This window comes from Odocoileus virginianus, chromosome 10, assembly GCF_023699985.2.
Source record: "Odocoileus virginianus isolate 20LAN1187 ecotype Illinois chromosome 10, Ovbor_1.2, whole genome shotgun sequence".
Lineage (NCBI taxonomy): Eukaryota > Metazoa > Chordata > Mammalia > Artiodactyla > Cervidae > Odocoileus > Odocoileus virginianus.
Genome location: NC_069683.1, coordinates 23,477,874 through 23,622,052, shown reverse-complemented (window position 1 = coordinate 23,622,052; position 144,179 = coordinate 23,477,874). Strand labels below are relative to the sequence as shown.

Below are 144,179 nucleotides of genomic sequence, written 5' to 3'. Positions count from 1 at the left end.
CTAAAAGACATACTTTTCCTACATGTTTGTATACAGAGCAGAAAATACTATCCATAAAATAAAACATTATCTTAAAAATCTGCAAAAAAATTAAATCTGTAGGAAATCTGTAGGAAGATCCCATCTTATACCTTTGAGAGGCTCCTTTGTCCCGTGCTAGCCAATAACCTATATCAGGAATCAATGCACTCAGAAGGCAGTCCTGGAAAGGACACCCCACCCCTTAAAGTTTCTTTGTATGGCCATGAGGCTAGTGTGTAGATTAAAATTTGGATCTCAAGCCTTAAAGGGTTTTAAAACCCATCAGCCAGACATCAGAACTTCCATTCTCCACCAGTTCATTAAAGTCACAGTTAGGACCAATTGCTGGGTAGTGGAAGATGCTCCAGAATAGATTTGGGATGGGAGACAAACCACAGTCTTCATCCTCCATTACTGACTCTCCCTTCTTCAAGAAAATGATCTTATCCTAGAGTTAATACACAGCCTGTCAGTGATTTAGGAGTCAAATCCACACCAATAACCTAGATGCTGCTGTACCTGCTTTCCAAAGTAGGGCCTGACATGAAATCTGGTGTCACTGCAGAGACTTTTAGTGACTGTTTATTTGCCTAAGCTAACACATTGAAAGAATGATCTTTCCCCGGTTGGAATGAGGGCACTCTGACCTGGCACCTTAACTACTTTTAACTGCCTTGTAATCTTCTAGTCAAAATCATTATCTGCAGGCTGGGCATACTAGAAAGTAGAGTTTTCCCACTGACATCTCAGCAGAGATTATGATCCTCTCTGTTTCTGGAACATGAGAAAGCCAAGCCCTGGGAAACAGACAGATTGCTTGCTTGAGAAGCCAACTCATCAAATAGAACTTGGTTTATGTAATTGACCTAAGTTCAGGTTGCATTTGACAGCAACACAGCCAGAATTCTCCATCTCTGTCTTTTCACTACCAAACCTCTCCAATTAATGTTCTGCACCTGCTTTCAAGGTCTTCTCCTTGATCCTCTGACATCTGCCTTCTATTTCTCAGTCTTCCCCCGAGCTTGGCCATCTCTTTTTTTGGATCCCAGTTTTTTGGTTCTTTCTACACTTGCCTCTGGTATTTCTCTTTTCGGTTCCCTGCTACTATCCCTGCCTCCAATGTCTGCTGCTGCTGCTAAGTCACTTCAGCTGTGTCTGACTCTGTGCGACCCCATAGACGGCAGCCCACCAGGCTCCCCTGTCCCTGGGATTCTCCAGGCAAGAATACTGGAGTGGGTTGCCATTTCCTTCTCCAATGCATGAAAGTGAAAAATGAAAGTGAAGTTGCCCAGTCGTGTCCGACTCTTTGTGACCCCATGGACTGCAGCCTACCAGGCTCCTCCATCTATGGGATTTTCCAGGCAAGAGTACAGGAGTGGAGTGCCAGTGCCTTTTCCACCTCCAATGTCTAAGCAAGGGCAAAAGAAAAATGTCCTGTAGCCGTCAAAATTGAGGTGAGTCTGATGCTTGATTTATTCATATGCTACACTGACTCTGAGAGTCCAATTCAGTTACAAGTTCTGAGTTGTGAGATATACTTTGCTTAAATTTCCAGTTGTGTGACTGAGCACATCCCCAAAGTTAAAAGCCTGAGGCATCTGAGCACTGAATGGGGGCCCTAAATAGTTATTACAAGTGTCCTCTTTATTGCTTTTCTTCCCATGTCTGATCAAAAGGGCCCATAGTGGAAGATTCATGCTCTGAAGTACATAGACACTGGAAGGGTTTATGAGGGAGAGCATACTGAATTTTGAAGTTTAAGGACTTTAGGCAAATTTCCTAGAATGCACCAATTCTTCTTTTTGTGAAATTCAAAGATGTCCCCCAAAATCAAAATAAAAAAACAAACTTCTGTTTGTTAAGCAGTATACTTGACACTCGTCCTAATTGATTTCATACCTCCCAATCGAAGTCATATCACCAATAAATGGTGGAGGTAGGACTCAAAGTTACATATTCCAGAGTCCATGTTTTAAATACCATCTACACATTTTTAGCAGGAGGTATTTTACCTTTTCTCTTCCTCTGCCATTCTCATATCTTAAACAAAATGCTATACTCTTCTGGTTTTCTATCTACTTCCTCTTTTTCTATTTCCTTCGCTAGTTTCTCTTTTATACTCTAGAATGTGCCCTGTAGTCAAGCATTTCTCCACACCCTTGGAAGGATCATTTATACTCATGGCTTCAATGAATACTTTCACAATCCCATCAGAGTCTAAATATAGGTATAATAGAGGCCAGATCTGTCTTATTTGCTGGAAAATGTTGAGCATACTGCAGAGTGCTTGACGCACAGTAAATGTTCAATAAATACTACTGAATAAATGAATGGATGAGTGGATGGAAGAATTCACTGATCTGCTACAAATTCTCAGATACTCCTTTTCCTGATGTTTAGATGCCTATCTCCAGCTACCTACTGAATGTTTTCGGCCGTTTCCTGCTGTTGCTATGAAATGGCAGTAACAGTTTGGTGGAATCATTGAGGGTCTGAATGATTTTCTGGGGCAGTCACACCAGTTGGACGCTCATGGTTTACCTTTGGAGACAGCTGTATTACTGTAGTGATTATAGACATTCTGCAGAGGAGAACAGAAACTTGGTTCCTTTCAGTGATGTGGGTTTGGGCTCCTTTGGGAGGACCCCAATACAGCTACTGGGTGGAGTTCTTTCTAAGTAGACATGGATGGAGAAAGATTGCTGGTAGAAGCCACTGGTAGTCATTTCAGGGTAACAACACACTCACTGAATAAATGCATCTTTGTGTTGAGTGCCCAAGGAGACTCAAGGCCAGGTCAAGTCCAGGCATGGAAGAACAATGAGCTCATAGCCATGAATAGTCATCCTATCAGGGCCTCCAGATCTGACTCTTGGTTGGCTCCTACTTCTGTGAGTCCTCAAATATTACCGTAAAACTTGGCTGTGAGTGCCAGAGTTGGTGGCTGTCCTTAGTTATGATGGATGTGATCTACTGAAGGTTTGTTTCGTCCGAAATAATTAATCAGATGACTTGTGGGAGGTGCTATTAGAGAGACTTAGAGGCTGGATGACATCTACTGACTGAGTCATCCTGTCCACTTCATTGTCTCATGCCAGTTCTATGGTATGTGCTCTGTGGTTGGCATCAACATGTGATTCAAAGATCTTCATACTTTGTGCTGCTGTCATAGATCTCTCCTCATACTTCTACTTCAGACCAATTTAACCCCAGCTTTCCAAACTTTCTGCTTCCAGACACGTGAGCAGCCATCCTGGTCATTTGCTGTTGCCAGTGAGTCTATGTATATTTTAACCTTAAACCACTTCTTTGGTCCATGCAAAGTGGGTGACCAGATTCATCACCTGACACTTACCTCCCTGGAAGCATTTTGCCTCACTACTGTTTTTCGAGATGACCCCTGGGTAGGGATATAGTTTAGTTTGTGGCAGTTTCTGGTTTGCAAGCACATACTAACTTAACCATCCATAAATCAAGCCCAGGCTTTTCCTTCTCTGTCAGCTGATTGAGGAACTCACCATGTGACCACACGTATGAAATAAAGGAGAAGTGCTTGTGCGACAATGAATGGGTAAAATCCTGAGCTCTCTGCTGTTGCAACTGCCTTGTGACCTCTGGCCCAACTCATGCTTGATTCCAAGGGGACCACTGCCATCTCAGGAATTGTGGATCTGCCTAAGTGCTGACTTGGTAGGTCTGACAAAACCTAGCTCATGATGACGTTGGATGTTCTGGATGCTTGGTCACTTGGAGTATTAGGCAGGGTTCTTCAGAGACAGAAAACCAATAGAATGTATGTGTCTATGTATATATATATATATACACACACATTCACACACAGATGTATACATAGACACATATATATATACACACACATACATTTGGAGATGGAGAGAGAGAGACTTATTTAAGGAATTTGCTCACACAATTGTGGGGCTGGCAAGTCCAAAACCTGCAGTGCAGGGGCTTCCCTGGTGGTCCCATGGTTAAAACCCTTTTGCTTCCACTGCAGGGGGTGCGGGTTTCATCCACAGTCAGAGAACTAAGATCCCACATGCTGGCTGATGTGGCCAAATAATAAAAATAAGTTTAAAAAATTTGAAAACAAAATCTTTGCAATGCAAGCCAGTCAGCTGGAGATACCAGATAAAGTCAGTGTTGCAATCCAAAGGTGTCTGGAAGCAGAGTTTCTCTTTAAAGTACTTCAGTCTTTTCCCTTAAGGCCTTCAACTGATTGGATGAGGCCCACCCTTTTATGGAAGGTAATCTGTTTCACTCAAAGTCTACTGATTTAAATGTTAATCACATCTAAAAGTACCTTTACAGCAACATTTAGACTGGTGCCTGACTAGCACCAGAGCCTAACCGAGTTAATACATAAATTAACCATCATCCTTGGTGTTTCATAGGCTCAGGGCTACATTCGTTTTTCAAAAGGCAAATAATCCTTCATTGCAGAAGCCTGGGACCTGCATAGTGATTCTTCCACTGGGACTTGGTATAAACTACACATGACAGCTTTTTCCACAACTGATTCTCAAATATCACAGGGTCTTCTGCGTCCTATGGCCCCCCAAGTAGCAAGGCTGCTTCCAGCACAAGCTGTAACTGCTACAGAATTCTTTCCTGCACTGGGTGTCACTCAGAGGTGGCAGCCTTCCAAGACAACCAGTGTATATGTTGCAGCAGTACTCCCAAGCGTGGAATATGTTGCCTCCAGAACCGAAAGAGATCTACAAGGCACTGGGCTTCCTTCTTTCTAGTGGGGTGTATAAGTTGTAACAATTTGTCTTTCATTTTGGATGGAATATACTAGCATGCCTTTGACTATCTGGTATTTAACATTTTTCCTCATGTGTTAAGCTCTTGGATCTTCATTAGATTTATCTTGTACCACTGGAGCAGATGCTAGCTAGTTCTTGCTCAACTGGCTCATTTAGCATAATGTCATCAATATAATGGGCCAATACAATGATCTGTGAGATATACAGAAAGTCCAAATCTCTTTGGACACTATTTTGAGACTGAGAACTAACACAGCCCTGGGGGGAAATTATTGCCTGTGTCACATGGAGGTGAACTGTTTGTTATCCTCTTTTCTGATCTAGAAATTGCTGGCTCCACAACTTGTAACTGAGGCCATGTTAATCTTCTCTAGCAAAAACACCATATCAGTTTTGGAGGCAGTAGTTGGGTTTATGGTAGTCTATTATTCTCTAGGACATCTGACTGATTTCTACAGGGGTCCCAGTGGGTATATTATGTGGAGAAGAAAAGGGGATCTCTACCAACTCCTTCACATAAAGGTAGCATTAATTTCTGTCATCTCTCTGAGGATATAAATTTGTTTCTTATTTAGTATCTTAGCTGGGAACAGGATTGGGAGTATTAGCACTTTTAAAGTCTTCTCTTGATCTCCTCTACTCTGATAGACAATTTTTATCCCATAGGTAGGCCAAAAATCCAAAGTGAGGGTTGCATCATCTCCCAACCATGTCTATTCCAACCATACTTTGGAAATATACAATGGGCCCCACAGTCAGTCAGAACTGATCAATGATCTGTTTGTATCCTGGCTGCTTCTGAACCCACTGTAACAGGGAGGCAATGATACTTTGTGTCTTCAGCTACTAATGTCACTTCAGACCCTGTGTCCAACAGCGGTGAAGCGTTTGAATAGCCCCCTTCTCCCTCCAAAAATAAACCAAGTCTCCCATAACCAGTCTTACTCACCAGCTTTCTTTGTCAAGCACCATTGGAATTCATTCCCACAAAACTCCCCTGGCTCCTGCAAGTATCTGTAGCTAGGTTTTGCAGCTCCTTGGGGATCTGTTTCCTCTCCTGGCCTAACACAAACCCTGACTGGGTTATTCTGTGACTTAACCCTGCTTGTGTGCCTCATGGCCAGGAGGGGAGTATGAACAGATTCTGAGTGGGGAAAGACAAAGGAGGAGTACCAGCTCCTAATCATTCCTGCAGGCTCAGAAAATTCAGGGAATCTGGAAATTAAAGATTTTCAGGGACACGAATACTGATTACTCCATTGACTGTGTCATGGTCCCATTCTTTCCTAGCAAGACTCTTGATCTTGTCATGGCAGACTGTCCTTATTGTCACATTGAACATTCTTTGAATGTCAGATACTCTGATCATTAAAACCCAGACCTGTTCTTCCTTACTTTGCTTTACTTTGCTACTTTACTTTCTTTACTTTGCTACTGGAGGAGAGGAGGATCTCCTGGCTACCAGGGAAACCTTCTGGCTTTCACTGTTGGCTTTCAGTTGCCTGTTAATCACTGTCAGGCTCTTGTTATCTTTTACTGAAGCAATAATCACAGTAGCCACCCAATCCCACTGTCCATGATGACCCATTTCCTCCATAATTTTCAAATGCCTGATATATTGTGTCTGCCAGGGTTTTCTCTTCCTTGGTGTACGATCTTAACCATCAGTGAAAATTCACAACTGAACTGTCCCTTTGTGTCAGAGGGTATTTTCTCCACCTATTGATTAATAGGGTCTGTAATACCAACCTGGTGGTATGAGAGTCAGCTCTAAAACTCCATCTTATACCTATTTTCTCAGATCACTCTAACTGCTGTCACTCACTGAGTACCCCAGGAAGCAGATTCTGAGTCCAAGTTTAGTGTACAGGATGCTTATTAGGTGGTATCTTTGGGAACAACACACATGGTTGAGGTGACCAGTTCATCCTGGTTTTCCTGGAAATTTTTTGGTTTTAGAACTGAAAATACAGCATCCTGAGAACTTCCCTCAGTCCTTGGAAAACTGGGAGTGTTGGTGACCCTATCTGTGGTAGACAGAGGGCAGAAGCAGTGTTGAATGAAGGGAGAAGCCACGCTGCAATTCAGGCCTGATGACCTCAGCTAACCGTGAGAAAGAATCGGCCCTTCAGATGTAACCAGCACCAGGCTGAAATGACCAGACCTTTACATTCCTGTTGCCTCAAACACTGGATGTGGGCTGCCCTGGGCAAGGCAAAGCTTTGGGTGGCAATCTCTGGATAGTCTGACAGCTAAGGGCTATCTGCTGACAGCACTTCTAGGACCACAAACCCTTCCATGGAAAGGGATCCAGGTGTTGTATCCCTGTGTCTAATACAGATGGATGTAGATATATTCTTCCATTTGCACAGACTATCTGTGGAGGACTGTACAAGAATATAGTATCAGTGATTGCCTTCAAAGAGAGGATATAGGTGACCACGAGAGCAGAGAGGGAAGAAGAAATGCTCTATGGAGACAGTCTTTTGTACAGTTTGAATTTTTCTATTATGGTAAATGTATATGTACATTGCAAACAAGCACGAGCTTGAGTTAAAATATCAGTAAATAAATAAAGATAAAAATAAGATTATAAGAAATACTGAGATCTGAGGATCATGCGTCATGAGTACGAAAGCAGCAAAATTCAATCTTGGAAATGGCCTGAGTTCTTCAACAGACAAATTGTAAAGATAAGAGATGGAAAAAGGAATAACCTTTGGATTCAAGGAAATTTAAAGGCTATGACAACGTTTTTTAATGGGGAACACTTTAGGGTCTAGGGTGTACACTTGGGTAATATACTATTTTAAAATGCAAAGAAGCAATTCTGTAAAAGTCAGGATAACAGCTACATGTGGCGGGATGGAAATGTTGTAGCTGGGATGGGACACAGGAGGTGCTTGGAAGTGAAATTCTCTCAGTCGTGTCTGACTCTTTACCCCGTGGACTATACAGTCCGTGGAATTCTCCAAGCCAGAATACTGGAATGAGTAGCTGTTCCCTTCTCCCAGGTCACCTTCATTGCAGGTGAATTCTTTACCAGCTGAGCCACAAGGGAAGTCCAAGAATACTGAGAATCTGGATGCAATGAAGGAGACCTGGGTTCGATCCCTGGGTTGGGAAGATCCCCTGGAGAAGGAAAAGGCTACCCACTCTAGTATTCTGGCCTGGAGAATTCCATGGACTGTATCTGAGGTGCTTAGTAAAGTTCTATTTCTTGACTTGGGTAGGAGTGTTCACCTTGTAATAATTCATTAAGCTGTATATTTTTATTTAATTTTCTATTATCTAATTTTAGAATAAAGATGTTCTTAACAGAAAAAATAAATTAAGAACTAATTCAGAACCTAAGGAAATAAAATGTTTTGTTTTTAATTACTTTCACTTAGCAGATATCTATGGAATACCCATTACACACCAAAGTCCTGGAGATCCAAGAGTGAAATACAAACAAAAATCCTGTTCTTATGGATCTAAACATCTACCACATCCCTAGTTAATCAAGTGGGCACAAATATTTAATTCTACTAAGTCTATATTCTTATTTTTCAATCTAAACCAACATAGCCATCTGGGTTGTGTGAGATGAATAGTAATAAATGGTTATGGAATTGCCACTGATTTTACACGAAATCCAAAAAGTGTATACATTAACACGGGGCCTTAAAACTTCATTTTGTTTTAGCCTTACCATTGCCCTTTGATGATAATGCCTATGTTTCTATTTCTTCCTTTCCCTTTCTGTCCTGCCAAATCGTCTTATTATTTAAAATTTTGTATGGTCCTCAATCCTTTTCAGAATGAGTGTGGGTATATATAATTGAAATATAAATGTTCTAATACCATATTTTATACTGTGTTGAATATAATAAAGCATATAGAATCAACAAGGCTGAAGCAGACCACTAAAATTTATCATATCATGTAACCAGAACACCAATAAAAGCAATACTGCTCCTAATAAAAATGCTGGCAGTTAGCTCTCTCCAGTATTTGCACCAAACATCACTGTTAGTTAACTATTTACTTCCTTATAATCCCATAGGATTATCTTCTTTGAGATGTAGGCCTTAGAGAGCATTTTCTTCTGAAAGACTCTATTTTCAGCAAATTTAGAAATCTGATGCAGTCTATAGCCTTCTTCATTAACCCATTTTTTATACAGGTAGAAACACTATTTAACAGTGTTAAACACAGCTTGTATACAGGTATAAACACAGTTTAAATAACAGTGTTAAACACAATTTAACAGGTAGAAACAGTAAGGGCTTATGAAGCTACTAGATCAGCTCCCCCCGCCTTGTTTTGCAGTAAAGAATGAACATGTGTCCATTTTCAACTTTACTCCTGAAGCTTTCATATAATTCTAAAGTTTTCTCATTAATTATGAGAGCTTGCCCTGGTTGCTTTAAACAATGTGCTTGGGGCAGGGGGCGGCAGCTGTGTACAAACCAACACAAATTTCATGTTATAGCACTATACCAACATCATTTCTCTGTTTACCAGTTCTGTAGGAAGTAATGTACATGAAAAACTCTGGTCCCATTCACATTAATGTGTTAGTCTTTTTATTTCACACAATTGTATAGCATCTACTCTTAGGTTTTGTATCAATTAAGACTCTGTTAGGAAAGAACTCATCTCAAAATAACTCAGGTTAAAAAACTAAAGAAAAAACAAATTTGCTCATTCCTTCTGACTTAAAGGTTGAGGTGAATCCAAAGGCACGGCTGAAATGAGGTACTGAAACTCACTGTTTCAGTAGATAATTCTCCATTAGAACTTTCCATTTCTGTATCTGCTTTTAGTGCTTCTCTTTGTGTGTTGGTTTCACTCTCTTCAAATCAGATACTTTTCTTCTATGAGGTAGGGAAGATGCACCCCGGCAGCATTCCTTGAGTCAATAACCTCATACTGAAACCACCACTGTGGGCTGGGGAATGGTGCCCATGACTGGCCAGACCTGGTCACATGTTGAAGCCTATAGCCAAAGGCAGGTAGGGCATTGTGACCGATAAGTCATTCCAAAATTTCGTGGAATGGCCAGGGTGTGAAACTGGGTCCAGTGAATCAAGGAAACTGGGCAGACAGTTCAAGTGACAGCTTACCACTCCATGAGTGCCGATACCTGAGTACTCAAGAAGTACTGAGTATAAAAGGAAGAGTAATATGGAATTTAGAAAGATGGTAACGATAACCCTATATGCAAAACAGAAAAAGAGACACAGATGTATAGAACAGACTTTTGGACTCTGTGGGAGAAGGCGAGGGTGGGATGTTTCAAGAGAACAGCATCGAAACATGTATATTATCTAGGGTGAAACAGATCACCAGCCCAGGTTGGATGCATGAGACAAGTGCTCGGACCTGGTGCACTGGGAAGACCCAGAGGGATGGGATGGAGAGGGAGGTGGGAGGCAGGATCGGGATGGGGAATACATGTAAATCCATGGCTAATTCATGTCAATGTATGACAAAAACCACTACAATATTGTAAAGTAATTAGCCTCCAACTAATAAAAATAAATTTTAAAAAAAGGAAGAGTAGCTGAAATTAGGATTAAAAGATCCCTAATAAATGTCAGCCAAGATAATGGAAGAAAGCTAAGTGATTCTTCTCAAAGTCAATGTAAAAATATTAAAAACACTAATACATATGCTGAGAATATAGATGTCAAGAAAGAAGTATGTCAGGACAGAAGTTTAAAAGAACAAAAGAAAAGATATATGTTCAAAGAATGAAAAGGAAGAGAAACAAGAAAAAAACAAGAAGGGGAGAAAAGTAATAAAGAATAAAATCTCCCCTATTAAGAAGGATGTTTTTCTCAGGTGGCGCTAGGGTGTAAAGAACCTGCCTGCCAATGCAGGAGACGCAAGAGAGTCGGGTTCGATCTATGGGTTGGGAAGATCCCCTGGAAGAGGGCATGGCAACCCACTCCAGTATTCTTGCCTGGAGAATCCCTATGGACAGAGGACCTGGCAGGCTACAGTCCATAGGGTCGCAAAGAGTTGAACACAACTATTGAAGAAACTGAGCGTGCGCACACACATTAAGGATGGGCAAGAGGTATAGATGAGCAAGAAAACTAGTAGGAAAACCTCAGTCCTAGGATGTGAAAGCATTAAGAAAGATTATAAGTGACAACAGATATTTTAATATGTCATGGATTTGGTTTAAGGTAAAGTTTTTCTTTCATACTGAAACTATAGGTAGTGATTTGTTTCTTAAGTACATAGGAAAAATGCCTGAAGAATATGTGAATGGCACTGTCTAATTGAAGATGTGGAGCTAGAGGGAGTTAAGGCCTGGGTTAAAATCACACTTACTTGTAAGTTTGGTGAATCAGAATCATTTTAAGTGCTAAATGGTAATTCTTATGAAGTTACCTGGGGGAAAAGTATCAACCCTCACAAGACACATCGGAGTATTAATAGGCATTCTTGGCTGGGAAGGGAAATCAGCACTTGAATTAAGAATTCAATTTGGATTCCAGATAAAAAGAGGCAGCAGAGGAAATTATGGTAGGTTCTGAAATTTAGGAAAATGGAGGAAAGAAGCCTTTTTCAAAGACTTTCTATAAAAAGCACACATGATTGTTGATGTGACATTGATAAATATAAATTGAAATGAGTTTAGTCATTCCATTTTGTGATAAGATCACTCACTAGTTACAGATGCCATGCAATTAAATTAACTGTAAAATTGCTTAAAAAAAAAGGAACTGAAAGGGCAGAATTCTATCTGACATTCTGTAATACAAGGCCTTAAAGGTTGAAATTTTTTAAATGAACACATATCTAGGTTATGGGAGACAAAGTTTATCAGGATCCTCTTGTCCATGAAGAACTACTAGAAAAAAATGAAAAGAGCAGAAACATGCAGTCTGATCAACTTGTCTAAGTTCATTCTTAAGAACTGTAAAGGAAGATAGGGGCATAATTTCTATTTTAGTGATATCCTATATATATATATAAATGAATTACAGTGCTGTACACTTGAAACTGTGAGATGTGAGAGTTGGACCATAAAGAAAGTTGAGCGCTGAAGAATGGATGCTTTTGAACTGTGGTGTTAGAGAGACTCTTGAGAGTCCCGTGGACTGCAAGGAGATCCAACCAGTCCATCCTAAAGGAAATCAGTCTTGAATATTCATTGGAAGGACTGATGTTGAAGCTGAAACTCCAATACTTTGGCCACCTCATGCGAAGAGCTGACTCATTTGAAAAGACCCTGATGCTGGGAAAGATTGAAGGTGGGAGGAGAAGGGGACGACAGAGGATGAAATGGTTGGATGGCATCACCGACTCAATGGATATGGATTTGAGTAAACTCCGGGAGTTGATGATGGACAGGGAGGCCTGGCATGCTGCAGTCCATGGGATCGCAAAGAGTCAGACACGACTGACTGTACTGAACTGAACTGAACACTTGAAACTAACACAGCATTGTAAATATTAATAACTGCATGCTCAGTTGCTCAGTCGAGTCTGACTCTTTGAGACCCCATGAGCTGTAGTCCACCAGATTCCTCTGTCCATGGGATTTCTCAGGGAAGTATACTGGAATGGGTTGCCATTTCCTTCTCCAGGGGATCTTATCAGCTCAGGAAATTGAACCCACATCTCCTGCATGGGCAGGCAGATTGTTTTTTTTACCACTGCACCACCTGGGAAGCCGCCATTGTAAATAGCTATTCAATTTTATTTTATTTTATTTTTTGCTACTCAATTTTAAAAAAGAATTTTTTTAAAAAAGAAAACAGACCAGTCAATCTGAAAATGTCTCTATGTACATTATCTTGAACAATTAAAAAATTTAAGAATCAAATGTATATATCTACATTTGCTGAGAGATATTTGTTTATCCAGGTTGGGCAAATGTCACAGAATTCAGTGCCAAAAGCCTAGGACAAATTCCCAGCTCCACCACTTACAGGGCTTGGACAAGTTAACCTTTTGGAATCTGTGTTTTCATTTGCAATAGGGGGGATTCTTCAAGAAAACAAACATTTTTGATTGTCTTAGTACGTGTGGGCACAGGAATAGTGATCCACAGGACATGGCCATGGTTTGCCAGAAGCTTGTATTCTTTGGCAGATGGTGAAAACACTGCAATCACAGGATTGCTGAGATGACAAGAAGAGTGAAAGTGTTTGCTTAACTCTAAGATTTTATGTAATTGTTATTAATGAATAAAATGATTCTTAGTTTGCTAATGGGAAAGCTCATAAAAATTAGACATTTAATAATGAAATATTAGATAAGCTTTATTGCCTCCACAAGATTTTATAATCCTATTCTTCCAAACCTCTTCCTTTGTGATGTAATATAATACAGTCTTCCCAGGTGGCGATAGTGGTAAAGAACCTGCTTGCCACTGTAGGAGACGTAAGAGATGTGAGCTCGATCCCTGAGTCAGGAAGATTCCTCTGGAGAAGGAAATGGCAACCCACTCCAGTATTCTTGCCTGGAGAATCCCATGGACAGAGGAGCCTGGCAGGCTACAGTCCATAGGGTCATAAAGAATTGGACTTGAATGAAGTGACTTAGAACACACAGCACATAATATAATACTGATTTGTTTATTTATAACTCCCCCTTTCAATTTTGTTCCAGACAGGGATTTAAGACTTTCCCAGTCCTACTCCATTAATCACCATGACCAACTATGTCCATGATATAAAAGCTAACATGGCTGGACTTCCCTGGTGGCCCAATGGTTAAGAATCTATCTGCCAAGCTAGGGGACATGGGTTCGATCACTGGTTGAAGAGGATTCTACATGTGTTGGGGAAACTAAGACCGTGAGCCAAAACTACTGAGCCCACAAGCCTAGAGCCCATTCTCCACATCAAAAGAAGCCACTGCAATGAGAAGCCCACGTCCGGCAGCAAAGAGTAGCCCACGTCCGGCAGCAAAGAGTAGACTCTGCTCACTGCAACTAGAGAAAGCCCTCATGCAACAGTAAAGACCCAGAACAGCCAAAAATATTAAATAATCAATCAACTTAAAAAAAAGAGACTAGCATGACATTTATTCTTCCCAGGCTCAATTCTTTCCTTGTAGAATTGGGAGGAGGAGATGAGACAGACATTTCATTTTACTCCTAATTCCCATCTACTTTAATATTGTTGGGAGGCCCAGAGTCATTCATTCAATATCTCTTGACATCTACTTACTATCCTAGGTTTGCAGAAATATCATTTGAGAGGCAGCAGCTTCCTGTTCGAGCAGGAGCATTCAGTGCTCTGGGCATGTTTATTGCATTCTGTGGTCCATAGTATCTTCTTGTGGCCTCTTTTAGATCATTTACATCAAACTGATAAGCTTACAGATGGTCATCAGCGCTTCTACTTATATTTGACACTAACACAACTGCCTGCTTCAAGAGCATACTTGCTACCATAATATATTGTATTTTCTTGGGGCAGGTATTTTGGTTTTCACCCAGTTTTCATAAAATAATATGTATTTGGAATATGGGAAAGAAAAGTTTATTAATTAGAAAGTTTCACCATGCATAAGGGAAGAGAACGAATCTTAGCTAGCTAATGAGTTCCAGTTACTGTGGTGTTCTATCATGTTACAGTTGACTTAACGGGATCATATACCAGGGCAATCCCCCCTTTTCCTTACTTATATTAAAAGTGATGGAAGCAATGAAACCTGAAGCCAAGAATGAATATTTGCGAAACCAATGGAAACATTTGTAATTTTAAGACACATTGTTCAAGTAGTAGATAAATGGTTGGTGATGGCTTGATCAATATTCTTAAGAAAGGAAAAAAGTGTGATTGAGGGCCATAGATAAACATTTATTATTGAAAAAAATGAAAGAAGCTGTGTTACATGCACAAATCACACGTATAGACTATACGGATGATTTAAAGGATTTTTTAAGGTAATTTTGACTGTTGCAGAGTTTCACTTTACTCATTGACCTTCAAACCTTATATGCAGCTATGCAGTAAACCAAAAAAACAAAAGCAAAAACACAAGAATTTCCTGGCTTTGTTTGCGAAGATGTAGCTCTCATTGGAATAAAAAATAATATCAAGTATGAAAGTAAAAGATACTTAGTAAAAGTATAAGTAAAATAATAGAAGAGAGTACTTTATATTTTAAAGGATAAAACTTAATCATCAAGTTATATAGTAAATGGAAACCCAATGCATGATTAATAAATGGTCTCCAAAGAAATTTTGGGTACTATTAGGTCAGTAAAGACAAAAATGCTTCTTTTCCTAAGTCCCCAATGCCTATCTCAGAAACCACCTATGTTTAAACAGGAAAACGCTCTTTACACCCATAAAAGTAATTAGTATCGTATCGATGAGGTAAAATTGATCTGATGTGGGAAAGTGCAAAGGGCTTGCCGGGAGGTCTTGGTAAATTTTTTACTTGGGTAATTTAACCTCCGAATTTAACTCTGTTAAATGGGGGTAATAATGCCTTCAAAGGTTATTATAAGAATTGGACGTAGTATATTTAAAGTTCCTTAGTTCAGTGCTTGGGGCTTCCCTGGTGGCTCAGCGGCAAAGAATCCACCAGCAATGCAGGAGCCGCAGGAGACTCGAGTTCCATCCCTGGGTGGGGAAGATCCCCTGGAGGAGGTCATGGTAACCCTCTCCAGTATTCTTCCCTGGAGAATCTCATGAACAGAGGAGCTTGGCAAGCTACAGTCTATGGGGTCACAAAGAGCTGGACGCGACTGAACGTGCACGCACCATAGTGCTTGAGCTCCTAGAAAATGGAGCTCTGTGACTTTTTAGAGTTCCAAAAAGACCGCTATGATTATCACAACTGGCCTGGACTGTGCAGTGTTCTAATGACTTGAAGAAATTAATTTTATCCCCACGACGTTTACGTCTACATCATAAAGTTTCAAGAACAATCATAGAGGAGATCAACAGAGTATTTAATCACCTTGCTTATTCTCTGTCTTCTAAAATTTCAATAATAAAAAGTTACAGAGTTTTAAACAAGGAGAAAACAAATGGAGGAAAACTATATTTTTTTCTTTGCCATAGTTTCCATCATGTTCAACTCTTTGCGATCCTATGAAAGGTACATAACCCGCCAGGCTCCTGTGTCCATGGGGTTCTCCAGGCAAGAATACTGGAGTGGGATGCCATGCCCTCTTCCAGAGGGATCTTTCCAACCCAGGGGTGGAACCCGCGTCTCTTGTGTCTCCTACATCAGCAGGCAAGTTCTTTACCACTAGCGCCACCTGGGGAGCCCCCAAATTTTTATTTAGTCAGGTTTATGTAATTTTCAGAAAATATACTTTCAAGTAAAATTACATGATTAAAGACAACTCTGACAGATAAGGAGATGAACACTGCTTATAACTTATAACCACGAAAGGATACTTATTTCAGCAATAATCACCAGAAGCATGGTGACTCAGTAATTATAGGTCAGTGAGATGAAAACCAAATTCTCTTTCTCTTATAGTCCTGTTTTGAAGAACTTTGGTGGGAGAATTCTTACTGCTTCTTGAAAGTGATGTCAGTGTTAGAAGTCCCATATCTGACTACCCTGACTGGAATTCCTGATGAAACATGGCAGTTTTCTTCATCAAAAGGGAAGCATTTGAGCCAGTTGAAATAAAAGATGAAACTCTTCCTAAGGTTATGACTTTACCATTCTGATTGTTTGGGTCATTCTCTAGGGAACTATAGTAGTTTGAGTTGCTTCTTACAAAAGAGAGCTGGGTGGAACCATAGGGCTCTAAAATCATTTGAGAAACAAATAATATACTCTTGACTAAAATGTTAATCCCTTATTCAATCTGGGAGTGAATGGAATGTCCTGCACTTAGTGAAATAAAAGTGTTTGATCTAGATCTCTTACCAGTTTAATCTTTCATTCATAACCCACCTTTCCCCTCCTTATTTAAAGAAGTGGGGATAATTGAGAGAAAAACAGTCACAAGGGCATGTGAAGAATGCCTGCTGCTCCCCTCCACAAATAGTCACTGAGTTACCCATATGCCAGGTGCTGAGAATAAGCTCTTCCTTCACTGTCTGTGTACCGCCTTTGGACCTCAGCCCCTGTAATCACTTTGCAGGGATCATATTCTTCTTTAGAAACAGTACTAAAAACAGCTAACTAAGAGATACAAACTTCCACCAGCTGCCTGTGCCCCTCCGCCCAGCCCCACCCCGACCTCTGAATGAGGTTTTACGCATCTTTTCTGCATGTCTGGCGGGGGAGAGGACATGATCGGAGACGTGCCATACTATATAGTACCGTTTCAATGACTTACTTCATTACAATTGCCTTGAGGGTAACTAAGTGAGGGGTGTTCAGAAAAAGATCTCTATAGTTTGAATGCATTCCTAGTATATGACAGGCATTGCTGTAAGAAGTTTATATTTTTTATCTTAAATTATACATATTTATTATTCCTATCTGAGCTCAATTTTGCCATGTTAAAAAAAATGGGATAATACTTCAAAATCCTCTCAGGAGAGTTAAATGAGACTTATAGTTGTTCTAAGTGGCTAATATCTGACTCTTTGAGATTCCATGGACTGCAGCATGCCAGACTTCCTTGTCCTTCACTATTTCCCAGAATTTGCTCAAACTCATGTCCATTGAGTTGGTGATGCCATGCAAATGCCTCATCCTCTTGCCCGTTTCTCCTCCTGCCCTCCATCTTTCACAGCAACAGAGTCTTTCCCAGTGAGTCAGTTCTTCGAATTAGGTGGCCAAAGTATTGGAGCTTCAGCTTCAGCATCAGCCCTTCCAGTGAATATTCAGGGTTGATTTCCTTTAGGATTGACTGGTTTGATTTCCTTTCTGTCCAAGGGACTCTACAGAGTCTTCTCCAGCACCACAGTTCAAAAGCATCATTTCTTTGGTGCTTAGCCTTCTATATTGTCCAACTCTCACATCTGTACATGGCTACTGGAAAAACCATAGCTTTGACTATATGGACATTTGTCGACAAAGTGATGTCTCTGCTTTTTAATATGCTGTCTAGGTTTGTCATAGCTTTCCTTCCAAGGATGAAGCATCTTATAGAAAGGAGGGTAGTTTGGGACTTCCCTGTGGTCTAGTGGCTAAAACTCTGTGTTCCCAATATAGGGGGCCTGGGTTTGATACTGGTCAGGAAACTAGATCCCACATGCCACAAGCAAAGATGCCACGTGCCACAACTAAGATCCAACACAGTCAAATTTTTAAAATGACAGTAATTGATATTTATTAAATATTTATTGGGTTGGCCAAAAAGTTCATTTGAGATTTTCCATATAATGTTACAGAAAAATCTGAATGAAATTTTTGGCCAACCCTTTCCTATGGGTCGAGCCCTGCAGTTTGTTCCTTCACATACTTCATCTTGCTCTTTAGCTCCATTTTAAGAACGAGGAAAATGAGGTTGAACAGAAGAGACCAAAACTATTTCTCCCCAGGGGAAGAATCTTCACCAAGAACCAAGAGTACAAATATATATGAAGTGCTTACAATGGTCAGGCATTTTTCTTGGTTGCAGTGAACAAGACAGGTCTGTCTCAAAGAGCTTTTGGTGTAACTATCCAGAAACTGTTTGGAGGTGGGGGTGGGACAATGGCTCACATAGAATAAAATTCAGTGGCACTGCTTTGGGCCATGGAAGGTTTAAGAGGCCTATTAGACATCCAAGGTGTGAAGTGTAGGAGGTGGAGAGACACGTCTGGAATGTAAGGCAGACATTCGGGCTAGAGATAAAATACTGTGAATCATCAGCCTATAGGTAATATTTCAAAGCTATGGTGGTGCCGAATGAGATTTCCTAAGAAAAAAGTATAGGTGGAGAAGACTGTTCTCTACCATTTAGACATCTGACAGAAGAGAAATATTCAAGAACCGCAGAAGTGACCAATGAGGCAAGTAGAAAATCACATGAGTCCAGGGTCATGGAAGCCTAGAGAAAAATGTTTCAAGAAGGGAGTCATCACCAGTGAAGTTATTGTAAATTCACATAAAATTTAGAGAACTGACCACCAATTTTGGCACAAAAGTGGTCTTTCATTGAGCAGATGCATATTGAGTACCAACTCCACACTAGGTACTGTTCAAGGGACTAGGGCTATACCTGTTTACAAAACAGGGGGAAATCCTTGTCCTCATGGGATCCACAATCTATGAGGGGGAAAAAGATAAATTATAGTATGCTAGCTGATTCTGAGTGCTTAGTTGCTCAGCCATGTTCGACTCTTTGTGACCCCATAGACTGTAGCCCACCAGGCTCCTATGCACATGGGATTCCCCAGGCAAGAATAGTGGAGTGGGTGTCCATGGCCTCCTCGAGGGGCTCTTCCAAACCCAAGGATTGAACCCACGTCTCCCACATTGTAGGAGGATTCTTTATCATCTGAGCCACCATGGAAGCCCAAGAATACTAGAGTGAACAGTCTATCCTTTCCCCAGGGAAACTTCCCCACCTAGGAGTTGAATTGGGGTCTCCTGCATTGCTGGCAGATTCTTTACCAGCTTGAGCTACCAGGGAAGCCCAAGCAGGACTTTTTCAGTCTCAAAGAGTTGGGCACAACTTGGTGACTGACCAACAACAAAGAATAGCATGAGAGAGAGCTCCAGGTGTGGAGGGCAGGGTTGCAATTTAAAATTAGAGTAATCAGGCTCTAGACCCGGAGCCTGTCTATTATTCCATTAATAATGAAGCTTTCCTTTGCTTCTGAACCCGACTTGGTCTTGTTCAACTGATATGAAGGACACTGGGACGAAGGACCTTGCTGAAGCCCTACTTGAAGATTCAGCCTTAGCAAATGGAAACTTCCCTATTGTGTTGGGAGAACTAGCCCTCCTAGTCATCCATTGCTGGCAGCTGGAGGAGGAGCACATACAAGGAAGACCTTCAGAAGACAGCCGGGAAGCTGCACATGGGAAGGGCACCCCAGGAAGAGGGTGCAGCAAGGACAGCGACTCTGAGGCTAGAGCCGGCAGGGATTAAAGAAAGAAGGAAAATTAAAGTAAAATAACAGTGCAGAGGTGACTTGTGAAACCTTGAATGAGCAGAGGGAATAAGCGATGCAGGTGGCTGGAGAAAGAGCATTTATAGAGGGAAGAACACATGTCAAAATGCCTGGCAACTTTAAAGATTCAGAAGGAGGCCAGAGTGGCTGCCACAGAGTAAGTGAGGAAGAGGGTGACTGAATGGGGAAAGAGGGGAGTGGAGCCTTCATTGTGAGACAGGAAGCCCAGGTTTTGGGCTGAGGAGCACCTCACAGGTGTTCCCATATTGAACAGATGCTGTGGGGGCCAGGGAAGAGGTGGGGAGCAAAATCCAAAGTAAAGAAATTAGTTAGGAGGCAACTGCTATAATTTAGCAGTGGGTAAAGAATCTGCCTGCAATGCAGGAGACACAGGAGACACAGGTTCGATCCCTGTGTGGAGAAGATCCTCTGGAGAAGGAAATGGCAATGCACTCCAGTATTCTTGCCTGGAAGATTCCGTGGACAGAGGAGCCTGGTGGGTTACAGTCCATAGGATCGCAAAGAGTTGGATGTAACTGAGAGACTATGCACACAGGTGAGGAATGCTGGGGCTTGGGACAGGAGGTATTAATAACTGAATGCAGTGAGAAGTGTAGAGACTGTTCTCAAAGTAAAGTTAATGGGATTTGCTGATTAGCTGGATGTAAGCCTGCAAATAAACTCAAGCAGGATGCCGCAATTATCTGCCTGAGTTACTGGAAGGATGGAGTTACCATTGAGTTGGGGAGACACCACGAAATTCTGGTTTGGAAACTGGGAGATCTACAGCTTAAAGGAAGAGGCTGGCCTTAGCGGAGGCACAGATAGTTCATCTCAAGTACATGCGGGCAGGGGGAAGCAAGTTCTCTCCTGGTAGTTTCTAATTTTTTTTCTTCCGGTGAAATAGCAATCAAGGTCATCAACCAAGAATGAATATGCAGCGAGGTGTTTCAAGTGTGAAAAGAGAAACAGTTGTCAAGGGGAGGAGGGGAATGAAGAGACAGACCACCATAATAAATTAAAATTCATGGGCAGCATTAAGGGCCCACTTGATCTCGGCACGGTTGTGTTTTCCTTCAGCCACATTAAGGCTCACAAGTATGGGTCTGGAGTCAGAAGAGAGCTGGAATGAACTGTGATTGATGGAGTGCAGAGTACAATGGAACAGGAGGAGGGGAAGGACATTGAGTGTTCAAGGGATTGACTCCCTGCAATGCTGGGGTAAGAGCGGAAGTGAAAACAGTCACTGAGAGCTTCAGGGGAAATTGCGTCCCCAGGGGAGAGACAGGTTTCACCTAGAGCAAAACGAAGCTTTCGAAAGGATGAGTATTGGGGGGATTTCTTACTCTTGGTAAATAAAGCTGTTTCAGTGGCTGTGGTGCAACTGGATTGGAGTGGGTGGGTCAAGGAGCAGGTGAGAAAATAGAAGCTGACAGAAGAGTGGATAGCGCTTCCAAAAAGCTCTGCCGGAAAGGTGTTGTGCATGCGCTTAGTTGCTCAGTCATGTCCCAACTCTTTGTGACCGACCCCATGGACTGCAGCCCACCAGGCTCCTTTGTTCTTAAGGATTCTCCAGGCAAGAATACTGCAGTAGGTAGCCTATCCCTTCTCCAGGGGATCTTCCTGACCCAGGAGTCGAACTGGAGTCTCATGCATTGCAGGCAGATTCTTTACCAGCTGAGTTACCAGTGAGGTGCTGGAGTTAGCCAAATGATTGAAGGCAAAGTTTGTGTGTTTGAGATGAAAGGTATCACAGCACACTTTTATACCAATGAAAGAGGGCAAATATTGACAATGCAAGAAAGAAAGGGAGTAAAATGTGGGGATCTTTGCAGCGGCAAAGCCCTGAGGTCAGCAGGTGCTGGGATCCAAGGCATAAGTGGAAGAACTGACCTTAGAATTCAGTAGAAGGAAAGTGGCAAAGAAGGCTGGAGGCAGGAAGGCTGGCAGAAAAGTGAAATGGGGAGATTAGTTAGTTCTGTGAATCTATTTATCTCTTAAAAGTCTGACGAGGTTATCATCTGAGAGGTGATGTGGGAAGGCTGGGTATTTGATGTCAGATAAGTAACACTGTGAGAAATAGTGACCAGAGAAAGTGAACCTATTAGGGATTTACAGGGCATCCCAGGTGGTTTAGCGATAAAAGTATCTGCCTGCAATGCAGGAGACAGGAGACAAGGGTTCGATCCCTGGAGTAGGAAATGGCAACCCACTCCAGTAGTCTTGCCTGGAAAATCTCACAGAAAGAGGAGTCTGACAGGCTACCGTCCATGGGGTTGCAAAAGAGTCAAATACAACTCAGAAACTAAACTACCACCAGGGAATTAGTCTGTTTGGCAGCAACAAGTGCCCACCTGAGAGGTGTGGTCAAAAATCTGAAGTCAGTCAACATACTTGTGCATTTCTTCCCACCAGGCCTTGCTGCTTGGGTAGAGGTGCCAAGAAAGTGGGTCTCAAAGACCGAGGGTTTTGACAGGTATGATGGAGGGGACAAAATACACGGGTTAGGATATTTCCAATAATGTGGTGCAAATGCCACCATCTATGCTTCATGAGGAAGGAAGCAAGGATATGAAAGGAGTCATGGACAATGATAACTGGTAGGATCAAGGAACTGGAAGTCCAGATGAGGCTGAAGACGTGCTGGAGAGAAAGAACTGGGGTAAATGACCTCGAATGGGTGAAGATGATCTTGGAGATGGTGCGTTATTTTCTCTCCCAATTAAAAGTATTAACCAAATAAAACCTTATGATCAAGATGATGTTGCTTTTGGCTACATTAAAAAAAGCGTTTTCTGATTACATCTCTGGGTTGGTCATGGTTTATTTCATCAGGAGTTTGAGTTAATATCACTTGAATTTTACAACTAATATAACATGACTGCTCTATATCACAATATAGGGAAATCTGTACAGCATATAGAGGAAATCTACAAAGTGATCTGACATCAGCATTGAGTGGTACATCTGGTCTTAACTTTTCATGTAAATTTATGTTACCAATATTAAAATTAAAAAATGCTCATTCTGTAATTTAGTGGAAGTTTTTCCAATGGATTCTATTATCATCAACAACTTTAAAGAGTAATAGGAATTCTCTGGGAGTATATACAAAAAAAAAGATTAATTCAAAGGGAAATATTTTGCCATTAAGGGATTTGGAAATAAACATAAAAAACATTCATGGGACCTTCTTGTGTAGTTCAGATTCCTCGCTTCCACTCTAGGGGGAAGGGTTGATCCCTGATTGGTGAACTAGGACCCCATATGCAGGACAGTGCAGCCAAAAAAACCCAAAACACATTCATTATAAAATTTTTATTCCATTGCATTGTCATTTAAAATTATAAGAATGTAAGGAAATATCACCCAGTGTCAGAAAATCTGCAGTGTTTAGTGACAAATCAATAAGTTTCATAGACATTTTCAATTCATTTTAAAAGTCATGCCATTTATGTAATAATTAAGATAAACTATCTCTCTATATAGTAAACCTCCACTTGACTTATACAAGTTCATTTTCTCCAGCGGGAAGCTGCGCAGGGTCCAGCCCTACTCGCTTCATTGATACGGCAATATCGAACAGATAGTCATAACACTCACACCTGTTAGAAAAAGAAAAAGCAAAAAGCATTAAAAGTGTTTAGTCAGAGTTCTCTACTTCTAATAACCGTATTTTTCTTCTGCATCAAGTGAACCCTGTCCCTGGTAATTCCTCCCCCCCTCAGTTATATGCAAAGGGTTTCTTATTTTGTCTCTAACATTATTTAAAAAAGGAATCATACCGTATCATGCCACCTTACTATATACTTCTCAGGAAACAAAAGGGTTTAAAATATACTACTTACCTAAATTTAAATTTTTTATTATGTGCCGTTTTGGTAAATAAATGTAGCAAATCATTCTAGCCCTCAACTGAGAGAACAAGAGCAGTTGCTCCTTCTTTATATTAAAGAGCACAGTGCCTTGCCAAATAACAGCTGATCTGAAAATTATTTAACAAAATAATATATAATACAAATAAAATATCTAGAAGTAATAATGATAAACTATCAAATTGGTTTAAATTCAGATTAAACCAATTTGACCAGTGACACCAAAGAAACCATACTTCTTTAAAGTGTGGTGTCTGGCCCTGATGTTCTCTGGTTTACACTTACATGGTTTTAGCCTTCTCCCACGTCTCTCCCCAGACGTAGACTCCATGCCGTCTGACTAGCACTGCGCAGGAGTCTGGGTAATCATTCATTGCCACAGCCATGCGCTCTTTGAGGTCTTTCTCCTCAGGTGTATTCTCAATAATAGGTACTACTAACATATCATCATATCTGTAAGACAAAACATGCCGTTTGTTCTCCTTTTAAAAATATGTATGGATGTGAGAGTTGGACTATAAAGAAAGCTGAGCGCCAAAGAATTGATGGTTTTGAACTGTGGTGTTAGAGGAGACTCTTGGAGAGAAACTTGGACTGCAAGGAGATCCAACCAGTCCATCCTGAAGGAGATCAGTCCTGGGTGTTCATTGGAAGGACTGGTGTTGAAGCTGAAACTCCAATACTCTGGCCACCTGATGCGAAGAGCTGACTCATTGGAAAAGACCCTGATGCTGGGAAAGGTTGAGGGCAGGAGGAGAAGGGGACGACAGAGGATGAGATGGTTGGATGGCATCACCGATTCAATGGACATGGGTTTGGGTAAACTCCAGGAGCTGGTGATGGACAGGGAGGCCTGGTGTGCTGCGGTTCATGGGGTCGCAAAGAATCGGACATGACTGAGCAACTGAACTGAACTGAACTGATTCATATATAACACTCATAATTTTTTCAAATAATAAGTTAGACATTCTCTTTATATCAGACAAGCCACTCCAAATTATGAACAAGATGTTGCATGTTAGTCTGTGTATCCTGCATGAACAACTATATCAAAAGACGCCTTGGGAATCTGGCAGGCATTGTTCTAATCCTAAGTAGAAGTGGCAGAAATTTGTACAGGATACCAAAACCTAACAAAGAAATTATCAAGATCATACAAGTATTTCCGTGAAGCATAGAGAATCATAATGTTTTGAACATAGGAAGGATTAACAACTGAACTGCTTAAAGCAGGAATTTCCCAACAGTACGAAATCATTTTATTCTACCTCTGTAGGACCCCCAAAGTGTCTTGGATAGGCAAATAAATAAATACATGTGTGGTTATATTCCTGGGATAGCAAAGACCTTTGGAGAGAACCATTAAGGGTATGATAACATTTTTAGGATGTTCTCAAATCTGTGATGTTAGAACTTATTTTTACCTTATTTTTAGTAAGTACACGTGATGAAATCAAAATATGCATTTTTTTTTTTGTTTCTGTAATAACACTTAAGCAAATAATTTGTCACTGGTAAAGTTACAACTATTTCTGAGGTCATTTACAACCAATCAAAACTCAGACATATTTCCCTTTAAACATGAACTTCTCTTGCCGTGTTAATGTATCATCTGCTTTTTCACCCCCTCTGTAATGGCTAAATTTAACCAAAATAAGTTCTATCAATAAACTATCAGAAATTACTACTTTAGGGAAGGTACAGAATAAATAGCAGTCATGTAATAAAGAACTTGGCCAATCACTATCATTAACAGAATGAGGTCGCCCATTATTTCACTTAAGTAAAACAGAGGTAATTATAAAATATCCTTAAATGTGGAAGGAAAAATTGGTAGTCCCAAGTCTTTCCTAGTATTGGCCATGAAAATCACAAACTTATATTTTCCTCTCCCATACACCCAACAGTCAGAAATAGCTCCAGGTGCAAAATAATTCCACACTAAAAGAAGACGTGAAAGCTAATCCAGTCCGATCTACTCCTTTTACAGGAGCAGAACCAGGGGGAGTCCTCCAACCAAAGAGCGTTCTTTTCACCCTTCCATAGGCATTTGCCTTCAAAAGGGAGGACAGTTACATTTAACATGGTTACCCCCCAAATAAGATTAGACATTTGAAAGTTATCATTATTTTTAAGATGCACTTAAAATTTTTTAAAAGTAGAGTAGAAAATGAAGAAACTCCCTCCTTTTTCCTACTTCATCCAGCTTTTTTTGCCCCTTCTTTTGACCGGATACTTAGGATTCTACCCAAAACCCGATGAAGTACCACTGCCCAGGAACTGTGATAATGACTGTTACTGATTTCCCAGCCAGGCTCAAACAGAATTGCAAAAACATCTCAAAAAACTTTGTACTCTTTAAGTTCTGAAACAGTCAACATAATATATAAAAAGTATATACACTGTGATGCAAAACAAATTGCATCTTTGCATTCGCGTCATTCTTTTTTCCACAAATTCCAAAGGCTCTCTGCTGTGCTCTGCTCCTCTACCCACCGTTTCACATGTTCTTCTGACCTATTTTTATTTCTTCACTGAAGCAATCAAATGCCGATGAAATTGCTAACACACAAATGCCTCTCCTTCAAGACCCAGATGTGGAAAAGGCAGTATGCGGCTATGCTTTTAGTATGTACACTTTCATAATTTAAATATTTAACTTCTGTAAGTAGGTGTTTCCCAGTGCTGAGGAATGCTTTAGGCACACAATAAATATTAACTAAAATCAAGTCAAATGAACTTCTCAGCACACTAGTTTAAACACGTACTGTCTATTACGTGCAGTAACAGTAACACACTGCCGTAAGAACACTTGAGTGAAACTGGCACCCTTTTCCTCTCAACAAGAAAATGTGGATTCAGCCGCTTTAGGAAATTAGGAAAGGTGAAGGTCCAGGAACAAGAATGCCCAAACATTTAGATGAAATGCTGAGCCTGTCCCTGAGTCCCAGGAACATGTTTCTTCACGTCACTATATTCTAGATTGATGAATAATGGCTACATTTTTGTGGGCTGGTAGATTTAGCTAATTTTGTCTGAAGGGCCTCTGTTCTATATTATCTATGCCCCTTTCCACACTGAAAATTATAAGCATATAGAGATCGAAATTAAAATAATTATAAAAATTTTTTCAAATGAAAATTTTTACAGAAATACTATATGAAATCCAAACGAAGGATAAACTCGAGTCAGAGCTGAATCTTCCTGAAGACAAAGTAAAGCTGAGGAGCGCTTATTCTCGGGTTGTTTCAATAGAGGAACACAGTCTTTCCATCTCTACAGAAATCTGAGCCCAGCCCTTTTCTTTTTACTCCAACAAACATTTCGTTATTCATGTTGGCAATTATTTACCAAGGCTGGGTTGGGAATGGGGAGAAGGAAGGGAGACATCTGATTTGTGTCACTGAGAATAGATCTGGAAGTATAATATTAAGTGGGGTATTAACTAACACAGATCCATAACATCGCATTAAATACATATAAACATCAGGATCCCGTTTATCAGAAGAACGAGAAATACTGTTGAAATTATTTAAGCAAAAAAAAAGGGGGGGTGTGGAAATACCTGTAATACCCTCCCGAGGTACATTTCTTTATTCCTTTGATCATCTCTTGATGTGTAATTTTAAACTCCTTTCCTGGGAAGACAAGGGTGGCCATGACCGCAGCTTTAGAGTGGGTATGGATCACAGCACCTGCTCCTGGGGTGGGGGTAGGGGAAGAATATAGTCACATGCTCAGTGAAAAGTAAATTACCCTTTTTAAAGAGTTTATATATATATACACACACACACATATTTATATATGGTTATGGACTTGTTTTTTTTCGGCCTGGAATAATAAGTTGGTAGTGGGTAGGAGAGGAGGAAGGGAGGTAGGAAAGAGAAATACTAATAGAAGAGTCAGAAAGCGAAAAGAAGAAACATTAAACTGTATCCAGCAAGTGGACAACGCGCGCAATACTTTATACATGCTCAAAAACATTTTTTAGATGGTCTGAAGTACAGCTATTATAATAATGGAGATCATTATCATAATGCTATGACCACTCAATTAGGGATTCCTATGTCTCCTTTAAAGATGTTTTCTCTTTGTATCGTCACAACAACCACCTCTCCCATTTAACGGTCAAGGCTTTGAGGCTCAGAGATTGCTAAATAACTTGTCCATGGTTATTTAAATACACTGTCCAACTTTAGACAGTAGTTGAAAACTTGGATTTGAACCCAGGTCAGTCTGACCCTTGATCAAGATAGGCTTTATAGTGTAGGCCACATCTTGGTGATATAAGGGATGATTGGGATTTTAAGATGTAGATGCAATGGGTTTACCTAAAAAAGAATTTGTATGCTATAAAACTCAGTAATGTCTATTTTTGCAACTGGAAGTTTATTTAGCTTTTTTGCTAGGAAAGATTCTTCAGGCTGGCAGAATGTGCTGCTGAAGTTTCATCCTGTCAATAGTAGCTGGTAATGTCTGGGAACAGACCATAGCATGATTATTCACTGTACACTGATTTCATCCAGGGGCTATACTAAAGCATGGTCTTTATGACTTCATTGTACTAAGTACTTAGTACTGACTAAGTCAGTACTTCAGTTATACTTTCTTACTTTTATATTGTCCTTTAGGTTCAACCTTTCTAGGTTAGTTTTCTACCACAATTTCTGGGAATTACTAATAAAATGAGTCATACTTTTGTCATACAGTAAATTTTTCAAAAAAGAGAGAACCACTCCCACTGAAGTGAAGAAAAGACCATGATTTTCCCTCCTTTGTAGTTTGATTAATTTCTACCACAAGTTCACAGAGGTATAACTCTAAACTAAGAGTAGGAATTGGATTGTATATATATATAGTTAGTTGGTTAATTTGACAATCTAGTGGAGTCATACTCATCTAGATTGGAATTCTGGCCCCAATACTCACTAGTTGTTTCTTTTGGGAAAATCTTCCCAGGGCCTCTGTCCTCTCATGTATAAAATGAAGTACTAATGGACCTTCCACAGAGGCTGATCTGAGGACTGAATCAATTAACATGTTTAGAATTCTTGCACATAGCAGGTATTTAAGAAATTTGAATTACAACAATAATTGCCATTATTTAGGGGGCAGTTCTATTGTTTAGTCACTAAGACATGTCTGACTCTTTTACAGTCCCATGGATTATAGCCTGCCAGGATTATAGTCCATGGGATTTTCCAGGGAATACTGGAGTGGGTTGCCATTTCCCTCTCCAGGGATCTTTCCTACCCATGTATCTCCTGCATAAGCAGGAGGATTCTTTATCACTGAGCCAAACAGGGAAGCCCATTTAGGGGAGCCTACTCTGCAAATACTCTTTATGTGGAGTACATTCTCTACCAACCTCTCATTGTGTAAGCATTCATGAAAAGAGGAGTACACTGGCTTTTTTTAAGATGCTTAGATGGCGGAGGTCCACTTATGTCCTTTTCATTGATGTCGCAAACAAACATGTCTTCAGGCTATTTAGAGAAGGAGAAAGAAAAGAGAAAACTTCATAAAATATCAATGAGAAATATCTTCTTTCTTGTTTGTCAACAGTGTATATATACAGTGTTGATGTATGTGTAACTCATTTAAAATATTTATATAATTAGTTTCTCCCTCAAAAATATGTAGCCATTTTGAGAAATAAAAAAATGTTTTCTACTAGCCAAAATAATCTCAAAAGAGTTAAAAAAAACTCACCTTTAGAATTTGAAGAAAAAAATTGATATGGAAAATTTAATATGCAAGTATGAGGTTATCATTTCATTGATTTAGTTTCTCAGTTTTGCCATGTAATTTCACAACTATATTTCAGAGAGACTTATATAATCACTATTTTAGGATGGGTATTATATACTTTTTTCATATTTCATAATATAAGAGGAAAAATAGAGAATACAATTTTCTTATTCCTTGAGAATCTTACCTGGTACTCAGAAATGCTCATCTCTATGAGGTACATTATTTTTTAAGTTCTAAGGAATTATGTAGATCCACAGGTTTTTCCTAGTAATACATGCATTATTTCTGACTTGTAACTTTCATTTGCCAGGGTTTATTATAAACTACAATATAAATTATTTATTAATGAAGCATTATGCCTTAGAGAGAATTAAGTATTTGTACTTGTTTTAACTCTATTCTGGGCATTACTCTAGCGTTAATACAGAAGGGGTCCTCTCAAAATTTTGAAACAAAGTTTTATAACTTTGGAAGAGCTTTGCCATTATTAAATATGAGTCAATTTGGTCCATTTAGTCCAATCTGATTAACCTATTAGCCTGATAAAGATGGTGTTACAATGCTGCAGTTACAATCATTTTTTATTATGATTTAAGACTACACTATTCACTTTTGCCCTCTAGAGGCTGAAAGAAAATTTAGAACACCTGGTGACATGCAGGATCATTACCACCTCAAAAAAATTTAGTAGTTACTTAACAAATGTTTGTTGATTAGTTATTTAAATATCACAATATAATTTCCCTTCAAAACTAACATTTCTTTTAATATTAATTCCATTTCATAAAACAACAATCAGGTAGAGAAGAGCAGACATTTAAGTTTAAGAAAGATCCCTGTACCATACCTGAATCCGTTCCTTTTGCACTCCTGAAGGAGCAATGTAGATTTCATTGCTGGTGGTACAAAATATAGAAATTGGTATTTATTTAACTCTATTGTTTTGCTTTTGCAAAAAGAAAAGTGTATCCTTGCAGTCCAATCGTTAATCATCTTTATAAATTAACTCATACAAATAGCAGCTTTATTCAATTAATGGAATAGGCTGTATAGAAAGAATAGCAAGCTACTTTAATGTCTTTATAACGCTGGTGACACAGTAAAATGTTGATAGTTGCTTCTGTCTTCTACATTTTCATGTAAAGTTCTTTATTTCTTTTTATGGTACAAATTAATGGTAACCAGGCTTTCATCTAGTTAGGATAAATACAAATCTGAAAACACAAGTCTTCAGCATCTTTAAACATCAATAAGCAGAGTTGATCTTGCTAGACATGGAACACAGTAATTCTAAAATCCAATCAGAGGAAAATATGCTCACTCAAAGTCTTGCAAGGAATCAGGTTTAATTTTGTTGTTTGAAATGCTCTTACTACAAAACATGAAGTTCAGAGACCTCTGCTGGATGGCTGGTTAAATTACAGCTTTAACCCTGGGCTACTTTTTTGGGTGGAACAGTATGCTTCCTAGTTGAAAAACACTTCTATCTTGTGAAAATACATGGTAACAAAGCTAAAACAACTGCAGAAAGTTAAAAATGTAAAAGGCATGGTTACATCTGGAGATCTCTGTTATACAGCACTTGTGCTAAGGGAGGATGCATTACCACAATTCGCTTTCAAATTTGATTTGGAAATTAATTTCAAAATCTTCTCTGAATTCTCTCCACCCTCAACAAAGATCCTCTGGCTCATGTATCAGTTTCAGTTGCTGCTACAGGGTGTTAATAAGGCAAACGAAGGAAATATCAGCACCTGCATGCTCCGGCTTCTGCCACCGAGGCATGGACTAGGGACACTAAGTCAACATTAACTGTTTCTGAAGGAGACTCCTAGGGCTTCCCAGGTGGCATTAGTGGTAAAGAACACACCTGCCAATGCAGGAGATGTATGAGACATGGGTTCAATCTCTGGGTAGGGAAGATCCCCTGGAGGAGGGCATGGCAACCCACTCCAGTATTCTTACCTAGAGAATCCCATGGATAGAGGAGCCTGGTGGGCTACAGCCCACAGGGTTGCAAAGGATCGGACAGGACTGAAGCAACTTGGCATGAACACACACAAGAGACTCACAGACTTAGAGAACGAACTTACAGTTGCCGGGGGGAAGGGTGGGGCAAGGGACAGTTAGGGAGTTTGGACATGCACATACTACTGTATTTGAAATGGATATAACCAACAAGAACCTACTGTGTAGCACATGGAGCTCTGCTCAGTGCTATGTGGCAGCCTGGATGGGAGGGGAGTCTGAAGGAGACTGGATATGTGTGTATGTATGGATGAGTCTATCTGCTGTCCACCTGAAACTATTACAACATTGTTAATTGGCTATACTCCAATATAAAATAAAGAGAAAAATATCAACTGTTTCCCATAGAAAATGAGCATGACTCACTATATTGCATCAAGCTGCCGAAGTTGGGGTTACAAATAAACCTATAGACTTGGAACTGACAAAATGTATGGAAGTTCCTTTAAGGTCTACTCATAAATAAGGTCTAGAAAATAAATGCCGGATAAGAAAGTGAAAGTGTTAGTCGCTCAGTCGTGTCCGACTCTTCGTGATCCCACGAAACTGTAGTCCACCAGGCTCCTCTGTCCATGTAATTTTCCAGACAAGAATATTGGAGTGGGTAGCCATTCCCTTCTCTAGGGGAATCTTCTCGACCCAGGGATCAAAACCAGGTCTTCAGCATTGCAGGCTAACTCTTTACCATCTGAGTCACCAGGGAAGCCCAAAATGTCTGATAGAGAGTGAAATCCAAACCACAGTAAGCTTTGCTCAAGCATTCATTTTCACAAAGTAGTTACTGCTTTATAATTTTGTTGCCTAAGAAAATCATAGAGTGGCATTCCTCTAGAACCAGTGGCAATGCATAGGGATCATACTGTTAAAAATGACCCCTTATAAATACCAGAGATCTAAATCTTCTCTCCTCATGTAACATGAAGAACATGAAAGAGACTCTAGAATCATGTGTGGTACATAGTCCAATCACCTCTGCTGGTGGACTTGTAGGTCTTCTCATATAGGAAAGTATTTATGCAGCCCCGGGAAGAGACCCAGATAAAGTTCACAACAGACTGCTGTCAATAAGCCCTCAGAAGTGAAAGCATGGAATCCTAACCACTAGACCACCAGGGAATTCCCTGGTATGCTAAATCTGTTTCTATTACTACCTTTGTAAAAGAGACATCAGTTTAGAGTTTGGTCAATTTTGATTAAAAGATTAGCTAAATAGATTTTAGAAAAAAATATATTTACACGAACAAGGAAGGAGATATCCGGATTAAAATACAAAGATGATAGAGCTTTTATTTTGGGAAGGACACATGCTAAAGACTAAAAGTAAAGTATTTCTTGGGACTATAAGCCACAAACGGAAAGCATGTTGAGTTTCAAGGTATCACGTTTGGGAATTTATTTTCTCCACACTCCCTGCTGTTTCACTATGTGGTGAGTAGGGGGACAAAACGCAAGAGTTTATAATACATGTACATGTACTGCTTCTACTCTTATTTACTTAAAAAAAAATCCTTTAAATCTTATTATGCTGCAATTATCTTGTCTACAATATGGGTTTATTAATTTTAATTCTAGTAGCATACAACAGGATTAATGTTTCTGACACATAAAAACATTATGCTGTGAAAACAGGAAATGTGAAATGTGAAAGGTAGGAGCCCAACCTAACCACAGTGGCTGCTAAGTATCCTGGAATAGCCTTGACTATTGTTATTTTCTTGGTCCTCCATTTCTTCTGATTTAACACTCATCTCCGTCTTAAGCTGTCTTTTCTTATGTGGCACCACACATCAGGAACATATAAACTGGACTGATAGCAGCCAAACGTTGGAAATGTAAGTAATTTCATTTTCTCCGAAGGGCTTATTGCCACACTTACTATGGAAACATAATCTATTGAGTTTGTGCTTCATTCCAAATATATCTGCTCTGAAGCATCAGAAAAAAACTTTCACTAATGTGAGAACATTAATATCATTGATAAAATTATTGATATGGGTCTACAAAGTCATTTAAATATTAGGGATAAAATTCAACATTTTACTACAAATTACCCATTTTACTCTATAAAGCATAAATTTAGTAAGATCCTAAATGCAGTGACATACCATCGTGGCTGTTTTCACCTGTGACCTCCAGGCGGCACTCCTCACCAATTAAGAATCTAATAACAAGCATTTTACAAATACAATGCAACTTCCCTACAAATTGACTGTAATGCTACAGTCAATTCATTTTAAAATGCGCCCCCTCAGTGCTTTAGCATAACCACACACAATTTTAGTGACTGGTTCTACACTTTAAATACATAGTCTTTTATATCTTTATGATAAAAAAAATTTCTTGTTGAGATCTGCAATGGCCCCTTGCTACATTCTATTTTTAATTTTGCTATTTTTTTTAAGAGTCAATTGGAAAAAGTTATTTTAATTCAGTTTGGTAGGAATCTTTGTTTCCTACACATGTACGTGTGTGTGCATGGGTTTAGTTGTGTCTGACTCTTTGTGACCCCATGGACTGTAGCCCACCAGGCTCCTCTGTCCATGGAATTTTCCAGGCAAGAATACTGGAGTGTGTTGCCATTTCCTATTAGTGGGGATCTTCCTGACCCAGGGATCTAACCCGTATCTACTGTGTCTCCTGAATTGGCAGGTGGATTTTTTTTTAACCACTGCACTGCCTGTGTATGTGTGTGCACGCTCAGTCACGTCCAACTCTTTGTGGGCCCACGGACTGTAGCCTGCCAGGCTCCTCTGTCCATGGAATTTGTGGACTGCAGTCTGTTAGGCTCTTCTGTCTATGGAATTTTCAGGCAAGAAATACTGGAGTGGGTTTTCATTTCCTACTCCAGGGGATCCTCTGGACCCAGGGATCGAACCTGAGTCTCATGCATTGGCAAGCAGATTCTTCATCACTGTGCTATCTGGGAAGCCCTTATTTGTATATGTACAAACTAGCATTTTTGTCAATGCAATTAAAAAGAAGGTTACTAAAAGCAAGGTTTAGAATATGATTTATTATAAATAATACAGCTCAAAAACAAAATTACTAGTACTCAACTCCTAAACGAAAAAATGAAACAACTATAGTAACAGTAAGTGTTGTTATAGGACTTTGTTGTGAACAGGTCAACTTGAAAGTTTTGGGAAAATACTCTGAAAACCTGTGAAATACTGATTGACACATTAGCATTGGGTTGATGGTAAGCGGACCCATGTAATGGAGGTACCACGTACTACGTGGAACAGGACCTTTGCAGACCAAGAGCCTCCCTACACATGAAGTCTGACAGCTGTTGAGTAAGGCCTCTCCTGCCGTTTCCTACAGTTTTAATTATATTTCTTGAGTTTCTTGGTAATTTGAAGCACAAGAAGTTTCAGTGGCATCATCTTGTGGTATGCCACAAAGTCCCTTTTGTCCAAAATGTTCTGATTATGGAAACTCCCCTGGTGGTTCAGTGATTAAGAAGCCATGCTTCAAATGCAAGGGGCGAGAGTTCAATTCCTAGTTGGGGAACTAAGACACTGCACGTTGTGAGGCAAAAAAAAAAAAAAAATCTTTACTGATTACAAATTTTACATTCCATTCTTTTCTAAACAATGCAGCCTCCTTGGAGGTGTTACTCTATATATTCAATATCACATAAATATTGTAGTAGTCCAATTTTGTTAAAGAAAGTGAATTAGGATAAAGAAATAAATCAAGTTACTCAATTTAATATTCAGCCTCCAGACAATTAGTATTCCTAAAACATTTCAAGAGGAAAAATATTAATCCTGTTCCAGAAACACTTAAGGGAATGAGATTCTACAACCTTTGTTTTCATTGTAAGTAGGTTACTTATTTTTTCATCCTCTTAAAGGAATGACACTGAATAAATCTAATGAACAATTAAATACTATTTATTCCTTCTACTTCAAGTTAAATACCTTTTGTTTTGTCCTGTGAGCAACATGAACCTGCAGGTATTAAGTCCATTAATAACGATACCTGTAGTTAGAAAGGCATATTGCCTTTTTTTACTCAAAATGTAACTTTTAGGATTTTTGGATGGTTACAATCTGTATCTAAGTTGACTCTGAAATATGTATCTGAACCTTTGAAACAAATCCTGTCTACCCAGAGGGGATCCTTTATAGTTCCAGACATGAACATATCCAGCAGCATGTTAGTTAACTTTGGTACTCCAAAGACTGAGGACCAAATTATTTGGATTACAAATTGTGATTCTTAAGTCCACAGGTATTTACTAGATATGCAACATCTAGAGCACACTTATTCCATTTGGTAATGCAAATACCTATTTCTCTATTTAGAAACTAAATACCTTGAGTGCCATAAGAAACTGATCATCAGCTGTTCTTTGACATAATACACGTTAGGCTCTTGGTGGTCTACTTATATGGAGAATCAGCCGGGAACTTACCCATGCTTCAAGCTAATTCCTCCTCCGGTCCCAGTGACCCAACCCAAATGGTAGAACTGCTTGCAAAGCTCTGGGATCAGGTATCTTGGATGTTCCTTGTCCTTAAAAAGAAGATAATGATTTCTAAATAGACATTATTTTATCAAGTAACTATTACAATAAGTTACTTGATATCTTACTATAACATATATAACATATAATTACATACTTCCTATAATATATACTATATAGTATATACTTACTATAATATATAGTAGATATCTCTAGTAAAAAACCAATTTAAGGAAGTTTAAGAAAATCTACCATAGAGAGGGTACCATGAGAGAGAAAATTATTACAAAATATACTTTGTTTTTAATGTTTGGAAAGTGGATCTACCATATTGTTTGGCAACCTATAATCATTCAGTTAAGGGCCACACAGTCCAGTACTAAGGAACAAGTTATAACAATGAGGTGGGGAAATGCCAGATTATATTACAAAGGGTCTTACTGGAATGGTTGAAATAAAATAGAATCTAGTGCTGAAAGAGGCACACTTCAGTCTACCCAGAAGATTTTTTTAAACAAAACATCTTCTTCCAAATACCTCATTAAGGCATGATGTACATGATATGTACTATGATAGTTATTTGTTCATCTTCTCTGTGTTGGTTCAATTTTATTTATTTTTCTAAAAAAATGTCCTTTTCCCATAGTAATTATACTGTTTTCTATTATTACAAAATCAATGTATACTCATTACGGAATATAAGTCAAGAAGATGACATAAAAAGCACTCAGAAGCAATCATAATTGATATTTTCTAGGCCCCATTCTATGAAGATATATGTTGGGATAACATCTTACTGTTTAAGATGTTATATAAGTAATATATGAGATGTAATTGACATATAACATTGTTTCAGATGTACAACATGATGATTCCACATTTATATAGATGGTGAAATAATCAGTACAATAAATCTAACTGAAATAAAAGCCCCACTTTTATATATGTCTGGTGATTATTTGTTTAGAAACAGAAAATAAAGCATTTCTTCCTCTTTGGTAAAGCTAAAATGAATGAAAACAAAAACAATAATAAAGAAATACCATGAATTCCGTTTTGGAAGTAATGATTTACAACCCTTACCTTGAAAACAACTAAAACAGCTGAATAAATTATTTTGAATAATATTTCAAAATATACTGCTTAGCTGGCTGGAAAATAAAGTTTCACAAGGCCATTAAAGAAATGAGTGAGTCTACCTGGGAGGGAAGTAGGCTCTTAAACTTCCTTGAAGGTATTTGCAAAACTCTGGTGACCTAGTGCTTCAATTTTGATAGCTACGAAAGTCACTAGAAGCACAAGATAAAACCTAAGGTATGCTCCAAGTGGGGCATTCAATAGAAAATTCCTACATACACATGGGACCCCAAGGGACTATACTCTCCAGATTAAAGTGAACAAGAAATAGATGCACTGTGCAACAAATCACAGTCAGAAAACCTGCCTATAGACATCTCAGCACTGGGTAAAGGGGAAAAAATATCTGAGTCCAAAGAGGGGTTATTATTGAACCGACATTTTCAGCTTCTTATATGAGTATCCAAAATTATGGTATTTCCCATATTCACTGTTAATATTATACATACATATTTTAGATAAGTATTGCTAATGATAATTTGATGGAGCAGACTTAAGAATATAAAATCAAGGATATGGGAAAGTTGACATTTTTTAAAGTTCTGATTCAGCACAGGCTTCGGGGTTAATCGCTTACAGGACCTCGGGCCTCGGTTTTGTCGCTGTTGTTGTTTAGTTGCTCAGTCGTGTCTGGCTCTTCTGTGACCCCCCTGCACTGTAGCCTACTAGGCTCCTCTGTCCATGGGATTCTCCAGGCAAGAATACTGGAGTAGGTTGCCATTTCCTTCTCCAGGGGATCGTCCCTACAGAGATCGAAACAGCGTCTTCTGCACTGGCAGATGGATTCTTTACCACTGAGCCACCAGGGAAGCCCAGGCCTCAGTTTACTCATCCACTAAATGAGAACGTGTTGAGGATTAAAATGACATATAATGGATATATCCAATCCCAAAGAAAGACAATGACAAAGAATGTGCAAACCACCACACAACTGCACTCATCTCACATGCTAGCAAAGTAATGCTCAAAATTTTCCAAACCAGGTTTCAACAGTATGTGAACCGTGAATTTCCAGATGTTCCAGCTGAATTTAGAAAAGGCAGAGGAACCAGTGATCAAATTGCCAACATCCGATGGATCATCAAAAAAGCAAGAGAGTTCGAGAAAAACATCTACTTCTGCTTTATTGACTATGCCAAAGCCTTTGACTGCATAGATCACAACAAACTATGGGAAATTCTTAAAGAGATGGGAATACCAGACCCCCTGACCTGCCTCTTGAGAAATCTGTACGCAGGTCAAGAAGCAACAGTTAGAACTGGACATGGAACAGACTGGTTCCGAATTGGGAAAGGAATACGTCAAGGCTGTATACTGTCATCCTGCTTATTTAACTTATATGCAGAGTACATAATGAAAAATGTCAGGCTGGGTGAAGCACAAGCTGGAATCAAGATTACTGGGAGAATTATCAATAACCTCAGATATGCAGATAACACCACCCTTATGGCAGAAAGCGAGGAGGAACTAAAAGCCTCTTGATGAAAGTGAAAGAGAAGAGTGAGAAAGTTGGCTTAAAACTCAACATTCAGAGAACTCAGATCATGGCATCCGGTCCCATCACTTCATGGCAAATAGATGGGGATACAATGGAAACAGTGACAGACTTTACCTTCTTGGGCTCCACAATCACTGCAGATGGTGACTGCAGCCATGAAATTAACAGATGCTTGCTCCTTGGAAGAAAAGCTGACAAACCTAGACAGCATATTAAAAAGCAGAGACATTACTTTGCCAACAAAGGTACATCTGGTCAAAACGGAGAGTCAATTCCTAGGCAGATTGACATGAAGTCCACGGGTCCCTGAGGAGAGAGGGGTCTGGAATTCTCAAAGAGGAGGAAAGGACAAACTTTGGCTGGTTTATTTTTCCCGTGTACTAGGGATTATATAACCACAGTGTATCCTGCTTGAGGACAGTTTCTCCTTCCTGAAAACCTTCTGGCTAATCCTGTTATTTTAAAATGTAAATTATGGGAGTGGGTCTAGTAAAATCTTTACAACCTTGAGACATTCTTTTGATTTATTGTAATGACTCATTAAAGTATATAACTCCCTTGCTAACACTAGCGAGGGGGGCACTCTCCGTCCCCCTTCTGATGTCTGTGTCAGAAGCTTTCTCTGTCCCTTTTTATACTTTAATAAAACTCTGCTACACAAAAGCTCTTGAGTGATCAAGCCTGGTCCCTGGTCCCAAAGCTAAATCTTCTTTGGAGATCACGAATCCAACATCGTTCACCATAAGCTATCAAAGCTATGGTTTTTCCAGTAGTCATGTCTGGATGTGAGAGTTGGACTATAAAGAAAGCTGAGCACCGAAGAATTAATGCTTTTGAACTGTGGTGTTGGAGAAGACTCTTGAGAGTCTCTTAGACTGCAAGGAGATCCAACCAGTTCATCCTAAAGGAGATCAGTCATGAATATTCATTGGAAAGATTGATACTGAAGCTGCAACTCCAGTACTTTGGCCACCTGATGTGAAAAACTGACTCACTGGCAAAGACCCTGATGCTGGGAAAGATTGAAGGCGTGATGAGAAGGGGCTGACAGAGGATGAGATGGATGTCATCACCGACTCAATGGACATGAGTTTGAGCAAGCTCCGGGAGTTGGTGATGGACAGGGAGGCCTGGCGTGCTGCAGCCCATGAGGTCACAAAGAGTCGGACACAACTGAGCAACTGAACAGAACTGATAATGGACATAAGGCAGGCAGCACAATGTGTGTCTCAATGTTAACTTCCTTTCCACTTTAATAAATTAAAAATTTCTGAATTAAAGTGAATAATAAAGCTATGTTGGTTTTTCTAATTTTTTCCTTTTTAAATCTAGTCAAAATTACTGATGCCTTGTATAACTTGCTATTTCCTTTTTTTGGGAATATAGTGATATTTTAATTACATACTAAAATGCAGTCAATGAGAAGTCTCCTGCAGTTTTCAATCCTTAAAACCATGAATTTGGACAGCAAGTTGCAAGCATTATAGGAAATAGCCTGTTATTAAGGGCCTCTTGTTTCTCTTTTGTCTTTCCAGTACTGAGGTATTAGAATCATTAGCCAGTTTCCTGTTACAGGAGTAACAATGATAAGGCAGCTGTTGTTAGTAAAGTTTCATTCAAACCCACAAAATTACAATTTCAAAAAAAAATAATCACTTCGAAGCAGGAACCAAGAGAGGTATATTTACTAAAAATGCAGTCATTTAAGTTGCCCAGAATGGTGAGAAAAGTAAAAATCAGAATACCTACTTTATAAGAATCGATAAGAAAAGTTTAGTTAGTATTTAGCTTTCCCCCGAATGTCAATAGTATTCAGTTCAGTTCAGTTCAGTCGCTCAGTCATCTGACTTTCTGTGATCCCATGAACTGCAGCACACCAGGCCTCCCTGTCCATCACCAACTCTCAGAGTCCACCCAAACGCATGTCCATCGAGTCAGTGATGCCATCCAGCCATCTCATCTTCTGTCGTCTGCCAGGAGCCAAAAAACAAGACCGTACCCATGACAAGGACAGGAGGGAGAAAACCTGACAGGCAAGGCGGATCAGGTTTTCAGGGGTTTCGAAAAGGCCAGCTCACGAGATCCCACCCATGACAAGGTCACGAGGAGAAAGCCTGACAGGCAAGGCAGATCAGGTGTTCAGGGATTTCGAAAAGCTGCCCCCGGTGCTCACTTTAAAGATGATATCTGTCTTTCTGATGCTTGCTTCAATAGATGACTCCCTAATTTCTGTGACACAGGCAGAAGGCCTTCCCAGATCTCTTTCCAAATAAGAATCAATTTAGAACTTTAATCAATAAGTTTCCCGGGTGCTGGTATTTTATGAGATTATCCAGGGTGGAAGGAGTGTTTTAATTTAAACTCTTTTGCTGGTATTTTAGTTTGTTTGGCAAATGCATTTATGCCCTTGGTACTAATATGCATGACTGCTCATAATACGCTAATCATAAAAAAGCATAAAGAACTTGATCATATAAAGGCCCTAATAGACATAGAGCCTTTTGGGGGGGTGAAGGAGTCCTATCAGAAAACATAAGAAAAATTATTCTAAAGGTGGTTATTGGGTTAACATTTGCTTGCTGTGTTTTTGCTCTTAATGTGCTAAGGTTGTGTTATGGAAACCATTGTTAATATAGTTAAAGATATAGAAAAATAAGAGCTGAGCCCTAGTGTGGTAACAATGAGATGGTTGTTAATTGTGAGCCAGGTGTGCTAGGCCGATGCTGCCTCACTGAAGCCGCAGAGTCTGTATGGGGTAAAACTCTTAGATAAACGCAAATGGCAACTTCTGCAGAAGGATTAATTTTTGTGTTAACAAGGTTATACTTCTACTCTGTACTGTTGCCCTATGAGACTGCTACCTTTCAGTTAAGGTCACCATAGAAATGGAAAATAGGTTTACATCTACCCGACCTGCAAGATAATGTACAAGACCCTCATAAACAAAGAAGTATGCAGAATACACCCTGGTTTCGTGAAGAACAAGCTGATGTAATGTTAAACTATCTTCCCCTTAGAGATGTACTTAGGGTATAAAAACTACGGTAAAAAAATAAAGCATTGCCACACTCTGCCAGACTCTGCTGCAACCCATCTGGTCTGTCTGTCTGTCTCTCCCTTGTAGACTTGGCCCTATCAAGGCTGGTCTCACGTGTCTTCTCTCTCTCTCGCCGACGCCGTTCATCCTGAGGGTACCCCCTGGATCCTGCCGAGGCTGGACCCCGGCAGTCGTCCCCTTCCCCTCCTGCCCCCAATCTTTCCCAGCATCAGGGTCTTTTCAAATGAGTCAGCTCTTCACATCTCGTGGCCAAAGTACTGGAGTTTCAGCTTCAACATCAGTCCTTCCAATGAACACCCAGGACGGGGATCTGCTTTAGGATGGACTGGTTGGATCTCCTTGCAGTCCAAGGGACTCAAGAGTCTTCTCCAACACCACAGTTCAAAAGCGTCAATTCTTCGGTGCTCAGCTTTCTTCATAGTCCAACTCTCACATCCATACATGACCACTGGAAAAACCATAGCCTTGACTAGATGGACTTTTGTTGGCAAAGTAATGTCTCTGCTTTTTAATATATTGTCTAGGTTGGTCATAACTTTCCTTCCATGGAGTAAACATCTAATTTCATGGCTGCAGTTACCATTTGAAGTGATTTTGGAGACCCAAAAAATAAAGTAAGCCACCTTTTCCCCATCTATTTGCCATGAAGTGATGGGATCGGATGCTATGATCTTAGTTTTCTGAATGTTGAGCTTTAAGCCAACTTTTTCATTCTCCTCTTTCACTTTCATCAAGAGGCTCTTTAGTTCTTCTTCACTTTCTGCCCTAAGGGAGGTGTCATCTGCATATTTGAGGTTAATGATATTTCTCCTGGCAATCTTGATTCCAGCTTGTGCTTCCTCCAGCCCAGCATTTCTCATGATGTACTCTGCATATAAGTTAAACAAGCAGGTGACAATATACAGCCTTGACATACTCCTTTTCCTAATTGGAACCAGTCTGTTGTTTTGTGTCCAGTTCTAACTGTTGCTTCCTGACCTGCATACAGGTTTCTCAAGAGACAGGTCAGGTGGTCTGGTATTTCGATCTCTTTCAGAATTTTCCACAGTTAACTGTGATCCACACAGTCAAAGGCTTTGGCATAGTCAATAAAGCAGAAATAGATGTTTTTCTGGAACTCTCTTGCTTTTTCAATGATCCAATAGTATTACTTGTTTGTTATTGTTAAGTCTGATTTTTCACTTAGAATAAGGATTTTGAAAGATATATCTAAATTTAGCATGCAATCAACTGCTTACAGTACAGGTTCCATACAATTGGGGGGAACACTTAACAGTATTTTGTATATATATGTATATGTTCTTCACTTCATGGCAAATAGATGGGGAAACAGTAACTGACTTTATTTTTCTTGGCTCCAAAATCACTGCAGATGGTGATTGCAGCCATGAAATTAAAAGACACTTGCTCCTTGGAAGGAAAGTTATGACCAACCTAGACAATATATTAAAAAGCAGAGACATTACTTCACCAACAAAGGTCCGTCTAGTCAAGGCTATGGTTTTTCCAGTAGTTATGTATGGATGTGAGAGTTGGACTATAACGAAAGCTAAGCACTGAAGAATTGATGCTTTTGAACTGTGGCATTGGAGAAGACTCTTGAGAGTTCCTTGGACTGCAAGGAGATCCAACCACTCCATCCTAAAGGAGATTAGTCCTGGATGTTCATTGGAGGGACTGATGCTGAAGCTGAAACTCCAATACTTTAGTCACGTGATGTGAAGAGCTGACTCCTTTGAAAAGACCTTGATGCTGGGAAAGGTTGAGGGCAGGAGGAGAAGGGGACGACAGAGGATGAGATGGTTGGATGGCATCACCGACTCGATGGACATGGGTTTGGGTGGACTCCGGGAGTTGGTGATGGACAGGGAGGCCTGGTTTGCTGAAGTTCATGGGGTTGCAAAGAGTTGGACACAACTGAGCAACTGAACTGAACTGATACATGTTTTAATTTATTTTAATTGGAGGCTAATTATTTTACAATATTGTGGTGGTTTTTGCCACACATTGACATGAATCAGCCATGGGTGTACATGTGTCCCCCCTCCCCACCCTAAACTCCCCTCTCACCTCCCTCCCCACCCCATCCATCTGGGTTATTCTGTATATATCAAAAACTAAGGCCTAAACAGTTTTTGAATCAATATTTCATTTCCCCAAATTTTCAATCTAGTTATTGTTGTGACCCAAGAATGAAAGGGCAGATAAAACCATGGAGGGTCTTGGAATGCAAGAACAGAAAAACCAGGCCCTTATCATACTTCCCTCCCCTGTGTTTTAACTATTAATGGATTTCAGGTCCTCCTGAGCAGTATAACCTGTCTCCCCTCCGACCCCATAGGAAGAAGGTATTTGCCTTACTTTTTGCCCCACCCACCGAATGTCATGATCTTCGTTTTTTGAATGTTGAGTTTTAAGCCAACTTTGTCACTCGCCTCTTTCACTTTCATCCAATCAGCAAATGACCCGCAAGACCCCTATCCCACTCCTTGTACCCTGGGTATAAAAGTGGACTAAGGACCCTGTTCAACGTTGGTTCTCGAGCTGGCCCGCTGTTCTAAACAGCATCTCCCACTCTAATAAACTTTATTTCCCTCTCATGCTATCTCATGTCTGGAAATTCTTTTCCAACCCAAACCTAGACCACAACAGTTATTTAAAGGAAATCAGCCTCGAATGTCACTGAGATACCTGCTCACAGCCAGCCATGGCTCTAATCTCCTCCACCTTTTCTTTCAATTTAAGTATAATAGAGGCATGTATTTCTCAGAGGTTTTCCTGGTGGGGACTCTCTTACAATCATAAAATGAACACCTGTGAAAGGCTTTTTAGCCCATCAACTAACGAGGGAATCAAAAAGATCGTACAACTTTGTTTACCAAAGAGAATTCAAAACACATATACATGAAAATAATCAGGAATCCTGGATTTACAAATAAATAATAAAGAGAAACTGGACAATATCAACTACAGCGATAAACTGAATCTCTATCAGTTCAGTTCAGTTGCTCAGTTGTGTCCCGACTCTTTGAGACCCCATGGACTGCAGCACACCAGGCTTCCCTGTTCATCACCAACTCCTGGAGCTTACTCAAACTCATGTCCATTGAGTTGGTGATGCCATCCAACCATCTCATCCTCTATAGTCCCCTTCTCCTCCTGCCCTCAATCTTTCCCAGCATCAGGGTCTTTTCAAATCAGTCAGTTCTTCACATCAGGTGGCCAAAGTATTGCAGTTTCAGCTTCAGCATCAGTCCTTCCAATGAATAATCAGCACTGGTTTCCTTTAGGATGGACCGGTTGGATCTCCTTGCAGTCCAAGGGACTCTTAAGAGTCTTCTCCAACACCACAGTTCAAAAGCATCAATTCTTCAGTGCTCAGACTTCTTTATGGTCCAACACTCACATCCCTACATGACTAGTGAAAAAACCATAGCTTTGACTAGACAGATCTTTGTCGGCAAAGTAATGTCTCTGCTTTTTAATATGCTGTCTAGGTTGGTCATAGCTTTTCTTCCAAGAAGCAAGCATCTTTTAATTTCATGGCTTCAATCACCATCTGCAGTGATTTTGGAGCCAAAGAAAATAAAGGATCTCACTGTTTCCCCATCTATTTGCCATGAAGTGATGGGACCAGATGTCATTATCTTCATTTTTTGAATGTTGAGTTTTAAGCCAACTTTGTCACTCTCCTCTTTCACTTTCATCAAGAGGCTGAATAGTTCTTCTTCGCTTTCTGCCATAAGGGTGGTGTCATCTACACATCTGAGGTTATTGATATTTCTCCTGGCAACCTTGATTCCAGCTTGTGCTTTATCCAGCTTGGCATTTCGCATGATGTACTCTGCATATAAGTTAAATAAGCAAAGTGACAATATACAGCCTTGACATACTCCTTTCCCAATTTGGAGCCAGTTCACTGTTCCATGTCCGGTTCTAACTGTTGCTTCTTGACTTGCATACAGATTTCTCAGGTGCAGATAAGGCTGTTTATTATTCCTATCTCTTGAAGAATTTTCCACACTTTGTTGTGATCCACACAGTCAAATGCTTTGACATAGTCAATAAAGGAGAAATAGATGTTTTTCTGGAAATCTCTTGCCTTTTGATTCAACAGATGTTGACAATTTGATTTTGCGTTCCTCTGCCTTTTCTAAATCCAGCTTGAACATCTGGAAGGTATCGGTTCACTTACTGTTGAAGCATCTCATTGAAGAGATTAACACACTCCTTCTGAAGGCTGGACATTTCTTTGGAGATTTTTGCAAGACTGAAGACCTGTTCACTTTACTTCCCCACTGCATCTCCCTCTCCATTCTGCCTTTCAACTTTAATTCTTCCTTGCTTCTTTCTCTCTAAACTATAAAAGAACCTGGCATCCAGACCCCAATAAAATGGTTATTTTGAGGTGCTAGCATGCCATCTTCTCAGTCTGCTGGCTCTCCAATTAAAGTTTCTTCCTTGCCTCAACACTTTGTCTCTCGATCCATTGGCCTACTGTGCGGCAAACAGAGCAAGCTTGGACTTGATAACACAATGAGCCTGGCTTTAATTCTGATATCCACTAGCTGAGTGCCCTATGGCAAGTCAGTGACTCTTTCTGATATCGAGCTCCTTCTATTAATAATCTGGTTGAGTGATTCCTAGACTTCTGAATTTCACGATCAGTAGCTTTTGATGCTGCTGTTCTTTAAATTTTAGGGACTGACATAAGATTGCCAAGCTACGACATAATATGTAATTGTCTACTATCACATTCTTCAAAAAAGAAAGTGCATGTTTAACATAAAAAAGAGTAGGATGGATAATGTCAGAATAAAAGGTAGTCCTTTAAATTGAATGAAGTTAATTTTGTGGAATTCACTTTCCCATCATCCTAGCTTTTCTTACTTTATAATAGTAGAGTGTAAAGCTCTCACAGACTCATATTTGGCGAGGATGAATGTTATCTTTTCTTATTTGCCCTCTTTGCCTACCACTTCTCCATTTCCCTCCAGCTTACCCTTCACTCTATTTTTAGTACTAATATAATACACTACTTTAATCACTTAAACTTTCCTCAAATCATTTAATGCTCAGATACCGTGTCCTGGGTCTGTTATTTAAGTCCTTCTGCTTTTTTGCTCCAATCTAACTTTCAAACATTTTCATTTTTTTACATGAATCTCTCAGATCTAGTCCACCTATGTAGTTATCAACCTCCAGGATGGCCCTTAATAATGATCCCAGTTTCCTGGTCTCCACATTCTGGTGTAGAGTTCCATCCCAAATTGTATGGGGCTGTCTGTGTTAAGACAGACTGAAAAGTGATAGTATGTCACTTCCAATATCAAGTTACTACAGACTTCAGCTTCTGTCTTCTGTGCTCTCCTTTGGATCACTAGCTGCCATGTTATAGGGTATTACCTATGCAGAAGACCACATAGGGAAGAACTGAGGCTTGGGCTAATAAAATGGGAGGAACAGAGGGCTGCCAGTAACTTTGTGGGCTTGGAAGCACCTCCCAGCTGCAGTCAAGGATTGAATGCCTGAAGCTCTAGTTGACAGCTTGACTGCCATCTCACGAGAAACTTTAAGCCAGAACCCTGAGCTAAATTCTCTTGCATTTCTAATTGTCAGAAACTGTGTGAGACAATGATTGTGTGTTATGCCTAAGTTTTGGAATACTTGCTATGCAGCAACAGATGACTAAGACACATTATCTTGACAGCCAAGAATACATCTTTTTCTCTTTGCACTCATTGCTCATGCTGGATCTCCAATTATCCCAATTCTAGCTGTCAAGTTCTTGATTATCAGCCTTCACACCCACTTCCCCTATGATTCCTTCTCTCATCTTCTCAGGCAGAAGTGATTCTTCCTCAAACTCTGTGTCATGGCAATTGCCCCGTACCTTTTTTGTGTACCTATTGAATAGCCTTCTCATTCATTCACTTAACAAACTTTTACTGAAGACCCTGAAGAAATAAAAATGAGTAAGATGAAATCCTCACCCTTGAGGGCTCAAACTCTAGTAAAAGCTGTGAAATCACAAAACAATATATAACAAGATGGTCCAGGGCATTATGGGAGTAGAAGCTACTGGTGGGAGGGAGCAGGAGTTGGGGAAGACCACAGAGGAAGGGATACTGGGCTAAGTTTTAATAAAGGATATGGTGGAGTATGCAGGTATGTGAAGAGGAGAAAGAGCATTTCAGTCAGATAGAACTTAAGTACCTGCAACCAGAATTAGGTTCTGTGGAATGGAGGCAGGTAGAGATAAAGACTGTAAGGATCTTTCATGCCATGCACTGGAGTTTGGACTTTATATTACAGATGGTTGATAACTGCTGAGTCGTTTTAAGTAGAAAATGACTGGATCACATCTTGTTTTTGAAACATTTCTATAGGAGTAGTAAAGAGAAAAGGCTGAAGGAGGACCAAGGAAGCAAAAGACCAGACCAGATAGCTGTGCAAAACAGTTTCAAAAATAAATCTTAAAGTGTGATGGTGGAGATGGATTTGAAAGATAAAAAAGTTAAAAAGGACAGGCTTTGGGTAAGAAAACCTAAAAAAAACAGGCTTCAAGGAATTCTAACTTTTCAGTTGGCTGAGTTGCTACGTGGATAGTGATACCAGTTTTAAGTATTTCTTGCCTGTCTACCATGCATGAAGCACTTCTGGGAATTCAACCATGAACAAAACAAAGTCACTGCATTAACAGAATTTATACTCCAGAGGATAGTTTTTAAAAAGCCATGTTGACTGAAAAAAGAAAGGGGGGGGGGGGGCGCACAACCTCAAAGTTAAGTTTAATCGGGGGCAAAATGAGGACTATAGGCAGGGAGACAGGCTCTCAGTACTGAGGAACTGATCCAAAATGGTGAGAAGGGAGGTCAGTACGTAAATTATTTTAGTGAAAGGGAGTTACATGGAATCAAGCCCACATTTTGGCCAAAGGTTGATGTTAATCACCAGAAGATTGATGCTAGTCACGAGGAACAGACGTCTCCGTTAATTCTTTTAGTGCTTTTCTAGACAGGAGAAAAATGCAAAAAATTAAGACTCATAAAATATTCTCTTGAAAACAACTGTCGGACAGCCTGCTCTGCCAGTTTTTCCTAGAGTATCTCATTCCTGATCTCCTCTCTCAACTCCTTTCAGGGTGTGTTGAAAGTCAGTAACTCCAGCAGGTACTGACCTAATCCTTGCAGAGGCAGACAGTGGGCGAGTTTTTAAATGGCAGTGAAATGAGGAATAAACAAACTGTAGTACGTGGGAAGAAGAAAACAAATAAGAGACTTTGCTAATCTTATGTCACTTATTCACACAAGAACAGTGGTTGCCAAGAATTTCCCAATAAAACCTGCCACATTACTACTTTTTAATTGGGGCCTTCAGCCCCAAGAGATAATAACAGGAGAAATAAAGAAGCGCGTTTCGGGGGGGCTTTCCCTCTCTGCCTCTTAATTAAGCAAGGCTTCTCACGTTGTAATTGTTTATTCCTCTAGATCTCCTCCATACCCAAGGCCAAGCCCTTAATCATCACCCTGAGCACGTGGGTGTTCTAGAATGAAACGGTATGCGCAGCCCAAGGGTGGATTTTCCTTTTCTGCTTAAGGAAAAATCCTTTTAAAGATCATTCCATAATCAATCTAAACCGAGATAGTCACAGAACAACTGCACAGAATCAAAGCGCTGGCTACAGTCAGAAGAGATGGCTCCGCGGATGTGTTCCCACTGCCTACTGAGCGGCAAACGAAGGGATGGATGGTCGCCAGGGCGCAGGAAAACAGCCGCAGAGCACAGTCCTAGCTCCAATTCCAGTCCAGGGCTTCGCGTTTCCCCGAAGGCCTGTCTTTATGTTAAATGGTTTTGAAACACACATTAAAGACGCCCAATGTTCCCCCTCAGTTATTTTTCCCTTTTCAACGTTTGGTGCCCAGCCCTCGCCGCCGAAAAACCCTAGCGCTGGAAGCACAGCTCGCCGCGTAGGCCGGAGCCTCAGGTCCACACGCAGGGCAAGAGGCGGCGCACGGTGGTCGCGCCCAGTCTGGCGCAAAGCCCCACCCGGCCGGCGCCTCGCTTCCGCCGCCGCCTCGCCTCCTGGGAATAGAGGGCACCGGCGGCCCCGCCCCTACCTGCGCGCGGCACTGCCGTGAGCAACAGTCTCCCTCTGGAGAGTGAGAGCCAGACATGGCCGGGACTAGCGGTACCCGCGCCTTGCAACCTCCGCACGGCTCTGCTCCTGAAGCTCCGCCTGGGCCCACGCGACAAGGCCCGAACTGCAATCAGGCGGCTCTGAGGGCAGCCTGGGGGCGGGGCGGACAAAATGAAAGGCGGGTCTGGGAAGGCCTCTCTGACCCAACCGCGCAGCCGCCTGGCCGGGAGGCCAACCCGGTTGGAGGCGGGGCTAGAACTCGACTCCGAGGCGCGCAGGCCTCTAGGGGGGCGTGTCCCCGGATGGGAGGCGGGACATGGGCGGGCCTTGATGACTGGGCGATCAGGCTGTTCTGAGGGCAGCCCAGGAGAAGGCCGGGAAGATGGCGGCCTCCTGGAGAGTAGGCTGTGACCCGCGGCTGCTGCGTTGCCTTCTGGGCTTTGGCAGTCGCAGAAGCCCAGAGCTGGTTAAGGGGGCTGCTAGGTGGTCTGTCGGCCGTGGAGCTAGTTGGAGATGGTTTCACAGTACGCAGTGGCTGCGGGGTGAGTGGCCGGGGCTTGCTCAGCTTCTCTGTACCTGAGCAATGGACCTGGGGCAGGGGCTTTTTGATCGAGGGCCTGCATCTGGGTGTGGAGGCGCCCGCAGCTCACCGTTCCCCAATCCTTTTTTCTGGGAGAGGGTCTGCTGACCTGGTCTAGTGCATGCCGCAAAGAGCTTTTTTGGAAGCTAGGAGAACTTGACTCCATCCCTGGCCGCCTGGCTTCTTCGTGACCTTGCCTTGGAATTTGGGTTCTGAGGCCTGTCTTAGGCCGCTTCCCAGTCATATTTCAGGTGTCTTTAGAGTTGGCTAATTGCCCAAGTTTGCTGACATTCAGACGTCTTCGTTAGCTGCTTTTATTCATTCTCCTGGCCCGTCACAGGAGAACTTCGAGGCCACTGGGATTGCTCTAGGCAAGGACTGGTGAAGGACCCCATTTGTAAATGTCTAGACATCATCAGACATAGGTCCGGAAGAATGTTTTAACAAAACATGAGCTTGAAATAGGAGGGGAATCTTACGAAGGTGTCGACTTAAAGACACAACGTAAGAGTTGTGAGTTTAAGTTTTATTCGAGGTCTTACTGAGTTTTATAGCCCGGGAGACAGAGACTCAGGTCTGAGCAACTACTCTGCTGTGGTGGGTGTGGGGGCGGGGGGGGGTAAGCCAGATTGCATATGAATTTTTTTGTCTAGGAAATGCATGCAATCAAGCGTAGATCTTAGCAAAGATTACTGCCGATCATAACAGATATGTCATGTTACTGAGTTTAATATTTATTATCTTAGTGTTTTTCTATGAATGGAGAGATGTAAGAATCTAGGGTTATTTAAATTCTTCCTGAGATGTCCTTTGAACTATCTTAGAGCCTGTTTATCCAAAGCAGAGTGCTTCATCTTGAATTCCTCTCAGGTCTCACTGTTGCTGGGCAACTGCCGTGAGTTGTGAATTAACCCTTGTGAAACTGGGCAGTCCTTGAAATTCCTTTTTCTTCACAAGATTTATTATAGAAAGTTGTCATTAAACACAACACGATTCTCCCAGTATTTAATAGTTTGCAATGTAGTGTGCCAGCCATTATTTTCCTTTACAAGAGGGGCGAGTGCATATGCGTGATGTATCATTATTACCTGCCGATCATTCAGTCCCTCCATATGATGAATTGTAATATTGCCTATGCCAAATTTTTTATATTACAATTCGTCATATTCTGAGCTACTTGAGGCCCGGGGTGGGGGGTGGGGGTGGTGGAGGGGAACGTTCCATGAAGTTAATGGCATGGTGAGTGCACTGAGATTTTAAGATTTAAGGGAACAATTTAACTTCTTCAGCCTAATGTTTCATAGCATTCCCTGTCTTCTCTTCCCCCAGTTTGTTAAATAATGAACTTCCTACAGCTGCCAGAGATTCTGTCTGGGGTGGAACTCAGCAATCTACATTTTACAAACAGCCTTTGGTGAATTTTCATGTACAAAATATCAACGTTTGGTGTTTCATGGGCTACACTTTGAGATTTGCTCTCTTAGAAAATCATGGAACTTTAAAAGCTCACTGTTAGGAATAACTGAGAAAGAATGTTCTTATTAAACAGATACTTTTGAGGATCTTTGAACATTTTAAACTCTCTCTACTGAGAAAGGGAGCAAGTGTTGCATACTCAAATATGTGCATGCTGTTTCAGGGGTTTTGCTTAGACCAAACTTGACAGTCCTTACCTGAGACATCATGACATTTTACCTACCCCTCAACACACTGTGAACAACTTGTCTATCTGCTTGAACTTCATCTGTAAGGAATCCTAGGAAAGCTGTGTTAGCTTCCTGGTGCCTCCCTCTTTGATGTATACAGGACCCTGTTGATTATATTGGGCCCGCCTCAGTGATCTAGGATTCTTTCCCTATTTCAAGATCAGTTTTTCAGTGGTGGTCCTCAGGAGTTTACCTGGTGAGCCGGTGGTTAAAGGACTTCCCTCATGGCTCAGTAGTAAAGAATCTACCTGCAGCGCAGGAGCTGCAGAAGACACAGGTTCGATCCCTGGGTCAGGAAGATCCTCTGGAGGAGGTCATGGCAACCCATTCCAGTATTCTTGCCCGGAGAATCCCACAGATAGAAGAGCCTGGTGGGCTACAGTCCATAGGGTCACAAAGAGCTGGACACGACTGAAGTGACTTAGCATCCACACATGCACACTAACCAGTAGTTTAGATCACGTTTCCATTGCACAGGGTGTGGGTTCGATCCCTGGTCAGGGAACTAAGATCCCACATGCTGTGCAGTACGGCCAAAAAATAAATGAATAAAAAAATATGCCAAAGTTATTTAAATTTTTTTGAATAAAGGTCAACTGTTTAGCAGTTCTAATCTCTTTTTCAACTTTAATTCCCTCTTGCCATGTAACATAACATATTCATAGGTTCTGGGGTTAGGACATCTTGGGTGTGGTGGGGCACAGGCATTAGTCTGTCTACAGGAAAGCTGATTATTGTATGTTATTGGATAGCTGTAGGTTATTTGGAAATCTTAGATTTTTTTCCTAATACTAAGCCAAAATTCGTCTCCTGACTTTTCGCATAAAGGTTTTTGTTTTGCCATGATAAATGTACATGACAATCCTTGAACTATTTGCTTTACAGAGCATGGATTACAAGGTGTTTGTTGGTTTTTCTCAAGCTTGGTAGAAATTAGTTTCATAAAACTAAACAACTATTTGGTAGTCTATAGACTATGAATTTGACACAATTACTGAATTATTTCATCTTTCACTTAACTGTCAAGGATTTAAAAATCAGTTGCGAAGTCACTTGGAGTTTTGGTTTCTTTAAAAGGTGTTTGTTGGCAGCATATTTATGAACTATAGCATATGCCATGTACTTAGCCCTTTTTAGAATTCCTTATTCACTTCTCACAACCACCTAGTAAAGTTGGCATTATCTGCATTTTTATTGGGCAGAAGATACTAAGGCTCAGAGAAATTAAGTGATACTTCCAAAGCCACACAACTATAATGGTAATGAACTGAAAAGGAGCCATGTATTTTTTACTCTGTGTTTAACAAATCCTTAATTGTTCCATTCCCTGAACTGCAATGCAGTGTGTACTGAGAGGGTAGAGACTTATTCACCATACTATTATTGAGTGAAGAAATGAGCCCTAGTTGCAAGGTACCTGGTAGCTGCTAAGAAAGTGGTTGGCCTGCTGAAGGAACAGGTTCTGTGTATTCAGGCACATGGCCCATCTCGTCATGCTTCTGGAGTTGGAATCCTGTGTTCTGTATGGGCTTTATCCTTAAAGTATGGGGAGGTAAACAACAGCCGTGTGGTTGCAGTAGTGTGTGTAGTGAGCTCTGAGGGGCTAAGTTCAGGATGATAAGGGAGAACATAAGAAGGCTTCCTGGAGGTGGCAGCCCTTTCAGGCTGAAAGAGTAGCAGGTATAAAGGCCCAGAGGCTAGCTGTGATATTTACGGAAGTGGCAAAGCGTTTGTAAACCGGTTTTCATCACACCCTAGGCATTTAACTTTGAAGAGTTCCCATTGCTGCCCTTTCAGAGAAAATGGCTTAGTTTGGAATTAATTAATAATTAATAAGATGTTAATATTGTTGGTTTTAAGTTGTCTCTGAGGAATAACATGTTGAATGTAAAATAACATGAGAGGAGGAAAATAAATGAGGTTCAGTCTTTGTAGTGCTTTGCCCAATATCTGACTATAGGCCTTGCATTTATAGATGTTAAATAAACATATCTGGGGAAGCTAAAAATCTTGAAAGTTAAATTAAAAAAAACGGGTCTACAGTATTGCATGTTTGCAGCCAGTGAACCAGTTTGTGTCATTTTAGGAGAAAATTTATTGACAACATTTAAAAACTAGGAACTGTTTATCTAAACAGTCTAAATTTTTGTCTTCCTTTGAAAATTTAAAGTTAGGACCTATATGGTGACAGACGATTGAGACTGAGTAATGACTGTTCTCCTCAGGTAGGAAATTACATACTTCCTAGTTGACCATTTTCTCTTTGTTACCTCTCAGCCAGCAAGACTGAATGTCCTTTGAAATTTGTCATCACCTCTAATTGTTGTTCTTTTCTTGTACTCTTATCTCTATGGAAAGCAGAAAACGGGAGATAGGTTAGGAAAAATGGGAGAAAGCAGTGTGTGAGTGTGTTTATAAAGGAAGAAATTTATTATAGATTTAATATGAAAATGAAGCATGACTGAATCTGAAGAAACTCACAAGGTGCTGCTAACCCACTTTCTCCTGTTTCCTCTAAGCATCTGAGTTTTTGATGGTGGTTCTATAACAAGGAGAGGACTTCTTTGTTAAAGAGTCAGTGGTGTGGCATGTTGACCTATAACAGACTTCCAGACATTTCTTGAGCAAAGGTGGGTTTATTTGGGATCTGCGAAAAAGAGCAGTTTGGGGTCTGCAACCATGGGGAGTCAGATGCTAATCCCCACAAGCTCAGGAAAGAGAACACTTAATACAGCAGGGCAGAGGAAGGTGGGAGGCTACAGTAAGCAAAGTGTCCACGGCTTTCCACTGGCTGAGTCCTCGCCAGGAAAGGAGAAGAATCAGTCTTCTTCCTGTTGGGCTTTGCAGTTACTACAGGGTGAGGTCCCCCTTCTGGTCTCCCAACTCTATTTAATTGAAGTTTCTGTTTATTAATTTTCACAGTTATTTTTTCAAAGCATAAATACTGTTTTAGGCCTGGCTCTAATTAAATCTTTCTACACTGATATTGGTGAGACTATTACTGTTTTTTGAGTTCTTTAACCATGGAAACAGAAACATATAGACTTGCTGAAATAAAGATATAGGATTTCTTAGAAGGATACAACACCAGAGTGTCTGGGCCATATCCATTTCTTGTAAGGCTCCCATTGTCTGCTGTCTTTTCTCTGATTTACGTTGGTTTTCCCCATACTTGTCAATCTACTCATGGTTTTTCTTTTTCTATCATGTCAACTTGCCTTGCCTTAATGCCGATGCAGGTCCTTACATTTGTTGCTCTTTCAGTTTAGTTCAAGCACACACCACCATTTTTGTGATCTAATTCCAGATTCCCTGGGCAGAGAAGCGAATGACCCAATATAGGTCAGTTGTGGTATAGAACACAGGGTTGATTCGATCAAAGACTGCAGTTCGGACATTTCCTTTAAAAGGGAAGTGTGAGTTGGGAATCAATGACGTCTGTTATTCTGACCACTTGATTAAAGTAGAGTAGTGAAGTCCTTCGTTTTAATTGTTTTGGGGTTAAGTATTGACTAGAGAGAAAATGGATGATCAATTAAGCAAGTCAGAGTAGGCTACTCAGTAGTTGAGATCTGTGGTCATCTAAGGAAAACAGAAAGGGGATGAATGAGATCTTAGAAGCAGCAGCAGGAGAATCTGGTTAAGATTTGGATTATCAGGAAGTACTTAGTACTACTCATTGCTTTAAAACTTTTCATTCACCATATGGAAGTGGGATATTCCAAGGAGCCATTACATACTGAACATTCCCTATTTGTTGGGCTTCATTTTAAATTCTTTCTGAACTTCCCTGGTGGTTTGGTGGTTAACGTTCTGCACACTAGTGCAGGAAGCACAGGTTCGATCCCTGATCGGAGAACAAAGATCTACAGTCCACACAGTGCGGCCTGAAAAAAAAAAGATTCTTTACCTCAGTCACTTCTAATCATAAGAACCTTGCAAAGGTTAGCTGTGTTTTGTGGGTGAAGAGCTAGTCTGTGAGGTTTAGTGGTTTGTCCAAGGTTAGTAAGTGAATGACTACCTTGGAACTATGCACATGATACTATACAGAGGAAGAACAGAGGTCCTTGCTTGTTGGATATCTTGGAGTAGACTGACTGACTAATCATGAAGTTGGGAACTGTAGACTGAATATTTGTGTCCTCCCCAAATTCATACATTGTAACCTGATGGGCAATGAGAGGGTTTTAGGAGGTGGGGGCCTTTGGCTGGGGCCTGGGTCAGAGTGAGAGGAGCCCTCCTGAGTGGGATTTAGTGCCCTTTTAAAAGAGACTCCAAAGAGCTGCCTCACCCCTTCCACCATGGGAAGACACCACAAGAAGATGTGCACTGTGAACCAGGAAGTGGGCCCTCATCAGCCACCATACCAAATTGGCCAGCATCATGACCTTGGACTCTCCAGCCTCCAGACCGTGAGAAATAAATGTTGTTTCTAAGCCGCCAGTCTCAGGTATTTTCTCATAGCAGTTTGCATGGACTCAGGCACTGGGCAGTGGGATCATTAACTCAGGGCATGTGTCCACAAGAGAGGGTTACAGCCGAACAGAATCGGGTCTTTGCCAGCCAGAAAAAGTTGGAAAAGTGGGTTTGGGAATAATACATAGCATTTATTGAGAGCTTAGCATGCACCATTCCCCTTTCTCAGCCCTTTGTGTGAATTCCCTCAGTGCTTATGACAGGTAGTGCTGTGCTTGGATGATAGAAATCTAGTTTCAGCCCAGGCTGCCTGACACCAAAGCCAGTTCTTTCCCTAACCACAGCCTTCTTCATTGCCAAGTAATAACTTGACTGTAGACATCAGCAGAACAGTGTCAACATGCTGAAGGTTTGTTCACTCTGTATGTTTTAGGGAACACCTGCTTTTTTTTTTTTTAATAAGTGAGGTATTTGAGTAATATCTACATTGTGAAATGTTATTTCAGCAGCAGTTGTGATGTCTTAAGTTATTTTAAATAATGTAAGATACTAACCTTCTAGATTGTGTATAAAGGATATTAGGACCATTTAAAAGTTAAAGTATATGTCAGTGTCCTTTCTAAGTTTCTAAGATGATCCACTCTTGAATATACCTTATTGTTATCTTGAGCATCATTTGCCTTTTTGACAAAATGTGTAAATCCCCAAACTATTAGTCATATGTTCATTCTTCCACTACACTCTGGAGTGGTGATTTCTTTTTGCCTTTGTTCCAGGCTTGCAAAGTTAACTGGGATTCTTGTAGAATTTAGATTTTCTAGTTTTAATACCAGGAAGACCAGTGCTGCAAGCTGAAACCTCTTCTGAAGTGTTTGGTTTATTTCGCTCAGGAAATAGTTCTGCAGCCATACTGACATACCTTCAAATCACTGGGTGGGTACTAAGTGTATGAAGGAATCAACAGGTTCTGTAAACAAAGTGGAATGTATCGTGCCTCTTTATTTTTTGTATTTGGTAAGGCAAACATGCTAACCACTACACGACGGAAACTATTTTTTGTATTTGGTAAGCAATCCATTTACTGTAGCTGGTGGTCTACTAGATATTTTCCTGCAATCACGGTCTTTCTTGTATTAGCAAAACATTTCTAGGGAAGAATTAAGGTTGGTAAATTTATAATTCAGGAGCATTTCTTTGGGAATCTCTTAGCACTGATTTTTTTTAGAGGGGCATAAATCTATTTGAAAACTGAAAAACTATCACTTCTTCAGAAAAATGCAAAATTTTGTATGTGATTCCAGGGAACTTGTAGATCTCCCTGCAATTTATCTATAATGCCACCTGTTCTCCGACCTGTTACCGTGAACATTTTGGCTATTTCCTATAGAAAATAATTGTGCTACTTTTCGAGGGTATTTACCATATCTGAGAACAAGAAAGGTGTTAGGCAAGAATACTGGAGTGGGTTGCCATGCCCTTCTCCTGGGCATCTTCAAAACCCAGGGATTGAACCCAGGTCCCCCACATTGCAAGCGGATTCTTTACTGACTGAGTCCCCACAGAAACCCAGAATACTGGAGTGGGTAGCCTATCCCTTCTCCAGGGGATCTTCCCAATCCAGGAATCAAACCAGGGTCTCCTGCATTGCAAGCAGATTCTTTACCAGCTGAGCTACCAGGAGAGCCCCTCTCTGCTCATGGTGTTCGTTCAAATGGAGTGACCTGCCTGTGGTTTGACATTTTTCTTGTTACTTAATGCCACCCTCCTAAATCTTCTTATACAGTCCTGTCAGGGAACGGATGACACTCCAAAAATGGGTAATTTGACTGGAGTTTAATAAGTGACCATTTTTGTGAACTTAGGGTATAGAGATGGCACAGTACTAAGGGGCTATTTGAGTAAGGTGCTGTGATCACCCTCAGCTTGAAGAGGCATGGACAAGGAGCGCTTCTTGAACTGGGAAGTGGGGAGCCTTTGTGATCTCTGATGAAGCTATGCCCTTCAGTTAAAGGATCCAACCAGGTCAGGTGACCCCACAAGGAGGGAGCTGAGGAAATAACCTGACCTCACTCTCCTCTCTCCTTTTCAGTCTCCTTATGCTTCCTGTTGGTGGAACCCAACTGGAGGCCAAAGCAAGGAAGCCTGTTAGTGCAGCCTGTTTAGTGGTGTTGCGGGGTTGACGAGTAGATCTGTAAGGGCAGATGGGGGACGCCTTGCAGGCCCACCTGACTTACACCCATTAGTCATTACACTATATACCTCAGGTTTAACACTGATGCCATCAAGTACGGCTCATGTGTATGTGTATGGCAGGTCTCATGCTAAGAGGGGAAGAGGGTGAGTATAGTTTCTACACTTGGAAGAACCACACGAGGTTTCCTTGGACTGTTTCCCTGGGCCAATGCTTTGCCAAGAGCAAGCACAGGCTCTTCATAACTGACCTGATTTTTAATAGGATTTTTCTGTCTACATTTGAATAACTGAATAGGAATCAAGGCTATGTAGGCTTTTAGGGCAATTTTTATAGGAAGAAGAATGTTGTTTTTGGAGCAGAGGCATCTAATTTGGATTTCTGTGTTGTTTTTTTTTAACTGGTACTCCTAAGGCAAGTCATCCTTGATTCCTAACTTTCCCATGCCACATCTGAACTACGAGAAATTCTCATTGGCTCTACCTTTTAAATGTAATCTGACCACTCCTCACCACTTTTTCCACCAACTAGCCTGGCCCAGGCTACCACCACCTCTAATCCAGTTTATTGCAGGAGTGTCCCAGAAGATGTCCCCGCCACACCCTTGGCCCAGTACGGACTGTTCTCCCTGCAGCTTTCAGAGTGTCACTTTTAAATTATAAACCAGGTCATGTTACTCTTCTGCTGAAAACCCTCCAAGAGCTTCTCATTAATCTCAGAAGAAAATCTGAAGTCCTGACTGTGGTTTCCAAGGCCCAATATGATACACACCGTCCACCTGTATGACTTCAGCTCTGGCCGTGCCTCTCCTCACGCCGAGTCCACTCTGGCACACGGCTCCCTGGGTGAATTCTGAACATACCAAGTATGCTCTCAGCTCATTCCTGTGCTTGCGCTTTCCTCTGTCTAGAAGGCCCTTCCGTCAGAGATTTGCATGGCTTCTTCCATTCAGTTCTGCTCACTTTGTCAGAGGACGGCTTCTCTGATGAACCAGGAAAATAGTTCCTCCCCTGCAACTGGTTCCCCTTACCTTCCTTACTTTGCTCGGAAGGATCTGGTCCTCTACATGCCTTTTCAGTCTCAGGACAAGTATTCTAAGTCAGTAAAGGAGAACAGCTAACACGTTCATGGATATCTTCACTTTGTATTTAAAATCCCATTATTTTAGCTTTATAATTGAGACCATCTCAAAGCATGTGCAGTTTTTCTTTTCTTTTTTGTCATTATATCCTTGTGAACATAGCTATGCCTATGGCACTGCAAGCAAGTTCAATTTTTTATTGTGTTTATTTTACTCAAAATTTCTATTTTCATGCCTATTCATTGTTATTTATATAATGTCAAACCCATTAACCATGTATTAAAGTGTACTGGAAAGTACTATGGCTATGTACTATTAGGTAGTAGTCCCAGCATACTTTTTTGAACTTACTTGACTCACTTTTCATTTTCATTATGTCCTACTCTTTAGCCAAACTAAGCTATGTTTCCTTTTGGTTTGCATATGATGTTTCCCTAACCTGGTATATCTCTGTTGGTCCCTCACCATGTTTTCTTTGCCTGGTAGATTTTTTAAAATTAAGTGTTATTTTTTAACTGTAAAAAAATATATAAAATTTACTATTTTCACTATTTTTAAATGTATATTTTCAGGGCATTCAGAGCATTCACACTGTTGAATGGCCATTACTGTGGTCTCCAAAACTTTTTCATCATCTCAAACTGAAACTCTGTACCCATTAAACTGTAACTCCCCATTCCCTCTCTACCCAGCCCTTGGTAACTACTGTTCTACCTCCTCTCTGAATTTGCCTGTTTAGGTAGGTATCTCATTAAAAATGGAATCATAAAATATTTGTCTTTTTGTGTCTGCTTTATTTCACTTAGTATGTTTTCAGGTTTCATCGATGTTATTGCAGGTATCTGAATTTCATCTGTTTTGGAGGCCGAATCACATCTTATTGGCTGTATATACCACATTTTGTTTATCCATTCATGTATCAATGGACACTTGGGTGGTTTGCACTTTTTGGCCACTGTGAATAGTGCAGCTATGAACATGGTTGTGCAAACACCTATTCCTGTTCCTGCTTTCATTTCTTTCAGGTAGATAGCCAGAAGTGAGATTGCCTCATCTAATAAATGATCATTCAGTGTTTAATGTTTTGAGGAACCATTGGGTTGTTTTTCCACAGAAGCTGCATTGTTTTACTTTCCCTCCGGTAGTGCACAAAGGCTCTTAATTTCTCCACATCTTGCCAACACTTATTTTCTGTGTTTTTGATAATAGCCATTCTAATGAGGATGAAGCGGTACTAGTACACAAATCAAGATTTCCTTTCCTGATCAGCTAGAATCTCGTCTCTCAGCCCTTTGGCATTTGACAGCACGGTTATCCGCTACCCTCTAGCACTTGTATGTTTGTCTTGACTTCCCATTTAAACTATAATCCTTTGCGGTCATGATTCTGGTCTTCTGTGGGTTGAGGGCTAGGACAGCAGGAGCTCTGTAAGCATTTGTTGAATGCCTCATTTGCCCTTTCGCTTTAGTAGGCAGTATTATGACAGCACCACAGGAGGTACAACATTTGCCAGTGACGTTAATGAGAATTAGGTTTTCAAATGTGCAGTACAGTTAAAGAGTTCAAGAGTTGGTGTACTTTAGCAATGAGGACAAGGCTGGATAAGGTAAAGAGTAGAAAGGAAACCTTCAAGTTTAGGTTGGGAAGGTGAGAGGAACCTGTGAGTCTGTCTCTCCTTACCTGAATGAATTGTGAAATAAGATGTGTGTGTGTGGGCGGGGGTCACTTCAGTCATGTCCAACTCTTTGCAGCTCTATGGACTGTAGACCACCAGGCTCCTCTGTTCATGGGACTCTCCAGGCAAGAATACTGGAGTGGGTTGCCATGTCCTCCTCCCTACCCAGAGATCGAAACTGTGGCTCTCATGTCTCTGCATTGGCAGGCAGATTCTTTACCACTAACCACCTATGAAGCCCAGGACACCATCAGATAGCTAGCCAACTGCATGCCTTCAGAGTTCATCCTCTTAACCAGCACTGTGCTTCCTATTAACAGCTAACATTTTTTGAAACTTAACTTTTTGCCAGGCCCCATTGTAATGACTTGACATGTATAACCTCATTTAGACCTCTTTTATTAAATAATAGCTTATTTTAATACAATAGTGCGTGTGTATAGTTTAAATAGGCAAATGGTATTAAAAAGCTTATGGCAACACAGTGGATCTCTGACCCATCTTTTCCTACTTCCCTAGTCATCTTCCTCCTTAGAAGCAACACTGTCCTGTGGCATTTGCTCATCTCTCTATGTTATATATTATCTATTAGTGACTTCTGATCAGTCATCCCCCTGTTTTCTCCCCCATTCTCCCAATGTAGTTATTTTTCAGTTCTTAATTAAATCTATATTTAGTGTTTACACCAACCAAGTATGCGTAAATGAGAATTGTTGTGTATCATCCCACATTATGACTGTTACCTTTCTAACTTAGCTAGCGTGTGAAATGAGTGCAGTCGTGCTGCAGTTTGAACATTCTTTGGCATTGCCTTTCTTTGGGATTGGAATGAAAGCTGACCTTTTCCAGCCCTGGGGTCCAAATTTGCTTCCATATTGAGTGCAGCACTTGCACAGCATCGTCTTTTAGGATTTGAAATAGCTCAACTGGAATTCCATCATCTCCACTAGCTTTGTTCATAGTGATGCTTCCTAAGGCCACTTGACTTCGCATTCCAGGATGTCTGGCTCAAGGTGAGTGATCACACCATTGTGATTATCTGGGTCATGAAGAGCTTTTTTTGTATAGTTCTGTGTATTCTTGCCACCTCTTCATATCTTCCACTTTTGTTCGGTCCATACCATCTCTGTCCTTTATTGTGCCCCTCTTTGCATGAAATGTTCCCTTCGTATCTCTAATTTTCTTGAAGAGATCTCTAGTCTTTCCCTTTCTATTATTTTCCCTATTTCTTTGCATTGATCACTGAGGAAGGCTTTCTTATCTCTCCTTGCTATTCTTTGGAACTCTCCTTTCAAATGGGTTTATCTTTCCTTTTCTCCTTGCCTTTAGCTTCTCTTCTTTTCTCAGCTATTTGTAAGGCCTCATCAGACAACCATTTAGCCTTTTTGCATTTCTTTTTCTTAGGGATGGTCTTGATCACTGCCTGTTGTACAATGTCATGAAACTCCTCCATCCATAGTTCTTCACGCACTCTGTCTATCAGATCTAATCCCTTGAATCTATTTGTCATTTCCACTGTATAATCAAAGGGATTTGATTTAGGTCATGCCTGAATGGTCTAGTGGTTTTCCCTACTTTCTTCAATGTAAGTCTGAATTTGGCAATAAGGAGTTCATGATCTGAGCCACAGTCAGCTCCCAATCTTGTTTTTGCTGACTGTATAAAGCTTCTCCATCTTTGGCTGCAAAGAATATAATCAGTCTGATTTCAGTATTGACCATCTGATGATGTCCATGTGTAGAGTCTTCTCTTGTGTTGTTGGAAGAGGGTGTTTGCTATGACCAGTGTGTTCTCTTGGCAAAACTCTTAGCCTTTGAGCTGCTTTGTTTTGTACTCAAAGGCCAAATATAAATATGCCTGTTGCTCCAGGTATTTCTTGACTTCCTACTTTTGCATTCGAGTCCCCTATAATGAAAAGGACATCTTTTTTGGGTGTTAGTTCTAGAAGGTCTTGTAGATCTTCATAGAACTGTTCAACTTCAGCTTCTTGCATTCCTGGTCAGTGTTATTGCATTCCTGGTCGGTGTTATTGCAGCACTATTCAATAGCTATTGAGCTGTTTCAATGCTAGCAAAGTAATGCTCAGAATTCTCCAAATCAGGCTTCAACAGTATGTGAACTGTGAACTTCCAGACGTTCAAGCTGGATTTAGAAAAGGCAGAGGAACCAGAGATCAAATTGCCAACATCCGTTGGGTCATCAGAAAAAGCAAGAGTTCCAGAAAAACATCTACTTCTGCTTTATTGATATGCCAAAGCCTTTGAGTGGATCACAACAAACTGGGAAATTCTTAAAGAGATGAGAATACTAGACCACCTGACCTGCCTCCTGAGAAATCTGTATGCAGGTCAAGAAGCAACAACTAGAACTGGACATGGAAGAACAGACTGGTTCCAAATTGGGGAAGGAGTACATCAAGGCTATATATTGTCACCCTGCTTATTTAACTTATATGCAGAGTACATCATGCAAAATGCCAGGCTGGATAAAGCACAAGCTGGAATCAAGATTGCTGGGAGAACTATCAATAACTTCAGATATTTAGATGACACCACCCTTATGGCAGAAAGTGAAGAGGAACTAAAGAGCCTCTTGATGAAAGTGAAAGAGGAGAGTGAAAAAGTTGGCTTAAAACTAAATATTCAGAAAACTAAGATCATGGCATCCAGTCCCATAACTTCAAGGCAAATAGATGGGGAAACAGTGGAAACAGTGAGATACTTTAGTTTCTTTGGCTCCAAAATCACTGCAGATGGTGACTGCAGCCCTGAAATTAAAAAATGCCTATTCCTTGGAAGAAAAGCTATGACCAACCTAGACAGCATATTAAAAAGCAGAGACATTACTTTGCCAACAAAGGTCTGTCTAGATAAAGCTGTGATTTTTCCAGTAGTCATGTGTGAATGTGAGAGTTGGACTATAAAGAAAGCTAAAGACCGAAGAATTGGTGCTTTTGAACTGTGGTGTTGGAGAAGACTCTTGAGAGCCCCTTGGACTGCAAGGAGATCCAACCAGTCAGTCCTAAAGAAAGTCAGTCCTGAATATTCATTGGAAGGACTGATGCTGAAGCTGAAACTCCAATACTTTGGCCACTTGATTCGAAGAACTGACTCATTTGAAAAGACCTTCATGCTGGTAAAAGATTGAAGACAGGAAGAGAAGGGGACAACAGAGGATGAGATGGTTGGATGGCATCACCAACTTGATGGACATGAGTTTGTGTAGGCTTTGGGAGCTGGTGATGGACAGGGAGGCCTGGCGTGCAGCATTCCATGGGGTTGCAAAAAGTTTGACACTACTGAGCAACTGAGCTGAACTGACCTTTTTCTGCATTTTTTCAAATCTTTTGCCTTTATACTTTTTCTTTAACTTGCCTGTTTGTCCCACACCATCTAATACCTACCTGACACAGTTTCTGGTATTGTCAGTCACATCAGCTGTTTTTTCAGTTAATACACTTTTGTAGTTTCTGTATTTCTCTAGGTGTGTAGGTTCAACCCATCTCCCAAAGGTCTTCTCTTTTACCTCTACAGAGGAAACAACCTCCAGTCTTCTGTTGAAGGATGGTGGTGTTACTCAGAACTTAAATAGCATTCACCCAAGTCTTCAAAGGGCCAGTATTTCCAAAAGTCCTCAGTACTGCCAGTTCTTGGACCTTTGGGAAATTCTCATATAAACCAGGTTGATCATCTCAGTTTTTTCCACTTCTGGTTTAGCATTCAGCTTTCTTAGACTCTCTTAGTCAATCATTTGTCTTCCTATCTACATTATTCATTTTTCTGCTTCCAGAGTGTGTTCTGGTGTTCTTTCTTTTCTCCCTGTTCTTGTGGGTTTATGTCTGAAAGTAACAAGAAACAAAGAAACAAAAAGCATATATAAAAAAGCCATGAACTAAAGACAGGTACTGTTGTCATTTTGGAGTGAGTCCTTTCAGTCTTTGTGTACATACAAGCTAAATAGGTAGAACCTGGATTATGACGTGTGTGTGTGTGTGTGTGTGTGTGTGTGCGCGCGCGCGCGCGTAGTTGCTAAGTTGTGTCTGACTTTGCAACCCCATGGCCTGCAGCACTGCTTCCCTGCCCTTTACTATGCCATGTATATGTGTACTGTTTGAGGGACATCTTTCATTATGTTTGTTACTTTAAATACTATATTCACACAAACTATTATGCATATGTTTTCTGTTGTTGCTCATTGACATTTTCAATCTATTCTTATATCAAAATAAGTATTTGAACAAAGACCCATGTGACATCTTTACCTTTCTTTATTCAAAACTGCAGTGTTAATATTACTTTGTGCCCTGGTACTGATTTTGAAATTATTTGTACTTCATATGGCCTTTTTTCATCCAGCCTGCAGGTGGCAGAATTGCTTTATTTAAGCAGAAATTTTAAAGATCAATTTTATTTAATGAGTTCTTGCGTTAGAAAGAGAAGTGATTAAATGAAAAGCTTTCTATTAGGAAATAAGCAAATTAATGTAAGGAACAGAGAGCTGTGCTAATGAAGTATTGGGTAATTTATTTCTTCGATTTGTCTATCTTCATGATTTTTGTGTTTGGATTATAGTCGTATTAATGGAAGAGAGCATGACCCTCAAGCAGTACCATATGTAAATTGTGGAGTTTCCTTAATTGTTAGAGTAATGGAGCTTAGATGTGCTTCATATTAGCCACCAAGCTATTTGTTCTGCCTTTGTATTTTAAGAGTTTGCTTATATTAATTTTTTTTTTAATCTAGAGATCTTTTAGAATTGATGTGTAGATCTTCAATTTAAAACTTTTTTAAATAGGTTTTGCTGCTCTATGAGTATTTTAAAATTAAAGGCATGCTTTAGAGAATAAGAAATTAGATTAATGCACTATATTTGAAGTTGAAAATTGAATTATACTTTAGAAAGATTGGAAGATCAGGTTTGAAGAAATTAGGAATTGTTTAGAAAAACTGCTATAGAGTCAGTGAGTGATCGATTGCTCGTAGGCTCGAATGCCTGATGAAGAGGGTAAAGCAGCAATATACTAAGAAGAAATGTGTTCTAAAGATATGAAATATACTAAGAAATGACAGTGCCGTTCTATTGAGGCAGAAAAAGATTAAAACAATTGTGATGGCTTGATGAGACTCTAAAATCAGTATATTTAAATATAACCTGGAAATGTGCAGTACTCTAGTTACCTTAAAATATTTTAAATATTGTCTTTAACTGCTACAGAAGGGCAGACTTATCAGCCAATAGATACAGTTTTCAGCTTGATAAAAAGAAACAACACTAAAATGACTACAAGAGGGTTAAAGTTAACAAAATAATGGGGCATTTTTTGAGTACTAATTGAAATAACCTGTATGACCAGGGGAATTAAAAAAACCACATTTCCTTTATTATTACTATAGTTGTGCCCAGTTATAAATAGGAACTGTAGTTGGTGCCCATTTCAAGGCCTCCTTAGTTTGCTAGGAGAAAGGTAGAATGTACTGCTTATTGAAATGAGAAGGGAAGTGATATATAGCTTCTAATGGAGTTAAGCAATGTTATGTATAGGTTAAAATTCAAGGAGTCTAGAAAAGCCCATACTGTCTTCAAAAGAATTGATGGCAGCCATCAGATATTAGTTATGTGCAGCCCTTCATTCAAAACTGGTATTATGATTATATAATTACCTTCCCACTGAAAAAAAAAATATTTGGAAAAGATGTGTGTAATATTCAGGGAGAACGAGGATATACTAGAATGAAATATTCATTTTCATTAATAAATTAATACTTCCTTTTTAAAATGATTTTCTAACATGAGAGTCTGAGGATAGATGAGTCAGATTAATCAGAAAACACATTGCACATTTTATTCTCCGTAAGTCGGTATAATCAGTCAGGAGATAGTACTAAATAATGGAAATGTCCAGAATGTCTTTGTTTTTTTTGTCACCTTCATTTCAGAGAAGGATCGTGATCTGTTACAGAATTTTTATGTTTTATTGTCATTATTCAGAGAAGCAATTACAATTCACCCATGAAGGGTGGCTATATGAGGAATGATGTTTTTACTTTTAAAATATGAAAATTTTTGTGGTTCTTGATGTGGGAATTCATAAAATAATGTGAAGTTTTCATAATAAAGTACTTAATGTCAGAAATAATGGAAAATGTGATAGTCTCATAGGTGAGAGATTATAATAGGAGAGAATCGTAAAATAAATATGTGTTGTATCATGGCACCTAGAACCAAGTTATAAAAATATTGAAGAGAGACTTTGTTTTGAGAAAATCGAGTACGTGTTTGTCATACATCAGAATCTGGACATAGAATCATTGCAGTTCATTTAGTTTGCCTCCTTGTATTGAAACTATTTGATGTATAAATTTGCTATGTATGTGATTGTGAAGTATTCCATCTCATAATGTCAGCCTTGAACTTTTAATAGAGAGGGGTTGTTAGGCTATTTGATTAGACACATGAAGAATACTCATGTTTGAATTTCTGAGTGAATAAGCCATAAATAACTGATGATTAATGAATTGATGGTCCATATTGGTAAGGATCATCAATTATTGATGAGTGGTAATAGAGTGTAGGAGAGTACAGCCTTGAGAGTTAGGCAGATTTCATATCCCTCGATCAGGGGCTGTATTTTTCTCATTGATGAAATGGGTGTATTGACTTAGAATTTGGTTTGGGCTCTGTCATTGTCGGGGTATTATTAAGAGTGATGATTCTACATTTGTATCCTTATAGTTTAGTACCAGTTGAGAAGGAGGCAAAAAGTCAGACGGATGGAGATCAGAGTAACAGTTTTAACGCTGATGATTTTGTTCAATTGGAAAATGTGACTTAAGTCTGTGGCCTTCTACAGTTGGACTCCTCAGTACAGCCCCTGTGTAGACTTTGGGCTTTTGTTTGAGAGAGTTTGTGTATATAAACTACACATCCTGAGTAACTTCCTAGCACCCACTGGGCCTGCTGGCAGGAACAGAGAGAGTTGAACTTTCTCTCTGCTTTGAAGGGCAGGTCCATTTATGCCTAGTGCATAGAAGAACTGAAGGGAAAATGAAGGCTGTCTATAGGCAGGCAGGTCTTATAATGAGAAAAAGACTGAGGCAGGTGTATTTGTTCAGATCCTTTTCCCGGTCCTTTAGAGGGGAGTAAATGAAAACTGGAGGGAGGACAGAAGCTTCCTTCCAAATATTTCAGAGATGGAACTCCTTTACCATGACGCCATTGGAACTCCCCATTTGAAATTACATTAAAATCATTTGTTTCCCAAAGAAAATGTTTAACTTCATTTAACATTAGTATTAAACCCCAAAACATCAATGGGGAGAAAAAGTCCTGTTCTACTCTTTTCCACATTTGAAATATGCTAGATGTGATATGTTTTGCTTTTTTATGTCAGAGAGTTGAATAATCTAAGAATAGAATAAGTTTTGTGGAAGATTTCAGGGAATGTAGTTTGTGACTGCGGCTGCTGCTAAATAAGCACTGGAATGGGTAACTATTTATTAGGATAAACTTCCTGTAAATTGTAATGTAACAACTGTGTGCTCTGGTCCTGGAAGGTGGAACTCTTGGGAAGCACATCTGGCAAATATATGAAATGTCTTCTTTTTTGATACCTGAGGGAGAAGTAGCTCTGCTTTATTGAGAGGTCCTCCTGGCTTGAGTCTTATCTTTTTGGATCCTTAATCGAATTCTGGTATAGAACACAATCTCAGATTAATTTAACTACATAAGTTCTCTTGCCAGATCATCCGCAACAAGGCAAACCTCTCCTTTTCACACTTAGCAGCAAGAACCCTTGATTCTTGAATCGTATATAATGTTAGATGAAAGTAAAAACACAACCAGTTTCTTAAAGTTTAATCTTGATTATTCTGTTGTAAATCTAATCTTAATTATTGTGTTGTAGGTTATCAGAAACCAGTTTATTTTCTTTTTATTTGTCTTTTCCTCTGGTTGTTTTACCTGTAAATATTTTTTTGTAGTGACAAAAGGGGAAGGAGAAAAAGATGAAACATAAGTCAGCTTTTTTTTTTAATCTTTGTAAGCACCTGGCTTGAAAATATGCATAGAGGACTTCAGGGAACGATGAAAAAGGAATTGAAAATATTCTGGAAAAGATTACTGAACACTTAGTTTGACCAGTTGGGTATCTTTCAGACTGGAATATTTTTTTCCTCAGGTTGAATTTCATATTAATTTACTTGAACTTTTTGTTGATGCCTCATGAAGTGTATTACTTTTTGTGTTTAATCTTTCCTTTTTTTCAATTTCAGCTGATCCTATTAAGATACTAATGCCATCACTGTCTCCTACAATGGAAGAAGGGAACATTGTGAAATGGCTGAAAAAGGAGGGTGAGTAGTGGTGCATTACTAATACCTGTGTTATTTGATCATTTTTGTTTTTCCTAATCTGCTGGTTTACACAATACATGATATACATAAAATGATCGGTTTTTATTCTTGTTAACCTTTATTGTTTAAATAAAAATTTCTTGTGGTAATGTAGCAGAGGTTTTATGGGGTTAGCCTATATCTTTTCACAAGCAGAGAATGATCAGCTACTTTAAGGCTTTTTTGCAAGTTTTAGTTCTTAACACTTCCTTTAGTTTCAGCATCATAAAATTGTCAATTCCCTAAAGTTAGTGTTACTTTATGACGGCTCTGTGTATGTGTGTTTTCCTATAGCTAGGCAATCTGATTATAAACTTCATTGGAAGGAACAGATAAGTAAAAATATAAAAAAAAAAACTTATAAGCAGCAGAGGAGAGTTGTAGACCTACTAGATTTTGAAACACGTTATTAAGCCTTTGTAATTAAAACAGTGGTATTGGTTCATAAAAAGACATACTACTAGAACTGAATAGAAAATGAGGAAATAGACACAGATGCACACCATTATTTCATGTTTAAATAGTGAAGGAAGATGATACTAGATTTAGTGCTTGTGCTGTGCCAGTGATAAATTACAAATGACTCAGTCACTTAATGTACAAAAATGAAACCAGACAAGTACTAGGGGAAAAAAGCTGGTGAATTCCTCTGGAAGTAGATAATTACCCTAACTACAACTCAAACTCCAGATGCAATAAAGGAGCTACAGATAATTTGATAGTAAAAATAATAACTTTAGTATAGCTGAAAACATAATAAACAGAGTAAAAGAATGACAAATCGGAGAAGGGTGTTGCAGTTTTTAACCACAGAGGGTTAATATTTCTAAAAAGTACAGAATAAGAGAACTATCAGCTTAGCAAGAAAATGGACAAGATATAGGAGTAGGTGATATCCAGAAAAAGAATTATAAATTGCCTTTTAAACACGTGAAAAGCTACTTAATATTTCGTATTAATAAATACACAAACTAATACTACACTGATTTATTGTTTCTTACCAATCACTTTAATAGAAATTTTAAAGTTTGATAAGTTATCCTGTTGATGAGACTAGAGGGAATGGGAGGAAGCAGGCACTCTCAAACACTGCTGGAGGAAATGCAAAACGGTATAAGCCCTTGTTCAGTTGCTCAGTCATGTCTGACTCTTTGTGACCCCCATGGACTGCAGCACGCCAGGCTTCCTGTCCTTCTCTGTCTCCTGGAGTTTGCTCAAACTCATGTCCATTAAGTCGGTGATGCTAGGGAAGAAAATTTGTCAATACCTAAAAAAATTACATTTATATTTACCCTTTGGCCAGGCAGTTCTATTTCTAGGGATCCTATCTCAAGGCAAAAATAAGAAAAGACACACATGTGAGGCTATTATAGCAGTGTTTATAATAGCAAAAGGTAGAAACAGTCCAGCTGTGGTCAACACAAGAGTTTGATGAATAACATATACTATATCCACAGCTATAAAAGGAATGAAGAGTATCTCTGTATACTATTGTAGCGTGATCTTCAGGGCAGAAAAGCAAGGTGGAAACTGGTAGATATAGTATATATCATTCACTAAAAAAAGAGATAGGAGTACTAATATTTGGAAATTTTAAAACAAAAAAAAAATTAACAAAAAAAAAGTGGTTACCTGTAGTGCAGTTGAGGAAACAGTGTGGCGACTGGAGAGAGAAAGTAGAAGCTAGATTTCTCTGAATGTATCTTGTTTGTCTCCTTAACTTTAGAACATACAAATATTTTGCATAATTTTAACACAATTTAATTGTAAAAGACTCCTAACCCTGGAAACCAGATGAAGCAGAAGGGCCTAGTTATATACTGACTAACTGATACAACAACCGTGCAGAGAGGGGCTATTTCAATGTCAGTAAACGTGACTATATATTCCGACTGAATTGTAATTGGAAGACAATGACGTCTCTAAAAATATAAACTCTTTAGAGTAATTGTATTATAGTGGTCATGTTGGTTGTCTTTGCTACAGTTTTTTAAAATGTATTTTATGGGATAAAGCAGTTGAGTGATTAAGCTAATATTATTGGGAACCCAGCCTTTGGGTGTGTTTTAAAGGAAAACATGAAAGATAGGTAGGGTTAAGGAAAGATCCTGTGATGATTAATTTTCTAGCTCTTTTCCATGGCAGGGCCTGGAAAAACGACAAACCTGCTAGCAATGAGCACCCCTAACAGTCTCTAGTAGTCTCTAAATGCCCTCTAAATGCCCTCTGAGCAGCCCTATAGTCTCTAAATGCCATTTTCTGCTAAAATTAACCAGATCTTCTTGGAAAATAGGTGCTTCCAGGTCTGTGGCAGGCAGCGTACAAGATGGAACATGAAAGTGAAAGTCGCTCAGTCATGTCCAACTCTTTGCGACCCCATGAACTGTATAGTCCACGGAATTCTCCAGGCCAGAATACTAGAGTTCCCTTCTCCAGGGGATCTCCCCAACCCAGGAATGAACCCAGGTCTCCCACATGGCAGGCAGATTCTTTACCAGCTGAGCCACCAGGGAAGCCCAAGAATGCTGGAGTGGGGAGCCTGTCCCTTCCCCAGGGGATCTTCCCGACCCAGGAATCGAACTGGGGTCTCCTGCTTGAACTTACAGCAAATTTAGAAGGCAAAGCAGTTATCAAAAACTCCTGAAAGTGAAGTCAGTCAGTCGTCTCTGACTCTTTGTGACCCCATGGACTGTAACCTCCCAGGCTCCTCTGTCCATGGAATTTTCCAGGGAAGAATACTGGAGTGGGTTGCCATTTCCTTCTTCAGGGGATCTTCCCGACCCAGGGATCGAACTTGTTCTCCTACACTGCTGACAGACTCTTTTACTGTCTGAGCCCCTGGGGAAACCTTTCAAGCTAAGTTCCCCCAAAACTCCTGATGGCATCTTAATGGACTCAGGACTCAAAAATGGGCCAATTTGAGGATCAGTAAGAATAGTATCTATGGTGTATTTTGAAACACATTAAATATATTTGAATTCAAAGCTTTCAATAATACTAAAGAAAAACACTAGTAGTTGGTCTCCTGTAGGGAATGCCAGTAAAGTAACTCATTTTGAAAACTGATGATAAGTGGAAAGACTCAAGTATTGTCCTTGCCTTTCTTCTACGAATTGTAGCTCAGAGTAACCATGTAGTTGGTGCAAAGAAATTTCTAATTAGTGGCATATTTCCCAATTCTTAAAAGATGGAGGAATGATAGAATGTCACTGTATCACAATTTTGCAAACTCTAATGAAATAAGGGATAATGACAGTGATCATCAATGGTGTGCTGTTATCACAAAAAAAGTGAAAACCAGCTAGTACACCACACCAGCTGTAAGATTGTCTTGCCAGAAACTTGAGCCAAATGTGATCAGGCTTATATTATAGTTCTAACACCAATTTCCAGGAGACATAGAGGATGTATTTAGTGACACCATGAGGAGAATATCAGCATAATCCAGTTCCAGTGTAGGGACCTTATTTTATTTATGATTCAAGTAACTAAAACATTTGGGGACATTTGAAAATTACATGGTTAATGAGATTAAGGCATTAATCATTTTAGAGATTTAATGATACTGTAATAATCATTTTAAAAATTTTATCTCTAAGAGATATGAGTTGAAATACTTATGTATGAAATGACGGTATGTCTGGCATTAACTTCAAAATACCTCTGGTGGGAGGATGAGTAAAGTTGTTCATGAGTCAATGGACAGTTGTAAAAGTTTGTAAGTTGGTTTATTAACTCTCTACATCACTTCTGAGATTTTTGTGCTAATCTTTTCTAAAGTTGTACAATCTGTAGCCTTTGGGATATAACTTGGAGTGAGAAACTACTCTTGCCTCAGCTTTTTATAAGCTCAGTGTGAATTTCAAATCTTGTTAGTAAGAGAATATTTGTTACAATACTACCTAAGCTGTATTAATCTCTTACTTATAGCAACCATTTTACCAGATTTTTTGAAATTTGTTTACTGAAATAACATTGATTTATAACATTGTATATTTCATGCGTACAAACTCACATTTCTTCTCTATATGCTTCAGTGTGCTCACCACCAAAAACTTAAGTTTCCATCTGTCACCATGTGGTTGATCCTCTTTACCCATTTTGCCCTCTCCTCCTCCCCCTCCCCTTTCCCCTGATTACTAGGTAACCACTATTCTGTTGTCTGTGGCTGTGTGTTTGTTTTGATTTGTTGATTTATTTGTTTTGTTTGTTATATTCTGTGTATGAGTGAAATCATACAGTATTTATCTTTCTTTGAATTATTTCATTTAGCATAATACCCTCAAGGTCCATCCATGCTGTTGCAAATAGCAAAATTTCATCTTTTTTTATGACTGAGTAGTATTCCATTAAATAATAATTATTTAAGTATTAAATAATGTATTTAAGTATATATCTCACATCTTTATCCATTTATCTGTTGATGATCACATAGGTTGTTTTCATACAACTCAAGTATTACAATAATTATTGTAAATAATTATTTTGCCAGATTTTAAATACTTAGTATGGTGCTTAAAAAAATAAGACTAAGTATATGGAGGCCAAAGAGCAGAGGATGCTGCAGTGCTCACGGTACAAAAGAACAGAGGAGACATTACTGTGGAGGAAGTTGGAGAAGGAGACTTTTTGTCTTCTGGCAGCTGGTTTCTCTCCTTTCTGCTGTCATCGCCATGTACCAGGCGCTGACTGTGGGATGGCTTCTTTTAGCCATCGCCCTGTGCTTGACTCCTGCAACACAGTAAACTTTGGGGGAGTTGAATTTCCACTAGGGTTTGTTGAACAGATATATAGAGATATCGACCAAATGAGTTCCTCATGGCCATTATTATGCCTCAGATTGAGAAATGATAAAGCAAGCATTAAACATGGAAAGAGAGGAGGAAAGAGTGAGCTGAGAATGAAGGACATGGTCTGGGAGGACTGACCCCAGAGAGTAGTCCTGAAAGGACTTCTGGGGTCCCTGTGTGATTCGGTGGGCACAGATGTCACCCAGACAAATGCTGGTATTGAATGGTCCAGCCTAGTGCTTGTGAAGTGGTATAGAGAGAGTTTAGGCAGTGGGCAGGAGTTCAGAGTATGACAGGGCTGTGCTGTGATTCTAGGAAATGAACCATTCATGGCAGTGATGGCAAGCGTTGGGGTTGGGAAGAAGGCTGCAAGTGGAAGTACAAGCTTGGAAGTACGAGAGAAAAGTACCCAGTTTTTGTGGGTAAGGGGCAGGACTGGGGTGCTAGAAAGGCAATAAGAGGGGCTTGCAGCAGGAGTTTGGATCTGTGGATTGGGCCAGTATAGGAGATGGGAGGTATGACACAAGAAGGCTCTTTTGTGACCTCATGGACTGTAGCCTGCTAGGCTCCACTGTCCATGAGATTTCTCATGCAAGCCTACTGGAGTAGATTGCCAGTTCCATCTCCAGGGCATCTTCCCAACCCAGCGAGAGAACCCAGGTCTCCTGCATTGCAGGCAAATTCCTTACCACCAAGCCACCTGGGAAGCCCTTTAAAGCCATATGCTAACAGACAAATATATTTGTTTGACTTGGAATTAAAATGCCTACTCTGTTGAAAATGTTCTCTCATAGGCCTCTTCTCATGAGGCTTTGGGGGTTCAGATTTGTAGTATTTGCATTTTCTGGGAACACACAAGTAGAGGTGAAGCAATCCTGGGCTGATAATCTTCCTGGGTTACTTAGCAGATGCCATTATTCTGGAAAACATAGTCTCTAAGCCAGTTCACACAAGATTCCCAGATAAAGTCCCACTTTAACCACAAATTCACAATTCCAAATTTAGTAATTGACATGGAAGCTGCCTTTTAGGAGCAAAAGTTATTAGACATAACAAGCAGCAGAATTAGACCTCCAAGAACTTCAGTTAATTGGAATTACTGCATATATCAAAACATATGTTTGAAATGATGAAACTTGTAAGAGAAGGAATTGAAACTATGAAAAAAGACAAACACAACCCAGACAGATTTGAAAAGGACAAGTAGAACTTCTAGGAATGAAAAATATTGTCTCCAAAATTAGAAAATGTAAAACTCAGGTTTGGGTTAAAGTGTAGACGTGATTGACCAAAGGTTTCATGAAGTCCAACCTGATGAAATTATTCTGCATGCAGCAGTGAGATAAAGCAGTAGAAAATATAAAAGAGAAGCTGAGACATGAAGAATAGAATGAGAATCCTCTACTAACCCAATAGGAAGAATTCCACAAGGACAAAAAGAGAATGAGGAAGAGGTAATAACCAAAAAAAAACTGAGAGACTTTTCTGGAATTTGAGAAAGACAAATGTCATGTAAATGAAAGAACCAGTGCTTCATTAGGAAGTATTTTGAGCCATTGGCTCTGCAGGGTTGCTGCCACCTTTTAAAATAATTATCAGTATCTCAGAAAGTTCCACCTTTATTCATAATGCAGTCAGTTGGAATCTATTTTTAACTTTCTTTTTTGCTGATGAATTACAGAGCTTTGGCCATTTCCATATTCAGCATGACAGAGTGTTGGTGTCATTAAATAATGATTCAGACACAGACCAGCCTTTTAAGATTATTATAAAAAGATTAAATTTCTTCACACTTTGAGACCTGAGGGGCAAGTATTAATAGATAAGAGGGTTCTCTGGACCACATTTATCTCTTGGTCTTTCGGCTGATAAGTTATTCACAGCCATTAGAATATGGGGAGCATGATGAAGAGCCAGGAGACAGTGGTTTCATCATTCTGTTCTGTTCTAATTTTGGTTACACGTGCTGTTCTCATGTGGGACAAGCCAGGATGTACTTGAAGCCCTTGGAGGCTGTTTCCTTGATGGTTGCTTTTAAAATTCTGTGTTCTGCCAACTGAGGAAAAATGTTTACCAGTACACATAAGTAATAGAAGTCTAAATCCTTGGTTCTCCGTAATTCACTGGCTTCTTTTTAAGTTCATCACCTTTGTGAATTTTTTTTGGTGTGTGTGAGCATAATTTAGTTCTTTATGTATTGTATACATGGGTAGGATTATATATGGCTTTTACATTATACATATATATGTATTGTACACATGGGTAGGATTATATATGGATTATATAACACTATATATAGTGTTTAGTGCTTGATACACAACTTGGTTCTATCGTTATTTATTAAAAGCATTTATATTCTGTAAGAAAACTTTTTATATACTTTTTTCTTACTAGCTACATTTAAAAAAATTTTTATCTTGAGATCTTTATTGTATGGCTACTGTTAATTAAAACACATTTAAACTTTCAGACATTTAAGAGGATTGAATTTTTTTTTTCATGAAAAATGATAATGTATCTAATTTTGAATCTAGTTTATTTTTAAGCTAAGGCTACTGATCTGATAACCTTTTGTGGATGGCAGTTGGGTCTTACAAACTGGCATTTCTTGAAAATCAGAGACTCTGTCATTCACAACTGTTATATGCGTGCGTGTGTGTGTGTGTGTGTGTGTGTGTGTGTGTGTGTGTGGTAAACCAAGGCAATAAGGGTGCAATGGAAAAAACTCTGGCCTGTATTTGTCCTTTTGTCCTTTGGGGTTCTCACTCTGCCATGAAATATCTGGGAGTGAGTTGAACTAGATGATAGCTAAGATAAATCCTTGACTTCAGAGTTCTGTGATAACTTAGTTTCCTTTTCTTTTTTGAAGTCATAGTGTTTCATAACCTCCTCAGGAGTTTCCTGAGTGTCATCTGAAATCAGCTTCATACATGGAGGGTAGGAAGAAATGGAAGAAAGAGGCTCCAGTTTGATAACGTGGCAAGTTTAATAAGCAAGGGGACTTTCATGAGAGGCCGCAGGCTGGGTTGAATCCCACACCACCAGCAAGAATCTTAAAAGTGTACAGAGGCCTTGACAGGGCTCAGTCACATACACTGTCCAGGTGATCTCAGCACCAGAATTCTATCTCATGGCTATGTCCATGGGCACTTCTAGGGCTGGGAAGGCAAGCAGAGTGCACATTTCATGGATGGGGAGTGGGTGAGGGACTTCTGTTTGCTCTTGTACAGCCAAGTGGTCACAGCCTCCTGATAACCACTATCATCACACAGAAACATGCAATAATACCGCATATAAATTATTCCCATCTTTGTTGGTCTAATGAGTGTTAGAAAAGTAGTTTCATAATGAATATTACAATACTTAATTTCAGTCTGAGGATTAAGTAAAGAATATGCATCATTAAGGTAGTAGAGAAAACAGTTCGAAAGTGCTAGGTAACATGTACAATTTCAAAATCTGCTGAAAGGTGAATTGTACTGCAATTCCACATTTTTATTACAAGCTTGTTATTTGATGGGGGAAGTGTGCATCAGATATTTTTATTTAAAGTGTATATAGATTATTTTTTCATCAATTTAAAGGTCAAATCATGGGGTTGCAAAGAGTTGGACATGACTGAGCGACTGAATGGAACTAAATTGGAAGGTCAAATCTGTTAAAACAACAAGGAGGAAAATATTCTTGTTCCCTCCTCTTGTGAGAGCATATTTAAGGGTATGAAAAGCATTGTTTTCTTTCTTGAGATATTTAAGAGTATATCCTGAAACACTGGAACAAAACTAGGCTGAGATACTAACACTTTTGTGAGATACTTCGCCACATCTGGAACCCACGTAGAACTTGCTTCATCAGCCATGGTACTGCTGCCGCTCTTGGTGTTTGTTATCTGTTAGAAACTGTCATTTTATGTGGGCTTTCCTTCTGTCATGTGACTGGGAATCCTGAATATTTCAAACAATTTTTGAGCAGAACTTAGACTGTACCTAACTAATATAGTGTATAGAATTCAGAAATAAAACTGTCTTGGATGAGTTGATCACTGAATTGTTATTACCAGGTGCTACTGGAAAGTTAAATGGGTCTCTGGCTTTTATTGTAGATGGCTTTGGTTTCTGTTTTTTTCTGGGGATTTGTATACATGTTTGGATGCTGAAATGGAAATTTTTTAAATATGTGTTTACAAATAACTTGTTTCAGTATACTACTATTTTAACAGCTTTTGAGGTATAATATACACATTGTAGTCTTCACCTATTTCAAATGCACAATTCAGTGATTTTTAGTGAATATATAGAGTTCTGAAACTGTCATCAAAATCCAGTTTTAGAACATTTCTATCACCCCAAAAAATTCCCTAATGCTTGATTGCAGTCACTTCTTTCTCTTATCACTATCTTGATCTGCTTTTTCTCTCTAAAAATTTGCCTTCTCTGGGCATTTAATGTAAATAGAATCATGTTTTATGAAGCCTTTTGTGACTGGCTTCTTCGATTTAGCGTGAATTTGCAGTTCATCCATGTTGTAGCATGTATCAACAATTCATTCCTTTTATTGCTGAGTCACATTTCATCATTATGAATAGCATTTCACATTTATTGTTAATATTGCTCTTACGTCAAACTTCTGGAGTTGGTGAGTGGAATTACAGATTATGTTATTCAACAGAGCTTTCTGTGGTGATGGAAGTGTTGTGTGTCTGCTGTGTCCAGTGTAATAGCCACCAGCCACATGTGTGATGGGCATCGCAGTACAATGTAAGAGCCGGGGGATGTAAGGGAGGTTAGCTTTGCCTAGCAGTTTCCTTCGCAAACAACTGTGCATGCCTTCAAGCCCTCAGAGTGGGACTTCAGATGGCCTAGGAGCTGAGTGGCCAGGGTCCTGGGGCATACCAATGGTATCTTTTAACGTGCGATGGAAAGAGTTGGCAAACCCTGAGGAGGGGCCCCTTCTCTGTCCTCCTGCGCTGCCTGGGCACTGACTGGATGGGACTTCCTGGCCTGCTTGTTGGTCTTCTTCCTCAGTCAGACTAGAAACTTCTTAAAGCAGGTCTATTTTATTATTTATTTATTTATTATTTATTATGACACTTGTGCAGTGTCATTCCCATAGGGGCAGCTAGTAAATATTTATGTTGATAAACAATTATTTTTGTCTCTCATCATAGTTGTCATCATGGTTCAATTTAACTCTAAGGCGAGGTGTTTTCTTTAATGTTCATGAGATGTGACTTACGCGGGCTCCCACCGCTGCCACCACACACACCTTTTCTTAACATTCGGCCGAACGGAATTGCGTTGCCAAAGTCATAGAATGTGCTTAGTTGATACAGATCACCGGTGACTGTCTGGTCTGGACACACCCAGAATCCGACAGAGAAAGGGACGCCTGCGTGTGCTCCAGTCCTCAGCCGCCCACCGGGACAAAGGCTCAGCATGATGACCATGCTGGCTTCGGTGCTGGGGAGCGGCCCCCGGGCGGGCCTCTGCTCTGGCCCCTCCTGGGGCCCGCACTCTCGCTCCGGGCCCGCTCCACCTCGGCTGCGACCCGCACGGCGAGGCGATGGCGCAGGAACACGCGAGGCTGCCGGCTCCTTCCACAGTCAGCCCTCCTCCGCGCGGCAGCTGAGGAGCCTCTGTCGCCTCGCGCCGGCCGCGATGCTCTGTGCTGGCCTCTCAGGCTTCTCCTCCAGACCCTGAACTCGTGGTGGACGGAGCCGCCTCTTTCTGTTGTGTTCACGCCCTTGCTTACTGATGAATGCCTTGTGTACTAAATGTGTGTTGAAGGATCTATCTGAAATGATAACAGTAGGCACACAGTAGGGAGCTGGAATGAATCTTGGTTCCAATGGTCATTCATGACATATCTAACTTCTTAATCTAAATGTTGTGAAGTGCTTTTCGAAGAGGTTATGTGAAGAGTTAACATTGGCAGTTTCGTGACTTTTTTTTTTCCTAATGGCTGTACATTCAAAATCTTCCTTAGAGTCACAGAGAAATTAATAAGTAACTCGGTCAAAATTACCAGTAAGTGTCAGGGCTTGGAATAAACCTGTGTCTGTGTTGGAGGAACTCTGTGTAACTCCTGTGCCTTGCCGGCTCTCCAAGTCATAGCACTCAATTGTTGACCAGGGCTGACACTGAGTATATTTGGAATCCTCATGGCTCAAAGTTTTCCTTTGGCATTCACTTTATCTTTGATTATTGATGTGTATGTCGAACCTTAGTTGTGATATTAGGGGTGATGTGCCTTACATAATAATACAATGTTTTAAACTTTGCTGTGGTTCCTGGGGAAAGTTCACCACATAATTAGATGCTTCTCTCTGTGTTTCTTTACATTTTATCTCCCTCTTAGGACTCTCATAGAGCTAATATGTATGTCTGTTTTTTGTGAATGGGTGTACATTTAATTAAAAAGGAGACAGGATACATAAGTTTTTAAATGTCAGAAACGTGCTACAAATCAAATGTAGAACTGAAAGAAACTGTTCAGCTTTGTTTAAAGGACAGATTGATGTATACCTTATAAGGAAATGAGGAATTGTGATAATACTTCAATTTTTTCCTGAAATGTTTTAATCTCACACTCATTATGTATGAGGCACTAGCTGGAGTCCTAGGGAATGAGGCAGAGTATGAAACACCCGAGGTGCGTCCTATTCCTATTGTGAAATTCATAGTTTGATAAATAGAGGAAAACCCATTTTTTAAAAATAATTAATAGCAGGAACATAACATTTCATAGTGCAACTTGTGATTAATTACAACTACTCTAGGGATTCAGGAATAGGAACAAAATGACCTAGGTTGATCTATGGCTGAGATACAATTTGTGAACGATTTTCAAAGGGTGTTTGGAATTTGAAACAGGCAAGCACAAATGACAAAACACTATTTTATAGTTTTCCTATGGGAAGAATTTCTTTCCTAGGTGTCTAAAAGAAGGATTTAACTGCTAGGTTGCTCTTTTAGTTGTTTTTTTCCGTGGTTACAACAGAAATGTATTAGGATGTGATTCCTTTCCTTTTGCAATGTAACCTGTCCTAACTACCCTGAAATGTGTCAGATAAAGAAGTAATGTGAGATTGTATAATCTGGCACAGTAGCTTTCTCTGACTGATAGACAAGATTGCTTTTTGGGTCTGATTTCTGCTTACTTCACCAGCCTAACCCCTTGTTGCTTCTCTCAGGTACTATTAGCCAGATCCTTAGAAGTTCTCTGTTCTCTTTTGCCTCAAGGGCTTTGGGTATGCTGTGCCTTCTGCCGGGATCATTCTTTTTTTTTTTTTTAAAGAAAGCCTTCTCTAATCTACCAAAAACTGAATTAGATGCCCCTCTTGATTGTTGCCATAGCATCCTGACTTCACCTAACCCCACTGTAATTTCCACTTAATTTGTCACAAGATAGTAAGGAAGCTTCATGAAGTCAGAAATCTTAACCGTTTTGTTTTTTATTTTCCCCTCACTGTTGAATCCTCAGTGCCATAATACATTTTCAATAAATATTGGTTAAGTAGGAAAATCTCTCTGGGGTTAGACAGAGAGCGCCAATTAGGTGTTCAGTAAATACCTAACAGATAGTTTATTTCAAGTTTATTTCATTAAAATAGTTTGTATTGGTTGTTCTGAACTATTTTAACTGAGGTATGTTATAACCATCTATGTGAAAATCTTGGTATACAGTGAAGGAGTTTTAGTACAGTGAACTTCTAGAGCATATTTGTTATTTCAGCGTTTTAGATTTTCCTTCATGTTCTTTTATTGAGAATGCTTATTCATATTGCTATGCCAGCTATTTTTGGTGTGTGTGCAAGGGGGTGTGTTTCTGTTTTATATTTTTCTTTCTCCTTTTATTCTATTTTTGTTTTAGGTCTGTTTCTTATAAGCAACATTTACACAGATTTTGTTTTTTTAATTTGTTTTGATAATCTCTTACTTTGAGTAGGTGGCTTTAATCCATTTATATTAATTGCAATTACTGGTATGTTTGAACTTCTGCCATTTTTGTGTTTTCTATTTTTATTCTTTGCTTTTTTCTTTTCATGCATCTGCCTTTAATTAGATAATACATTTTGTTATTTTCTATATTTCCTGCTTTTATGAATGATGTAGGTTGTATTTCCATTTTTATATTTTTTGGCATACACGTTTTTAGGATACATATTTAATTATATTTTGCCAGTGGAATGTAGAGTTATCCAGTATCTTTTTCTCCTGTCTATATCAAAGTTCTGTATGTTTTATCAAGCCAAAAATAACCTTATCCATCTTACTATTTTTTTAGTGTTTGAATTGTAAACTTTGTTAACCCCTCAGAAATTGCCTTGTAAATGATTAGTAGTTAACACTTTGTCCTCTCCTGTGCTAACTTGTTTTGCATAGACCCTGAGTCCCCTCTGTTTACTTTTCTTTTTGATAAACTGCATTTTGTAGTAGCTCATCAATAAGTGGTGAATTGTCTTAGCCTCTATGTATCTAAAGAATACTTTCCCTTCATTCTTGAATGGTGGTTTGGCTGCGTATAAAATTCTAGACAGTTGTTTTTCCTCAGCTTTTTGAAGACATTACTCCACTGTGTTCCGACCTCTGTCGCAGCTGCTGAGAAGCTGCTCTCAGTCTGCCACTCCTTGAGGTAATCTCTTTTTTTCCCTCTGATAGCCTTTACGATTGGGTTTCTATTGTCGACTGTATGCAGCTTCGATACAGTGTATCTACAATGTGGAGTCATGTGTTTGCGGTGATTCTCTTTATCAAGGTATTACCTGCACAAAGTATAAACTCAGTTAATTTTTATATACACATGTATCCAGGTTACCAACACCTAGTCACAATGCAGAATATTTCCAGCAAGTTCCAAGACTCCCTGTGTCCCCTCCTAGTCAATACATCATAGATCTGTAACTGTAAACTCATTCAGTACTCTTTCATTTTGAAGATACATGTCTCTTTTCAGTTCTAGGAAATTCTCAGCAATTATCTCTTCAGTTACTGTTTCTCCACTATTCTCTTCCATCTCTTCCCTTGGAGCTCCTTTGGACAAATGTTGCAGCCTCAATTTATGTCCGCAACTGCTCTTTTCTACTTAACTTTTTTTGTCTGCTCATATTAAGTTCCAGGTAGTTCATTGAACCTATCTTTAATTTACTAAATCATTCTTTCACTACCTCACCTGTAGAATATATCCATTAACTGTTTTTTTTAAATAAGATTTCATTCACTCTATTTTTCATACCTAAAATTTCCAGTTTAGTTTTTTTTTCCCCTAATGTTCTGTACATTAATTTTCTTTTTTAATCTCTTGTTCATGTGATGGATCTTATACCTTCGTTTCTGTTTCTGAACATCCTTAAGATACTTATTTTAAAATCTTTGGTGGGTTGCACTAAACGGATTGCATCTGAAATGAATTTCTGAGTCAATTCCTGATTTCTGTGGTTTTCCTTCTTGGCATTAAATTTCTTCATGTTTTGGAACTTTGTTTTGCCATTTACTTTTGACAAGAATGTTTTTGGTTTACTTTCAATGTCTTCCCACCTGTTCCCTGAGTCTCCCCTTCCCACCCTCAATCTAGGGATTTTGCTAGATTTTGTTGTTATTCGGTATACTGGCAGATGCACTAATGGAACCAGAGGGTGGCTTGGCTCTGCTCCTGGTTTTTAGGTAGTTTTCGTTCCCTTATTAGTACCTTATCAGACCCACACTTCTAATTTAAAGCCATAGTTCTGGTCAGAGGTTTGGGTTCCTTGTTTTATCAGTCTCCTATTACAAGTAGAGCCATGATCCAGCCCTAGCCTTAAGGAGAGAATCGATGTGAGAATCGATCCCTGCTTTTAGTTCCCTTTGCGCCAGAGAAAACCACTATACATCACCCTTCCTCTGTACCACCTGCTTTTAGATCCAGAAGCCAGCAGGTCAGTTTCTTCTCAGCCTTTTTGAATATCCATACCATTTCTGTTGTACAGAAACATTTCTTATTTGACCTTAGCTGTGTCTTTGATTTTCTCTCATCATGCTTCATATGTTTTTATTCATTTTTGCTCTGTGCCAGCAGGGTTTCTGAACTCGCTTAAGATGTTCAAGAGGTGCAATTAATTGTAAAACTGTTTTCTTAAGGAATAATAGTAAAAATATATTCAAAAGGAAGGACTGTGGGGTCTGGAATTGATTTGTTTAGAGGAGGATATGCATCCCCTACTATTCTCCATAAAATGTGATTTAATATTTGCTCAACAATCTCTGTAATCACTTTTTTAGTATAAGAGATATAACTTATGTCATTATTGGGCTTTTGGAAAATGTGACAAATCATACATATACACATAAACAGAAACACACAGAAACATACACACAGTATGAGAATTACTTGTCAGTCCACAGCCCAGAAATAGCTGTTGAGTATTTTGATACTTTTTATCATGTTTTAAACACTTTACACCCACCAACTCCCATAACTAGTACTCATATTTAAAAAACAAAACCAACCCAGTCTTGTTTTGTAGGGGAAGCCGTGAGTGCTGGAGATGCCTTATGTGAGATAGAGACTGACAAAGCTGTGGTTACCCTAGATGCGAGCGATGATGGCATCTTGGCCAGAATAGTGGTAAGTTTTTATTTTCATTGTCTTCAACAGGGTGAAGGTTTCTTAACTGTCAAGTTCTTTGAAATTGAGTTAGTATTTATTTGTACCTCTTTGTTTATGTTGTTATGGTTGTGTGTTGTGTTATATCTACATATACATTTTGAATCCAGATGTTTAAAATATTTCAGTGTGACGTCTAATAATAATCAGTGATGATCAAACAGCATAGAACTATTTCAACTATGATAAAGATGCTCAGTATTTTGGGTTCTCTAGTGGAAATTGAGAAGCATTCTGACCTGAGGGATGAGAGAAGTGCTCGAGGTGAAATTTAAAGACAAAGAGAACAATAGTTAAAGCTTGAGCTTGCAGTTTCCAAGTTTGTAATTGGTAAAAAATTTTTTTAAGAAATGTTTTACTGCAATCTCATGAAAACGGGAAATCTTATCTTCGTCTGTCCTCAGGACTTCCAGGCCTGGAAAGTGTATAAAGTCAGCTCATCTCCTTCCGCTAGACAAGATTGTTTGAAGTTGTCTTATGCAGAGTCTTGCATGTGGGTTTCATAGCCACACTAAGTTTCCTGATACTTCCTCATCCTTACAGTTTTATTCATCCTTTATATTTTTACAATTGTTTAAAATGTAATTGCATAAAAATGTATCTGTGATTATGTGCTCAGTCATGTCTGACACTTTGTGACCCCATGGACTGTAATCCACCAGGTTCCTCTGTCCATGGGATTTCCCAGGTAAGAATACTGAAGTGAGTTGCCATTTCCTCTTCCAGGGGATTTTCCCGACATAGGGATCAAACCTGTCTCTCCTGCATGGGCAGGTAGATTCTTTACCACTGAGCTACCTGGGAAGCCCTAAAAAGATAGATATATGGAATATTTCACTGCATGTTGTTGACAGTCATATCTTTTGATAGCATATTTTCTATTACATGAGCAAAAGAAAATATGCTGTGGGTCTAGTAAAACCAAAGTCATTTCCTTTTAGATCTAAGTTTTAATATACTGTAGTAATTTTGAAAACTTCTCTGAACAGTCTTTGCTTTATAACTAATTAAAAATATGAAGCTGTTACTTGGAAAACTTTAGTTGTATTATTAAATGCTGAAGTTAGTATAGCCCTTCAACAAAAATGTGTAGCAATACAAGAGAGGTTACTTAATTAACAGAAGGAAATACCATGTAGTCATTAAAAAATACTTCCTAGGAAAAAATGTGATTTCATTATAAGTTAACAAAAATTCAAAAAATTTTGGAAAAACACTTTTATAATTATGTATAGATGGTGATTACAGTCTTATAGAACTTTAAATAAAAATACAAATATAAACAAGATTAGAATGAAGTGTTATAAAAATTTGAGGTTTGTCTTTGGGTAGTAGAACTAAATGATTCTCCTGCTCTTTTTTTCTGTTTTTCTCTATATTCTTAATTTTCTATAATAGGCATTTTTTTAAATAGTGGAATGTTAGAGTTTATATGAAAAGTAAGTGAAATAAAATGCATAAAGCCTGTCTGTGGTTACATGGTATACTCACTGATAGGGCGTGTTTGTTTCTGACCTTCTAGGACAGTAAATGGATAGTGTGGTATAGAAGCTAAGATTACAGACTCTGGAATCACACTGTTACCTGATTCATATAGATGATCAATTCTGCCAGTTATTAGTTATGTCATGATTGGCAAATTCTTTAGCGTTCTAGTAAAGTGGAGGTAGCTGTAATACTGTAGGTTATGGGGTAATAGTAGAGATTGAGATAATGCATATATGCTCATTACAAGCCCTATTACCCACCAAGTGTTGGTAAACATCACTGTTCCCGTTATTATCATACTTCTTCGTTTAGTCTTGGTGTCCATACACCCATTTTAACCTACGTATTTATCTCATAATTTGTGTTGGTTTTTGTGATGGACGTTAAGCATCCATTCGTGCCTCTGTCGGGTGATTTATACAGACACGCTGCACATCTCTTAGTGGTCCCTTGATGTGGCCTCACTTCTGAGCCACCAGCTCGCCTCCACTTTGACCATGGATATAATGCCGTCTTTTGTACATTGTATCCAGAGACTGTACTTTGGAATGTCATACTTAATATTTTATTTTTTGCATTCTGATTTGTCAAAATTCCTTTCAATTGTCATCTTCCCTGTTGATAGCCATGTTAAAACACATTGTTGAAAATACTTCCTAGGAGGAAATATGAATGGAAGACTAAAAGTTCTGTACCTTTTTAACTAGAAAAAAGTAAATGTTCTTACCGAAAATAGTTTCTTTCACTAATTTATGCTGCATTTTGAAAAGGAAAAATGTTGTTTAAATTAGCACATGTAATAAGCCCAGCTGTGTGTACTTTTGGCAAACTGTGTCGTTGGGCTCAGTTCTGGATTGTTTGGCTATGAAAGTCTTCCAGAATTGATAACATTTTTCACTCAGGTGCTTAGTAATACATTTCAGATTAATAATGATGTCTTAGGTCAGGAGTGCCTACTCATCTGGGCCCCAAAGCTCTGAAAAGGTGGTGTGAGGCAGTATGATTGATAACAGCTTTAGTTCTACAAATAGCTATTTCCTTGCCAAAGGCTGTATGTATGTGCTTTAGAGCTCTGTGGCTTTATTATTATTCCACATGCATTTTGGATAATAGGAATGGGAATATATTCATATCACAGTGTGTGCAATTTTATAGGGGGAAAAATGGAGGGAAGTTAAGGTAGTGTTACTGATATTTTTAAAGCCTTTTACCCCCCTCCATTCTTAACCTTCCATTCACAAGTTAGAACTTTGTCTTTCATTCTGGAATAATTCTCACATTAGCACCCATAATAAGATGATTTTTATAGGAATACATGTAAGAGAATCTTACTTTCAGAATCAAGGAGTTGGTTAATTGAGTTTATTAAAAGGCAGGTGATGATATAAAAGGATGAAGGGATGGAGCCAAAGGAAAAACAGCACCCAGTTGTGAATGGGACTGGTGATAGAAGCAAGATTTGATGCTGTAAAGAGCAATATTGCATAGGAACTGATGTTGAAGCTGAAACTCCAATACTTTGGCCACCTGATGTGAAGAGCTGACTCATTGGAAAAGACCCTGATGCTCGGAAAGATTGAGGGCAGGAGGAGAAGGGGACGACAGAGGATGAGATGGTTGGATGGCATCATCGACTCGATGGACATGGGTTTGGGTGGACTCCGGGAGTTGGTGGTGGACAGGGAGGCCTGGCATGCTTCGGTTCATGGGGTTGCAAAGAGTTGGACATGACTGAGCGACTGAACTGAACTGAACTGATGATATAAAACTCCAGTTTTTAGTTTGCCCACATGTTTGAAAGATTAGGAATTATAACCTGTTTTGCTCTTCATAGGGATTTATTTCCATAGTCTTCAAGAGTTTTTTATTTTCTCCCCAACCCCAATTTGATTCTTTTCTTAGTACTCATAATTTTTACATCTGAGTTCCATTTTAAATATAAAATATTAATTATTATATTTCATTTAGAGCCAGAAAAAAAGCTTGAAAAGAAAAGTGAAGTCGCTCAGTCATGTCCGACTCTTTGTGACCCCATGGACTGTAGCCTACTAGGCTCCTTCGTCCATGGGATTTTCAGGCAAGAGTACTGTGTTCTTATTCTTGATGGGAAATGGGTTGCCGTTTCCTTCTCCAGGAGATCTTCCCAACCCAGGGATTGAACCCAGGTCTCCCACATTGTAAGCGGATGCTTAACCATCTGAGCCACCATGGAAGTCCTGGTGGCTCATTTAGAGCCAGAAAAAAAAGCTTAGACACTCTTAATAATATTAATAAAGAATAACTGCTGCCAGTATAGATAATTTTATGATTTATTTCCAATTAAGTTAATGGGAGAGTTATTAAATTCTCATTTAATCACACTGGTAAATTGTCATGTAAAAACCTTAAACTGTTACAAATGTATCAGTTCATAAGTTTAGTCTTAAATTTATTATTCAGCAAGTTAGATAGCAGATGTTTTAAATGGTAAAGTAATAAAATGAGGGGATTCCTTGGTGGCTCATTGGTAAAGAATCTGCTTGCTAAAACAGAAAAAGAGACTCAGATGTATAGAACAGACTTGTGGACTCTGGGAGAAGGCGAGGGTGGGATGTTTCAAGAGAACAGCATCAAAACATGTATATTATCTAGGGTGAAACAGATCACCAGCCCAGGTTGGGTGCATGAGACAAGTGCTCGGGCCTGGTGCACTGGGAAGACCCAGAGGGATCGGGTGGAGAGGGAGGTGGGAGGGGGGACCGGGATGGGGAATACATGTAAATCCATGGCTAATTCATTTCAATGTATGACAAAAACCACTGCAATGATGTAAAGTAATTAGCCTCCAACTAATAAAAATAAATGGGAAAAAAAAAAAAAAGAATCTGCTTGCTAATGCAGGAGACACAGTTTCGATCCCTGGGTTGGAAAGGTTCCCTGGAGAAGGAAATGGCAACCCACTCCAGTATTCTTGCCTGGGAAATCCCGTGGACAGAGGAGCCTGGAGGGCTACAGTCTATGGGGTCACGAAGAGTTGAATATGACTTAGTGATTAAATAACAATAAAATAGAATATTAAGATGACTTTTTTTGAAGAGTTTAAGATTGGCTTCAAATATATTTAGGGTTACTATATAATTTGTCATACAAGTCAGGATTCTTTTGAGGGTGAAGAAGATGTAAGATGTTAGGATATATTTAAACATAATTTTTTAAAATTTTAGTTTATTTAGACTGGCAATACAGTCATTGATTTTTATTTTGGGGTAGGCTGTTACTCTTCAAAACAATTTTCAAAAATAGAATTCTTTCTAAGTTTTAACATCTATATATATTAAAACAGATTTTTAAAATTCCTTTATTGATTATCTGAATATTGCAAAAAGTAGTGCTCAGTCGTGTCCAACTCTCTGTGGCCCCATGGACTGTGTGGCCTGCCAGGCTTCTCTTGTCCTTGGCATTTCCCAGGCAAGAGTACTGGAGTGGGTTGCCATTTCCTACTGCAGGGGATCTTCCCAACCCAGAGACTGAACCTGTGTCTCTTGCATCTCCTGCATTGGCAGGTGGATTCTTTACACTCGTACCACCTGGGAAACTTATTAGAAAAACAACAACAGATCATAATTATTTTTGGTACTGTTCCTCTAATTCAATCAGTGTCTTCGCTATATCTCCCTCCAGTACTGTGTCACTGGTGTTTTCTAAAGAATGGATTTTTTCACCATGGTTTTATTTTACTGTTAGGTTCCCTCCTACCCTCCCTTATTTTTTATTAAGTTGCTTGCAATCTTCTTCAAAATTACCTTTTGTAGTTTGAAAATTATCTGTTGAAATTTGAAGTTGTGAGACCTTTCAGTTGATTCTTCTTCATTGACTGTATTTTTAATTGAGAAAATACCCTCTCAAAGCTCAGAGAAAATTCTAATAAATGGGAAATAGTCTCAGTTCTAAATTTTTTAATATTGAAATGGATAAATGACATTAAAGTAGTAAATGAGTCTGTGTTTCCCATGAACTAAAAACTAAATCATTTATCATCTACTCTTCTTTTTTAACCTTCCTTGTAAAAATAGCACTGTCTTTGAGGTACTATGTGATCGTTTTGATTATGTGAATATAATTTACAGACACGGCATTGATCATATTGAATGTTGTCTCTATTGTCACACTGCATTTGACTCCTGACTTACTAGCCCTTTGATCTTGAGCAAGTTATTTAGCCTTTCCTTCTCAGCCTCAGTTTCCTTATCTATATGTGGGAATAATAATAGCACTTCAAAAGGTTTTTAAGAGAATTAAATGAGTTAATACTGTGCAAGAACAGTGCCCAGCTTGAGTGCCAGGCAAACTGGTATTCAAGGACTTAAGTGTTTCTTCTCCACTCTGCATCTTAGATTGTCATTGATTTGTTTTCTGCTTCATTGTTTCTTACATATCTTCCTTTTAAACCACTCTTCATTATGCATTTAAGTTAAATATATATATTAAAGAACAAAAATTTCAAACTGTATAATGGTTCAAACTATGATGGGAAAATCTGGACTGGTTTTAAACCAGTCAATCATGTGACTCGACTCATTTCTACTAACCATTGTGTGTGCTCCTTCAGTCCTCACTTAGCAACTCTCAAGCTGTTCTGTTTTAAAGAAGAAAACTATTTAAATAATTTCTTAACTTACTGATTATTTTTTAATGTCAGAATCAAAACAGGCAGTACTTATGAGCACCTTTAATGGCATGAACCCCCTCAAACAATTTCTCTCCTGGCAAGTACTTCTGTAGATATTTTGTGTCTTCAGTATCTCATATCCTTGGGTATACTGGTGAGCTTACCAGAGGGGCTGTCTTTTAATACTTTTGCAGATAATACATTTCAGCTTGTGGGGGTGTCTCTGATAAAGAGAACTCATACTAGGAGTCTGGGCCTAGGGATGGAATTCAGACTCTGTGTATGTGTGTGTTTATCGAGAAATACATATCACCACCTTGGTGTCTCGCATGCTGCTGTTTACACTCTAGTGCGGCCAGCCTCATGGCTGGGCCTTTTTGTATGAATTTCCAACCTTTAGCAGTGAGGGGCACTTCCCTGTAGTTCCTGCTTGATCCATGTTGAGTATATTTTTTGTTTTAAAATAACCCTAACCCTAACTTGGTAAGGTCCTTAACACAGGTCTCAGCTATGATTTTTTGACACAAAAAAGTGAAAGCAACAAAAGCAAAAATAAACAAGTGGGACTACATCAAACAGAAAAGCTCTCCACTGCAAAGGAAACCATCAACAAAATGCAAAGGCAACCTACAGAATGGGAGAAAATATATGTAAGGCATATATCTGATAAGGGGCTGATATCCAAAATACATAAAGAAGTCATACAACTCAATAGAAAAAAAGCAATCCAATTTAAAAATGCGCAGAAGATCTGAATAGACATTCTTCCAAAGAAGACATGAAGATGGCCAACAGTTACATGAAAAGATGCTCAACATCATTAATCATCAGAGAAATGCAAACCTAACCACAATGAGGTATTACCTCACAATGTTAGAATAGCTGTTATCAAAAGGATAAGAAACAAGTATTGGTGAGGATGTGGAGAAAAGGAAACTCCTGTATACTGTTGGTGGGAGTATAAACTCTTGGTGGTACAGCCACTGTGGGAAGCAGTATGGAGGTTCCTAAAATTTAAAAATAGAACTATCATATGATCCGGCAATTACACTTCTCACATTTACCCAAAGAAAAAGAAAACACTAACTCAAAAAGATATCTGCACGGCCACGTTTACTCCAGGATTATTTACAACAGCCAAGATACAGAAACTACCCTTTAAGTGTCCATCAATGAGTGAATGGATAAAGAAACTGGAGTATAAATACACAATGGAATACTATTTGGCCATAAAAAAAGAACGAAATCTTGCCATTTGTAACAACACGGATGGACCTTGGGGGCAATAAGTTGAAAAAAATGAAGGAGAGAAATAAATATGTCCATCTATATGTACATAAGGTATGAATTTAAATAAATACATGTATATATATGCTATACAAAAAAAAAATAACTTGGAGAAAAACATCACTGTAATCTTTCCCATCTATGGAGCATTTCCTAGATGTCTAGTACTATTCTAAGTGTCTTATATATAACTCATTTACTTCATATAATAACTCTGAAGTAGTAACTATTATTATTTCCATTTTACAGATGAAGAAGCAGGCAGGGTAAGATAAACCTCACCAAGGTCACATAACTAGTCAGTAGCAGAGCCAGCATTGAAACCCAAGGAACCTGTGAAAAATTGGGAGGGGAGCCTATTAATTTAATGACAGACTCTAGAGCCAATGTTTGAGCTTTATTGAGCTGTTTTAGCAGAACTAAGTGTAAAACTCTTTCTTTTAGTATGAAGAAATCAGTGACACAAGCGTAGGAGAGAGTTTTGATCAAGGAAGTCAGTGCCTGGGAAAAGACCTGGGCCTCTGAGGTGTCATTAAACTCCAGATTCTCTCATAGAGCAGAGCACATCCACAGCCCTAACTCGGGGAGCAGTAACAGAGACGCGTTTGGTTTCTCAACACAGCTTTGAAGAGAGCATAATTTATTCTCTTGTTACTGAGTCTTCATCAATTTTAAATATTTGCTGACTACAACGCCAGCAAATCTCTACAGGAAACTAGCACGCCTCTAAAAGATCTCTTACTGCACTAAGGGGATAGAAAAGGAGAAGTGATCTTTAAGTTTTAAGTTGAAGATCTTTAAGTGACTTTAGTGTGGCTTTAAATGGAACTATAATAGACATTGTTTTATTTTACCTTCTATTAGTATATTCAAGTTATGTGGTAGTATACCATTGTTCGTTGCATTTGGGTTTCATGTTCCATCATGTCCTTTTTTAATGGAAAAATATGAGTAGTTAAAAATAAAATTTACTTAATACTTAGATATGGTGAAAAGAAAAATGATACTAAATGCTCATTATTGCCCACTTCTGAAGATATAAATTGGTAGGGTATATACAGAATCATTTATATGGTTTATTGCAATAAATGAAGCAGAAGGTGAGGTGTCAGTTTCAGATTCAGTATGATATCTGATTTCAGAAACCTGTTGATATCTCTAGGATAAACCTTCCCTTTTTTTAAATATGCTTTTTATTTGAGTGGTGTTTTTTGAACTTGACTATTGATCCTGTTGCTGGTTCAGTTTTGATAGGAATGAACATCAGATGGACTTCATATCACTTAATACTTCCTTCTATCAATATTTTAAGAAAATTGGTCATTTTACTTTGTGATTTTGAGTTAGCAGTTCATAAGCAAACAAATAGACATTTTTAAAAGAAGAAAAAATGTTAACCTATTAATAATCTTAACTCATCTTTTTGACATAGTTTAAAAAAATAAGCAGTCCAAAGAAGTAAAACTTTTTAGTACATGACAAACAAATTGTTCTTAGATTGTTTATCATTTTTCCTCAGCTGCTGTTTATTAAACATCTTTATTTAGTTTTATATACCAGTTTTTTATATGTATTTTGCTCCATCAGTAATTAGTAAGTTTAGGAAGCTTCCTAACTCTCAAAACTTATTATTTTAATAGTGCATATACTAATAAGCATGAAAATTAGTGTTACTTAGAAATGTCAACCCCATTCTGTTACACTTTTATTTATAATTACTATATTAGTGAACATCCTACAGTATATTATTCATTAAAGTATGTCTCTAATGAATCTTATTTAAAGTAATTGAAAGAGAATAATAGAACATTTTAAAGGAATGACATTTTCTTCCAGTACTGAACATATAATATCATCTGAAGGTTCTTTGGGACTTCTTTTAATAATTAAACAAGAATCAACCTTTTCTTTATAAATTAATCCTGCCACAATGCTTAAAATATTTGCATTAAAAAAGCATCTTGTCTTTATTTATGCATTTAATTGATGTTATCTATGAAAGAATGGTTAGCTAAGATATTACCATGTTTCTCATACACTTAGAAAATCCATGAGGTTTTACTTTATGTCTTTGCTTTTGTAATTGTACATACAAGGGAAAGAGAAATATGGAAAGGACACTTACTATGGACGTCCCTGGTGGCTCAGATGATAAAGAATCTGCCTATAATGCAGGAGACCTGGGTTCGATCCCTGGGTTGGGAAGATCCGCTGGAGAAGGGAATGGCAACCCACTCCAGTATTCTGGCCTGGAAAATTCCATGGGCAGAGAAGCGTGATGGGCTACAGTCCATGGGGTCGCAGAGAGTTGGGCTCAGCTGAGAGACTAAGCGCACACATGCACACACACACTTATTGTTAACCAAAGTAAATAATCAATTCCATCCATACAATGGGACATTTTTTTTCAGAGACTAAGTTTACTGAAAAGATTTACTTTAATTTTAGTGCATATGACTTATTTGAAGGAGTTAATCCCTTATGAGGTATTGGAATTCCTAAGCCATTGTGGAAACTATTGGGAAAGACAAATAATTAAGATATGTAACTACAACTCTTATTTTAGATTTGTACTGAATGACATCAAAAGGAAGACGGTAATGGTAGCTCTTACGTATTTGAAGCCTGTCAGAAAGAGGAGAGATTCTCTGTTCTTTTTTTTTTTTTTTTTTTTTAATTTCAGGAGTTAGCATTAGTAACGAAGGAGGAGCGTGGTGAAGGAAGGGGGTAAGTGAGGGAACATAGGCAAGGAACATGGTGAGTGGATGGGAGGAGGTAGGCCAGCTCACATATCAGTTTTAGCTCATTTTAAGAGAGATTTCTAACAGGTACAGAATTATCCAAAGAATAAACTACTTCACGAAATCATGAGTCTTTCTCTGCAATTATTTTCTTTTTTAAATATAGGTGGCAGAAGGATCTAAAAATATACGGTTGGGTTCACTGATTGGTTTGCTAGTTGAAGAAGGAGAAGATTGGAAACATGTTGAAATTCCTAAAGATATAGGTCCTCCACCACCAGCTGCAAAACCATCAGTGCCTCCCCCCTCACCGGAACCACAGATTTCTACCCCTGTCAAGAAGGAACACGCACCAGGAAAACTGCAGTGAGTATGTTTATTTGAATAAATGACGGTGAAATTCACTCAGTCATGTCCAACTCTTAGAGACTCCATGGACTATAGCCTGCCATGCTCCTCTGTCCATGGAATTCTCCAGGCAAAAATACTGAACTGGGTTGACATTCCCTTCTACAAAGTGGTACTTTCTTAAATCTGTTTTCTGATCTAAATGTGAACATGGTAAGTATTAATTTCTCAGTCGTGTCCGACTCCGTACACCATGGACTGTAGTCCACCAGGCTACTCTGTCCATGGGATTCTCCAGGCAAGAATACTGGAGTGGGTAGCCATTTCCTTTTCCAGGGAATCTTCCTAACTCAGGGATTGAACCCAGGTCTCCTACATTGCAGGCAAATTCTTTACCATCTGAGCCACAAGGGATGCTTATTTGAATTTTTTTTTTTTTTTGAAGATTATGCAACTTTTGGAACATTTTAATCATTATCCTATTTAAAACATTTTTGTAGATTAAGTAAGAAGTTGCTGATCTTCCCTTTCTTCTCTTAGGAAACTGAGATCTAGGAATGATTATTTTACCATCATTGTTTATTCCACAGACAAATAGTATTGAATACCTAAATATTCCAAGTACTGTGAAGGCCCTGTACATCCTGTGGAGAGCAAAGCAAATATTTAGTGTCTGCATTGAATTCCTGAGTTAGGTTTTAAGATTCCAGAATGGAATTCAGTGTACCAAACTTCATATTGTGTTCCTATTTATGGAATCCTAATTACTGTAATGTGAATTCCAATTTCAAATGTATAACTGATATAAAATGGAATTAGAATTTTAACACTCATGTCCAACTACCCTGCATTTGAATTTCTGACAGGTATTAGAGCTCAATATACAATATATATGTGTATTGTACACACACATATATATATACACAATGGAATGTTAATATTAACAAGGGAAGAAATGCTGACACATAATATGGATGAGTCTTGAAGATATGTAGGTAAAATAAACCAATCACAAAAAGACAAATAATGAATGATTTCACTTACGAGTTACCTAGAGTAGTCAAATTAGTAAAGACAGAGAGTACCGTGATGGTTGCCAGCGGCTGGTGGGAGGAAGGAATGGGGAGTTGTTAATTGGTGTGCAGTTTCGTTTTGGGAGGATGGTAAAGTTTTGGAGATGGATGGTGGTGATGGCTGCAGAGTGTTGTTACTGTACTTAATCCACTCAATAAAAATGCCTAAAAATGCTTCAAATGGTAAATTTTACACATATCTTACTATAATAAAATGTACATGAAGGAACAATATAGTTTCTTATCATATTTTAGAATAGTAATTAAATTTGTATGAAAATGTCTTATTACTAAAATAAACCAGGTTAGTACAGATTAACTTATTTGACTGTCACTGTCTGTAGGAGTTGTTTTAGCTTCATTATACATTTTTATTTTCTTAATTATCATCAAAGCTGTTGACATTTAGAATCAAATGTAAGTGTTAATTGGTTCCTTTGATTTTATATTTTCTTCTTAGGTTCCGTTTAAGTCCAGCTGCCCGCAATATTCTGGAAAAGCATGCGCTGGATGCTAACCAGGGCACAGCCACTGGCCCTCGAGGGATATTCACTAAAGAGTATGTGTGTGCTTTTTGTAATACCCAGTTCCAGTATTTATATGATCATCTATTTTTGAAAGTGTTTAAAGAAGGACTTATTCAGTGTAAGATTTAAAAGGAAATTCACTGCTCTTTTGTACTTTTAATTGCTTTTGTCAGCATAAAATTGTATTTTATCAAGGGTTTTTTTGAATAATTGCAGCATTACTGAAAAACAGTTCTAATTTGATAGCTAAGCCAGAATCTTAGAAATGATGATAAACTGAGAAAATTAGTGAGCAGAGTGGTGAATCTTTGCATTGTTTTAAGTTTATATGAGCTAATGATGCAATCACATGTGTATGATCAAACCAATTTCCATCTCATTTTAGATTTTCTATTCCATTGATCAGTCTATCCATGAATTAGTACCTCATTTTTTTTTTTTTAACCAGACTCTTAATTAGAAATATTTTACAGTAAGCTTTAAAATCTGATCAGTTCAGTTGCTCAGTTGTGTCTGACTTTTTGTGACCCCCAAGGACTGCAGCACACCAGGCTTCCCTGTCCGTCACCAACTCCCGGAGCTTGCTCAAACTCCTGTCCATTGAGTCAGTGATGCCATCCAACCATCTCATCCTCTGTCATCCCCTTTTCCTCCTGCCTTCAATCTTTCCTAGCATCGGGATCTTTTCCAGTGAGTCAGTTCTTCACATCAGGTGGCCAAAGTATTGGAGTTTCAGCTTCAACATCAGTCCTTCCAATGAACACTCAGGACTGATCTCCTTTAGGATGGACTGGTTGGATCTCCTTGCAGTCCAAGGGACTCTCAGGACCCTTCTCCAACACCACAGTTCAAAAACATCAATTCTTCGGTGCTCAGCTTTCTTTATGTCCAACTCTCACTTCCATACATGACGACTGGAAAAACCATAGCCTTGACTAGACAGACCTTTGTTGACAGAGTAATATTTCTCCATTTTAATATGCTGTCTAGGTTGGTCATAACTTTCCTTCCAAGGAGTAAGCGTCTTTTAATTTCATGGCTGCAATCACCATCTGCAGTGATTTTGGAGCCCAGAAAAACAAAATCTGATAGTGCTATCTTTTCTCTTATTTTTCAATAAACCAGTTTTCTTGTTTTTTTTCTTTATGTTCTTCCCAATGGTTTTTAAATAATTTATCTAGCCCCACTGGCACGGTTGGGCAGGAAGACTATGATATTTTTATTGGGACTATATCATATCTTAAATTAATTTTAAGTTTTGTGTCTTTCAATAATATATTGAAATAGATGGCACCTGCTCTATTGAAAATTAGTCTAGTGGGGAAGACAAGGATTAATCAAATAGGCATGTGAACTAATGTGAAATTGCCGTAGTAGTGTATGCCACATTTCTATTAGAGTAATATAAAATTTTCAAATTAAGTTATCATTTTGAAGCAATAAACTCTTCTCAGTTTATCTAATATTGATAAGAAGTGATCAGTAATATTGGCTAAAATTTTTACAAGTTGAGATAGAGCAAAGTTATTAAGTTATTCAGTGGCAATGCCTGACCAGGTGACTTTTCTTTATTTTCATTGGATGATTTTACTCTTCGTTGAAGTGGTTTATTGATGGATATTTCTTTTAATGAAAGCTGTATGGCTTTAATTCTCAGATATCCTGTTATCTGTACTTCAGCCTTACTGATTGGTTTCTTAAGCACATAATGTGAAGTTTGTGCCATACTCATACATGAGTTGGAAATCAGCTGTTCTGACCCCTGGCTGAAAGTCAACAGTAAATCATTAGTTAAACAACTAACAAGTTTCACTTAACCATTAAAAATTAAAGAATCCTGATAGGTAGTTAAGCCTAGGTTTTTTCCCACATCAATCCTTATTTAATATCTGCTACTTGTATGTTAATTTTGTTAATCTTCTACCAACCTATACCTTAGTAAAAAGTCTCTGTAAAAATGGGTCAAAACAGCTTTCTTTATAACATGATACACTTACCTGTATATCTGAAGAACATAAAGAGTCTATATTAATTCATTAAATGTTGAAGACTTGATGAAATGCCAAGTAATAATAAGTGTACCATAGAAAAATCAATTTTGCAAATTTGTGAAAGATAAACTGGAGCAGAAGAAGACTTGAGGTAAGGAGATAAGTTAATAGGCTCATAAAGTGGTCCAGGTAGGAGAGAATGAGTCCCTGAACACAGATGAGAATGTAAATGATGGAGACAGCATTACAAGGAGAAAATCCAGAAGTCTGTAGACAATGGAGCAGGAGAGCAATGACTCAAGGAGTGTACTTAGGATCCTGGGCCAGGCGATGTCTTGGCCCCATAAATAGAAATAAGGGTTTGGCCGAACCACTTGTCTTGATGGAGTGACTGATGAATAATGTGTTTGGTTTGACGTTTATTGTCAGTGCTGACAAGCCAGATTGCAGATATCAGGGTCATCGAGGTGAAGATGCGTCTCGAGAGACAGTTCGGGACTAGAGATGTAGGTTTGATAATAAAGTGATAAAGTTATGACTGAGATAATCAATTGGGAAACATTTTAAAAGGCACAGATTTCTGTGTGGGAGGGTATCTAGGAGATGGATGTAAGTCAAGGAGGAATGGAGAAAAGGCTCTTGAAGTTGGTGATTAGTGAACTTTTAGAGGGCAGATCAGTGGTGTGAGAGCAGTGGGATAAAGAAGTCGAGTTTTCTTCCTCTTTCCCTTCTCTCCGTGTGTGCTTATTATATAAATGATGAATAAAGATCTTTTTTAAACCCAAGTTGAAAGTCATCATAGTAGGTCTAACATTTCCTAAGGAGGATAGGATGGTGTTATCTTATTGGGTACCCTAAAGGAAGCACTATTGCAGAGTTATGTTTTTGATATCTTTGCCATCTTTGTCTTATTACCTGATCCTTTCCCTGCCCTTATTCTTTAACTCTCTACCGTAAGAGACTCAAAACCTTCAGTCTTCAAACTGTGACATATTACAAAGGATTTTATGAGAAAAATGGATCCTTAAAGTATGCTTGTATACCACTAAAGATACCTACGTTTTGAGTTAAACACTGAGGTGCGCTTTGGAAAAAATTTTGTCTTCATGTCATCTACAGAAAGGTTATCTTCTGGTAAGACTGAGAAATTGCAGGCTTTGGCATAAGCTGCCCCCCAAATACCTTATTACACATTATTGAAATAGTGAGGGGCATCCTTTCTCCTTACTTTGTCAACTGAAAATTCAAGTAGAGGAGAAAAGAGGGAGTTACTTCTGATCCGTTGCGTTTATGAAGAAAATCAAAGTGTCATGGTTGCAGTTTTAATGTTGTATTAAGCAGACATATTGCTCAGAATATATATTGTGCAAAAGCACAGACTTGACTTTGCCTATACATGTAACATAAGTTTAAGAAAACAAGTGCCAAGGATGCTGTTGGAGGCAGAACACACTTAGTCTTGGCCTGCAGCCTGGCTTCTTTGGTGTATCTGTGTCTTAAATCATAGTGGTAGCTAATGCTTATATTCATGTCACAGTGTCACAGATACAGTATAGTAGGCATGACAGTCATGTTTTATGTTTTCTGATATTTCTTTTTAGAACTAATTCTTAGCACACCCAGATGAATTAAGGGATCTGGTAGAGAAGCAGAGAAGTTTCTACCCTAAATGAATGCCCAAAGCTTCCTCTGCCTTTCTGCAGAAGTGGGTGATATATCAGTTTTTCTCTTAATTTTTTTAATGTCCACCTAATTCTTCAAGCTTAGACTGATTATTTAATGGACAGAAATCATTAAAGTAATTCTCTGCATGACAGAAACTTAATTATTGGCTGTTATTAACCAGTGATTACCATTCATACTTTATGAGGCTTATAAGTATAAAATTAGCAACAAAAGTTTACTGTGAGCCTGTGGCCAGAATTGATTTTCTGCTACTCGTTTATGATTAATGACTCTTATAGATGAACCTAAACTGCCTTTTCTTGAAAAAATAGTAAGTAATAGTTATGCTGATAGTGAAACAAAAGTGTATCTATTTAGTCTGACCAACATTTTTTTTTAAGTAGATGTATTTAGGCATTATTTTAGATTTTTTTAGTTTCCTCAAGTATTCATGTTTTTTGTTGTATTGTTGCTTTGTTTGCTTTTAACTGATTCCTGAGAGTGCACTAGTGATCCCTGAATGAGAAAATCGGTGTGTTTTGTATGTGCTATTCTGATGCTAAACTTTAAAACCCAGGTTAATAATAGATTTTGTTAGGGAGACGTATTTACTTACCTTAGGTGATGAAAAGGGACTAGTAATGTTAGACTGACTTGTAAGAACTCTTAAAAGCAAAATATCTTTTGTTAAAGGCATTTTTTTAAATCAATAAAAGGTCTTCTTTTGTATCAGTGCTCACACTTTTATCTGTGTGGCCAAAGTTTTGGTTCATGACATATATCCCTAGCGAATATAGGGCAGTCATTTATTTCACATATAAATTGCCACAATTAACTGGAAAAATGGCGCTTCTGGTTATAAATAGCATAAGTTAAAGTGAGTGAAAGTCGTTTAGTCGTGTCCGACTCTTTGCGACCCCATGGACCATACAGTCTGGAATTCTCCAGGCCAGAATACTGGAGTGGGTAGCCTTTCCCTTCTCCAGGGGATCTTCCTGACCCAGGAATTGAACCAGGGTCTCCTGCATTGCAGGCAGATTCTTTACCAACTGACCTATCAGGGTAAATTAAAAGTTAACTTCTAAACAGGAGTAAGCTTGTGGTCAAAAGCCTTAAGAGTACATAAGCTCATTCCCTGGGACACTCAGTCTTTCTGTCATCACCACCATGGTGTGGCTCAACCTTGGAGCACCAGCATTGCCTCCAGTTATGTTCCTGTTAATTTCGTGTGACGGATGGAGGACCTTTGTCAGGAGGTCCTACTTTTAGCTCCATATATAGATGAGGTAGATAAAAAACATTTCTTCATCAGTCCCAGCACTCATGCATATTCAGTCACTAGTCGTGTCTGACTCTTTACAACCCTATGGCCTATAGCCAGCAGGCTCCTCAGTCCCAGAATTGCTGTCAGTTTGAGGTAGGCTTATTCCATTCTAGACTAGTCTTTTCTTATGAGAAAAATTTGTTCTGACTCTGCCTTAGTTTAGTTGACACACTCTGCATAGATATTAGAAAAGTGAAAAAAATACAGAGGCTTTGGAGTTGGTCATACCAAGGTTTGGTCCCAGTCCTGGCAGCTCTTAGCTGCCTGCCTCTTCAGCTTTTTCTGTAAAGCTTCTCCGCTGTGTTCGTTGCACTCCTTCTATACTGGGCTTTGTTCTTAGAAGCCCTAATTTCCCTGCCTATGCACTTGGCTGTTCTCTGCCTTGACACATGCTTTTCCCAGCTATTCTTGAGACTTGTTCCTTCATGTCCTTCACAGAAATAATATGTCCTCAGGCCTTCCCTGACCACCCTGTTTTAAAATAACACCTCCTCTCACCCATGACTTTCAGCCTCATTACTCTGCTTTATTTTCTTCACTTACTATATATTCATTTGTTTACTTGATTAACGTGTGACTCTCCTTTAGAATAACGCTTCTTGGTGGGACGCATCCATGTGTTTTCAACACCTAGGATAATAGTAGGTGCTTGACAAGTACTGACTTAGAAATGGAATGGAAGCTGTTTGTTTTAGTTTTTATTGGAGTATAGTGGATTTACAGTACTGTGTTAGTTTCAGGTGTACACCAAGGTCAATCAGTTAGACATATACACATATCTAGTTTTTTTTAGACTCCTCTCCCACATAGTCCATTACAGTAGATTTCCCTGGGCTATAACCTCTTTGAACCTACTTACTTATTTATAGATTGGGAGTACTATCCTCTCACATGGGTGGTGTAAGATTATGTAATTAACATAACCACACTACGTACACAGGAGGCTCATTTTTCCACTTTTATTCCCTCTTTCCTAACCTAAAGGTCGAGGATGATTTGAAATTTCTTTATCAGTCTGACTGCTTATCTTAAATGTCAACTCTTTAACTTTGAAGCAAGTAAGTTACTTGCACTTAATGTTAAGTTCATGTATCCCTTTCTGGACCTGATATAAAAAGAATGGACTCTCCTTCCTTAAAAATGTGCATGTACACTTCGGGAGATCCCTCCCGTGATGTCACCCAGGCTGGAGCATTCCTATCTGTGTCACTTTTCTATTGCTGCGTGACAAATTGCAACAAACTTAGTAGCTGTTTAAAACAACACCTACTTAACTGTCTGACAGTGCTGTGGATCAGAAATCCTGGCCCAGCATGGCTGGGGTTCTGACCCATGGTCTCACAAGACTGAAATCAAGGTGTCAGCCAGGAGTAGGGTCTCATCTGCAGGTTGGAGCCCTCTTCCAGGCTCACATGGTTGTTAGCAGAATTCAGGTCCTTGGGTATTAGAACTCTTACCCTTGTTTATTTGCTAGCTCTCGTCCAGGGATTGCTATCACCTCTTGGAGGCCTCCTTCAGATCTTTTCTATGTGGTCGTCTCCATAGACAGTTCCTAAATGCCTATTTGTTTCTCCAAGGCAAATAAAAGAATTTTTCTCCATTCAGATTTCTTTTAGGAATTTTCTCTTCCTTTTAAAGAATTTACCTGATATGTCTGAACCTTGGATAGGTTGCCTTTTGATTAACTCAGTGTCACTGATTTAGGACCTTAATGGATATGTCTACAAAAATCCATCACTTTGTCCTCAAAGGCAACCTAATCATGGGAGTGACGTCCATCATGTTCACAGGCCCAGCTACACTCAGAAGAGATGATGTGGGATGTATACACCAGGAACAGCAATATTGGGCTCTCTCAGAGTTAACACTCTTCCTACCATGTGATAATACCAGATCACTAACTGCATTTAAGAAATTTCAGAAATATAATTTGCCTTTGGATTTGTGTCACCCTGAATTCATTTTTAGACTATGTAAAATCTTTTTTATTTTAAAAAAATTAGGTTTAAAACATTTTTAATGTAAGACATTTTTAAGTACTTTTGAATTGTCAGATTAAAATTTTCAAAAAAGCTGTTTTGTATAAGGAAATACATGACTTTATGCCACTATAACTTAGAATGGATTGAGGGCTTGACATGGTAGTCTAATTATATCCTTTTAATAAACAAAGACACCTTTATTTTGCAGAATAATACAAAGGCAAATCTGTTACTCGTTTAGTTATTTTTCATTCTAAATGCTTTTATGGGTTAGATTTATTACATTAGATTGTGCTGATAGCATTTGAGCATAATTTTAAGTGGTATGATTTCCTGGCCATAAACAGTCGAATTTGCACCAATACTTTAGTAAATATCCTAATGAAAGTCATAAGTACAATAAGCTTAACACTCTCTGAATGCTATGTGAAAATTATTTCACAAGTACCAAGAATGAGGGTATGGCTTACTTTATGAATTGCTCATCTGCCAAAAGACACCTCCCTCCCAAAAAAAATACTCATTTCCTCTATCTTCCCTCCACATGTAGCCTCCATTTTCTGAACATTCTTACAGTCCTGGTTGCTAATCATGGTTATCTAACTCCCTTCTTATCTCCAGGGATGCTCTCAAACTGGTCCAGTTGAAACAGACGGGCAAGATCACTGAACCCAGACCCACCCCAGCCCTGCCAACCACTCCCACAGCGCCTTTGCCCCCACAGGCTGCAGCCACTCCATCTTATCCCCGGCCAATGATCCCTCCTGTATCCACTCCCGGACAACCTAATGTAGAGGTAATGTCATCTGAATAGATTTTTATTTTTCAGATTTAACTGAGAGAAAAAATAAGAACCATTACTCTTAACGTTTTATGGGTTCTTTTACTAGTCTGTTATGAGCTACTAGTAGTAGCTGAAAGTGATAAAGACAGAAACACTCTGTTTTGCACATTTCTGTAAACAAAATTTGTTTATACAGTGCTAACTTCCAAATAGAATTATGATTCAATTTAAATTTGCCACAAGTTCCACAGTGTACGTGCCATGTATCTGCCCTATAATAATGATACTTTCCATGTCTTTTTTCCTTGGGTGTGCTACTAGTTACCAATAGCTGACACCAGCTCCCTTTTGTGGATATGTTTTATTTTTGCCTAACAGTGTTGATAGTCTTACAGTGAAAAACCTGTAGAAATTGTATAGCTAATTGTTCTCTCCCTCTTGGATACATGCCCTTTTTTGTTTTCAAATTACTCCGTTTTACCTCTCTGTCTCCCTTTCTTAGTACCTTTTATGTCATTTGCTTCCCATCAGAAGAAATGCAGGATAATCATGTTTGTTTAAAGTTGAATGGGCACTGAAAAGAATAAACCTACAGTGCCTTTTCTGATGGAGAAATATATTCAAATGTAATATTGTCAAAGAATTAGAAACAGTACAAGTTTCATGAGAAACAGATTTTTGAAATGTATGTTAATGATTCATGTCTACATACACAACAGTTTATGAGTAATCAGATCTTATTTCTTTAAAAAATAAGTTATTCAAATTTGGCAGATAAACTTTAAAATTCTTTCAGTATATAAACATTATTTATTTTATTTGATCAAGTGTTTTGCTAGCATAAAATGTTTGATTCTCTTAGAAAGCATTTGTAAAAAAAAAATCAGCTGTACTTTTGACTTTTTTTTATTATCCTAAGTGATTGTAATCTTGCCCCAGAATGACAGACAAAAAAGGAATTAGCCATAATTTAAGGCCCATCATGTTTTTGTTAGAGGTGCAAGGAACAGAATTAAAAAGCAACAGTAAAGTTATAGGAAGACCTTCTTATCTCATTCATACTTTATGAGTTTATTGAAAATAAGATCTCATGTGATTTGTTTTATTCTTAATTACAAACCAAAATAGAAATAATTTGGGAGATTATCTAGTATTTTGGATTATCTTTTTCTCATGTATGCCATTTTAATAAGTAAGAATTCCCTGTAGTTGTTTTGTTGATATATTGATTGCTTTGAGTTTTAAGAAGTGATGTTTGTAACAAAAGCTACTTACAAGCTTATAGGTAATATCTCAGTAAGCACACCCATTAGGGGATTATTTATGATTTGGTATGTTTCCTTTTTTTTTTATAAAGAAAGTGTGGTCTTTATTCCTGACAGCCACTTTTGGCTGTGCTGTGTCTTCATTGCAGCCCAAGGGCTCTCTGTTGTGGCACACAGGCTTTCCTGTATTAAACTTTAAGTTAGGTCATTGAGATCAGACTTCAGTTATACAGTTTATTTGCTTGTTTTTTTCAGTTCTGTTTATGATTTAATGGACACGTTATCATTCTTTGCAGGGCACATTCACTGAAATCCCAGCTAGCAACATTAGAAGGGTTATTGCCAAGAGATTAACTGAATCTAAAAGTACTATACCTCATGCATATGCTACTACTGACTGTGACCTTGGAGCTGTCCTAAAAGCTAGACAAAATCTGGTCAAAGGTTAGTAAAACTGAGTTTATTTAATGTCATAAACATCCTAAACTATTATGATATCCTTTGTTTATAAAATGTACATTGTGTATCTTCTTACTTCAGTTTCATCATCTGGGCATATTTTAGTATTAGAAAAGAATTCTCTTTTCCTATAAGAAATAAATTGATTCCATAGTATTGAATACATCATACTTTTTGGAATATCTGAAGAAGCAATTCTTAACATTTTAGAACATAAAAATATCCAAAACTGATTTAAGAATATTTTAAAGATATTTTAAGATATCACTCTTCTTTATATGTTTTAATTTTTAGTTCATATTTAAAATGTACTTTCATGGTATTAAATTTGTATTGTTTCTCTCTCAAATCAACTAAAACTAAGGTTGCTGAGAGACATAAACTTTTTAGTATAAACTGATGTTATTTTCTGTGTTTTTGATAGTAGTCATTCTCCTGGGTGTATCTCCTTCGTTTTTGAAAGATATTTTTGCTGGGTGTAGAATTTTAAATAAGTGAGTATGGGTTTTTTTTATTTTTTATTTTTTTTGTTTTTTCAGTTATTTTAAAGGTATCATTCTATTATCTTCTGACTTACAGAATATTGGCTGCCATTCTTTTTCTGTTATCCTATATATGTGATGTTTTAGCAGTATGAGTGTTAAGTGCGTAAAGATTTTTATTTCCCTTTTTTTTTTGACCTATTGCAATTATCCTGTCTGGGTTTCTCTTAGCTTATCTGTTTTGTGGTTTGTGTCTTTAATTAATTTTGAAAACTTCTAGATACAGTTATTTGTAACTATATCTTCTACTTCATATTTTTTTCTCCTTTGAGCTCTAATTATAAACATACATATAAACATATATAAACAATTATATAATTATAGACATAATTCTAAAGCTTAGATATAACCTCAGTTCCCTAATGGGCTCAAGAAAGTTACGATTTTGTAGTTTATCTTGCTTTTCCTCTCACCCTATTCAGATGGGCACAGCTTTCTCTTATGGCTTTCTATATCCTAAATGAAAGCAGGACTGGTAAATCAGTTTAGGTATAGACTTTCAAACCTGACAGATTCTAACAGTCCAAGGAACCAAATGGAAAGCTATTTTAGACAGAGTGATCAATAGTCAGAAAGTTAACCCTGGAAGCTCCCCTTGGTCTCAAATCAAACTTGCTTAGTTTTGTATGACATAGAGGTTATTGTGGAAATAATTTTCCTAGTTCCTTCCTCTCATGAGACAGGAAGCAGTACTATTTCAGTGTAGGTATGGATTCATATAGTATCTGCATTGCCCAGATGTGGTTTGTCCTTTCAATTAGGGATTTTCTGTTAAGTCTTCAAAGAGCCCACATTATCCATGCATCTCCACTCCTCTTTCTTATATGAGGTTATAATCTATAACATTCTATAAGCATGTTTCACACTTTGTTTTGTAACAATATGCAAATGAGGGTATTTGATATTCCCTCACAGTGTATGTCCTACTCAGTTCAGTTCAGTTGCTTAGTAGGGTCTGACTCTTTGAGACCTCATAGACTATAGCACATCAGGTCTCCCTCTCCATCACCAGCTCCTGGAGTTTACTCAAACTCATGTTCATTGAGTTGGTGATGCCATCCAACCATCTCATCCTCTTGTCTTTCTCTTCTCCTCCTGCCTTCAGCCTTTCCCAGCATCAGAGTCTTTTCCAATGCATCAGTTCTTCACATCAGGTGGCCAAAGTATTGGAGTTTCAGTTTTCAGCATCAGTCCTTCGAATGAATATTCAGGACTGCTTTCCTTTAGGATGGACTGGTTTGATCTCCTTACAGTCCAAGGGACTCTCAAGAGTCTTCTCCAACACCACAGTTCAGAAGCATCAATTCTTTGGCACTCAGCTTTCTTTATAGTCCAACTCTCACATCCTTACATGACCACTGGAAAAACCATAGCTTTGACTAGATGGACGTTTATTGGCAAAGTAATGTCTCTGCTTTTTAATATGCTGATTAGGTTGGTCATAGCTTTTCTTCCAAGGAGCAAGCGTCTTAATTTCATGGCTGCAGTCACCGTCTGCAGTGATTTTGGAGCCCAAAAAAATGAAGTCTCTCACTGTTTCCATTTTTTCCCCACCTATTTGCCATGAAGTGATGGGACCAGATGCCATGATCTTAGTTTTCTGAATGTTGAGCTTTAAGCCAACTTTTTCACTCTCTTCTTTCAGTTTCATCAAGAGGCTCTTTAGTTCTTCACTTTCTGCCCTAAGGGTGGTGTCATCTGCATATCTGAGGTTATTGATATTTCTCCCAGCAATCTTTTTTTCTTTTTTTTTTTTAAGTTCTACCACTTTATTGCTACCAACCCTTCTCCCTCCACCCTTGTGCACACATACTCAGTCATGTAACCCCATGGACTGCAGCCCGCCAGGCTCCTCTGTCTATGGACTTTTCCAGGCAAGAATACTGGAATGGGTTGCCATTTCCTACTCCACCTCCCAGCAATCTTGATTCCATTTTGTTTCAAAGAGTCTGGCATTTCACATGATGTGCTCTGCAAATAAGTTAAATAAGCAGGGTGACAGTATACAGCCTTGACGTACTCCTTTCCCAATTTGGAACCAGTCTGTTGTTCCATGTCCAGTTCTAACTGTTGTTTCTTGACCTACATACAGATTTCTCAAGAGGCAGGTCAGGTGGTGTGGTATTCCCATCTCTTTAAGAATTTTCCAGTTACGTCCTACTCTGTTCTTAATAAAATGTTAGCAATGGTATCCTTTCTATATGTTTGAAAGGAATTTGGGGAAAAGATCTTTCCACATACTAGATTTGGGATGCCTATCAGAAATACAAGTGAAAATGTCATGTGAGAAAGTGTGTGTTTGAGAGTGAAACTCCAGATAGGGAAGGATTTATGATAGAATTTGAAGGACTCATTGTCATATAAATGGTATCTGACTGAAAGAGAGTGAGCAGATTGTGGAATAAAACCAGGAGAGTCTGTAACACAGATACCAGAAAGAGAACGTGTTTCAAGATGAAGAAAGTGGTGAAATATAGGAGTATGATGCGGGTGGGAAATCATGTGAGGACTGCCCACTAGGGCCCTAGATTTGGAAATCATCAGCTGGTAGGTTATTTGGGAAGTCTTCACTGGGGACACCTATGAATGGTAGGTAAAGTGGGAAGGATGCTGAGATACATGAGAGATAAGCACAGTGAGTTGATAAAAGTCTCTCAGCACTGGAAATCCATTTATTTTTCTGCTCCTAAAGGAGTTTTAAACAAAGATGTCTGTATTTCTGGAAATCTGAATTATAAGAGCTGTGTATTAGAAAAGCAGCTGACAGTTACTGTGACAGTTTGGCAGTACTTCAGTTTATGGTAATACATATAATCCCTTTCTGAAATCTTAGCATGCCTTTGGAATGAACTGTTGTTCATGTAAAATTCCATGATACTATAGTAACTGGATTTGTGTATCCTCCACATACCATGACTAGATATTGATCTTAAAGTCTTTTTCTAGAAGCCCATGCAATAAAGAATCAAATATAGTTTCCATTTTCCAACACTTTCATACGCACTGGTAAAGCAGAGGTATAAACCCAATGCTTTTGTTATGATCAGCCCTTTGGGAAGGGAGGGGACCCCAGCTTTATCTTAAAATCATTATGTATACTGGAAGAACATTGATTTAATTGAATTCACCGTAAAACTAGTGAGAGACCTCATATCATTCATTGCATTAGGATCCATGCCAGCATTGCTTCGTCTTTGGCATTTACTATATCCTGTTTGGTTAAATTAAAAATCAGCTCTTATTTAATGTAGTAATTTAAAATTTTTTCATTGCATGCCTTGTTAGTAAAAAGAAATTTCTGAAAACTCCACCCCCCTGCCCGTGTGTGTGTGTGTGTGTGTGTGTGTGTGTGTTATATATATATACTTGTTTTTTTAAGGTGATTTTTCAATATAATCAGTATATTATAAAGAGTACACAGGATACAGACATTTGAAAAGGATTTGGAAGAAAATGAATCGTCTTGTAAACTTCCTGACTATACATGCTGTGGACAGACCATTTGTCTTTTTAGAGACACAGGACTTGATTCTTTTTTTTTTCTGATTATGGTTGTCATGTATCTTTCAAGTACTTGTGTATGATATCTGAGCAACTTAAAAGAATTGTAATCAGGACTAGGAGTAAACATTTACATTCATGTTAATATTATTTATCCAAGACCTCATATAACACAAATTTTTCTACTCAAGGAAACCTTATGACTAAGCAAACAAAGACCTGTAGTATTTTTTTTGCCATTGTTTGTCAGTACAGTTCGTAATTTAAGTTTGAAATCATAATTATTCATTTTAAAGTTTTATTTTGAATATTAAATATCATATGCTTATTTTTCTTTCAGATGACATTAAAGTATCAGTAAACGATTTTATTATCAAGGCAGCAGCTGTTACACTTAAAGTAAGTAGTAAAGCCCAGATAATTTTGGCTTCTAAAGTAGTCTCTAATTTTGGGGGTCAAACATTCTTCATTTGTGAGGATTTGTTTTGATTTATTTTCTTCTTTAATTTCATTATTATCTATGAAGAATTTAAAAACCTCTGGGGGTTGAGACTTTATTATTTGGACATAGTGGCATTGTTGGATAAAAGAGTTGAGCCTTGAAAGATGGAGAAGTGAAATGAGTAGTTGAACAGTGATGAAATGGAAATCAGTGTAGCATAACTGTGAGAAACCTAAGTGAAAATTCATCTTAGGAGAGTGGTCAGGAATAAAATTAGAGAGACTGGGTGGAATCAAATTGTGGATTGCTGTCTTTAAATGACATGCTGGGAGGCTTGGATCAAACTTGGCAAAAAGCAATGAATTTTTGAAAAGAAATTAGTTGTTGATATCCATTTTCAGCATCATTTTCTCTTGTGATAGTTGACAATATTATCAATACACACTGTTTCCAGGCATTTGGTAATTTCTTCTGTTTTTTTTCATCCTCAGTGTAGTTGAGTGTATATTAAATATGTACATGCTCATATATAGTATACATTGCTGTTTTAGTTGCTAAGTCATGTCTGGCTCTTTGCGACCCAATGGACTGTAGCCTGCCAGACTCCTCTGTCCATGGGATTTCCCAGGCAAGAATACTGGAGTGGGTTGCTACATTACCATTTCCTTCTCCAGGGGATCCTCCCGACCCAGGGAACAAACCCATGTCTCCTTCATTACCAGGCAGATTCTTTACCCCGAGCCACCAGCAAAGGCCCATATATAGTATGTAGCGTATGTTAATGAAGCCTAGGAAATCTCTCTTAAATAGGAAGTCATTTATTAAGGGTCTGCTAATATCTCCCAGGGCTCCACTAAGAAGTCAGGTTTCTTTATGCCACAGGAATAGTGCGGTTGAATGTCACTACCCCTCTACCCTCTTCTCTTCTCCTCTAAGTTATGTCAGTCATCATTTGAAGCAGGAAGGCTCACAAATATTAAATACTCCCTAGCCATTAGGTTTAGGAAAAAAAGTCTTTTTCTTAACCATGATATAAAGAGATCAAAACATGTATAAATCATCAGAATTTCCTTACGCTTGCTTCAAAAAAGATAGTGTTTATTCTTCCCAAACATAAAAGTTATTTAATATAGAAGTCCAAACCACTTTTTTCAAATCAAATTTTTCTTTCTTTCCTTCAGTCTAGCTATATTCACTTTAAAAAATGCATAACGTTAGTTATTTTTCTCTAATAACCTTGGTCTAAAGCTCCTTCTTGAATAACATGTTTTTTCTACTTGTGCCTTCTAGCAAATGCCTAGTGTTAATGCAAGCTGGGATGGAGAGGGTGCAAAGCAACTGCCCTGTATTGACATTTCGGTGGCTGTGGCAACAGATAGAGGTCTGATTACGCCAGTCATAAAAGATGCTGCTGCTAAGGGTCTACAGGAGATTGCTGACTCTGTAAAGGTAGGTCTTAAGCGATACTGTACTCGCAAAATGTTGGAATTTACTTTCTGGGAAAGACTTGACATGATCTGGTCACACTGTGAGATAGATATGTGTGTGTGTATGTGTGTGTGTGAGAGAGAGAGAAAGCTAGAGAGATTTTTGGTATTTTGAAATGATTATCAATTATGCATATATGTTGTTAAGTTGATCCAGATACAACCCATTTTAAGATTATTTTGCATTCAAACGTTCAGAAATAACATGCATATTTAGGGCCAGCTGCATTCAAGCTACAGATGACTGCTTTATTTCCCAAGTCCATAATTTGACCCTAAATATGATATTTTAGATAGATTCTAAAGTTAAAGCTGAAACTGCATTTTTATTAAAGTGCTCACTTTTCACAGCACTTTATTCTTAAAAGTTTATTCATTTCCTCTCTAAGGTTGAGACCACTGAAAGTACTTAGTATTCCAGAAGCAAAATTTTTGTTTTTTCCCCCTGGGCTCTAATATGTAAGAATCAGCTCTCACCAAAATTACTGCATTGAATAGGCAGGAACATACACAATAGGTCAGCTTTGACAGCCTCAATTAATTTCCAAGGGTAATTTTTGGCAGAAGTATCCCAGGGCTTGAGGGTGTTACCTTTGAAAATTTCAGATTCATATAGATAAGTGATTCTTTTTCCATTTATCAAAGATAAATGGATGAATAAATAAATATATATATATATATATGTAAAACAAGTTGTAAGGGGGATTAAAAAGTAGAATATAAGACTTCTTTATGGAGCTGTATGTAGACCTGCTTATCCCAGATAAATAAATGAATGGAAAGTGAAAGTTGCTCAGTCATGCCCAACTCTTTGCAACCCATGGAATTCTCCAGGCCAGAATACTAGAGTGGGTAGCCTTTTTCTTCTCCAGGGGATCTTCCCAACCCAGGGATGGAACCCAGGTCTCCTGCATTGCAGGCGGATTCTTTACCAGCTGAGCCACAAGGGAAGCCCAAGAATACTGGAGTGGGTAGTGTATCCCTTCTCCTGGGGATCTTCCCAACTCAGGGCTTGAACGAGGGTCTCCTGCATTGCAGGCGGATTCTTTACCAGCTGAGCTACCAGTGAAGCCCCAGTGAGTGGAAGGTAATCTAATTAAAAATGCATAGTCTTGGATCTTGAGTTAAATATAATTAAAGGTGACCTTAGTGGAATTTGCATACTTACATCTTTTTCCCTCCTCTTTGGAAAGATTTGCAGTGTTTTTATATATAAAAAAGGAACTTTTTTTAAATTGAAGGGTGGTATTCAAAAATTAAAGTAATAAAGGTTGGATTATTTAGATGCTGCACACCTTTTTTTCGTGAACAGTTTTCAGCAGCAGTGAAATACATGTAATTTTAGTGTTTTTGTGGTGTTCATATGAGATTAGATTAAACAGAGTTAGAATTTCCTTTAACTATAGGTGGCTCAGATGGTAAAGCATCTGTCTACAATGCAGGAGACCTGGGTTCAATCCCTGGGTCGGGAAGATCCCCTGGAGAAGGAAATGGCAACCCACTCCAGTACCCTTGCCTGGAAAATCCCACGGATGGAGGAGCCTGGTAGGCTACAGTCCATGGGGTCGCAAAGAGTCGGACATGACTGAGCGACTCCACTTCCACTTATAGAGTTAAAAATTAACTGTTACAGAGAACTTTCTTTGATTCTAACCAGTTTATCAGTTTTAGTCCTATAATATGATTCTTAAAGCAGCTATGTTAGCATTCGCTGTTCCTTGCATCCTAAAAGAAACTAAGTTGAGGTGGTGAGGAAGCAGTGTCACTCGCCTCCCAGCAGTGGGAAGGGCCCTCCCAGCCCTCAGGAGTATCCCAGGGCTTCTGGTGATCCTTGAGCATTTCCTGTAACTCCCAGCAGCTCCTGGGTCTGTTCGCTCTGGCTACTTGTCTGAGCTTCCCATTCTGCCTGCCTTTCTCCCACTTCAAGGTCGGTGATTAACACTCCACTAGGGCTTTCCTCATAGCTCAGTTGGTAAAGAATCTGCCTGCAGTGCAGGAGACCCCGGTTTGATTCCTGGGTCAGGAATATCCCCTGGAGAAGGGATAGGCTACCCACTCCAGTATTCTGGCCTGGAGAATTTCATGGACTCTATAGTCCGTGGGGTCTCTGAGAGTCGGACATGACTGAGACTTATCACTTCCTTATCTTATCTTATAATGTACCAGACAGTAGGCTAAGCACTTCACTCAATCTTAATAGCTTTATATCATAGTTGGAAGCTTAACTTCAAATTGAAGAAACTGAGATTTAGCACAGACTTTAAGAAATTTGCCCACAGTGTTGCATCTAGAAAGCACTAGAAGTTGTTTGTTTAAAGCCAGGCATTTCTCAGTTCAAATGCCACTTTCTTAGGCCTTCTGTGGCTTCCATAGCTAAAGTAGGTTCCTAAATAATTGCCCTGTTTATTGTCTTTGTATGGTTTACAAGTCTTTGAATTTACCTTGTTTATTTATTTGTCGACCCCTGTATGTTCCGGACACTCTGATGTTGACTGTCTTGTTCATTGCCGTATATCTAATTCTGGATGGTGCTTAGAAGATAATAGTTGCTCAGTGAATTTATTTTTAAAAAAGTTTTCAATAAAAACTATTCTGTTGGAAGTAGTTTTTCAAGGAATTTGTTAGACTGTGACTATCTACCCATGGACTCCAAGTTAAGAATGCCTGCTCTAAGTACTTCTTGACGCTTAAGAATCGCAAGGTTGTCAGTGTGTGGGACTGAAGGCCTGCCTCAGCAAAGTTCAGTTTATATTTCCTAAATAAAGTAATACAGTAACACGGCTTAAATTCCATGCTATTCTTCATTAATTACAATAGTTTTAAGAGACAGAAGCAAAGTTCACCTCATTAGTAGCCAGTAAATTTTTTGAATGAGTTAGTAAGGCATGTGATATATTTTGGGCTTCCTTGGTGGCTTAGCAGTAAAGAATCCTCCTGCAATGCAGCAGACACGAGTTCGATCCCTGAGTTGGGAAGATCCCCTGAAAAAGGGCATGGCAACCCACTCCAGTATTCTTGCTAGGAGAATCCACTTGGACAGAAGAGCCTGGTGAGCTACAGTCTATAGGGTCACAAAGAGTCAGACATGACTGAAGCAAATTAGCATGCACACACAAGGTAATTTTAGAAATAGTTGCTAGTTAGCTTGTATTATGTCCTGTCAACTTGATGGTTCAGGAACACGTGCTTTGATTTTTAAGTTCACATTACCAGGAAATCCCAATGAGAATTAGTTACTTTTAGAACCAGTGATCCTCATCAGAATCTATCCTTACTCCGTGCTGTCTCTTGAGTTCATTGACATGAATATCCTAGTGATATGTTTTGGGTTTATAGAGATTTTTTAAAGTATATTATGTATGCTGCAGACTTTTTTTTTTTTTAAATAATAAATGTTTTTTTGTTTCTTTTAGCCTGGTAACTCATCAGGATGTGCTGTGATCATGTGCCTTTAGAGAAAAGCTTTTAAAGTTCATATGATATGTGCTTGTTGTTCAGATCATGTGAAGTTATATTGCTTAAGGCAGGAAAAAAGATTGTTCTCTCTATTTTTGATATTCCAAGCACAAGTCTAAATTCATCTCTTAGTTTTTCATTCCGGATCTATATAGTTTTGTAAGTAACTGTATGCTAGTAATATAAATCTGTAATTGATGCATTTGGCAGTAAGTCACAATGAGATCATTTTTAGATTTTTAAAGAATGTTTTATTTTTCAAAAACTGAATCATCTGTGATTTAAAATTAAATAGTTATCAGTGGTAATTGTTATCTATATTGAATATCATATTGAATAAGCCCTAGATTTGTATCATCTACCCAATGACAATAGCTTCATTTATCCCTACTCTCTAAAATAATTCTTTGTTATTCATATACAATGATTCAGTCTTATGTCCCCTTGCTTTTGAAGCATTGAAAAATAAAAATTAAGAGAAGTATGATCAATTGCAAGTACAAGTAGAGGAAAATTCAACTGCTTTTCGCTCTCAGAGTATTATCTGTCTTTCCCTCTGTAAGTTTTTAGACATCAGCTTTAGGGTGATATGAAATGACTACATTTTTACATCCCTTGTAGCAGCATAGAATAGACTAGCTCATTCCGGAAATGCTTTAGCTATAGGATCAAAAACAACAACAAAAAGTCCATTTTCTAGGGCTTTGTAATTCCACTTCTGAGAAATCATATGAAATAATTCAAAAGAAACAAATTAACCAAATTATCTGACTAGGAAAATGACTGAATTGTGACAGATGCAATCTTTAGAATGTTAAACAGACATTTAAAAAATCAGTTATAAAGAGTAACAACACTGAAGCTGCTTATAATATTGTGAAGTAAATATAAAATTCTGTTTTGTTTTTTTTAACAACTATTTGAAATTAGTCTGTTATGGGTAAAAGAGAAGCAAATGCTGAAAGATGAAAATTGATGTGCTGGTTTTGAGATTGTTGCCATTGAATACTTTATTTAAAAGGTACTAAATTAACAAAAAGGGCTCTTCTAATACTTTTTCTTGCAAGAAAAAAAGTTCATAGGCAAAGCAGAAAATTGCATTGTATGTATAAAGAACAGTGAAACATTCTGCATAGTATACAAGATAATTCCAGTATTTGAAGAGTTTTTAAAGGGAGATGATTTTTCTAGAGTTTTGATTCACATATTTATAGCTTCTTGGATTAACTGTGCTCTTACTCATTTTTAAGTGTGTTAGAGAAAATTATACATATATAATTTTAAAATGTGTATGTACATGCATATGTATGTATACTCTCTTATAAAGTCAAGGCCTATCAAAGATGAGAGTGTACCCTATAAAACTATTTAAAGTGACAAAATCAGCTATATAATGTAGTGTTGGTTATCATGCTCTGTTTATATTTTTCTCAGGCTCTATCAAAGAAAGCCAGAGATGGAAAATTGTTACCTGAAGAATATCAAGGAGGATCTTTTAGGTAAAATTTAAACTCTTAATTATTGGCAGCATGAAACAGACATAAGATTTATAAAGTACTTGTCAACCTGTTTTATTTTCTGAAACTTTTTTTAAAATTTAAGCTAAATATCACTTTTTTTAAAATTTAAGCTAAATATCATACTTTAGACAAGAGAATATGTGAAAGTGTTCTTCAGACTAGTTAAGCTTTCATATCAAAGCTAATAGAAAGCCATTAGGGTTAGCTGGTTAGCCCATTCAGATGTTCATAGAATGACATTCAGATTCTGGCATATAGTAAGTAGGTTTATAAACCTCAACTATTTTTTTTCTACTTGTGATTTATTTTAAGGTCCCTTGGGGTTAGGTCCCTCGGGGTAAAATGTTAACACTGTGACTCTTGAGTTATCATCAGCTCTATTCTTGCTTAAGTGTAACATACATACAGTAAAGTACATTGAATATAGCTGGAATGTTTTACAAAGTGAAGAAATCTGTGTAACCAACCAAAGCGAGACTCTGAACATTACTTCCATGTCATAAGCCTCCCTTTATCCCTCCTAATTCTGACCCTCTAGAGGGTAACCACAATTCTGAAAGTTATTACCATTGTTTTTGTTTTGCCAACTTTGATCTTTATATAAATACATATTCTTCAGTGTCTGACTTCTTTCATTCAGCATTAATGTCTGTTAAAGTCATTTACTTATTATTGCACTGTAGCATTTTGTAGTATTCTGTATAAATACTCAAGTGTCCATTTCACTATTGGTGGGCATTTGTGTTGTTTACAGTTTAGTGCTCTTACAAATGCTGTTGCTGATGCCATGAACATTCTTATCAGTGTCTTATTGTGGTTATATGTATGTATTTTTTTTTTTTTTGTAAACCTGAAAGTAAAATTGCTGGGTTTATATCTTTGCTAGATTCTGCCAGATAGCTTTTCAAAATGGTTCTACCATTTTTTGCTTCCATCAACAGTGTATGAGAATTTTTGTTGCTTTGTATTCTTGTTAACTCTTGGTATTATTAGGTTTTAGTGAGTCTTGGGGTTGTAGCCCACCAGGCTCCTCTGTCCAAGGGATTCTCCAGGCAAGAATACTGGAGTGGGTTGCCATGCCCTCCTCCAGGGAATCTTCCCGACCCAGGGATCGAACCTGTGTCTCACAGATCTCCTGCTTTGGCAGGCAGGTTCTTTACCACTGACACCACCTGGGAAGCCCAAGGGAAATGAAAATTAATGATGTTGAATACTGTCTTCATTTATCTGTCAGCCATTTGGGTATCTGGTTACTTATCAGGTAAAACACCTGCTGAAGTTTGCGACTGTTTTTTAAAATGTTTTATAGGAGTTTCTTTTTCCCGATACATAGGCTTTTTAGGATATATATTGTTTCAAATACTTTTCCCACTTTGTACCTTGCCTTTGAAACTTTTCTGATGGTGTTTTTTTAATGAACAGAAGTTCTGAGTTAATAAAATCCTATTTATCAGTATTTTTCTTTATTGTTAGTAATTTTTTTTTTCCTGCTAGGAATTATTGTCTATCCCAGAATCATGAAGTTTTATTCTTCTGTGTTATCTTCAGAGCTTTATAATTTCTCTCATGTAGATTACTATCTGTTTGAAATCAGATTTTGTCTGTGATATGGAGGTAAAGGTCAAAGTTCTCTTTTTTCCCCCCATCTGGATAATTAATTGACTAAATGTCAGTTATTGATACCATTACTACTCTATAGCATTGAGAAAGTAACCATGTTTGGTTCTTTTCTGTATTCTATCTCCTTTTCAGTTGGTCTGTTTGTCCTTTGCTTGCTTAATACAAGCTAACTAATTTTTGATCTATGACAGTGAAAGTCTTCCAGTTTTGTTCACCATCAAGATTGTCTTTCCTGGCTTTATATTTCCAAATAAATTTTTAAATCAGCTTGTCTTTTTTCATACACACATGGCAGTGATCTTGCTGGGATTTTGTTGGGATAGCACTGAATTGGTTGATCGATTTAAGTTTAGGGAGAATTGACATCCGTTATAGCATTGACTCTTCCAGTGAATGAACATGGTATAAACCGTTGTTCACTTAGTTCTTTGATTTCTTTCAGCCCTGTTTTGTAATTTTTTGTTTAGGGATCATGTATATGTTTTATTAGATTTAGATTTTTTATACTATTATAAATGGTATTATTTTAGTTTTTTCTAATGAAAGCAGCTTGTATATAGATACAGATTTTTACATTGACTTATCTAGTGGTTTAGCTAAGTTCACTTATCTTACTCGTTTATCTGTAGATGCTTAGATTTTCTTTGTACACAGTCAGTTCATCTGCAAACAAAGTTTTATTTCTTTTTTTCTAACCCTTATACTCTTCTATTTCCTTTTTTTTTTTTTTTCTATTTCTTTTTCTTGCCATATTTCTCTGCCTGGGGTTTACAGTTCAATGCTGAATATATGTTTATATTAGATACAGTATTTGTGTGTTGTTATTTGGTTTCTTTTTGATACTATGCATTCTTTGTCTTTGGTCTCTGAGTAACTGGGCACAGTTTTTCAGCAAAGTAAAAATGTATGACTTGGGGAAAGGGTTCTTTGGTTAAAGACATACTGCCTTCAGAGCTTTTTGTTTTCCCCTAGTATTTCCAACTTGGGGATGTTTGGCATCGATGAGTTTACTGCCGTGATCAACCCTCCTCAGGCCTGCATTTTGGCTGTAGGGAGATTCCGACCTGTGCTGAAACTCACTCAGGATGAAGAGGGGAATGCCCAGCTGCAGCAGCGTCAGCTCATAACGGTCACCATGTCCAGTGACAGCCGGGTGGTCGACGACGAACTGGCCACCAGGTTTCTGGAAAGTTTTAAAGCAAACCTGGAGAATCCTCTCCGACTTGCCTGATCCTCAAAGATAAGAAGTTGGTCTTTGGCTTAGTTAATTATATTGCTGTTACTGAGAAACATACACTATAGGAAAACAATTAGGTATTTAAGTATGAAGTGGATGAAATGTGTATTTATTTAAGGCGAAGGAGTTTGACCTGAGTTGTCTTCATTTTCATTCGGGTTTGATGTTATGGAAGTAAATAACAAACTGTAACTAATAGAAGGATGAAAACATGTGGTTAGTCACATGCATTTTTAGTTTAACCACTGGTGCTCTACTAAAGGGATGTTAAACTAGATGTAAATTAAATTAGATGTTTGGCTCAGTGGAGCATTTTAGGATATTTGAGGATGTATGATAAACTGTAAAATCAAAAAATTTTAGAACTCTACCTTAACTGTGTTGGAATTAGAAGTGGTCTTCAAAGAGATACCCATTATTGTAGCAGTGGGACCTCACTTTTACAAGCACTGCTCTAGATATACTTGAACAATTTAATATGTACAGAACTTTATTCTGGATACTAGTAAATAAATAAGAATCACACTGTATTAGGGGTTGTGGCAACATTATTGAATTTTTTATGTATATAAAGCCATATGTTTTAAAGTGGTTTTTATCCATCTTATTTTACACTTCCATGACACTGTGAACTTAAGAAGAATTTTTTAAAAAATTAAAGATGAAGAAAGAGACCAAAATATTTGTTTTGATAATGAATTATAGTTAAAATATCTAAAACTTCAGAAATAAACTGCTCGCTCACCTTCGTACTGAGTTGGAATATATTAAAATAGTCATGTGATTTCCTGCCAAACATTTTAATTTAGTGTTGATTTGAACACAATGTGTTGTTAATACATTTTAATCAAGTTTATATTATGCAATAAAATATAAGAAAATATAAAAATTTCTATTGTATTTTAAACGTTAAGGCACAGAAGTTTAGTACCTTGAAATAGACTAGTAATTTCCCTGGAATGGCTTCGAGATCCTACAGAAGGAGAGAAGGAATTTAAAATTACAGTTAACCCTTGAACAACCCAAGGTAGGTAATTGTGGCCCATGCAGTTGAAAATCGGTGTTTAAGTTTGCAGTCAATCCTCATATCCCTGGTTCTGCATCCAGGAATTCAGCCAAATGGGAATTGGGTAGTACTATAGTAGGTACTTACTGAAAAAATTCCATATGTTAAGTGTACGTGCACAGTTCAAACTCCTGTTACAGGGGTCACCTATAATACGACATTAGGAAAATAATGGATGTGGATGTAAAACTTCAGAAAGAGTGGAAGAGAAGACCTGTTAAGCAAGTGAGAACTATCCTTTTTATTCCATTGGTAATATGAAAGTTTGACTACTTCTTGTAAAGATTAGAAGAACTTCTTTTAACAACTCTGTAACAGTTGACAAACTAACTGTAACTGGAATTGGATGGATTTAATTTACCAGTGACTACCAGTTACCTGTGGTATAAGTTGTATGCTATGATGTGATGAACTACTTATGCTATAACAAAAGAGCTTTCTAAAATAATTAGAGCCCCATTGTATCAATTGCTAAGATGCTTAATTCAGTTACTCAGCCATTCTTTAAAAATAGTCTTCAAAACTTTTGTCATATTAACAGTTATACTAAAAATTGTAACCAAATGCTATTTTCAAAATAACTTTCATAAGTCACATTATTTTCAGTTCATTTTAACTGAATTTTTTTTTTTCTAATTTTTGTATCTGAGGAATAGCACATGAGGCAGCCGTAAGTCACCCTTGGCCTGGAGTTCTGCTTTGCCAGTAGACTGACGCTCTGCTGTAGTCACCTCTGACCAAGTAGTCACCACACTGATCTGTAGTCACGTCTGTTTCCCGGTAGGTGAAGTGGGTGATGATAGTTGGCCCCGCCTGCCTTTCAGAGCTGTCCTGCCTTCCACAGAAGAGATGCTCCATAAATTCAAGACATTTTAATTCTTCATGGACATCACAGCCAAGCTTTTCCTATAATCAGTTGCTTCTCATGGCTTGAGTTCTCAGCTGTTGGTTTAGATGCTCATTCATTCTGACTAACAGTGTTTTCTCTAATATATCTATACTGCCTAGGTTTATTGAAGGGTCAGAGAATAACACTAATTTGAGAAAGAGGTATGGTGTCCTTGATTGGGATGGTTACAGAGAATGAACTGTGTGCTGTAAGAGCAGGCTATCTTTCACATTTTAAGTTTATTTATAGTACTGACAGGATGTGAAAATGAAACTTTATACCTGTGTTGGTTTTTTTTTTTTTCCTTTCTAATTTAAATAAGGGAAATGACCAAAATGTTGAGAAGACTGCTAAGGAAAAGGCAACACAAATTCTAGTTAACACTTGGGCATGGAGATATCAGTGAGTGTTAGAATTGATAAGTCAAAATGGCCCTGCTTCTCCCTGACTTCAACTGTACTTAACATTTTCAGGCACAGTTTGCTCACTGACTATTTTGTAGCAGATTAAAATCTAATTTAGTATGCTGCTGGCCAGACTCCTTTGAAACATTGCCAAGAAATTGATATGTACTGGTCTGAGTGTACATGTCAAATGGAACTTCTGTTTTTAGATATTTTTTTATTCTTTTGGCATTTTGGACTTAATTTCTCACTAAATTGTAAAGGCCAGATATTTGGGCATTATGCTAAAAGTAAAACTAGTTTCCTAACCTTTATTCAAAGATAGGTGGTGCTATGAGTTAATATATTATACTGACAGTGTGGGAGAAAAATAAAAATAACCATTCTTAGTTTTCAAGGAAACTTTGTCCTCATTACACATTGCATCATGATCAAGTGAAGTGATGAGATAAAAGAATGAAGTGTGTTGCAGGTAAGAATTAGCCATTATTTTAAATGTGACGCTATTAATAGGAAACATGTTGACTTTTGGAAAAGGAAGTAACAGTGCAGAATCACTTTCAAGTTAATTTGGCCACAATATATAAGATCCATTGATTAGATTTTCTGCCAGGTCAGGGGCTTTAACGAACGGAGAACTTAAGAATATTCGACATGTTCATTTGCGGTGGGATGTTACAAATATTTCCTAAAGGAAATCAACCCTGAATATTCATTGTAAGAGCTGATGCTAAAGCTCCAACACTTTGGCCACCTGATGCACGAGCCAACTCATTGGAAAAGACCCTGATGCTGGGAAGAATTGAGGGCAAGAGGAGAAGGGGCTGACAGAGGATGAGATAGTTGGATGGCATCACTGACTCAATGGACATGAGTTTGAGCAAGCTCTAGGAGACAGGGAAGCCTGGTGTGCTGCAGTCCATGGGGTTGCAAAGTCGGACATGACTTAGTGACTAAACAGTAACAGCATTATGAACAGGTGGGATGGGTGTGTGCTGTCAAGTAATGCAGCAACCATGATGCAGTTTCCCAGTCCAAAACAGAATATTCCATGGCCCTCATCACCAGTGTACAAATGGTTAAGATTCTGATAAGTTACGTACAGCAAATGCTATGTTTCAGGAGACATGTTGACTTTTTATAAATGGGAAGTGCAGCAATCTTCTATTAAAATCATTTAAAATACTTTTGTGGATTTTTAAAGTTTGTTTTCTAGCATCTATTGATTTCAAGAGAAGGGAACAGCTGGGTTTTAAGGAAAGCATGGTTTGGCTACATGTAATATTGAAGACACTGTTTAATTGAAATCTAAGGTATAAAGATGTATTTTGAAAAACCATTAGCCTCTATTAGTAGCAATCTTTTATTTCTTTGATCATATAAAATTTACTCTGACATTTTATCACTTATCAATTTTTTTTTTTTTTTGTCAGTGCCACTGTTAGCTGCAGCACATGGGATCTTTGATCTTCATTGCAGCAAGCAGTATCTGTAGTCTCAGCATGCAAACTCTTAATTGCGGCATGTGGGATCTAGGAATTCCCTGACCAGGGTTTGAACCCTGTACTGGGAGCTTGGACTTTTAGCCACTGGACAACCAGGGAAGTTCCTTATCTATATTTTTTACAACAAATCTAAGCAACCTTTTTCTTCCTAGCAAAGTGTCCATAGCTACTTTTTAAACCTCTAATTTAACATATGTATGGTATATATAGTTAAGAGAAACGGGTTTTTATTAAAAGTTGAGAAACTATTAGCAAAATCATTGCTTATTCCTGATTTTTCTTTATTCACACCTAGAGTAATTTATTTTTTCTGAGATTTCTTAGTTTATGAAATATTACTCCAATAACTAAAAAAAAAAAAGGGGGTCTTTAAAAGACAAGGCTATTGTGGTCAGATTAAGTTATATTAGTCATAGCACTTTATAAAGCATAAAGTATTATATAAATATGTTAAATTTTTAACCACATGAATTACACTTGTTCTGCACTTCTAATGGCATTTTAGCTATAAGATGTGTGTGCTTAGTCGCTCAGTCGTGTTGGACGCTTTGCGACCCTGTGGTCTGCAGCCTGCAAGGCTCCTCTGTCCATGGGGATTCTCCAGGCAAGAATACTGCAGTGGGTTGCCATTTCCTTCTCCAGGGGATCTTCCCAACCCAGGGATCCAACCTAAGTCTCCCACATTGCAGGCGGATTCTTTACCATTTGAGCCACCAGGGAAGGTGGTACTTATTAAATTACCATCCTTCTCAGCGGATCTACTGGTCTTTAATACATCATTTCCCACATTTGCATCCTTAAATCAAGAATATTTTAAGCCTAGTTTCAACTTTCTCTGTAAATTACTGTGCTTTTGGTTAAAAAAAAAAAACTCATTTCTGTGCCTCAGTATTCTCTTACCTATAAAATGAAGAAATAAGAGGGAAAATGAATCACATTTGCAGTTGTTTATCTTGCTTAATCTCAGTTTTATGAGGTAGGTGTATGCTACTTTACAACCATCATCACAAGGCAGACCAGGGGCTCAAACTCGGGGATTATGTTGTTTGTGGCATGCAGCTCAGAAGTGCCACAGCTGGGATTTGAACCTAGGTCTTTGCAGTGCCAAAATTCAAGCTCCCCACACTGCAGTATATAACATTCTAGGTATGTTATTGCAGCTGGGATAGTTCTGTATTCAGATAACCATTTTACATTTGCAATAGTTTTTCTCCAGCAGACAGCAAAACTATAGGAGCAGGTAAAAATCAAGTTTTACTTTTACAGTTTGGTATTTCTAATGCCAAATATCAAGTTAGTTTGTCCTTTCAATGTATTAGTTCAAAATGAATGTTAGCAAAGTTGAGGCCGACTCTCTTCATCTTCCAGCACCATGTATCTCTTCCCATGTTACACAGCTCTCACAGTTAACTAGGTTTCATTACTTACTAAATAACATACTATTTGTGGGTTTATCATTTTGACACCAAAATTAAATTATTATCTATTGTTGAATTAGCAAGAATATACTTTATCTCAACTGTTAAATATATAAGCAAAATAAGAGTTCCAAGGTATTCTCTTTATACTATGCTTTCATGCAACTTTAGAATGGAAATGGATGCTAAGATTTATAAATGTAGCTGCTCTTGAGAGAAAACTCTGTCTTTTTTAATTTTTCAATTTTAGTCATTTTTTTAGAGAAAACTTAGAGTCATTATTCCTTTCAGCTGAGAGTATATGAGCCTATGAATGGGGCAAAACTGGAAACTTAGTATTCAGTGCGTACAGGTCTTTTGTGTATTTTCTTGCTTCCGGAATGAGTCATCACAACTTTGGAAAGTATTAGGAGGAATGGCTTCCTAAAAAGCCTTAAAAATGGGAAAACTCGTAAAAATAAACCATGTTTTAAAAGTATCATTTGAGAAATTCTCTACAGGACTCTTACTTTCTAGGCGAAGTGAACTGAAAGTCTCTCAGTGGTGTCCGACTCTTTGTGACTCCATGGACAATACAGTCCATGGAACTCTCCAGGCCAGGATACTGGAGTGCATAGCCGTTCTCTTCTCCAGGGGATCTTCCCAACTCAGGGATTGAACCCAGGCCTCCCACATTGCAGGCGGATTCTTTACCAGCGGAGCCACAGGGGAAGCCCATTTTCTAGATACTTCAATATAATTTTCTAATTACCTAGTTAATTTCATTCCCGTTAAGATACAGACCTTTTCATCAAACTATACATATGCTCACCCTGAGCTATTTAATAGCTAGCTTATTGTGTTTCAGTCATTGTTCTCAGTTCTTAAATGTAAATATTGTTAACTCAAGTTTCATCACAATCTCGTAAGGTCAGTATTCATATTATCAGCATTTCACTAAAGACATGTTGAGTAACTTCAGTGACAGGATTCAAGACAGGCAGCTTGGTCCCAGAGCCTCTTAAGAGATTCCTCTCTCAAAAAATATCAACTTAGTAGTAAATCCTGGAGGTTAGCACATTAAATAAAGACTTATGAGTTGGGAAAATGCCTGTTAACATAGTGAAAACGACTGGTTGAACTTCCAGGTAGCACCTACTGCAGGACTATAGAAGTAAGAATATTACAGAAATAAGTCTGTAGCCAAAGCCACAGCAATCTTACTGTCCTCTGGGTTTGAACAGTAATGAATGATCTATTCCTTTAACGTTCTGATTCATGAGTGGTGGTAGATGGTGTGGATTAATAATTAATGGTCCACCAGAAAACACCTCAGGTTCTTAGTTAGAGGGCAAGTTAGTAGCTGAGGACCAAAAAAAATTCTTTAGTTTTGCTATGAGATAACAAGCTATGGAAAAAGAAATGTCTAATAATTTTTTTAACTTAATAAATGTCTTTGTGGTTGAAAGTACATGTTCTTTCTGTGCAGATACCAGAGCTTGGTACGTAGAAATAGCTCCTTGATTTTCCCCAGCTTGTTTTGCAGGTGTATCTTGAATGTGTTTTTCCTTGACGTGTATCGCCTCTCCACCCTTCATCCTTACCATCACCAATGCAGTTATTAATTTGTGAAATATAACGCGAGGCTCATATCTTGTAGGGTGTCAGGCTGGTTGAGTTTCTCCCACTCTTCATCCCTCGCCATCCCTCAGCGTGTCAGTCTGACCTTTACCTTCCAAACACATTCCTTTGTTAAGGACCTGGGGAATCTTGCTGGAGCAGTTCTGTACCTAGATTTCAAGAACATACCGATTAAGTAAAAATATTACCATTTGTCGGGACTAGCCCATAACATTGTGTTTTCTCTAAGATGTTCTGAGGCCAGTTTCCCTTTTATGGTGGGTAAATATGTGAACATTTTTGTGATGGTAGCATTGACTCATCTTTAATTAGGAGGTCAGAAAGGTCTTTTTGTGCTCTTATATTTTCAATATCGCAAGACTTTCAAAAGCAGTTTACCTGAAGACCTCTTAGCTGCATCAGTTGTGTTTTTTTAATAATTAAAAAATTACACTTTAATTGAATGACTCTTTAGCAGAAGTTTCTGCCACCTGGTACTCATAAAAATAACAGATATTTGGTGGACTTTTGTTTCTTTGTATTTAAAGAAAAATTAAGAAGTTAAAGGGAGGATAAGATTGTGACAAATGGAAAAGTACTCATGTGTTGAACAGATTCATGGACTAGGACACACAAGTAACATGGACAGTCAGAAATCTGATTTGATTAGGAACAAATTTTGTTAAAAGAAAACTTTAAAGTTTCATTGCAGTTTCCCCTCAGCACTGAAGGAAACTCCTTAGTGGTGAGTGTTGGCTATTCACATTGGCCTGAAGTTTCAAAACAATCAGATTACCAAGCAACAGAATTTTTAAAATTTCTATACATCTTTTTGACGCATGAGTGCTACATTCTAAGTCGACGCATGAGTGCTACATTCTAAGTCGACGCATGAGTGCTACATTCTAAGTCGCTTTAGTCGTGTACGACTCTTTGTGACCCCATGGACTGTAACCCTCCGGTTACAGTTGTCTGTCCATGGGGATTCTCCAGGCAAGAACACCGGAGTAGGTTGCCACTCCCTCCTCCAGAGGATCTTTCCAACCCAGGGATGAAGTCCCACATCTCTTAAGTCTTCTGCATTGGCAGGCGGGTTCTTTACCACCAGTGCCAGCTTGGTTAGATAATTGCATTTTATTTCACCTTTAGAAAGATATGTTTAAACCATAAGCAGTGACAAAATGTGTACGAAGTGATGATGTTCTTGTACACTTTGCTTGGTGAAAGGTGGAGATGCTCACTGACCCTTGTGTACCAAATGTGTTGACAGAAAGATCAAACACCTGATTTACTACTTCAGCGCCTCTACCCACCTGTCCTCTGCTCCCAATGAGACATTGATGTGGATTCAAGGGGAAGGACGTTTGTTAGGCCATAGAATCCAGACTGCCTGCCACCAGTTAGAATTCTCCCTTATTTTTCCACATGGCAGGTGTGGTGAGGTCAGCCTAAAGCTGTCTCTACTTGGAAGACAGCCTCCTTAGGAAGGGCTGAATTAGGCAGATTCAGTTATCTGCTTTGCATCTTTGGGAAAATTTCATTTGCTTTTGACTTGTGTTCTTGTACAATTCACTGTGTTACTTCTTGACTGGGGAATGGTAAACTGAAGGGCTGAGATAAGGGTGTGGACCTATAGGATAGAAGGCACAGAAGCCGTTCAACCTGTTTTTGCTCTTGACTTAGGCCACAATGCGCTGATAAATGTTTGAACAGCCAGCTCTCTGGAAACAAATGTATATACATATATAATCAAAAGTGGGTCTATTAGAAATTTTACTGATACACAAAAGATAATATACACAATTTGCAAATTTAATAGAATATACAATGCCATTAAATACAAATGCAGTGCAGTGCAGTCACTCAGTTGTATCCAACCCTTTGCAGCCCCATGGAATGCAGCATGCCAGGCCTCCCTGTCCATCACCAACTCCTGGAGCTTGCTCAAATTCATGTCCGTCGTGTCAGTGATGCCATCCAACCATCTCATTCTCTGTTGTTCCTTTCTCCTGCCTTCAATCTTTCCCAGCATCAAGGTCTTTTCTAATGAGTCAGTTTTTCACATCAGGTGGCCAAAGTATTGGAGTTTCAGCTTCAGCATCAGTTCTTCCTATGAACATTCAGGCCTGATTTCCTTTAGAATTGACTGGTTTGATCTCCTTGCAGTCCAAGAGAATCTCAAGAGTCTTCAACACCACAGTTCAAAAGCAACAATTCTTTATCACTCAGCATTCTTTATGGTCCAACTCATATCCATACATGACTACTGGAAAAATGATAGCTTTGACTAGATGGACCTTTGTCGGCAAAGTAATATCTCTGCTTTTTAATGTGCTGTCTAGGTGAGTCATAGCTTTTATTCCAAGGAGCAAGTGTCTTTTAGTTTCATGGCTGCAGTCACCATCTGTAGTGATTTTGGAGCCCACGAAAATAAAGTCTGTCACTGTTTGCATTGTTTCCCCATCTATTTGCCATGAAGTGATGGGACTGGATGCCGTGATCTTCATTTTTTGAATGTTGAGTTTTAATCCAACTTTCTCAGTCTCCTCTTTCACTTTCATCAAGATGCTCTTTAGTTCCTCTTCACTTTCTGCCATAAGGGTGGTGTCATCTGCATATCTGAGGTTATTGATATTTCTCCCCTTGATTCCAGCTTGTGCTTCAAATACAGTACATGTATAAATACAGTAAGAATTCAATAAAAGTATACAGTTTACACAGAGAACATACAGTACTCTTTTGTGAATTTTATATAGGTCACTGATTCTCAAAGAATGCTTTCGTTGAATGCAGTTGATGAGTAAGTGGTTCCCAACATGAATGTTGATTGATGTTTTTCTTAACATAAAAGAGTAAGGTAAAGGACTTCCTGGTGGTCCAGTGGATAAAACTCCATGCTTCCACTGCAGGGGGTATGTGTGATCTCACATGCCACATGGTATGGCCAAAAAAAAAAAAAAAAGAGTTAAGATGATAGTTAAAACAACAAAGATGTCATATTTTGGAATTTGTCAATAAAGAGAGTAGCATGTTTTCTAAAATCAGACAGTTAAATACTTATTAACATTTCCTCAAATTTTGTGCTTTTCACAATGTACCAGCTACAAGCATGACATTTTTAAGTTTAATCTGCATTATTTGCATTTTTCTATCACTTTCTTAAGTCTAGAGACAACAATATGTCAATTTCCAGTTTTCTAGCATTTGCTGATCTCCACAATAAAATGTTCTAATCTCCAGCCACCAATGTGTTGTCACTGACAGTGGCATAGGGAAGAGATGCGTGGCTCTGCGCCGTTTGATTGCATTTCCCACCAGTGTATAGACAACAGATGTAAAAACCTCAAGACATAGAGAACAGTTAAATGTAGTAAGTGATTAGGACATGATGAACTTTGCATATTAGCTTTGGTTTTGATATAATTTACTGGTGGCTCAGTGTTTAAAAAAAAACGTCCACCTGCCAGTGCAGGAGACCCAGGAGACATGGGTTCACTCTCTGGGTTGGGAAGATCCCCTGGTGTATGAAATGGCAACTCACTCCAGTATTCTTGCTTGGGAAGTCCCATGGCATCCATGGGGTCGCAAAGAGTCAGATACGACTGAGCACACACATTTAGTAATAAGCTTATATAATCTAACTTTTGATAAGTATTTGCAACAGTGCCTAAAAATTATAAACAGTCGGCTTTGGCGAGCTGGTACAAGCCATCTTCGACACACCACTGACCTTACACTTTACAACTCAAATCAGTGGTTCCCTAATACTAAGGATGCTGGGAACAAGAGAAGACATGCCGGTACGCCATGCTTTTTAAAGTACAGAGTCCAGGGCCCCACCCCTGGAGATAAGTGTGAGATGAGACTTGAAACTATAGAATGAAGCCATACCTCCTTGGGTGATTGTAATGTGTGACCACATTTAAGAACCGCTTTTCTGGCAAGAGTGCTTACAGCTCAAGCCAGCTCACCAGGATGCATCAGGTCAGGGTTTGCAGCAGGAGTCCCATTAACAGTCGTGTCTGCCTTTGCCTCGCCTTGTTCTCTGCTCGTGTATTATGTCCCTTTAGAATCTTCTGGTGGAGAGAGGAGAAAGCACGGAGGCCGAGGAGAATGAGTTCTCGTGTTTAGGATCCTGGAGCTCAGCCACTTTTCCTACCACTGTTAACACAGGGAATCTTGGCAAGCACCCCTGTGGATCCTACAGAAGTAGAATCTACCCCACTTTCTCAGTTCCTGCCTAGAAATCAGACTCTTAGAAAATACTGAAAAAGCAGAACTAGGCATGAAAGGCTGTGGGCTAATTAGTTGGAACTAAGATCTCTGGCTGGCTACTGACTCATGGGTAAGTTCTGTCGCCTGTAGCCCATATTTTCCTGTCTTTGTTTAGTAAACCTTAGCAGCAAAGCTCGATTGGCTCTTGTGTTGGTGTGTAGGCTGTTCAACAAATGTAAGAGAACAGTAGCCTCCATCCTTTTCTTGAAATTAATTCATGAAAACCTGAAATTAGAACACAGGAGGTGAGGAATGATGTCATCTTTTCAACAGGACTTTTGCTTTATGAAAAACAGAAAGTCACCTAAAAAATACCCTTCAGATAATTTTAAATGGTGCTTGCAAAATCCTCACTGATATATGTATTAGTAGAAATACTCCTATTGCATTAAACAGACTAAACCTGTATTCATTGTGCAGTACCCAGAACCTGTCTTCTTGTGTGTGTGTGCATGTTCAGTCATGCACGACTCTTTGGAATCCCATGAGTTGTAGCCCTCTGGGCTCCTCTGTCCATGAGATTTTCCAGACAGGAACACTGGAGTGGGTTGCCATTTCCTGCTCCAGGGGATCTTCCCAACCCAGGGATTGAACCTGCCTCTCATGTCTCCCTACACTGGAAGGTGGATTCTTTCACCATTAGCACCGCCTGGGAAGCCCCTATCTTCTTATAACTGTGCAATAGAAAATATGGGCCAATTGGGACAGAGTTGGGGAGAGAATTGGGGAATTACATACTATCCTAAGTGTCTTTGGCAACAGTCAAAACACTATAACCTTTTTCTTTGCTAGACTGAGAGTAATTTGCAGGCAACAGGAATGAGCCAGCAATTTTGAAACTGTTTTTTTGTCCCTATAACACATCCTAGCCAATGAAATTACTCATGAGAATTAAGGAACCTTAGCTTGAGTGAGAGTTTTAAATTCTTGAAATATCCATCATAAAGCATATATATAGGGAAAAAATTTATGGGTTGTGGAGCAGAGAGGCCAATGCATGAAATCAGATAAACCTAAAGTTGCAAAGACTCATAAAATTCTATTGTTTATTTAATCATTTTACCCAGAATTTCTCATGGAAAATTTTAAAAGCCAGTGCCTGGGGACGGAGGTGGGGATCTTTCAGGGTTCATTAGAAGTCAGATCATTTTCCTGAGCAATTTCCAAGTCTTCTGACAAGCATTTAGTACATTAGTGCATATGAGCTATGCTACAGATAGAAGCAAAAATAGGATATGATTAGGGCATTACTTGAGTTTTTATTTTTTTTAAGTAATGACATTGCTATCTAAAAGCTTCCTTAAGCTGTATGAATGTATAATTTCAAAGGGAGAATGTCTAACTTGATATGACAGGCAGGCTGCTGTTGGACATGGAGAACAGAGGTTGGAAAGAGAAGCAAGCAGACCATGAGACTTGTTTTACTAATTTTTTAGTAGTGCTTCACGTCTATGCCAAGACCATTTACTCTTTTTTTTTTCCATTTATTTTTATTAGTTGGAGGCTAATTACTTTACATCATTGCAGTGGTTTTTGTCATACATATACACCAAGACCATTTACTCTTATTTTCTTCTACCTTAGCTGCTCTGACTTGGAAACCTGTAATGATCTGTGCAGCTGCATGCTTATGGCACAAAGGGATCCAGCAGATCTGACCCCTTTCATGTCCGCTACCTCCTCCCCTGGGCTTCCCAGGTGGCGCTAGTAGTAGAGAACCCGCCTACCAATGCAGGAGTCGTAAGAGACCCAGGTTCCATCCCTGGGTCGGGAAGATATCCAGAGGAAAGCATGGCAACCTGCTCCAGTATTCTTGTCTGGAGAATCCAATGGACAGAGGAGGCTGGTGGGCTACAGTCCATGGGGTTATGGAGTCAGACATGACTGAGGCAACTTAGCACACAGCAGGCACACACCTCTTCCCGTACCTGTCTGTCTGACGTGTCACATGTGAGGCTTACTGACTCGTGTCTCTGCTCCTGGGCACCCACTATCTTCCTATCTACAAGTGCCATTTACATTGCTCTTTGCCACCTGGATCCCTCATATCATGACATTTTGCAAAGAGATCCTGTTCCAGGGAGGCTTCCAGGATGATCACCACCCTGTAACCCTCTGCAGACCAGACTACAGAACAAGCACCGCTGAGCCTAAGGTCACTGCTGTAGGTCCCTTGGAGGAGTAGGCTGATGCCCTGAACTGGCACTAACCCCTGACTAGCCTCTGCATACTCCGTATGCTGTCCCTGGGGCCAAGAAGCAATGCCAGATGGAGCTAATGGGCACAGAATCTGACTTTCAAGAAACAGAGCCCTTTCCTGACCTGGCCATGACTCTCCAGCCTCTCCCCTAATCGTGTCCCTCTGCTGCATCCACGTGGATCCATCTGTTGTTTGGCCTCCCCTAAAATGACCACTACTTGCCTTTTAAAATAAAGTTCAGGTCAAGCATCACTTCTTGGCTCTGGGATGTATTCTGGAATCTTCTAGATAGAGTCAAACAGCCCTCTGCACACCTATAAATGCCTTGTGGATCTTTCCTTAGGACACTTCTAGCTTTATCTAATCATGACCTTTCTTATTTGCCATATTGTGAGCTTTCTAAAAGCAGACCATGTTTGTTCAACTCTATCTCCCATACCCAACAAAATTGTCTGACACATAGTAATTCCTCAGCTAGTAGTTGAATGAATGAATGACCTGTTGCATGCCTGGGAATTAAAATTAATGAATATGAAAAGAGGAAAGAAAGAAAAAAGATTGTCTCTCAGCTCAACTCTTAAAGAATTCTAACACCATCCCGTGACCTGTGTGAGTGACCCCCACCTGTGATTGATGTGGGCTGGCAGTCCGACAACATATGACTCAAGTATTCCTAGGAATATAAAGCCTTGAGAGAGGGCAAACATACCAGTCAGGAAGAGCTTGAAATAAAAACTATGGCTAAACAAACACTGAGGGGGAGCTGTCTTTGGTAAGAAATAATGCCATAAGAATGCCTCAGTATTCAGAACAAATAAATCTAGATAAAGAAGAGATTCTATCAAAAGGAAACCTATTTTATTAAATGGAACGGTAAGGGTGATTCATAGCTCTCCTGGGTTAACAAAGTCCAGTAGGTAAATCAATGACATGGTAGTAAAGAATCTGCAGCTTCTTAATACAGTGTGCTTTTAGCTCGGGGGAAGAGAGGTGTTTCATTCAGCATGACAGCACATATGCCACACAGCCATTTGGTTGATAAGGTCAAAGAAAGTATCAATATACTTTCCAAGTTGATGGTAGTACATATCAGTGACCACTTAACAGCCTAAAGCTGCATAAAAAAGCGTGGTTGTGTTGGTTCCCCCCAAAAGGTCATGTGTAGCTCGTGGATGTGCTATGTTGCATAAGGACAGCTGCAACCAGAGTTATGTGTCGTTTCCAGCCCAGCCCCACCCTGCTCCAAAAGGATTAATGATGGAAAAAACCTGAAGGGCGCAGAACCAAACAACACTCATTTTAATGAAAATGTTCTGTGGTCATTAAACATTGAAAAGAGGCTGAATTCAGGATCTCGGGCCGTAGTGCTATAAGCTTAGAATCAAAATGCTATTACGGATTCTCATCAGTATCATTCTGCAGTGACTTGGCAAGAACTTTCCTGGTAGAGTCTTGTAGGGTTTGGGGTTCTTACTGTGCCTGTTTTTAAAAATGGTCAAGCATGTTGTCTTTTCCTCTGCAAAGATCTTGCTGGACTGCTCTTGGGCTCAGGGAAAGGCACTTGCTTTTGAGGAACCTAAAGCTGGGAGTTCAGAATAGGGCAGTCAGAACCTCAGTGGCTTTGTTTGAAAGACCTCTAGAGACAGCTTATTTTTCTAAACTAGTCTTGAAAGCGGCTCTCTTTGGTCTGGCCTCTCATGTTCCCTCATCCAATATATTTGACTATTTCAGTGCACTGGTAGGTGGCAAAGAGATCCCAAGCTGATCGATGTTTTGTGGTTTTGTTTTTTTGTTTTAATGATTTTAGGCTTTACTGCCAGGATCATCCTAATTTACACCATTGCCATGAGGTGCTTGTTTGTCTATGGTGATGTGTACACTAAATAATGCAGGGAAATCTGGCAGGTGGTAGGTAGAGAGAGCAGGCACTGGCTATCTTTCCTCTTGGCTCTTTGTTCATGCTGTTGACTTTCAGGTAAACTGTCATCGTCACACTTCCTCTCAGCTAAGCATGTGAAGAGGAACTTGAGACCTCTGATCTGCTTGTTATCCTGTATCCATGGTGGTTACAAGCAGTTACCTTCGAGCCAGACTGCCCGAGTTCCTACCCTTACTCCACCACTGCTGTGTGACACAGGGCAAGCTGTTCAACCTCTCTGACTTGTTCCCATCTGGAAAACCTGGGGTCACCATTATACCTTCCTCATTGTGTTCTGGAGAGGATTAAATGACTTAATATTTGTAAAGTACTTGAGTGTTAGGTACTGTTATTTTTAAGCCCATTTGGCATGCAGATTCTCAGCTCTTCACCCTTGCAGTTCCAAATGTAGAATTTATAGCTGAAAGAGGTAGGGCTGGTTGTTCCCCATTTTTAATAAAGGAGAAAACTTAAATCCAAAGAAAAGACAAAACTTTTCCCAAAGTCACATGGCTGTTAGGGATAGAGGGAGGTCAAGCATTTGAGCTCTGCCAAACTGAGGCATCTTTTTAGTGGTCCATGGTTTGTGGGCAGTGAGAGGATCAGATTTCCATATAGCAAGCTGGCTATTTGTCACATGAACTAGACTTATCTGCTTAGGCTTTCTGAATGGGCATAAAGGGGACGACTTTATAGTTTAAGAATATAATGCCCGGGTCAGTGTGCAAACTCAGGAGGAGACACAAGGATTTCGGAGGACGAAATTACAAGTAGCCAGGGGCCAGAAGGCCCCTACTTAAGAGGGCCCTGGGACTCTGGTGGGAACTGATGACTTTATGGGGACCAAGGGGGGCTGCACAGGAGGAGAGGGAGGTGGATTTGCCAGCCAGGACTTAAAAAAGAAGAGACCTGTGGTTCATAAACCTATTCAGTTGGGCAACCAGGCAGTAAAATGGGCATCTTTTATTATCTAATCCCCTCTCACACAGTGCCAACATAATATTCTTACCGTCTCTTGCCCAAGATCCTAACCGTCCTTTTCAACCAAACAGAGCAGGGCCCCTCTGGACTGCCTCTTCTACCACCTTCCCCCATTGGCCCCTTCTTAACCACCCTTAACGTCCATTTCATCGTGCCTGAACCTCAGTCTAAAGATCAGGATGAGGCAATGTGAACTGCCATGATAGGAAAGAAAGACAAGTCACCCTTTGGATAAAACTAGTCCGCAGGCTTACGTTGCCATGGTTACAAAGGGTATGCTTTTGTATAGGGGTGAGCCGGGTAGGGGGCAGCTGGCAACCTTGCTGGCTGCTGAAGTGGTCTCCCAGAGCCAGGGACACAGGGTCACACCCCAGGACGAGGACGAGAGCTCCTTTCCAAGTCTGCAGAGCACACGCTTCCTTTATTGTTTCCTTTTCTTTTTAAAAAAAATTTATTTATTTAAAACAGACTTTTGGACTCAGCGGGAGAAGGAGAGGGTGGGATGATTTGAGCGAATAGCGTTGAAACATATACATTACCATATGTAAAATAGATGACCAGTGCGAGTTTGCTGTATGGTGCAGGGCCCCCAAAGCCAGTGCTCTGTGACAACCTGGACAGATCGGGTGGGGAGGGTGGTGGGAGCGGGTTTCAGAATGGGTGGACACATGTATACCTATGGCCGATTCATATTGATGTATGGCAAAAACCATCACAATATTGGAAAGTGATTATTTTTGTTGCATCAAGATAGATTCTTCAGTCACCTGAAGGGTGAGGATAACTTACTGTTTATCTCTTGGGTTCTCAGGAACTGGCAGGTACCGCATGCTGTCAGTTAATTTACTTAATTGGATCTTTATGCCTCCCTGAGCCCTGCAGGTGGAGAAGTAAGTATAGTGTTTTCTTTTAGGACTGCGCCTGCTGACCTTTGAAATAGTTGAGGGTGGCCCTGGTGTTGGCTTCCGGCAAGAAGCAAGGACCTCCTTCCCTCTGAGGTCTGGCCACCTCCAGTAGACCTGTCTCCCCCTTTCCTTCTAACTAGGATGTTGCAGTTAATGCTTGTGTGAAAATGATTAGCCTGAGAAAGCCCAGCAGGATGTGAGTAAATTAAAGAGTTGGGTTTTTTCCCCTGGGTTTTTAAGCAAAGGGAACCTACAAAACTGAATAAAAAGTACCAACATTAATGAATGTGGGGGCAAGTCCAAAGCCGAGATAGCATTTTTGCTCTAAGTAAATCCACAAAGGGAATTTCCTCCCTTTAAAAAAAAAGCAAGCAAACTATTAGAAACTACTGCTTTCACCATTCTCTCTGTGCCTATTTTTCCGCTTTTCTTCTGGGGTAGAGTGGAGAGGGGGTGGGGACTCTTGGAAGCTAACCAGGGAGAATACTGTCATTGGGTTAGATGGTTCAGGAAATTCATTAGATACTCAGAGCCTTTAGTAAAGGGGAAGCAACTTGCTGCAGTTGATATGGGTCAAAGGACTTGAATACACGGCCAAGGTGACACAATACGGATGAGACTACACTGCAGGAGTATACTACCACGTTACTAAAAAGTCTGGTGGCCCCAATTTCTTAGAGGGAGAGGGCCAAGCTTTGGAGTTGCCTGCCTCAAGCATTAGAAAACGTGTTATCTGCTGACTCTTGGCCAGAGCTATAGAAGTTGCTGTCTCAGCAGCCCAAAGTCTAGGTCCCTGTTTGTTGAAAGAGGTCAGCCAGCATTCTGACCCTACTCAGGTTCCTGATTACTTTGAATTAGGTGGCCTGGAAAGCCCCAGAGATTTCACATCTGATATCTGGAAGTCAGTTGAAAGAGAAGCTTAGCAACCCAATCCCCAGAGACAGCATTGTGGGTTCTGGGTCTCTGGAGTTTGTGTGTCTACACAAGGCCAGCCCCACGGGGAGTCATGCATCTCCATGTGGGGCAGGGCACGTGGCATCGTCTGACACCCAGCAGTATAGTTTCTGAGATTTGCCTGCCTGAGAGAGACACTACTTCCTTTATTGTTGTTGCTTTGAAACACAGTTTTCTTTTATTTTGCTCTTGCCATGGAGACTGTAATAAATAAAGAGAAGCGTGATTTCTTAATGGTCTCCATCTTCAGATGTACTTTTCTGTCCGATTACCTCAGAGCATGCAGCACATGGGAATAAAGAAGGGGGAGAGGAAAGGTGAGCTTTGGCAGGAATAGGCAACACATTCAGGGCTGGAAACCAGTGTACTCTCAGGCCAGGTTCTGACATTTGGTGTGTTTTTGTTTGCAGAAGGATATGATATGTGCATTATGCAATTAGAAGCAATTTCTTTTTGAAAATTGAGTTAAATCCAGTTTTTTGTATGTTTTGGCTATCCTAAGGAGGGGTTGGTTTTCAATTACTTCAGCGTAATTGAGCTTCCACTAGACTCATTCTAGTGGAATCCAGTTAGATGGGCCGAACACTTTTGTTCCAGAGGTTGACATGTGATTTGATTTACACTGTGCCTGGATGGACCGTGCATACCCTTCATTCCTATGGAGGACATGAGTCGCAACAGAAGACTTAAGATAGCAACATCCTTGCTGAGCTATTGAAGGGAAAAACATAGAAGGATTTTTCTGATTAATCCCAAAATCTAATACTGCCTTTCAGATAAGTACTATTTCAAGTAGTTAACCCAGTGCAATTCTCAATTCTCGGTCTACAACAGCTTCGCTTGAATGGAACATTAATCCCATCCATCTTATTCTCCCCACCCTCATCACTCCCAGAGAGTCCCAGTGTGTCTTGGGTGGGGACCTTGGGATGGATAACAGGTGCCTTTGAGCCTCAGCCACGGTTGAGAAACTGAGTTTAAAAATGTATTTTTTTTTTAAGGGTAATTTACTTTAATGACAATTTTTTAAAAACCTAAGGATACAAATAGGAGATGCTTATAGAGAGAGAAACAACCAAATGTAAAGCAGTTACCCTTCAATTAAAAAATAAAGTAAATTTTAAAAAAGACAACTAAATACTGTCCATGATCATAAGGCACCTTGCTTTTATAATCTTCCGCCTTATCTCGTGGGTTAATTTGACTTTACATCAAAGTAAGTGCTATAAAACTATAAAATTCTATTTTGTTATTGAAATCAAAAGCATGGGAAAAAGCCACCTCCAACTATTACAGGGAAAGAGTGCCATTTCACTGGGCTATATCTGGCCTCACATGCCAAGGTGACATGTATTAGTCTGCAGGTAAGGAATTGTTAATTATCTGGATAGTGGTTGGCTAGTTCCTGGTAAATATAGTCTCAGTTGGATATGGACGCAAGCTTTATGAGGATTGTTCAGTATGTATACAACAGATAAGCTGATAACAACCACTTAACCATGTGCTGCGTACTCTTCTAATGCTTTACTTACATCACCTTCCAACATCTCAACAAGGAAGTATCGCTATTCCTGTTTTACAAATGAGAAACTAGGTACAGACATTTGTCCACATTCACTGGGCTAGTTGACAGGGTTTGGAACTCAGATCTGTGGGGCCCCCAAAGTCTACTGCAACCACCGCACCGCCTTGCCTCACCCCTGCCCTGCGGAGTTGGCCATACCACAACAATAAAGACCGTGGAGCTGACAGCTCTGCGGCTGCTTCAGAGAGAGATGTAGAGATTTATGCACACAGATGTGTGCCTAAGACATGTTATAGCAAAAGGCCAAATATTCTTGTAAACGTGGCAGGGATGACTGAAGAACTTTATTAAGCATGTATTAAGTATGTGCAGTGGAGCATTACCAGCTGTTAAATCTGGGTGGTTTTATCGACCTCTCTATTTTGCTTGCTTGAAATATTTCATTATTAATCATTCTTGGACAAAAGGAAATGGAAGAAAGCGGGTAAGTTCTTCTGCATCGTGAGCTCTTCAGGTAGTTTTTGCATAAACTGGAGGACGATAATTGCTGATACAACCTCAAAAGAGATAAGGGAGAGAAAGGAATGTTTGCTAATTAGCTACCAAGATGAGAGAAATGTGAGAAATAATTAAATCACCTGGTTCTGTGTGCTCCTCCAGCACATCCTCCCTGTCTCTTCCAACTTAATGACTGAGAGCAATCAGCCAACAATACACTCCGGGAGAAGAGAGACCTTGTTAAGCTTTGAGTTTGATGCCGGTGATGCATGCGTTGTTTTCACAAATTATATTAGTGCTCATGAACTGGAATTGCTGCACTTTAGACACTCAAAATTATGGACCAACTATCTCTAGTGGTTGCCTGGTTTTGGAGTGAACCTCAAAGGCCATCCTTGGCTAGGAAAGATTTTTCCATATTCCAGCAGCTTTTGTTCAAAGCATATTTTATTTATACTTCCTTCCAAGTTAAATGTGACACGGATGGTTGTGCTTTGATTTTTTTTCTTTTTGGGGGTTCATGGAAATTATAAATGAAGTTTAATTTTTTAATCTTGCCCTTCAGAGCAGCTGATACATCTCAGCCAATGTTTGTTGTATGTGCAAAATATAAGGAAGGGAGGAAAGAGTCAATTAAAGCCAAAAGGAGTAACAGAAAGGAAATACTTGAGTACAGAAACCAATAAAATACAAAGTAAATAGGGAAAATGAATAAAATAAATCAGTTTTTTGAAAGATTAGTAACATTTTTAATCCCCTAGCAAGATTTACCAAGGGAAAAACCACACAAATTACCAATATAAGGAAAAATATTATATATTTATATATATATATAATAAATACATATATATATATATACACACACACACATAAGGAAGGAGCAGCTATTTCAATGGCTGTGGGACATTAATGTGGATGTCTTGTTAGTGACAGCCATTGATTTTAAGAAAGCTCGTCATCGTCATTTAGTCTTTTAAGTCATGTCCAACTCTTGTGACCCCATGGACTGTGGCCTGCTAGGCAACTCTGTCCATGGGATTCTCCAGGCAAGAGTACTGGGGTGGTTGCCATTTCCTTCTCCATTTAAGAAAGCTACTTATATAAATAAGCTATGACAGAGGGAGTTCATCCAAGTTTTAATGAGACATCTTAACTCTCCCTCTGCTAAATTAATACGTCTACTTTGAGACTTTAATCTCCAGGAGAAGTGGCAACGGAAAGGGCAGTTGAAGAAACACTCCTTGTACACATTCACCATGTTTATTTTTACAAAATCAACACTGTAATATAATTCCACTTTTATCTAAAACAAAATATATAAATGCAATTAACACCAGAAGAATATACAAACCAGAATATTTATAATCACTAATTTTCTCTTGAAGATAGTATTTTAGATTATATTTTTTAGATTTTACTTTTCTGTGTTTTGTTACTTCTCTGTATCAAGCCTATATAACCAGTTTAGAACAAGAAGTGCAAGTTGCTCAGTCATGTCTGACTCTTTGCTACTCCATGGACTATAGCCCGCCAGGCTCCTCTGTTCATGGGGCTTCTCCAGGCAAGAATACTGGAGTGGGTTGCCATGCCCTCCTCCAGGGCGTTCCAAACCAGGCATCAAACCCAGGTCTCCCGCATTGCAGGTGGATTCTTTACCAGCTGAGCCACAAGGGAAGCCCTTGTTTTGTTTTCTTTGGTCACAGACATGTGGGATCTTTGCTCCTCAACCAGGGATCAAACCCACACCCCTTATGTTAGAAGGTGAGGTCTTAATCCCTAGACTGCCAGGAGAATAAAATACAATAAATGTTTCAGGATCAAGAGTAAAAGAAAATGAATATACACCAATGTTTAAGGGTCAAGAGGAAAAGAAAAATGGATATGCATCTACATGTGACAGCTGGACCATTTCTAGTGATGGAATGTCTCAGATTTCATTGCTTAGTTTATAAATGAGGAGCACAACACCTCTCTGAGAACAGCCACTGAAGTGGCCAGGAGTGACTTCTGGCTGTCCTGCTGCTTCTGCAGGGAAGAGTCTAGACAAATCTCCCTCCCCAAGGAAGGCTTTGAGGAGTGGAAGCTTCAGGAGGAAAGGACAGCTATCCACAGGCAAGCCTCCTACCACCTTACCTTGAGCAGCATAAGGGCAGGACAAAGTGTAGTTGGTAAAACATCTCACGCAGAGCAGGGGCTCAGCAGAGCTGAACGGCAGCGACATCCTGGCTCTTCCAAGACACTGTAGAGCAGATATTTATGGATTCACAGAAAGTCACTCAGAGATGTGATACCCAGCCAGTTCAGCATCTCCCGGGAGCCTTTGAAAATTCAGCTTTCTGCATTTTCTTCATCACTCAGGGAGATATGGGTTCAGCGTTTAAAGCATTCCAGCTGATTCCTACACTCTGGTTTGTAGGATCTACTCTAAGACAAACTTTCCTTTTACAGACAGGAGAACTGAGTCAATGGAACTGAGTTTTTCTTTGTTTTATGCTGGGTATTCTACGCAATTGTCCTTCATCAAGTGTCTTCCTTCAGAAGTGCCATGGCTATCCCATTGCCTTTGCTGAAAATATCACTGTGACTCACTTTTTAGAACTGCTTTCAGAACACGAGGCATTCTTTTAACTACCCTCAAAAGTATGGTGGCGACACACTTTACAGAGGAGAAAGGAGTGCTAAAGTAATTCATTATATATTTTTGAAGTATTTATTGACTGAGAAAGGTTTTGTTACGTTGACAGAATGACAAAAACTCCTGTTTTATTCAAAAACATTTTCAAAAATTATTTCTAATAAACTGAATGTAACATATATATGTGCGAAAACTTTAAATGTTTAGATATTGATTATATGACCATTAAAAAATAGCAATTAGAATAGTTAATCCTGGTACTCATCCTTGCTCTTCAGTTTCTTAGTAGTTTTTATCCTTTAAAATATAAATTTGTGTTGAAGTATATTTGATTTATAACATTATATTACTCTCAAGTGTGTAACATAGTGATTTGACACTTTTATAGATTATGCTTCATTTAAAATTACTATAAAATATTGGTTATATTGCCTGTACTGCACATTATATCTTTGTATTTTATTTATTTTATACCTAACAGTTTGTACCTCTTGACCCTCTTCCTCTGTCTTGCCCCTCCCCTTCCCTCCCCTCCCCTCTGGTAACCACTGCTTTGTTCTCTGTCTATGAGTATTTCTGTTTTGTTTTATTCATTCATTTGTTTTAACTTTTTAGATTTCACATATAATCAAAAACATGGGGAATTTGTCTTTCTCTGATCCGGGAGGGTATTATGTTGTAGTAGATGGCAAATTTCTCCTTCTTTTTCATGACTGAGTAATATTCACAGCAAAACTGAGCAGAAAGTGTAGAGATTGTCCTTACCCCTCCTGGCCCCCCACATGCACACATTC

General features: G+C 38.9%; 2 protein-coding genes across 3 annotated transcripts; one reads left to right on the top strand and one right to left on the bottom strand.

Annotated features, from left to right (window-relative positions):
* Positions 1 to 23,095: 23,095 nt before the first annotated feature.
* Positions 23,096 to 49,881, bottom strand: APIP (APAF1 interacting protein). Its single transcript, XM_020912259.2, has 7 exons — positions 49,737 to 49,881; positions 35,873 to 35,973; positions 30,269 to 30,317; positions 29,036 to 29,153; positions 27,233 to 27,368; positions 23,953 to 24,120; positions 23,096 to 23,397 (listed from the first exon to the last, which is right to left on the bottom strand). The coding sequence occupies exons 1-7, from the start codon at positions 49,791 to 49,793 to the stop codon at positions 23,298 to 23,300; spliced, it is 729 nt and encodes a 242-aa protein (XP_020767918.2). The 5' UTR covers positions 49,794 to 49,881; the 3' UTR covers positions 23,096 to 23,297.
* Positions 49,882 to 50,084: 203 nt separating this feature from the next.
* On the top strand, positions 50,085 to 121,502 carry PDHX (pyruvate dehydrogenase complex component X). Of its 2 annotated transcripts, none has more exons than XM_020912255.2 (11): positions 50,085 to 50,298; positions 69,676 to 69,756; positions 85,087 to 85,187; positions 95,557 to 95,756; positions 97,272 to 97,370; positions 104,922 to 105,096; positions 106,646 to 106,793; positions 111,192 to 111,250; positions 112,584 to 112,742; positions 117,671 to 117,735; positions 120,349 to 121,502. In XM_020912255.2, the coding sequence occupies exons 1-11, from the start codon at positions 50,139 to 50,141 to the stop codon at positions 120,605 to 120,607; spliced, it is 1,506 nt and encodes a 501-aa protein (XP_020767914.1). In that variant the 5' UTR covers positions 50,085 to 50,138; the 3' UTR covers positions 120,608 to 121,502. The 2 variants fall into 2 exon arrangements, with proteins under 2 accessions (XP_020767914.1, XP_020767916.1); XM_020912257.2 differs by lacking the exon at positions 50,085 to 50,298 and adding an exon at positions 51,606 to 56,492.
* Positions 121,503 to 144,179: the final 22,677 nt, after the last annotated feature.

Coding starts and splice junctions, on each gene's coding strand:
- PDHX (XM_020912255.2), top strand. CDS start 50,139: ATGGCGGCCTCCTGGAGAGTAGGCTGTGACCCGCGGCTGCTGCGTTGC. Junction 69,757..85,086: donor GAAATGGCTGAAAAAGGAGG/GTGAGTAGTGGT, acceptor CTTGTTTTGTAG/GGGAAGCCGTGAGTGCTGGA. Junction 117,736..120,348: donor TATCAAGGAGGATCTTTTAG/GTAAAATTTAAA, acceptor GTTTTCCCCTAG/TATTTCCAACTTGGGGATGT.
- APIP (XM_020912259.2), bottom strand. CDS start 49,793: ATGTCTGGCTCTCACTCTCCAGAGGGAGACTGTTGCTCACGGCAGTGC. Junction 29,154..30,268: donor TGCAAAAGGAACGGATTCAG/GTATGGTACAGG, acceptor TTCTCTAAATAG/CCTGAAGACATGTTTGTTTG. Junction 24,121..27,232: donor ACCTCGGGAGGGTATTACAG/GTATTTCCACAC, acceptor TTTGTCTTACAG/ATATGATGATATGTTAGTAG.